General features: G+C 43.7%; 2 protein-coding genes across 7 annotated transcripts in view; both read right to left on the reverse strand.

Annotated features, from left to right (window-relative positions):
* Positions 1-5: 5 nt before the first annotated feature.
* LOC148508335 (inositol hexakisphosphate and diphosphoinositol-pentakisphosphate kinase 2) lies at positions 6-70,029 on the reverse strand (the record flags this gene model as incomplete). Its single annotated transcript, XM_088444646.1, has 25 exons — positions 69,826-70,029; positions 58,339-58,715; positions 45,913-46,108; positions 44,297-44,387; positions 42,495-42,580; positions 32,995-33,149; positions 32,185-32,286; positions 31,801-31,962; positions 28,532-28,653; positions 26,576-26,677; positions 25,798-25,884; positions 25,256-25,331; positions 25,034-25,143; positions 24,705-24,790; positions 19,027-19,152; positions 17,389-17,510; positions 16,963-17,145; positions 14,924-15,065; positions 14,131-14,354; positions 13,024-13,151; positions 10,885-10,999; positions 2,986-3,093; positions 2,396-2,512; positions 910-1,083; positions 6-17 (listed from the first exon to the last, which is right to left on the reverse strand). Coding segments are annotated over exons 2-25 (2,982 nt in total), but the record flags the coding sequence as incomplete, so codon positions are not given.
* Positions 70,030-95,716: 25,687 nt separating this feature from the next.
* The window catches only part of PAM (peptidylglycine alpha-amidating monooxygenase), a 154,125-nt gene continuing 105,662 nt past the window's right edge, over positions 95,717-144,179 (reverse strand). For 3 of the 6 annotated variants that reach the window (XM_088444652.1, XM_088444651.1, XM_088444650.1), the window contains 12 exons: positions 135,941-136,252; positions 114,243-114,372; positions 112,323-112,439; positions 108,095-108,167; positions 105,660-105,864; positions 105,326-105,526; positions 103,601-103,719; positions 102,594-102,693; positions 100,923-100,976; positions 100,386-100,598; positions 100,148-100,204; positions 95,717-96,458 (listed from right to left, as the gene is read on the reverse strand). In XM_088444652.1, the coding sequence (XP_088300778.1) occupies positions 96,274-96,458; positions 100,148-100,204; positions 100,386-100,598; positions 100,923-100,976; positions 102,594-102,693; positions 103,601-103,719; positions 105,326-105,526; positions 105,660-105,864; positions 108,095-108,167; positions 112,323-112,439; positions 114,243-114,372; positions 135,941-136,252 (1,766 nt within the window). In that variant the 3' untranslated portion in view covers positions 95,717-96,273. The remainder of the gene's footprint in view (positions 96,459-100,147; positions 100,205-100,385; positions 100,599-100,922; positions 100,977-102,593; positions 102,694-103,600; positions 103,720-105,325; positions 105,527-105,659; positions 105,865-108,094; positions 108,168-112,322; positions 112,440-114,242; positions 114,373-135,940; positions 136,253-144,179) is intronic. The other 3 variants (XM_088444653.1, XM_088444654.1, XM_088444655.1) reach the window with 3 other exon arrangements.

Below are 144,179 nucleotides of genomic sequence, written 5' to 3' on the forward strand. Positions count from 1 at the left end.
CTCAGGGGGCTCTCTTCCTAGAAGTGAGAAAGGGGGCAAAAACAGCAAAGCATGCAAAGTTAGATATAAAGCCAAATGACCAGGAAAATCAAAAATAAATTCTTGTTTGTAGTCCACAAAATAATTAAATAAGGACTAAAGAAATACTCCTTTAATGTGTGACATGTTGGTAGTATAAAGCTATTAATGTTACAGACAGCATTTATTATTGATCCTAATCTACCCACAAAACATCTCAGACATGTGCAAGGAGGTGGGGACAATGACGAAATCTATGAGGAGATACCCCTTAGAAAAGTCAGGCCATGGAACCAAACGTCACAGCTTCCGGCACATGTGAAGTTAGAAGTGTCACAGGGATTAGGTGATGAATCAATACACATGGGAATAGGCGCCTATTCCCAAACACGTACACGACTTTACAGAGAAGCAAAAACAGCTTCACTTCATTGGGACAGAAATATGTAAAAAGGACAATACAGTCCATCGCTTCTAGATCAACTACTTCTAGCTCCAAAGCATATTTCCTGTATCTAAATTACAACTCTATAACAGCACTGTTTGCCGTGAAAGTATTTTGCAAGTTAAATGTCCTAACTGTAGTTATGAGAGCCAAAATCAAGGAACAAATGGGAAGTTCAGAGACCACAAACTCCCATGTGATGAATGTAGTTGTAGATTTTAGTTTTTTATCTTTGAATCACTCAAAGAGAACTGTGAAGCTTCTAATCCGACTTCAAATGTGATTGGTGCAATAAGCATCTAACAAGCACTAAGGCAATGGCATACTTATTTTGTGAATAAGCAACATTAAAAAGGGAGCAGTAATTAAAATTACGTTTAAGGAAAGTTTATAAACCACAGATACAACGATAGTGATAGGACTGTTTAGCGGAGCAAGGCACTTACCTCTACGGAGCCTATCTTTCTGGAACGGGGTAAAGGAGACTTTCTGTGAATATGAATAGGATCCGACACCATAGGTTTAAACATCACCATGGCTCTGTCGGGCTCATCTCTTCTGCACACACCGGTTTCTTCATCGCTGTCATTTCCATGAACGTTCTTCTTTGAACTTTCGCTCTAGAGTAACAAAAGAAAAACAAACAAAAGAAAACAAAAAACAAAAAAAGTGAAGTGTACTTACCATTGTGACTTTTTCCCACCTCACATAATGCTGAACCGACCGTTACAGCCAAAGAAAAGCACATAGCACAAATACTAACACAGGAGTTGAGAAAGGCCACAGAACCAGATTACAGATGAAAAATTAACCGGAATCTGTAAAATTCTTGGTGATTGTATGAATGAATTCTCAAGTTGCAGTTCGATTAGATTATTATTGTTATACCGCAAGGAAACACAGCCTGATCTCCCTCATGGCCTGGTGGCTAGGATAATACAAAGCAAGAACAGATTCATATTGAAACTCAACACAGCACCCTCAACACCTATATCTGTTTGAAGACAGCAGGAATAAAGGCCTCAGCAGTGCTCACATTATTCAGCCTCTCTCTCAATTGTCAATGGGCGGATGTTAGGGTGATGACCCAAAACACTTGGTAATTTCCTCTATAGAATGTATACAGTAGTTTATTTGACAATCAAGATCGAAGGGAGAGTGGGCAGGGGGATTGATATTCTAGGATTACACTAGAGGTCATTACCTACAGTGTGACTACTTTGTAGATGTAAAATCTTCCTCCTTAATTAACTTAATGGCAAGAAAAGGAGGTTTCCCTTACCAGTTACTGGCCACCCATTAGTGACTAACTATACCGCATTATGCCTGTTTTGCCTATTAAGTTTATTAGTTGCTAGGGTTCCATTCATCACCATTCCTTAAAGTAGGTGAGAATATTTTTAACCTACTTTTGTAAGAATAAAGTATTGGGGCCATTCCGTACATGGATAACACAGGAGATGACGGATATCTCCTGCTTACCTTGCATACCTGATGTGGACCGCCAGACTCATACACTAGTATAGTGATCATCATTTATCAAACTCAGTTAAACTCTGAATAATTTTTAGTTTTCGGAGGGAACCTACGGAAAATGGAGTTAGTTCCCGAAGCCTCTGTCCTTCCTATGAGAAGTAAGTCTGGGTTGGAAGAGAGATCCCTAACAGTAAGTACCAACAGAGTTAGGCATCACGGGGACAGCTGCGTTTCGGAGCAGTAGTCCCCGCACTGGGGCAATAAAGAATTGCTCTGGTAGTGTTGTATCAGCCGCTACAACCCGCAGCGTATCTGATACATAGACTTGTCAGATATGCCAGATAAACTAATTCATTGTTCAATAAGATATGTGAAAGAACTCCATGATCTGTATGAAAAACACCTGTATTAAAAACACAATTATCTGGGAGACACTGAAATAAAAAGGAAACAAACCTCCCGTGATGCTGGCCTGTATCCAAATCCTGAAGGTAAGTTTTTGTCCTCTTCACAACCTTTAGCACCTGGGCTGAAATGTAGCTCTACATGGAACCTTTCCTCGGATGACAGATCCTATGTAAATAGTTAAAATATATAATCTGTATCTGCAAAACAGACCTAAAAAGGGTCTATTTTGTACATATAACCCCCGAGTATTCTGGAACCATTTGCTACATTAACACTAGTAGACTATCTAGCACTTACCACTACTGCAGCATTTGCAAGCTGCGAGTGCAAAGGTGTAAGCAGTCTTCTGTCTATGGCTGGGCCCCACCATCAGGTCATGTAGGCACTATTAAGTTCAATGATGTCTAGGTTCCCGATGTGGGGTGCAGCACTAGATATAGGACTGAATACGTTTAGCCTACTAATGGTGGCAGAAGCTGCAGTACATAAATAGTAGCCATACTCAAAGTATGTAGCAAATGGTTATAGATAGAATAGGCATTTTGTTTCCCCATACATTGCTTATATAGATACAATAAAAGAAAAAAAAAGTAGACTGACCAAGTGTAACAAAAACTTAGCATTCAAAGGTAAGTCACCTTGTTTGGGTCTTCATAGAGCATAATCACAATCTGAGTCATATAATTCAGTTCATTTACAAAGTTTAAGTAGTCCATTGCCCTCTTCCATTGCTCATCCTTGGTTTCCTAGCAAATAAACAATATGTCAAGTCTTTAGAACGGCAAAGCTCATATATATTTAACTTTATTTCTTAATGATGCGTATAAAAATGTTTGTGGCATTACAATGGGCAAACAGAAGGTTGATGAAGAAAGTAGTTCTGCACAGTGACTGAGAGGTTGTTGAGGAAATGTGAATGTATGAAGGGCCGCACTGCTTTTATTTACGTGTATGCGTACAGAAGTAAATGGCTATTGGCATGGAGAATAAAATCCCATTCATCACTGCACAAAGAAATCACCAGTCTCGTTGAGTGTAACGGGGAGAAGACACACAGTTTGTTGCGCAGTTTATAAACACCAGTAAAACACACCTACAATACATTTCAAGAAATTCTTGACGTTCTAGTGACTCCCAAACATCCAGAAAGATTTTACTTTACGCAGATGGCTATTTGCACACTGTCAATCTGCATATCGTCTCTCAGATGCAATGAGAGATAGACTGGTGTGTGGTATGCACAATGAAAGTATTCAAAAAAAAGATTATCTGAACCAGAGTTAACATTGAAGCAAGCAGTGTCTATTGTCATTTTAAATGTAGACAGCAGCAAAAGATGCCTCAGAGTAACAAAAATAGGAACTTGACTGTATGACATACAAAACATATTTTAAACAGATCATGTCTGTTTTTCAGTGTTGGCAGAACTTACATGACACCAGCAACTGTTGGTTAAAGGTGAAGAATGTCATTAAAAAAAAAAAAAAAAAAAAAAGACATTTAAATAGTATGCAGGTCAGGAAGATGATAAAATAATGCATCTCACTGATATAAAACATTCACAGGCACACAAGGTGACAAAAGAGTCTGACTCTACTGACAGTCAAGAAATTGAAAATATTTATTCTGCCGTGAACTGCACAATACTGCCAAGTAATGCGGATTACCAGTAAAATGGCAGGAGTAAAGTGAAAAATGGATACAGAAACTGCTTATTTTGTTATTACAAAGTATTACAAGTTATTTGAGGAAATTTCATACTGTTGAAAAAAGAAGATTTATGTGCTTACCTGTTAAATCCTTTTCTTCATTCCATAGAGGACACAGGCTACGTTGGGTATAGGTTGGTGGAGTCTAGGCACCACATAGTTAATGCTTGAAATCCATCAGCCCAGGCTCCCTCCCTCCTATAGCCAAGCCCACAGCCCAGGCACTTTAATTTAGTTAACAAGCCTAAGGCAAGGAGCGAGAAGGAGAAGGAAGACCGGCACGTACTCAGGTCCAAACACACAGAAGATGTGAACAGAAGAACCAGAAGCAGAGCAAAGCCCCGCAAGTCAGGTGTGTCAGGGTGTACATGTAGGACACACTGAAGAAAAGTCTGAACATCTGGCCTGGGAGTGGGGTATAGGGGGAGACCCAATGCATCCTGGGAGAAAAATTTTACTGTGTGGTGCCCAGATTACTCCATCATCACCTATACCCCAAGGTCTCCCTGTGGAGCCTATGGACCCTGAAGTAGAAAGGATTTCTAACAATTGATGACCCATCCGAGGGAGCCCAGAGAAGGTTCACTGCGACCAGATTGTGTTCCTTGAGAACCTCCGGAGACTGGAGACTCCCCAGCTCCGAAGATATGCCGCCATGACTTTCGTGAAGACACGAGGAGCCGTGGAAAGTCCAAATGGCAAAGCCTGAAACCAGAAATTTTGGGACAGATAGAAACATGCAAATAGTCCTCCGGCTCCATAGCTAGTATAATGGAGCAAAGTGATCCCATTTTGATATTGGGAATCCTCAAGTACTTGTTGAGAGACCTCAGGTTGAGAATCGGTCAAAAGAATCCGTTCGGCTTCCGAACCAGAAAGAGACTGGCATAGAAGCCCATGCCCCGCTGAGACAAGGGAACCAGAACAATGACTTTGGATGCTAGTAAAGAGCGAATGGACTCCCTCAAGGATCCTGCTTTCTCCTGATCTGAAAGAAGAACTGTGGAAAAAAACTGGGTCTGAGGTTGCTCCTGAAAGGTCAACGCGTATCCCTGGGAGACTACCGCTCTTACACAGGCGTCCTCCGTGGTCACCCTCCAAATCTTGGAAAAAAGAAGAAGCCGGCCTCCCACGCTGGTGCCTCCCTAGGTGGAGGCCCAGCCCGGTATGCAGCAGGCTTGTTGGCTGGCTTAGCAGCCAGTCGTCAGGTAGACCAGGGTTGCTTACTTACTGGCTTAGAACCTCTAGCGGAGCATCCCTGGGCCCTAGAAAACAACAAGCCCTTGGCTCTTCACTGCGGGCGAAGGGAGTGAAAATTTGAAGCTCGTGACCATGGGGCTGCCCCAGAAGGCGGAAAGGCTGTCTTAGATCCCGCCACTGTAGCCACTTCCAATTCCACACCAAAGGGAATATCCCCCCGAAAAGGGGGAGAGCTTCAAGGGTCTTCTTATAGTCAGCATCTGCACACCAAGAACGAAGCCAGAGGGCTCTCCTAGCTGACATGGAAGACTCTGATGCTTTGGAAGTTAGTATACCTGTGTCTATAGCAGCTTCCCCAAGATAAGTAGCCTCCCGGATATGCTCCACTAAAGACAAAAGCTCATTCCTGTGGGTACCTGAATTGAGATCATCTTCCAGGGCATCTGTCCAGAGACCGATGGCCTTAGCAACCCAGTAAGATGCCAAGGCCGGACGAGCTATCGCACCTGCAGAAGCATAAATCGATTTAAGAAAAAAAAGTTTCCAATTTCCTATCCGTCGGATCCTTAAGGGATGCAGTGTTAGGAAGAGGTAGAGTGATATTCTTGACCAGGCAGGCAACATGTGCATCAAACGGGGGATAGCCCGATTGGCAGCAGGCAGAGGATAAAAGGACATAATGCACTTAGAATCCTGGAAGCGCCTATTAAGATGGGATCATGCCTCCGCCAAAAGGTCCTCAAGCTGTGCCAAAGAACGCTTAGCGTTGGACATAGGGGCCGGCTCAGCCTCCTTAATTAGCAGTGCTGAGTTAAAGAAACCACGTCTACCTGAGTTTGAGAATCCTCCGAAATAGAAGAGGACTCAACATCAGATGCTACAGAAATTATCCTCATCGTCTGAAGAAATCAGTTTGAATCAATATCAGACAAGGGTGTAGAGCTGTCCCTTCTAGAGGGCTTACTCTTAGAAACGCGATCCGTCCAGCATCTGTTTGTAAGATTCCGACATCTGCTCTGAACTAACTGTGTAAGTACTGCAACCAAGGAAGCTCTATGCCAGAAGGCAGCAAAGGGGACGGCATCACATTGGAGATATGGGCCTCGCCTGAAGGGACCCCAGGGGATGTGAGCCTATCAACTACATGCAAGCGAGGAAACCCAAGCAGGTTCCTGACTGGCAGGTTAAGCTGAAGGAACTTCCTGTTGTGGGTTTGCAAAACGGTGAACAGAGACCATCATGGTCCGGTACCTGTGAAGAAAACACAGCAGCACAAGTCCTACAATTACACAGCACAGGAGCACCCACCTCCTTGGGAACTTGAATCCCTGGAAGACATAGTACAGAAATCCAAGGAGAACACCACACACCAGTGCAAGGAACTGTGATGTGCCAATAAGGGGTAGAGCAATGAATGTTAAATGCACCACAAATAGAAAAATAAGTGGGGCTATGCAGAGACCTCAGACTATACAAAGTACCCACAATAGTCACACACATTCAATGTAGCAATAGAGAAAAAGGCAATAAACGCTTAACAAATAACCTGACCACTGAGAGCGAGGAATATAGGAAGACCAGGAGCCTGCACTCTCCAGTAACAAGCTGAACTAGCAGGCCCTTAAGAAATGGCTATGCAGCATCTCTGAAGGAGGGGAAGAGACATCCTGGGATGGAATGCCTCTTAATGGAGAGCACCCAGGGGCAGAGGAGTTGCTAATGGAGAGAGCCTACCTCCCCCTTCTGGCCTGGGCCCCAAGTCAATATGGCACCCCACTGCCTAGCTGTCCTGGTGGTCTAGTGGGGATGCGGAAAGGACCTAGGTCCCCAACTACCGGCACCACCGGTGTCTCCGTAACCGGCGGTGAAAAGCCACAATGAGCAGGGAACCGCCTTGCGGCTCCCTCCTGTGTCTGGAGCTCCGCACGAAGACGCCGACCAAGTCGCCAGCACTGGGGTGATGGAGCGGCAGTGCAGGAGTTCTTTAGGACGCCCAGCACTACTCACTCAGTAAAAATAAAAAATAAATACACACTGCCGATGCTGCTGGCACCAACATAAAACTGAAGTGCCTGTGGCTGGGTGCGTGCTATAGGGGAGAGCGAGCCTGGGCTGATGAATTTCAAGCATTAACTATGTGGTGCCCAGACTCCAACCCACCAACCTATAACCAGTGTAAAGCGTCCCATATGGAGGAAGAGGAAAGGGTATCTTCTAGGAAGAAATTAAGTCTATGTGAACATACATACACTGAAGTGCCAAATGTCATGGGATAGAGGTCTAGTATCATGTATAACCCCCTCTAGCCTGGCCTAGTGCAGAAGCTCAACGTGGCATCGTTGCCACAAGTGGATGGAAAACCTTTGGTGAGAGATTGACCCATGCCGTCTGGAAAGCTTCCCCCAGCTCCCTGATATTTGTAGGTGCAGAATCCAGAGTCCAAATGGACCTCTCCACCATATCCCCATAAATGCTCGATTTGGTTCATGTCGGACAAACATGGAGGCCACACCATTCCTCTGAATTCTCAACATTGATTGGGCGTTATGCCGCTTTTAGGGCATCAAATAAGCAAAATTCCTTTAGCACGTCACCCCTATTATTTAAACACCTTCACAGCCTTTTTCATTCTCAATTTGTCTTAAATCTATTCCCTTCCTGCAGCACTCACCTTTACTTATCTACCATCACTGCAGCACCCACCCCTTCCCTCCCCTCTGCATCACTCACCTCCTTGCCCCTAATTGGCTGCCAGTCCGCACTGCCGGCGCCGAATTCAATGTGCTGCCTAAGGACCCTAAGAGAAAGGGAACGCTGCGGCGAGGAGAGGTGAGTGATAAGGTTCCACCAATATCGTTAATGACAGAAATCATATTGATCACATACCACCAACCACTTGTGTCTACATTAAATCCTAAAAAAGTAGCAACTGCAATGACAGCTGCCAGATTACAAAGATGGTTCTTATTCTTGGGAGATCATACATACAGGATTGAATATAAGGGGGCAAAATATCACAGCAAATTGTGACATTGTCACGATCACCTCTACAACAAGCTGGTAAGACTATCCCAACAGACCAAGATGATATGTATCAATTTATACTAGTAGATCAGCTTCCAAAAATGAATGTGGTCACCAGTACTATCTAAAGACCAAACATAGCACCTCATTGTATCCAGGATTCTCAGCAATAAAAGAGAACAAAAAGAATGTTAATGTGTGGTTCTACTGTAACAGTATGCTTCCCATGAGAATATTGGAAAAATTGCAGAGTATCACCTTGGCACAGTAAAAATGAAGACCTTAGCTAGAAGTTATGTATGGTGGCCTGAAAATCAATGTTAGATTAAATAAGGATAGTGAAAGATTTGGGAAAGATTCAAAATTAATCTCCACCAGCTCCATTATACCCAAGGGAACAGCCCTTATCCCCACAGTAGAGAATGGATATATCTGCCACTAAAAAGAGCGGACTGGGCATAATGCCCAGCCACCACCTGCAGCATTCTGCGGGTCCTCATCTTATCTTCTGCCGCTGGGCCGACGCTACCAATCGCCCTTCATCTTCCTTCTTCCTCCATTTTCCTTACTCGATCGCCGCAGAACTAAAGGCTTCGATCAGTGGTATCTGACGTCAGTTGCCGAGATCGGGAAGCGCTATAACCTGTGCGAGCAGCGATTGGCTCATCGCATCTACTTCTGACTGGCTGCCAGCTAGCAAGCCATGATGGGCTCACAGTCGGCACCAAATATAAACTGCCGCTCGCTCTTGATACCGTGATAATTGGGATACGGTTTGCAAATCAGTTACGTCCCTGGGAATACCGAGACGTATAGCATCCCTAATTAAATGTTTCAGATTGCAGTGGAAGCACCTTCAAGTAGTCTGGAGCAACATAATGAAGTCTACATAGTCTTAGAGAACTATTGCTGTTTTGAAATCTATATTCTCCAGGAAATGTTTTACCCAAACAAATTTGTAGTGATATTTAGACATCAGTCTGTTTCATAAGAATTCCAGAGATTCTTTAAAAGTAATGGCATGAAGCACCATACCACTCAGTCACCAAAATATTAGCTGAACAATTTGTTCAGACATCCAAGAAGGCTATCAAGGCCACGAGAAAATTATTCTACAACCCAAAATTGATAATTTATTGTTTTATCGAAATGCTGTACATGCTATTAAACCACTAATAATGTTCCCCAACAGGAACCTTAGATCTCATTGTGCCTTATTAAATCGAGATGTACTTAAACGTCCATAAGTAATTAAAAATGTATTGGTACAACAGCTCAAAAATTTTGCACAAGACTATTGAGATGGCAAATATTTCCTTAATATACTGTATATGGGTCCATATTAGAGGCGGCTTATGTTGTTGTCATGTAGATCAACTCTTAATGGACAGGGAAGGGAGGTTGCAAGCTCAAATGTCGAATCAATTCAAAAGGACTAAAATGTAATGTTGGCTAAACAAACTCTGGTTGCTTCTTCAGAAAGAAAGAAAATTATTAACCAAATGTAACCCCAGAGACACTAGAATCTTCAGCTGTACTTGAGAACGTCTGAAAGGCGGTACAACAGCCTGGGCTTCCAATGCAGATTGTATGTTTCACCCGACTATACTTGAACAAGTAGGAACAGTACTGGACAATGAAGCGGTAAGTCTCTTCTTGCTGCTTCCAGCCAGTAACTTGTTAAATTGCGGTGATAGAACATATTCTAACAGTGTGATACATGACAAGAGAAAAACATTACTACTGCTGCATTATTATGACCCCTAGAGTCAGCCTTATGTAGCAGGGCATGAATACCAGTATGTTATGACTACAAGTTACATTCATTGTTGCCTCTCACCACTAGATGGCCACTCATCCCCACATTTATCATACAGCTTTGTTTTAAGACTGTATGAAGCAGTGAAGAGTGTTGAGAAGTGGATCAGTGGAAAAGTTACCAATGGCAACCAATCAGCTTTGAGCTTGCATTTATCAAGTGCATTCTGTAAAATAGGTAGGAGCTGATTGGTTGCCATGGGCAACTCCTCCACTGGTCCACTTCTCCAAACTTTTCACTGCTTCATACATCTACCCCAAAATCTACTGGATATTTGACTGCACTGTTTCTACAGTTTCAGTAAACCTGACAAATGCAGTTACAATCTCATATTTATGGCAGACCTCAGGGAAAGATGACTGATGCCTACTATTGTGGGTAATGGCCTAATTTTACAATCACATTTTCTCATAGGAATTTCTTATACGGATATCATGTAATGGAACGATTACTTTCAATATACACCGTACAGTAAAGGGAAAACGCCAGAAGAAAAATAAACACGCACATATTGCTTCTCCAAGTGTATCTGACACTGATTGGATGAATTCTGCACAATGAGCTAGTTGGAAATTATTTATCATTAACTAAAGCAGTTCTGACAGAGGAAGAGTTGACATCTGACCCTGTACAGTAACATATGAAAAAAAGTATTTTCTTGGCGTTCATTCTGCTGTAAAATGACAGGTCCTCATAGTCTATTCCTAACAGGTTGTGATGTTCCCAAATCAGAAATCAAACGGAATATGTTCAGGCATTTTGTGTAAGAGATTGGTCTTACTTACATCACAGAGTGCCCCGAACCGGAGGATGGAGAGCAGCGAGTGTACATGACTTTCACTGGTAAAGTACAGGCGTGTGCGCACATGTCGTTCTGGAGACATCACTCCCCGGGAATAACTGCAATATTGGAAATCTAAATGTTACACACATGTATTATGATAGCAAAGTAGCTAATACACATACCCAGAGATCAGAACGTCTGCAATTTCATGCAATGTGACTTATTGTGTATTCGAGAAGCACAACCAGATCTTTGGACTCCTGCAGTTAAGAGGTTGAGCTCAGGTCTAAGTCACCTCTGGCAATATCAGTACCAAGTCTCATGACACGTTCAGAGTCTTAAATAATTCAAAGCATTCTGAAAGGACTATCAATGCTTATGTAAAATATGCTGTTATGCATCCTTAAATTATAGCAAAATCTTGTAACTAAAAAAAACGACCACACTATCTCGTATGGCAGAACTAGTTTGTAAAGATCTATTCAAATAAAACATTGGTATCAGATAATAAATTCAGGCAACAATTACTAGTAGGCCCTGGATTTTTAGGATCTAAAAAACTAAAATTAGTTTTTTTCAATCCATATTTTCGGATGTTATAGGTTTTAAAATTTACTTTTAGGAATTTATACTTTGTATGAAAATAAAACAAAACCATGCAACATACTGTATACTGTTTGAAACACTGATTTTATTATAAATGAATTACATATGAAAACTACTCATTTGAAACTCCTAATATGGGGCTTAACAATGAAATACAGTGTGTGTGTGTGTGTGTGTGCGTGCGCGCGTGTGCGTGTGTGTGACACTGTGCCATATATGAAAACTACTCATTTGAAACTCCTAAGTTAGAACATTCCTACTTCTAACATGACACCGAGCAATGAAATACTGTGAAAGGTAAAACCTCTTCTGTCTTCCGTTAAAATTTGCTTCAATGTGCTAAAACTGCGCTCCGCGTCATATGAGGTAAGGTGTGCTATTTCCACAGGATTCCAAGGAAGTGTTTCTTGCACTCTCTCTCCAAAGACAACACTTTTTCAATCTTCTTGAAATCGGCATTGCCTGCCAGCACAGCCTCCAACTTCTTGGCTATGCCCCAACTGCTCCAGGAACCACTTTATCATTGGGAGAGTTGCTTCTTCCTATTTTTTGATTGCACATTCTAGCCTTTATGTAACTCAACTCCTGTACAGCTGGCACTGAGCGTATTGCTCTCTTTGCACTTACAGTAGCAATAGATTCACGTTCATCTAGTGCATCAATGACCTTCATGATGCTCTCATAGTTTTCTGCGTAATACATTGCGGCTGGCCGCCAGGACCCAACACCGTGTCACTAGAGGTTGTGGAGGGAGAGGTATCAATGGAAGCTTCTCCCTGAATATAATGATTGGACTCTGTGCTCTCTGAAGATCTTCTTCACTGAAGAAATTATCTTGTTGACTACAGAATGCTGCTCCAGAATTGTTTCAGCTACCTGCTGGAGCCCATGAAAGGTGACATGGAGCATTCGAGGGTGGAAAGCCTTTACACATCCACTTTCTGCATGTAAGCTGCACTCTTTTTCACGAACAAACTTCACTTATCCTCTTTCTCTGCATCTGGACACCTGTAAGGCCTCCCTCACTGCAATGTACACACTGGAGTGGTTGGTTTGCAGAAGCTCCCTGCATAGGATGACATGCGGAATAGTCTGTTCCTCACAAGTGAGCTTACCCATGATGCCAGCAATGCATCTGCCACAGGCATTCCGTTGTATCATCCAAATCAGAAATCAAATTGCACAGGGTGATGCTGGAACTGCCTGCCTTTTTTTTTCCACACATTTCCACAGTAAATGTATAAAGTTTCAACCTAAGTAACAGAATTAGGTCTTTTTAGGTTCTGACAGTCAAAATAGGTCATTTTAGGTACTAACACCCAGAATAGATCAATTTAGGTCCTGTAGAAATGAAGTATGTCATTCCCTAGTACATAAAAAGGACACTGAAAATTTGAATGTAATGGGAAAGGATTAGAATAGGTTAGAACCTAAGAATCCCGGGCTTAATTATTACCAATTATTTTGAGTTTAAGATAATTGTGGAACCCTATGTGCAATACAAACAAATCAACAAGTTAATAAAACTTCTTACAGGGGGTGAAGTTTATTTACAGTGTCGTCATCTTGAGTTCTCTGTAGATCCGAGCGAATCTTTCGAACAAGAGGCGTGCAGTAACCTTTGGCAATCTCTAGTTTTTCACCTTTGGATATTCCATACTCCTAATACAGAAAACAATGAACAGCAGCTTAACAGAAAATGAAAAACAAAAAGCAGCAGAGAATTCTTAAAATTACCAAATTAAACTACTACTAGTGACCGTTCTAAAATAACAACGGAGGAAAGTCCCTTCAAATCAAATTATAAAAATAACCACCTTTAAAAATTGGTCTCATCAGCTTTATTCCACTTTTTCTTTACAAATATTCAGTCTATGTCAGGTGATAAGTTTTTGACAAAACCAAATAAAAGTGTAAAAAATGTCAATTTAAAAAATGATCAATTAATTGGATTTTTCCCATGATCACTACACTTGGAGAAAGCATAGAAAAACCAGCACACCCTGTGAGTAAAGATGGAGACTGTGCCTGATTCAGCAGCACACGCTAGTGCACTGTTGAACGCAGATTCCCGATGATCGTGAATCTGCAAAGGTGCCTGAGCAGTTCAGCGCATGTGCAGAACAGGTATGCGATCCCGCTCGCAGACTGGCAGTGATTGACAGTCTGCTGCCGTTCGTGGGCATGGAGGGGGCAGTGATGGCTTCAGTTTCCTGAAACGGAGGCGTGTCGCTGCCATTGGGGGGGTTAGGAGGGAAGAGGCCAGGATCTACGTCGGCTGACGCAGATTTCCTGGCCTCTTCCTCTCAACTGCAGCGGCCCGCTGCGTGACCCCATGGGTCACCTTAGCTGGCCGATGTTTCGCAGATTATCCGATGCTGCGTTGGACAAAGCCTGCGTGCTGCTTTGCAATTACAACCCTTGCTGAATCAGGCCCTCTGCTGGTTAGTCTCCACACATTTGCAGTATCCTCGCTAGCACTCACCATCATCTTTCAGCCACAGCTCCCCTGCCATGCAAGGGCCCATGAGACAAAGGGATAAAGGAAGAGTGTCTTTAAATTCTGCAACTGTAGGGAATACTTGTCACTCCTATAGAACAGATTAATATGAATACAGATGCTGTATCTGAACAAAGTTACCTGAGGAATAACAATGTCAGCCAGTGCCTTAGAAAGCCTGTACAGTTCCATTGTGTTCTCCAGTTTTAGTGAACAATTATGTTGCACATCGTACTTAATGCAGTCATAAATATCAGGAATTTTACTGATGTCATATCTTCCATTCTTTGTTTTGAAATCTTTTTCCAGTTTGGACCACCTACGTAGCATCAGCTCCAAGGTCTCGCTGTGGTACAGATGGATATCTGCAGAGGGGAAATAGGCCATACATAGCAGTAATTTAAGTGCCCATTACAAGCACAAATAAAGAAACGCTGCAAAGCATGGGGTTATAAATCATTAATAGGATTGATGCATTATTATCCAGCTATTGGGCAAAAGGAAACCACATGGTTTAGGTATCCGTGAAAATAAACAAAGTCTGAATATGGGAGAAATCTGATATCTGCTGCAGATCAGAGTCCTCATTACTCGATTGGAACTGCAATCTTGATCAATTTAGGTAACTCCATTAGCGAACTCCATTCTCAGATGGAGTTAGCTGATGCGTCCTTCTGGGAAAAGCATCGCTGGAGCTTTTCCCTGTCTGCGATCGCAGGTTTTTTTAGGTGCATGCTGGGCTGTGGCGCAGTTTCCTGTCTGCAGTAAAGTGATAATGATAACCATCAGTTTGCCATCAATCTCTTTGCTATCCCAGCAGGGCTTTGGGTGCGATGACAAGGAATGATACTTCTCAAGGCCCATTGGCCACCAATGACAAATATACCAATCAGATGGATGTATTGAATCCATTGCCAAGTACAATAGACATTACCTGCACATTTTGGGTCCTCCATTCTCTGCCGGATTTGGGATGTCAGGCTTTGAATGAGGGAGTAAACTTTGTCACAAGTCTTAACTGGATTCTTTATAATCTGCATTGATTTAATCTGAGAAATGCTTCCAGTGGGCGTGAGCTACGGAAGATAGAAAGACAATAGGGTTTTAATTACAGCACAACCAAACCTACAATTTTACAGACTCTATAAAAGGAACGGTATAAACTAAATAAAGTTTGGGTAAAAAAAAAAATAAAACTATATTTTGTTACATTTACCTGAAGGAAAAATAATGACAATTTAGGTGTAGTGTCACAGCCAAAGTTAGTTTAAAAAAAAAATACATATTTAAACAGAAGCACTTTAAATGTACATTCAAATAGTCACTACAAATGCCAGGACTGTAAAAACGCAGCACAGTCGTTCTTTAGAAACATCACTTTCCTTATTTTGTGCAATGTTTGAAAAAAAAAATTTTGATAATGGGTGCGCAATAAAAATAGGCAGTGCAGCAAGAAGTAGAAATACCATAGAATAGACACCCGCTATTCAGAGAAACATGTAAATACAATGGATACAAATCAACTTCTAGAGCTCACCTATTCACAAGTGCACATTAGTGATATAACAATGAGAACAATAATCACCATTAATTGGTTCCACTTGATAATAAATCTTGTAGTCTTTAATAACTTTTATGGAAGTGAACTCTTATCCTCCAATGAGTTGTACGCTGACCACTGCAACCAAAATGCAGGAGGAAGAAAAACAAACATAGTATAGATCAAACTAAAACATTTACATTTTAATGATGAAATACACTCACAAAGTGTAGGGCAAATCAGGCATTAAGAAGCCATAAAAATGGTACAGCAGCAGCACTGAGGCAGGCTCTCTCCTGGTAGTCCTCTAGACGGTAGAAAGGAAAGCAAAACCACCAGCCGGATGCAGTGATTAGCCACAGGATTGAGCAAGTCCAACAGGTGCTCCACTGATCAGGAACAGCAGAAGTCGTCAGAGTCCACGATTAACGCGTTTTAGACCTAATAGTCCTTCGTCAGAAGCATTCCTGATCAGTGGAGCACCTGTTGGACTTGCTCAATCCTGTGGCTAACCACTGCATCCGGAGCTGGTGGTTTTACTTTCCTTTCTACCATCTAGAGGACTACAAGGAGAGAGCCTCCCTCAGTGCTGCTGCTGTACCATTTTTATGGCTTCTTAATGCCTGATTTGCCCTACACTTTGTGAGTGTATTTCATCATTAAATGTATATGTTTTAGTTTGATCTATACTATGTTTGTTTTCTTTCCTCCTGCATTTTGGTTGCTGTGGATGGTCAGCGTACAACTCATTGGAGGATAAGAGATCACTTCCATAAAAGTTATTAAAGACTACAAGATTATCAAGTGGAACCAATTAATGGTGATTATTGCTCTCATTGTTATATCACTAATGTGCACTTGTGAATAGGTGAGCGCTAGAAGTTGATTTACATCCATTGTATTTGCATGTTTCTTTTGTGCAATTGCACAAAGTTTTAAGGGGAAAGCACATGGATTTGGGGCCAAGATAGCAGAACGGTGAGGGTGCAAAAGTCTGCATTGGGCTATAAGAGGGGTGGGGTAGATCAAGAGCATTCAGGGCAGACTAGGTACATAAGTGTAGTAACAAAGTATCACAAATGAGATAGTTATAAAGAGGGAGCATTTAAATGGGGATGATCACTACTTTGCAGGTGGTTAAAGCGCCTTATCAGCCCCAGAAAGAACTTGACATGCCACTTTCCCCTCAGTACCTGTTGGGGAAAGCCACCAGGAGCGGTCAGTAGCATCTGGTAGAGTTCCTGATCAGACCTTAATCTTATATAGCACCTCGACTTTGCTTCACCAGAATGGGATCTGCTTTTTATACTAGCCTCAAGCAAGGATCATAAGAAGACAGAAAAAAACAAACAAACAAAAACAACTAACAATTCCACAAGTGACGTGTTCTATTAAAAATAAGAAAATATTTTCCTCCGAGTTCTCATTGTTACCTTCTCAAAGTCATCAGCACTAAAATCACGGTCCCGCTGAAGTATCTCATGGAGTCTGGCCTTAACTCGATGCTGACAGCTACTTAAAGAGTCACTGTCACTGTCCAACAGGCCATTCATATTGGCACTTTTCACCATCTGAACAAGGATTGGGGTCAGTTCCCCTTCCAGTGCCAACAAGCCCTAAAAATGAGAATCGGAGCGTTACAAACAGTAGCGACAACATCTGTTTTAAGGAACTCAAACTCCCTTACTCCTATCAGCATATCCTGAGGTCAGGCTTCAATCTGATGCAGAAACAATAAATCTAATTCTGCCCAAATTGCATGCAATACAAAACATATCTTCTATGAACAGTTCTTTGAAACCAAAAGAAAATCTGTAAAAGAAAAAAAAGGGGGAGAGTAACAAATAAGTCACAATTACTTTAGCAAAAGCTGCAGCTGTCATCTGGACCCTCCCTTCATCTGATGCATAGATTTTCAGGTCATGTCGATAAGTACTATGTAACCTAAGCAGGCCACACCCTGGAAATCCAGCGTAGTCTCCTAGAAAGCAATATAAACATTTGCACATCTATACATTCATCATATTATATAAAGAAATTAAAGTGTACTTAAATTAAATGCTACATATAAGGGTCCAAGTGCACATTTTCTTACTGAGCGTAATAATATTATGAGATGCAAGTGGTGCGGTTTTGTCTGCTGCCAACACACTAGCACAATGGTAATATCCTCTCCTGTGACCCTGGTGTGGAGGATATCAGTGCTTACAAGTAAAGAATGGCAGGGATGTAACGCTCGCAGTGCACAATGCATAGTCAGCTCAATCTAAAAAGGGTCAGATTGCATTGCAAGCACCTCGTGTTTATGTGCACCAGCTATTAAACTTCTCAGACTGATTTAGATCCCGCTAACACTGGATATACAGATGTGTCCACATACATCTATGCTCCGTGCGCTACAAGTTGTGCTTCAAAAAGTGGGAGCTCAGTGGGGGGAATTCAATTCAGTGCGATGTTGAATAGCCGCGGGAGGCTGCTCCTGAAGATATTCAATACAGCGCCCTGTTTGGGAGGGCAAAGGATTTATTCTCGCACCTCCCTGGGGATGAGAGGAGAAATGCGACAAGAGTGCCGGACGCGCAGCTGTTTTACTGCTTATCGCGGTGCTAACAGTTGCGCACCGGGCACTTTAGTCAGAGAATGCCTGTTCTCGTGCCTTAACACCCTTCTTAAGTCGCGAGAACTGGCATTCTCCGACATAACAGCGCACTGAATTGAATAGCTCCAGAAGCTCCCTCCCAGCGCTATTCAATTCACGTTGAATTGAATTCCCCCCCGCCAAGTGTTACTCGGTAGCACTAAGGGTCTTTTAGGAACTAAATTACTCTTTTTTCCTACCACTTCATGGAAACCTGTCTCAGCAAAAACAATGAAGGCACAGACTGAAGCATGTGGCCATCATTATAGGGCAACAAAAAATGCAACCGTTCAGTGCTTGTCCTCACTGTGTAACGCTTTATAAAATTAGAATATTGAAAGTATGAAGTATTGTTTTCATTTTTACCAAAATATTTAAGATTGATAGCCCATGTAACATACAGTGACCTTTCCGCAATTGGTACCCTAACATCAGGCTTAAAATAACAATGAATTGCAGTCAAAATCAATTACACCCACCTCAGTCATGGAGACTGAAATGCAGAAAGCCTGGCTTATAAGTCACAGCCTAAATGGCCAAGTCAGCAGCCAAGGTAACATAAGGCAGTATTTCCAAAACAAACACAAAAATGATGTTTGTGTAGGAGCTATGCAGGCCATACATCTACAGACCGATTTCCCCATTCTGCCCATGCCGATCAAAAATGCAGATTGGCGGACATCAATGACCGGTAATCCGACTGGGAAACAGGGATAGTCAACATGTTAAAAATCCCTGATTGACCATTTTTAGGTCGGAATCGGGAAATCGAGAGATTGTCCAACATGTTGGATTTCTCCGATCCCCTGACCTCGGCAGAGCGGGGAATCGCCCATCCAACTAAAGCTGTTCATATTACCTTGTCCTCCAGGATACATGCATCGAAACGCCCTTCCCAGCTCCTCTGCTTGAATCCGGCCTGCAGGAGTCAGTTCACCTCCCCACTTCAGGACTAAAAGCAATGATGGCTCATCTCTCCGACAGTCTGAAAAATGAAGCAATATAATTTGTGCATGAAAATTTTTTTTTTTTACGCACAAGTTGAAACTTTGATTTTCCCGATCCAGCCATGCGATCTGCCCTAGAATACTTGTCAAACCAAGTGATCCCTTAACTAGTACATGGGTTAGACATACTGAACAAGTCTTTAGTAGTTTTTGCTTTAGGTTAAACATACATGTAAAGCATTTCCCTGGATCTCTGGCCAAGGGGGCTTTTGCCTAGAAAAACAAATATAACTACAGCTGCATAGATATGTATGATATCACTACACCTAACCGTTACACCAGGTAGTACTGATACCCTTTTACAATATGACCAAATAAATCAGCTGAAATCTCCACTATGTAAACATTGTGGCCTTTATTTTTCCTGTCAGAAATTGCTGTGAATACACTGTCACAGAACTCTTCGCTGTGCCATACCTTCCATATGTACTTCCATCTTCCTGATCTGGAGCAGCATATTACCGGGCTTTGAGCAGATCAGGTGTGGGGCTTACATTATCCCTATTCTGCATGTCCCTAAGTTGGTGGGGTAGGTTTATTGGAGCCCGCAGAAGGAGGGGGAGCAAACTGCATTCCATTCTTCTCCGGTATAATGCATGACTTCCCCGCAGTGTGCATGTGTCACTGCTACTGTTCAGTCTTATACTCTGCTTTATAATAATGTAGAGAGTAAATCAGATCAGAAGCAGCTGGCTTGGGGGCACAGGTGAAGGCTTGCTGGGATGCCTGTTGCACACCACTGCTCTAGATTGCAATCAGGGGTGGATTTAGAGCTCATGCTGCCTCTAGGCACAATATTATTGGGCATCCGCTGCCCCCACCCACTACCTGCAGGCTTCTGGCCACACTCATTTCCCTCCAGCATTTTGCAGGCTTCTATCTTGGGCTATAAGCCTCCTCTTCCAGGCATCCAGATTGCACATGCAAATGCTCCAGGGACTCCCCTTGATACGATCCTAATCTTTTGGGCTCGTGGACTGCACATCCGCCCGCTCCCGAGACTCCCCCTGATGCACCATGGTGGATGTAGTCTTTGTTCTGTATCCAAATAGCAGCGGCTCAATTGGGGCACTGGAAAGCTCTTACAAAGGGGGACTGCTGTGCCGCCCCCAGCCAGCGACACCCCTACACAAGGGCGTCACGTGGGAAATCCAGCACGGATTGCAATCACATCACATTTACTGCCTACGCTATCCCATCACTTACGGACCCATATCAGTCATCTCCTACTGGTCTTTTAGTCTCCCCATCAGTACCTTTGGCACGATAGGTTGCAGCCACACTTATGAACAAAGGTTTATTTACACCATTATGCTCACTAATTCGTCAGGACTACAGAGCCAAAAGGATGGCTTCTACACTCACGCCTAACACAACACACGCTTGACAGAGGACTTGAGGGACCCAAAAATGGGTATATGTATATGCAACGCTGCCCTGTAAGTTTCATCATACGCGCTAAGCAGGCAGCACATAGCAATTAGAACAACGTACATCTGTGTATTGCTACGGAGATGTAGTTTGTAGCCATCTTAGATTACTATGGAGGTAGGGGGGATAGATGCGTGAGAGAAATTGTTTTGTTGTGTCTGTACCAGGTAGCAAACACGTTGTGTGACTGAAAAGCAAAAGGGATTTTGCACAGATTGTATTTGATTAAAGGACCACAAAATAATGAACCCTGAAACGGAGTATTAATACTCATTATTTATTGTGTACATTTGTTATGCACCAACACACTGTAATTTTACTGTCTTTTCATATCTGTTGTTTCTGTGTATATTTACTGGAACCTGACAATCAGAGCCTCACAAAACAGACACCATCACTCTTTTGAACTTAAACTATGACATGATGAGAGACTGACGCATTCCGTGATACGATTCTTAGGAGGAAAATCTTTTGCAAATAGAGGAGACCTGGTGCATAGATGTGCAATGATAATTACAACACCAGTGCTACTATCTAGCTCAGTGTTGGCTAACCTTGACACTCCAGCTGTAATGGAACTACATAACCCAGCATGCACTGCTACAGTTTTGCTATTAGGGCATGCTAAAACTGTGGCAGGGCAAGCTGGGATATATAGTTCCACAACAGCTAGAGTGACAAGGTTAGCCAACACTGACCTAGCTGCTTATGATTGGCTGGTTGTGTACAGACTCCTCCAGTTTATAATAATTCCTTCATTGTACCAGGGTGCAGTTCTCAATCTGGATTTATTTCCATTTGTACCACTGCAAGAAAGAGAATGTTCCCCTGTGGGGGTATTTGTATTACATTTTATATGGAATATGTTACTAGCATTTATTAACACTACTATGTAGACACTTTACTCGTGTATATAAAACTACATTATTTTTTTTTATTATTATTTTTTTTTTAAGGACTTTATTTATGAGGTGGTATATTTCAACAACATACCTTTTTTAACATACTACAGGTTGAGCCTCCCACATCCAAAATGCTTGGAACCAGGGGTATTTTGAATAACGGAATATTCCGTATTTTGGAATATTCACATATAATGAAATATCTTGGGAATGGGACCCAAATATACACACAGAATGCATTTATGTGTTATATACACCTTATACACACAGCCTGCAGGTAATTTTATACAATATTTTTTAATAATTTGTGCCTTAGACAAAGTTTGTGTACACTGAACCATCAAAAGGTTTCATTAGCTCAGTCCTGCCAAAATAATTCCGTATCTCGGAATATTCTGTATTTCTGAATATTTGGATATGGTAGACTCAACCTGTATTATATTCTGTTGAACATCATTCATACATAGCCAGTACACGACTAATCATCAAGTTAATAGAATTTTTTTTTTAATTGCAATAAAAGTTTTATTATTAAGATCACCAAAATCATTAAGCAAAGTATCATCAATATCAGTAAAATAAACAGTAGTAAATTAATCACAGTGAAAAGAACAAAAAATCACACCAAACACATCAAATTCTATGGTCTTACCAGAGAAAAAGATCAAGTATATAATAAAAGCCAATAAATGACTTAACGGCCACCCTGAACATTTTGATAGGAGGAAGACTCCTTAAACAAGAGCCATGGGCTCTAGATCAGTGGTCTCCAACTTGTAGCTCGCGGTCTTAATTTTGGCAGCTCACCACCAAGCTGCAGTACTGCCGAGTAAACTAGGAGCAAGTGACCTCTGGCGCGTGCTCCCCCATTGTGTAGACGCCATGGGTGGAGCCACAGGGAAGCATGTCAGGTGATTACCGCAGCTGTGCTTCCCTGTGGTTCCATCCACGGCGTATACGTTACGGCAGAGCGAGTGACCCCCACCCAGCCCTGCCGCAAAATCACACAGCTATTTTATTTACAAAGCACAACAATATCACTGTAATAATGAAATGCGTTGTTGTTTTCTATGAAACATTTTATTTTAACATTCCTTAAATGACCATCAATTGTTAGGTTATTAGCCAGATTATTTTTCTACAATTTCAGTAGCTCTTCAGGAGGTTTAATTTTACTAAAGTAGCTCACACGTCAATTAAGGTTGGCAACCACTGCGTTGGATTGTGCTAAATTCTTTAAATTTAGTAGCTACGGACATCATGAGATCGTCCATGGTCATGTAGAAGTCGATGGCATTTTTAATTTGCTTTTGGTTAATAATCTTTGTGACATACTGTTCTGATTTTTCCAACACATTTACTTAACCATCCGAGCATCATTGTACGTGTTACTTGTACGTAAAAGATCTAAAATATTGTTTATCTGTTAGATCTTTCACAGCCCACACTTTCTAATTTGTCAAATTCTGTGCTGCCCAACAGATGAAAATGCTGCTCAGCAGTAATGTGATCCCCACCACATTCAATGAACTACAGAAAAAAAAAAAGAAAAAAACCAAACGCAAATTCTTTTTAGGATATCGATTTTTCATATGTAAATGTCCATAGATGACTCCTATAATCTGTCCATGAAAACAATCCTCTTCTTAACACCAAATTTCTTCAATCCTCAAAACATAGAAGGAATCAATCAATAGATGTCAAACTAGTGGAATAATTTATAATACTCTTACTTACATCTAAGTGTAAGATGTCTACCGCCTCTTTTTCTCTCTTCTGATAATAACAAAGAGCCTTCAAAGTTCAAATGTACATCAATAGATCCTCCAAAGTAATCAAAAATAGGAATATCCCATAGTGTAATTCAGCAAAATTTATTTACATATAAACACATACAACAGAGTGCCCGTGTACCTTAAGAGGCCTTCAGACCAAGGCAGGATGTAAACACCTATATGTAAATTCCTATATTCTGGACTAGGAAGATCCAACAAAAAGGTCCCTCACCGTCTCTGTCTGATTCCCCAAATAAGGGCCAGGTCTTCTGCAGTCACACTAACGCGTTTCAGCAGTAAGCCTTTATCAAAATGTGATCTGAATAGAGACATTCCTGACTTAAAAAAGCCCAACAAATGGCCCCACCTCTTCCAGTAATCAGTCAGCCCTCTCCCGATTGGCCCGACTTACTGTCACTCAAAATATAGAGACGTAGATCCTCTGCACTGTTTATCATGTATGCCGGAAGTGACACGTGATCGAGGTTCGTGTCCACCTCCGGCACGCGGTCTTCAATCTAGTCCGGCTTTGGCAATCACTTCCTGCTGTTTGCCGGAAGTCACGGTTATGTCTCTATTCAGATCACACTTTGATAAAGACTTACCGCTGAAACGCGTTAGTGTGACTGTATACGACCTAGACCTTATTTGGGGAATCAGACAGACGGTGAGGGACCATTTGTTGGATTTTCCTAGTCCGGAATATAGGAATTTCTATATAGGTGTTTACATCCTGCCTTGGTCTGAAGGCCTCTTAAGGTACACAGGCACTCTGTTGTATGTGTTTATATGTAAATACATTTTGCTGAATTACACTATGGGATATTACGGTTTTTGATTACTTTGGAGGATCTATTGATGTACATTTGAACTTTGAAGGCTCGTTGTTATTATCAGGAGAGAGAAAAAGAGGAGTTGGACATCTTACACTTAGATGTAAGTAAGAGTATTATAAATTATTCCATTAGTTTGACATCTACTGATTGGTTGATTCCTTCTATGTTTTGAGGATTGAAGAAATCTGGTGTTAAGAAGAGGATTGTTTTCATGGACATATTATAGGAGTCATCTAGGATAATTACATATGAAAAATCGATATCCTAAAAAGAATTTGCGCTTGTTTTTTTCCTTTTTTTTTTCTATAGGTTTCATGTTTATGACTACATTCTTATGTGGTTCAATCTTTTTGCCATATCAGCACCCTGCCCACTAGCTGTGGGTGCTATAGATGTTTATGGCAGGCGTGGGGGACATAAATTGTACTTTCAAGCTACAGGGGAAAGTCAGCGTAAGACTGAACAATATAATTTATATTAATGTGCATGCATTTTATATTGGGGGAGTTAACAGTCCTATGTGCTGAAGAACAACATCTTAGAAAAAACTTAAAATGTATTTGAACTTTAATAGATCATGCAGTACCTTCTTCTTCACTAGACGTCTTCGGGCATCCATGTGGGAGATATGTCAGTTGTACTTTACGGTTTATTCCAGAAAAGTGTCCGTACCTAAAATATACACAATCGTTACGTAAATGAACCAGATAAACATCAAGTAGAGAATTTGCAATGCTTTACGTGGTAGGGAAGACCCACATTTCTAATAAATACTGTAAAACAATACTGGGAATAGTGAATTAGGATGGTTTCTGTTGCATTAATTTCAGTAACTCATAGCAATCTGATAGTAGTCATTGATTAGAAGCATCCAAGATCATTTCAGGAGTTTTCTTATTATCCATCTGCACTTACATCTCTAATACGGTTTTCAGCTGCTCAAGTTTTGCTTTGCTCTCTTCAATTTCAGAATCATTGTTCTGTCCAAGTTCAACGAGAAGTTGCCGTGCAATGTCCAGCACTTCCTGTTCAATGTAATATACACAACACTTTATGGGCAGAGTAAATGACCAATTGGTCTTGATTAGTCACAAATGTAAAAGAATATATAAATTGTCTAACAAACTTTCCACATGCCTGCAACTGTTTTGGTTTCTTCAGTTTTAATTTTCCAGTCTTGTAGCCATAGCACTTTTCAAATAGATCAAAGAACCTTGAAATAGGAAGAAAAAAATATATATATATATTCTTTTTTTAAGTGAAACATGAGAAATGTAAATAAAAAACACATTACATTACAATGATCCCACAGTTGGTTCTTCATTCGAGAGAGGCTTTGAACAAGTTTTTAGAAAATAAAACAGAAAGATTCTGTCTGTTGAAAGACGATAATAGCTTAAAAATAAATATTATAGGCTCAATGACACGGTGGGAAGTGCTGTAAGACTTTTTACAGCTTTCAGACTATGACAACACTTCCTGGGTAAACAGCAAAGCGAACGCCACCCCCATCACCAAGATAAACTGCTCACAATATCATCACCTCTCACAGCTTCGGCCACTCAAAAAGCAGAACTTGAGGCACAAGCGAGTAATTGTTATAATTTATTTGCTGAAAGTTAACACTATAAACCTGCAGAGGAGAACTCCTATCCATTCACGTAACTGAAGGGAATTACCTTTGATGCCTCACTTCCATTTTCATCTTTTGCTTCGGAGTCCGATCGCCATGTCTAATTACAGCTATCACGCATCGGAGCTCCATCCTTTTAAAGAAAAAAAAAAAATGGTAGGAGGGAGTAACAATTTTATTATATTAGTAGTAATTTTGCCTCGAGGACATTTTTAAGAAATCATCACTGCTATGCTGCAGATTTTTCTTTAAAGACAAAAAAAAAACAAAAACAAATGTGAAGGTCAGTGAGAGATTATGGAGAATGTTTGTGTTTACTGCCCCCTACTCAGGGTCTCAGATATCTGCAGGTACAGGTTTTCAGTTACTCTACAAGAGCACAGAAGTATGGCCTTGCTATTCCTGCTCACTCATGGGAGAATGGTTTGTTTGGTGGTAAGCCTGATCGCGGTGTCCTCATGTGGGGAGTCATGAGATCATTGGCAGGTAACAAACCTAATTGTGTTGGGCACATGTCTGCTACATTGTTGAAAGTAAAATAAGCCACAAGACTGCTGTATGGCCAGCATAAGGGCTGCTGCAGACTGGGGATGTAGGAACCAAGGAGAAGAGGTACAGAGGGGAAAGGCTACAATACACAGGGTATTTTATGTGACACATTAAGTAGAAGAATACATAACGGGAGTATAAAAGTGTACGGATAAGCCTGCATCCTGCTCATGAACACATCCAATCCTCTTATTTATAATAAATTGAGATTTTAGGTGAAATATACTGTCCCCAGGTATGATTTATATGGGGAAGACATGTAAATACTGGCTTACATTGTTCCCGATGTTGTAGGAACTATAGGTATATCTTCTGCTTCCAGTGGTATAGACCAGGGGATGTGAAATTGGGGAGAAAGCTCACGCATGATGATATTTCTGAAATAAAAGAACAGCATGGTGACTAATATTTATAAATAATTGCCAAAAAAATTCATATTAAATAAGACTAAATAAATATATACATTTTTTTTGTTACATTGAAGTATAAAAAAAAAATCTACTCGATTCATGGACATTAGGAAGAATATGGTCTCAATCCAATTAGGAGCAAGTTTGTGAATGCAGGTTTGTTTCATGAAACACGCAAACATCCCACAAACGCACGCACATGAGAAACGCGAGATCCATTTAGAAATGCCAATATGCAGTAGCCGCAGAAAGGTTGTGCAACTTTTCTACTACATGCTACGTGGGAGAATGCATAAAAAGTGGGGAACCACCCTGGAGCCCAAAAAAGAGGCAACTAAGATAGAAGGCCAATATAGAAGGCTGTAAGAGGCCATAAGGAGAGTACTGGAGGTTTTTAAAAGGTGTAAAATGGCTGATTTTTGCAAGTGTTTTTCAACCAATTAAAGCATTTTGGGGGTACAGGACAATGCTTGTATAGTAATTATTCAGTGTTTTTGTACAAGTTTGTAAAAGTTGGAACAAACACTTTTCTCTCTCATCTGCAAGTTCTAAAATCCCTCTCCCATCAATACAACACCTCCCCCCCATACCTGCCCCACGTCGTCATTGGCACCTCCCCATACCTGCCCCCCGTCGTCATTGGCACCTCCCCATACCTGCCCCCCGTCGTCATTGGCACCTCCCCATACCTGCCCCCCGTCGTCATTGGCACCTCCCCATACCTGCCCCCTGTCGACATTGGCACCTCCCCATACCTGCTCCCCGTCGACATTGGCACCTCCCCATACCTGCCCCCCGTCGTCATTGGCACCTCCCCATACCTGCCCCCCGTCGTCATTGGCACCTCCCCATACCTGCCCCACGTCGTCATTGGCACCTCCCCATACCTGTCCCACGTCGTCATTGGCACCTCCCCATACCTGTCCCACGTCGTCATTGGCACCTCCCCATACCTGTCCCACGTCGTCATTGGCACCTCCCCATACCTGTCCCACGTCGTCATTGGCACCTCCCCATACCTGTCCCACGTCGTCATTGGCACCTCCCCATACCTGTCCCACGTCGTCATTGGCACCTCCCCATACCTGTCCCACGTCGTCATTGGCACCTCCCCATACCTGTCCCACGTCGTCATTGGCACCTCCCCATACCTGTCCCACGTCGTCATTGGCACCTCCCCATACCTGTCCCACATCATTTACACCTCCCCATACCTGTCCGACATCATTTACACCTCCCCATACCTGTCCCACATCATTTACACCTCCCCATACCTGTCCCACATCATTTACACCTCCCCATACCTGTCCCACATCATTTACACAATTATTGAGCGGTTTAGAGAAATTCACCTGAAAAACAGACACATCTTTATTGCCCAAATTATGCTAGTTAAGCCCCTCAAAGTGTGTGATTATTCACCGAGTGGGATGTACCAGTGGTTCTGCACTGTGTCCCGATATTTTTACCTTAAAACAGAGACTTTCCCTTCCTTTTCACCTGCGCAGGGGGCTGCACACAGAAAAGGCAAATTTCCTCTTAAAAAGCAATGCAAGTTTGGAATTGGATTGCAAATTATAACTGCAGTGCAAGTTCATCCAGAGAATGTCTTGCAGAACCCAACTCATACAAACAAACTTGTTAAAACAGTGCTACAGGACATTTTTTTTAAAATTGGGGAACAGCTACTAAATAGACAGGGAGTTTAAAGCATTACATTTATTTGCACATTTTCCGCAGGAAATACAAGAACTCTGATGGGAAAGCAGGGAGTACTTCTAGAGGAGCATGGCTGCTGCAGCCACAAATACACACTATTACCCAAGGATCTTTGCACAGTCGTCATAGTACTTCATAGAATTCTTCACGAAGCTGAATCCATTAACATCACAGACATAAGACTGGCCATTTGCACGCAGCAAATCAAAACCGCACACAGTTTGCTGCCAAGAAAAAAATATACTGTAAATGACATGTACCTTACAGAAAAGAATCATTGTAGAGATAACCTAGACAATAAACAGAGCTCTACTGAGGCTACAGGTACCAGCCCACCCCAGTGTTATATTTAGGCTGCTGGCACAGTGCATCATGTGTATCCCAGCGGTGGTAAAATGAGCAAGGTAATGCTGTGTGCATTAGGCACCTTGTGGGAAAGGTTAGAATTAAAACGAGCTTAAATTGTTGGAAAAGTTAAAATTAGTAGAATGCTCATCCTGGTGATCCGGTGTGGGTACAGAGGCTTCTGGCACTGTTTGGGCTGTCTCCCCACTCCAGAGTGCTGTAAAATGGATAAAGCAGGGAGTGCTGGGAGGGATAGATAGACTCTGTATAGGGATAGATCACCTCCTGCCAGCAGGTGTTTAAAAAAGTGTATAGAAACAGCAACAAGGCCCCATTAAAAAGTTAGATTATTATTATTAACCTGTATAAATCAGATGTGTTCCTGTTTAAATATTATATATATATATTTTTTTTTTTCTACTATATTCTGTGTGAGCTGACTGAGCAGTAAACTTCACTGTTTCACTAAAGATCACTGCACCTAAAGCTGCAGTGATCCTACTACCTACAAATGACAACAGCTCTTATCCATCCCCCATATGACCTGGTCTGAGTCCAGTATCCAGAGTCAATGTTTGCCCACTACCCAGCAATCCTAATCAAAAGCAAGATCTAGACAGAATAACCAGCAAAAGTCATTTGTATTATTTAAAAAATAATGACTAAAAAAATAAAAATAAAAAAAACACACCCCGTTAAACTACTTTGTTCTTTCTGTAGTAGTTTAGGCATATTGGATTTATGGTTCAAGAGTACCCAGCAGTCAACCTTAATGTGTAATTACGATAAACAAATGCGCATATGACCTATGCCATATGCGCGTAATCAAGGTAACAGCTAAAGATTACTACACTTGGGGCCTTTTATCATAATAGTATGCTTTATTTATCTAAAAAAAAAAAAAAAAAAATTGTTATATAATAAATGTTCTCTCTCTCATTAAAATATCGATGTCCAAGGCCGGATTAAGGTCTGTGGGGGCACCTGGGCAACAAACATGTGGGGGCCCCTATTAATCGTGACGAACTGGGGGTAAGCACAATGGGGACCTTATGCAGAGCCCGCAGTAGTGTCAGTGCCCACAGTGGCAGTGCCCTGTATGCAGAGCCCACAGTAGTGGTGCCCTTTATGCAGTGCACCCAGTAGTAGTGCCCCTTATGCAATACTCCCATTAGTAGTGCCCCCAATAGTCATGCCCCCTGTAGTAACGCCCCCTGTGGTAGTGCCCCCAACAGTAATGTCTCCTGTATACAGTAAATGTCCCCAGTAGTAATACCCCTGTAGTTGTGCCGCCAATGATAATGCCCTCAGTCATGCCCCCCCGTGTGCGCCCAATAGTAATGTCCCCAGTAGTAATACCCCCGTAGTTGTGCCCCCAGTAGTCATGCCCCCTGTGGTTTTGGCCCCAGTAGTAATTCCCCCAGTACTAATGCCTCTGTATGTGTGCCCCCAATAGTAATACAGCCTCTGTATTTGTGCCCGAAATAGTAATGCCACCCCCAGAAGAAATGCCCCCTGTAGTAATGCCCCCCCCTTGAGTAATGCCCCCAGTAGAAAAGCCGCTTGCACAAAATAATCCAATACGATGGAGACTCCTCTGTAAAGTCATATGTCCATATTCTGTCCTGTATCGAAACAGAACATGTTCAACATAATGCCGGCAGTTGTTTAAAAAAGTCTCCATTGTATTTGATTATTTACGGATTCAAGTTGTTGGACATCGATATTTTAAAGAGATATAACATTTATTATACAACAATTTTTTTTTAGATAAAGCATACTATCATGATTAAAGACACCAAGTGTAGTAATCTTTATCTATGATATGGTGATTACGCGCATAGGTCATATGCACATTTATCGTAATTACACATTAAGGTTGAGTGCTGGGTACTCTTGAATAAAGATGCATTTTGGCATTGAGGGTGCTTACCTCCAGTACCCGCTGCTGCTATTGCCGCAATAGTGAAAGGCCTTTGAGCGCATAGGCACACAAAACACTCAACTTACTTATGCATTGATTTTATAGCAGAGACATTGCTAATACAAATGTTGGTTTCTGAAGCATTTTATTTGCCTGGATCTGTGAATAATAAAACTGGTCCAACAGGCAGGGATATCGACGTCGCCCTCATGTCCACGGTGCCATTCTCAGTTAGCTGATCTATATCACTATTTCTGGACATGCCCTCTTCTCAGAATATTTTGGTTACAAGTTCGTAATACCCTTTAGATAATTTGGTAAATGACCTTCCTTTTACTAATGAGTGGGCATTATTTTGGATATTACCAGAGGGTCAGTGACAAAAGGCTGTAAAAAATGATCGAAAATCAGCGCAGTGGCCCGCAAAACCATTTTACAAGCCTGGATAAGCGTTTCCCCTCCTACATTGAAATTATTTAGGAGAAACTCTTCCATGTGTTCAACATGGATTGAATAGAAACCATATTATTAGAAAAGGAAGTCAGTGTCTCTTAATTTTTTGACAGATGGGAGAGCTATATCTCAACTCTACCTGTTGCATATCAAGGCATCATTTAAGACTAGTCAATGGTATAACCTCTGTGAAATATCTAATGACCCTCCAATTATTTTGGAATCCTGTATAGAATCTATATTACTTTATTTTTCTTTAGTGCTTGCTGGGTTCTTGGTTTCGCCTCATGACTCCTATCTCCCACTTTCTGTTGAATTGAATTAGGAACCTTACTGGGACCTTTATTACTGTGTTGTAGGATGACTTGGTTAGCTAAATTTGCAACTTATTATGAATTATTATAGTGATGATTTTTGTATTATTCTTAAAAATATACGATTCTGTTTTCAGATGTAAAACCGGAATTGTAAAAAATTTTTTTTTTTTTTCTGTTTGTCATATACAGCGTTTCAATAAAAATTAAAAAAAAATAAATAAATAAAAAATCTGGTCCAACATGTTGCAACATTAACAAGTCCTCGGGAAAAACCTAGTACACAGATCAGCAGATACTGCAAACAGTCACATATACACAGTACAGACAATCACCTTAAAGGCGAGGCACACTTTCCAGGCTATTAGTTTCTCTCTGGCGTTTAAGATGACAGGATACCGAACTTCTTTCCCCTCACTGTCCCTTTCTACCTTGCCATCCAGAGCGGGAGACTTGCGAGCTTCAGCATGAGCATAGTCTGGCCCCACGGTGTAAACCTTTATTACACATAGACAAAGCAGTAAGTACCAGCAGCAGTTTGTATTTAAAGTGGGGAGACCTCACCATCATGAGAAACTTAGTTCAGCACCAGTCTGCCTGGAAACCTACACCGCAGTTAAGGCTGAAATAACAATTATACATTCAATGGCCTTATTTTTAAATATAACAACAAAAAATTAACAGAATTTGTCTGTTTGGAGTGGTAGAAGGTAAAATACCTTTACATCAGTGCCGTCAGTGGGCATAAACTCCTCATAAATATATGCACCAGTCTTCCTTACGCTGCTTTCAGGGGAATACACACTGCTACGACTGCCAATCTAAAAAGCAAAATACATTTAACTAAACACGAGGGAATGCACAGATGTAACTGCTGAATTTAAATGAGAGAAAAGCGTAAAAAACACCAAGAATTATGGCATAGGCTGTCACTCAATAATGCAGCGTTCACAGAGCAAATCTGCGGTACTGTGCCTGTAACCCAGTGCTCACATTACCTGCAAAGTGCAGACGTGAACAGAGGAAAAACACTGGCTTCCTGTGGGCGATACACAAGGAGCTCAGTAAGCACCAGTGTTCTGCTCCCCCCCAGGGGAATAATATGGTGCTGCCAGAAATAACCACCATAGCAGGGCAGGAATAGGACGGCTTCAGATAGGATTGAGGGAGCTGATAATTATCAGAAGGAAAAGTGGATGGGGAGGTTGCAAACTCAGACATGCAAAAACATCTTGCAACAGATGAAAATAGACTAGAACAAAAACAGATTTTCAAAACCATAAGAGAGTGCATATTATACTATTTTAATGAATAATATACAAAGATTTTACTAAAAATATTGTAAACAAGTAGCAGATTAAATGGTGTTAAACCACTGAATACTGACCCTACGTTATTCGGATGAGTCAATCTATTCATCTTGCACGTACCTGCCCTGGCCATGCAAAATACAGAGACAAAGGATACAAGATCCACAAATTCCAAGGTCAGATTATACTAGGAGTCCAGCAGAAAGGACAGAAGCTCACCTTTCGGAAAAGTCTTTGGCTCCCACCTCCAGCAGATGTTGGGTAGTAAATGTAAACATTATGATCCTCAGCACTGACTGGCTTCTCTACAAAGGGTTTTTGGAAAATTTCACCATTTACCTCAACATGATCCTCACCTTCTATTAAATTACATTCTGCAAAACATCAAACAATATGAAAAGGATGACTGGTCTGCCAATACTTGTTTAGAGTTCATCAATGCTAGAATAACCCCATCACATTTATATGTTAAATTAGTAGCACACTACATTGAGTCAAAAAGTCAGTTTGATTATTAGAACTGGTAACACTAGCTAAAATTACATCATCATCATCATATAATCCTACATAATTCTCTTTACATTAGGTATAAATTATAATAATACCATACATGTCACTCATGTAGAAGTTATTTAATTCAACACATGTATAAGACATTTAGGAGGACATAGAAGATCAGTGCTAAATATTACTCATGTACCAGTGTTCCCAATCATTGCTAGAACGATGATGCCACAAATGACATTGCTTTTCTCCCAGTGCATAAACAGAAGAATTACATCCTGGAAATACTCCATGGCAGGCATAACGTATGGGCTAATTCCTTAGTCAGACGAGACAAGAAATAGACATCCCCAGAAGGAATGGAAATAGTCGGCAGCCATGTAGTATTTCAAAGAAAACAAATTAATGGCAATAATTCTATTTTCTTTTGTAACCCTGTGGCAGCCATAACATTTTGGATGTACCCAAGCAGTATATAGGTTGGATTAAGCAACATTAACAGCACAACTGCAAAGAAATTGCAACAAAAGGCTTATTACATTAACAGTTTGGAGGATTTTTCACCCAAACAAGCACCTGCAGATGATGCCACATCCATACTTTTACCAGACAACATTGTCTGAAGAGAGGACCGGTTCTTAACAGGGTCCTACAAAAAGTATAAAACATTAATCAGTTTATGGTCGTCTATCCTTCTGGGCAGATACAAAGAAATTGCCCTGAGAAGAGCTAGGGGATTTAATTTTTAAATTTTTTTTTTTAAATAGTTGGTTGTTTGCAGACAGAGACTAATGATTTCCTGATTGATATATTATTTGTCCATATATAGGTTGAAAAAAAGGCTCCTTATACCTTAGAACATATGGTTCTGTCGCTCAATGGGCAGACATAATTGCTACCAAATACATGATCTTCAGTGAAAGCCACAAGATAAATCTCTTGCAAAGGGATCATAATATTAGAGCATCAAGTACTATAATGTGATACAAAGGTCCAATAGGGTTGTTGCAAGGCCTAATGCTGGCCATACACGCTACAATTATCGGGGCGATAAGCCTGATATCGGCGGATCGCCCATATAATTGTAGCCTGTGGGGGGGCGACCGAGGGTTAAATATTACTCGGTCACGTATGCCGGATTGTCCAGCATGCCCGTCCGATGCGATATTTACCGGTAAACTGTCGGCCGCATCGGGCAGTGTATGCCCAGCCGCAGCCGACAGACAGACATTTCCTGTGTTCCTTCCCATGGAAGGGGCAGGGAAATGTCTCCTCCCCCGGGGGCGGAGCGCGGATGTCGGGCTGATACACTGTGAGAAATCTCACAAAGTATGCCAGCGACATCTGCGGCTGGCAGGCTGCCAGATAAAATGTCTGTCGGTCTGACAGACATTTTATCTGGCCGTGATTGCCCAGCATAACTCTTTATTTTATTTTTACTGTTTGTTTTTAAATAGTAAAGTTAAATCAGATGCCAAAACACTAAAAAGAGCAGACAGGGTAGTGAGAGCAAGACTAAATCCATCCAGAGGAGAATATAAAAACCGTGGAACAGTAGCTGAAACAGGGTCAAATAGTTTAAATCTGCCACACACAATAAAGGTCTTCCAAATATTATAGTAAATATAGAAGAATTGTGTTTTCTGTACATTAGTATCTTTGTCAAAAACTCGTTTACGTCTTAGCAATGACCATTTAATCTCCTCGCCTCCAAAGACAGGACATTGGAGTTGGGGTTGGGATTCTGAATTGGTCCCTGGTGCCGAAGATATGATCGAGATGGTGAGGTCAAAGCTATTCCATAAGCATATCCAATGCCACAGAAAACCACTACTATGACCTCTACTGTTCCTTTATTAATCTTCCATGGCATGAGCACACAGGAAAGGGAGGGCACACATACCCCAAATTAAAGTGCAACTGAAACAACAGCGCATTCATTCTGATAGTCCTTTGATAGGAGGGTATACAATCGGGAAGCCGGCTGTCTTAATACCGGCAGCCAACTTCCCGACTGTCATATCCCGGCGAGGGATGAAATGCCGGGTGTCTAGATGTAGACGCCTGACATATCCCCAACGCCGGGACACAGGCGCCCCGCATCCAGATCGAAGTGATGGCGGGTGCCGCGAGCGGACAACCGCAGGTGGGAAGGTTAGGTTTAAGGCACCCGGGGGGACTTAGGGTCAGGCACACCCCAGGAGGGTTGGGGTTAGGCTAGGGGGAGGGAGGGTTAGGCACCCCCCGGGGGGGGGGGGGGGGGGGGGGGAGACTTAGGGTTAGGCAGCGAGGAAGGGGGGGGGATTAGGGTTAGGCACTTGGGGGAGAGGTTAGGGATAGGCACCACTAAGAAGGGTTAGGTTAGTTAGTTCTTACCTATCCACGATCGGGATTTCCAGCACTGTTGGGCTTCCGCTGCCAGGATCTCTGCATTTGTCGGGCTGTCACTGCCAGGAATCGAACCGCCGGCCATGGGGCCGGTGGTATTTCATACAGATTCCAGTAGAAGTTACCTTAGGACAGTGATTTTCAACCTTTTTCAGCTTGCGGCACACCGATCAAGATTTTAAAATTGCTAAAAAGGTCACAGGAAAAAAAACACTGAAAATTGTCCCCCTGAAGGAAAAAAAGAACACAGACATTGGCCCCCCACAGAAAAACAAACACGCACATTGTTTTTGTTCTTTGGGGGCCATAGTGTTTTCAATGCGTGTGTTTGTTTTCTTTCTATGGAGACCATATTGTTTTAGGTTTCTTTCTGTGGAGCCATTGTGTTTTATTTTTTTCTGTGGGGCTCAATGTGTTTGTTTTTGTTCTTTGGGGGCCATTGTGTTTTCAAACACATTGGGCACCACAGAACAAAAACAATCACATTGGCCCCACAGAAAAAATAAAATAACCAGCTGAGAAGGCTTACTGTCGTCTCTGCTCTGCCCTTCATCGGCTGGGGTTGCGCAGTCACACTCAGTGATTGTAGCTGGGAGCAGTGTGCCGGCAGGAGTGCAATGCAGCATGCATGACCTATGTCACGCCGCCACGTCTTCATATGTCACGGCCCGGGCGTGTCTGAACCTCCCTGGAGAAGCCAGCACTGCCTGGGCTAGCAGTAAAAGTAAGGTCAGTTCTGCAGCTCTGACCTCGCGGCACACTTGACTACCACTCGCGGCACACTAGTGTGCAATGGCACAGTGGTTGTAAAACGCTGCCTTAGAGTATGAAGAGGAATACAGAATTATTTGAGGCAGTCCAAACTTTTGTAATATGTTGAAATACCTGTAAGTATAGGGCGTGTTTTCCTGGATGGACGTCTCAACCAAGATTATATGATGATATCTTCTCATCTTTGCCTGCTACATGCAATGCAGAAAGCAATATCATGGTTTTGCTTCTAGCGCCACTTTGGTGAGAGATTAAATAAGCTGAATTACATGCCGTACTGCCCTCATTTCTCGAATGTTCAGATGGAATCGGTTTTTACTCTGCACCATACTCCTTGTACCAGTAATCTGTGTAGATTGAGGTTTGTCGTGAGCACAATACAGTACTGAGAGTGAACTTCCATGAACTTTAAGCCTTGAACCCTGCCATTATCCAAGTGCTTTTCCTGCGACATTTGAAAGTATAAAGCTTTGATTGAAAAAAAAAAAAAAAAGAAAAGATGGTTTTTGCAAGGCCATTGGCCCAGAATATCACCTACAAAAGAAAGTGTGGCTAAACGACTGGCTCTGGGTCTGGCACATAAGGCTCTTTTGCAGACTACGGCTAGAGCCATACTTCTGAATGAGAAGGTGACTGCATCCAGTTTAGCTTCACAAATAAATAACAATCCTTGTCTGCTTCAATTCATTTACTTTGATCTTGTTTATCCTTAAGAAAGTTCTCTACTCATACTCCAGGTCCCTGGAAACTTAGGCCCTCATTCAGAGCCGGACGCTCTGAGCAGAGCGCACGCTCTGAATGAGGGCCGTCCTCCATAATTATGGAGCGTCCTCCTGGACGCTCGAATAGCTGTGGGTCACCACCCACAGCCTATACGAGCGTGCAGGTTGATGGCCGCGATGGTCTTGACCATCGCCACTGCGAGCCGGAGCAGGCGGTTGAGTTTCTCAACCGCAAGGCCCGGAGTGATTTTGGCTCTATCAGAGCCAAAATCACTCCCACTGACATCACTAGTGAGGTCAGTGGGCCGGCTTCTGACGGTAGGCGTTCCCTTGGGAACGCCCCCGTCTGGGAGGCACGCCCACCAAAGGGGGCGTTGCTGTCAATAAACATCGACAGCACGCCCCCTTTGATCAGACACAACGAGCGAAGGAAAGTCCTTCGCTCGTCGCGTCTGGCGCATGCGCACGACGGAGCTCCCGCCGTCGTGCGCATGCGCAGTGCACACCATCGACCCACTTGCGAGCGGACAGCCGCTTGCGAGTGGGTCTGAATCAAGCCCTTAAACCATAGTCACATCAGACTTTAAGTACTGCTCTTGGTAAAAGCTTCTTAAAGAAATTTCAATTTCGCAGGGCAGCCATAGGGTCCTTCAGTAGACCTCAATCTACTAGTGGAATAGTTGTCACGGTAGACACAGCTACATCAATTATATGCACCGACATCGCTTAGAAAATTATTCAATCCAAAAGGGTAACATAGGGTTATGTCTCTTTTGAATAACAGACATTTGCCCATCTCTTCCCCATTCTTAAATCAGATTTTTTTTAATAGCACAAAGAGGGATTTTTGAGAGAAACCAGGACGAGTATTTTTCATCACCATGGTCTTGTTAATATGTTTAAGAAGAAAACTTCCAAACTGTAGGGTTAAATGCTCTCTCATGACTTATTGCTAATTGACCAATTAAGTTCAATGAGAGAACCAAGGTACCAGGCTATGTTGATACCATCATAAAAATGGCTTCATTTGTTCATGAGCCTGAGGCAGGATTTCTCTGGACCAAGGGCTACAATCTACATATAAAAGCTCTTTCACAAGCAATCTGCTAAAGATGTAAAACACGCTCCACATACCATGATAAGTTTTGCTGAATTTCTTCCCTTCAGCAGGCTTGGAAAAAGCAGACTTCTCTAAAGGTTTTCAAGAAAGTACCCTTAGGAAGGGCTTTACCTAGGAAGGGTGCTCTTCAGATATTTGCGGGTGGTCTCAGGCTCTATGCACATACTCCTAATAGCCGTCAGATCAAAAGCAATAAAAATAAAGTGCCTTAGTGCAAAAAAGTGCATAATGAGAGAACCAGAGTACCGGCAGCAGAGAGCCAGACAGCCGTTTCGGTGCTAACAAGCACCTATTTCAAGTACGTGTCCAGTCACCTGTCACCACCCCAGCGCACTCACCTGAACTAAATCACAAACCTCGCTCCAGCATTGTCTCCTACATGCATGCAGCTTCCCCGGCTCACCACTAAGTGAAACTGGAAGTGACACTTGCATGTGATTCACGTGTGCGTTCCACTTACCGGGCACATCCTCCCGCAATGGAACGCATGCGTGTTAGCTGTGCGCTCCACTCATAGGAGACAAGCTCTCAAAGTGCAGCGCAACCAAATGTATAGGTATAAGCTAACAGGGTTTCACCAATCCCTTAAAATAATACCTAGCTCCCATACTTTATTAATGGGTACGCAAGAAACTCGAAGAACAATGCTGAGAACCTAATATTTAAAAAATGTAAAGAGTGAACACGGACCCCGGTGAACATTGTTAACCATTTAATCAAGCACCCAAAAAGCTATTTTTAATGTTTAAGAGTGCAGACTTGTGGTACTATGCTACACTGATAACCATTATTATATATATATCAGGACATGCTTAGTACAACGTTTCCTATCATCCTCATATCTCAAACTGAAATAGTCGACTGAGTGATGACACCTCTGCCGGTTCTAGCAGTCAGATGACATGAATGTGCTAGCTATCAAATGTTATGATTGTTATGCTGCTGGTGCTTAATAAAGAATGTTAAACAGCTGGCACCTTCGTCATGTGAATTGTTAACATGATGTATCCCAGCACTACTATTTTCCATGTCGGAATTGTTCTCATACTTTGTTTTTTTTTCCAGGTAATCAACTGTCCAAAAGCACTGAATACATGAGGTCACCAATTCAACTCCATAAGAACTCTGTATTTTCACATTTCTTTTCTTTATTTAGATAAAAATGGTTTATACATAACAGTTGATACACACGATGTACCTATTTTAAAAAGCTGTACATCGATTGTATGAATGACTACTTATGTTTTCTTGTTAATGAAACCCTTTCTTGTATTTTCATCATTGAAGATGCCCTCTGCGTTAATTATACTTTTAAAATGTTTAAGGGGAACGATGGGGAATTTAATTGATCAAAACTCATATGAAGTTTCTCAACATAAAATAGATAGCATACATGGGGCAACACCACTCTGGTGCTTAACACTCTTGGCTCGAGAGAGAGAGAGATCGAGAGAGATCGAGAGAGATCGAGAGAGATCGAGAGAGATCGAGAGAGATCGAGAGAGATCGAGAGAGATCGAGAGAGAGAGATCGAGAGAGATCGAGAGAGAGAGATCGAGAGAGATCGAGAGAGAGAGAGAGAGAGAGAGAGAGAGAGAGAGAGAGAGAGAGAGAGAGAGAGAGAGAGAGAGAGAGAGAGAGAGAGAGAGAGAGAGAGAGAGAGAGTTAGCCGTGTCCACTTGACTAACATACGAGTACTAATAAGCCAGACAGAGCAGAGTCTCCCCTACCCCAGCTTCCTCCTTGCACAGCAACACTACCATCAACAGTGTCCCCCACATAGGCAATATAACATGGCCCCTCTTATTGGGGAATGGATCTAAAACTAGATTGGGAAACCATTTAAAACAAATTATCAAATAAAATCTCATGGCTCCTCAGATGACAGGTCTACTTTATCCACTTACTAATGTTCCACATGTACTGTAACTATCTATACTAATATTATAAGAACGTTGTCTGTCTGTTCCAAGTTGGCGCAAAAACTGCTGAAGCGATTTTCATTATGTAGTGGAAACAACTAGAAATAAACTGCACTTTGTTATTGCTCAGCTTTAACGGATAAACAAGAAACAAAAGTTTGACATCAATGCAAGAGATAGGTGTGGAACCATGCGCACGGCCGGTAAGGGGTGTGGGGGGAGAGGTGCTTTGAGCCCACGTTCACTTGATAGGTTACATTGCATGCTATGCACAGGGCACACAGTCACATTGGTGCGAGTGAAGGCATTGCTGCCATCAGTCTGTATAGCGCTGCTGGTCACGACAGGGCCCCTATGCAAAGCAATAAAACTAGAACACCAAAAAAAAATGTGGGCATAAGGAATTTCATTGTGGGTGAAGCCGCAGGCAACAGCTAGTCATTAATAAATGTATCCATAAAGACATGCAACCTGTAGATGAGCACACATGAAAGCCACACACACACACACACACACACACACCTACTTAAACATTAAAAAAAAAAAATTCACACTAGAATAAAAAGAGAAACGTTTTTTTTACAAATATCATAACTAAAATTAGTGGATTTAAAAAAGGAATCCTACCAAGAATACAGAGACCTAAAAATCAGACAGGTCATGTCAAGCGGTAAGAATGACACAATGTAGAGCAGCGTGTAAAATTCCTCTGTACATTCTTGCCTACAGGCTGAGAATATCACAGCGCAGAGTCAATAGTTTATCAGTTCTCTAACAATTATTAAGATTATGAATAAGTAAATAACGATACTGTAAAACCTTTTTGTTTGCACTCTTTGTCGCTCCACGACAGTCGCTTACTGTAACAAACCCCAGCTCATTTCAGTGGAACCAGCTTTCACCAATACCTCTGTATTTGTGGTGCTTTACTCCCAGACTGAGATCTGTGGTCAACTCTTGTTTAGGGGACAATACTATTGGGATCCTCAACTCTTTCTTTCGCTCTTCCATTTGTACAGCACTCATGTGCCTACAAACGAACAGAATTAATTTGTTCAAAAGCAACTAGCTAAATAGTACTTTTTCTGTACATAGACCCAACATCTGTGCTCTGCTTTCCTATCAGATTGTACCAGCCAATCACTAATTTATATATGCCATGGAACATTTTCTGTTCTGCAGAGAATGGAAACATTTATAAATTGATTTAAAAAAAAAGCCAATTCCTTCATAAGTGGTTTAAAAAAAAATAATACATTTCCAGAGTGCCAATACGTTTACGTGGGCCAATATCAGATATATGTTCCTGGGGGGGGGGAGGGGGGGAGGAAAATTACTGTAATTACATCAAGGAAGTATTTCGGCAGTACTTTCCTGACTTCCCATGTACATGGATTCTTCCAGAGAGTGTGCCTTCTTCACTAAACCCAATATACCAGTTAATCCAGTATGAAGAGACATACACAGACATTCAGGTGAAAGTTTCCATATGATGACATGAAAGCCCGTTTCCCCTGGAATCATAACTTAGTCCTCTGTTATCAGCCATATTAGGGTTAAAGTGACCCTTTATAGTCTAAGAATATGTAGGTCAGCAAGCCCGATGTGCAAAACAAAAAATAACTGCAGATGACAAAAACAAATAAACCAAAAATAAGCGAATAGCAGCCCCTCCCCCGATCTTTCAGTCTCAAACGCAATGCGTAACATTTTCACACTGTAGAAAAAGATATGCAAGGTCAAGGTTCAGCAAGTTGCACAGCATATATAGACTATTAGAATTAAAAAAAAAAAAAAAAAAAGAAAAAAAAAAAAAAACATGTAACAAAAATGATTATAATAAATACACTTTCACATTTTTCTATGTAGATTTCTTTAGCTATGCTCTCACACAGATGTTGCAATACAGGTACATAGGTACATTATGCTAACTGGCGAGGAACAACTAACACTACTAGCCTAAAAGGGGAGTGCTACAATTTGTCAACAGTCACAAAGTCAACAATTACTATGTGGGCGGCGTAATGCCAACGCAGTACTAATGCGAATTCAAGCATTTTAACCATGCTGACAATATAGCTTTAAATGAGACGGTAAAGCATCATAAATTAAAGCTATAATGATGACATGGTAAGATGCTTTAATAAGCATTAGTGCCACACTGGAATTATGTTGCCCACATAGTTTGTAGACTAGTACAAAGCTGACAATTACTAACTACTTCCCATCTAAAGAATTCGGGAGGATTGTGTAAAGCCCTGCCTACAGGTGGAAAAATGGGTCACTACTTACCTTCAGGTTTGTTTGGGTCACGATTAAGAACCGCATATCTAGGAAGCAAAATGCCCTCATCTTTAAGGATCCTATATACTTCTCTCCTGTTGGGGAAAGTACACAAATTGTGGTGACAATCCTGTATATCAAATTTAAACAGCTCAGCCTCACCCGACAACATCTGGATAAGCAGAGACAATTGTCTCCCATCCTCTCTACATCCTTTTCTCCATTCCACAAGTCACACTGCTTAGGAGTCATCCTCAATTCCTCCCTTTCCTTCACTCCCCATATCCAATCCATTTCCTATTCAAGCCAATTCCAACTATTTAACATCTCCAGTATCAGACCCCATCTCACCCTGGGCATAACAAATACTCTCAACCACTCAATTGTTATCTTTCCTGGGCAAATGCAACTTGATCCTCTCTTGCCTTCCTCTCTCCACTTTAATTCATCCTTACGCCTTATTTTCCTCTCTCGTTCTCTCCCAGTCGCTACACGGTCTGTCCATTCCAATAAAATTCAGTTCAAACTGCTAGCCCTCCCCTATGAAGCCCTCAGTCATTGCTCTTCTCACAACATCCTCATTCACACTGCCTCCCTCTTTGCTCTGCCAATGACCACCGCACATCTCCACTCAGAAAACCACTTCGCCCGCACTACTTGACGCTTCACACCCACATCGACTTTAAAAAAAATGGAGAGGGAAAGGGAGAGGGAGAGGAATATATACACACACACACACACACACACACACACACTTTCAAAAAAGCCTAATAGCCCTTCTACCCCCTTATCCCTACTCTTACACCTAGTATTACATTCTCTGTTGTACACCCCTCGATTTTAGACGCTCTCAAGCAGAGCCCTATAGTCGCGTGTCCGATTTGTCTCAATATCCACCTCGCTAGCATAACTATATCCCACATATCCTCCCTGGGCTCTTAGCCCTTTGTCATACTGCCCTGGTCTTCTATCCCTCAGTGGCTCTGGACCTGACTGCTATGCCCCAAGCTCCTCTGCACAGGTTCAACTCAGGCCGATTTGCTCCCTGTTCTGGCTTCCCACTTCTACTGCTTTTTCCTTTGTTATATTGAAACGCTCTTCCCCACCTGGTACCTCGCTGCTGTTTATTCTGCTATTCATAACCATATGCTATTGTGTAATGTACTGTATTGTAAATGAAAGTACTGCTTTTGTACACTGCTACTGACACCATATAGATAAAGGACGACAAGAATAATAATTATACAGTTATGTAGCAGATGCAAAGACACTACTTTTAAATCCTTTTTAAAATAAATTACGTCACTAATATTTGTGCTGCAGAAGGTCCAATAAACCTGTAATTAAAAATGTCACACACAGGACACTAGAGGTCACAATCTAGTATAACCAATTCACTTAAAATGAAACAAAAATGATAGCATGTGTTTAGCATCAGAAAATCAGGGCAACAAATGATGACAATCTAAAATACTTTCTAAGTCTCCCAAGGATATATAGGGACTTGTAGGGGCAGACACAGCACAACTCTTGTGTGTCCTGTATTATGTTTGACCACTTGTTACAGATCACAGGGCCCCATGCCACTGGCTGACATTGGCAACCTGGGACCGGGGACTGTGCAGACAGTAGCATATCTAGGGGCCTGCTATTGGCAAAGAACTTCTCCAGCTGTGCCATGACGTTGCACACGTTACACTGGACCACAAAAACATGGAGGCTCTATGACGGAGCCTAGAGACAGGGGCTCAAAAGAACAGACAATGCTGGGTTCATTTGTGGCGGTATTGCGTGGCCGTGGAACATCTTACCTGTCTTGAATTTGGTATTGTAGATTTAAGTCATTGATAACAAATGGACTCCTGAGTTTTGCATAGGCAACTGCTTTATCCAATGGAAATCCTTAAAAAGGGAGAGATTATTTATGAAAAAGAAAATCCAGAAAACCATTACATTAAAGCATGGTGAGGTGCTCATTGGAGAATAGTGCTGACTAAAACCACAAAGGGTTATTTGTACTAACTAGAAATAACAATTACAATAACTATCTTAGTGAACACCATATAAAAAGCAGCAACCTTTGGCTTGCTAGTTGGTGAACTACATGTCCTAGCTTGCGCTGTCAGAATTCCTCAGTAAGTGGACAGGACGTGTTCAAGATAAAAACGCAGCCTAATTGTATTGAAAAGCAGATTAACTGATGTGCATATAAAACCTTCAAGAGGGGAAAAAAAAAAAAAAGATAAATCCTGCGCAATAATAATAGAGTTGTTAATTGCCTGAGATCAGTGCCTGGTATAAAAATGCATAAGTGTGTAATGATTCATCCAAATAAATATGCAATTAGGCACTTTACTACCATTTGCATAATTATACACTCATAAAGCGCATCTGTTAAGACATGCATTATACTAGGATGCTTGCCCTTGGGTACATGATGGTGAGTAATCACTAGCTATGTGGCAAATTTGTTTCTTGATAATAAGCTGTAGCAAAAAAAATTTAAAATCTTATTCTTCTGGTAATTGGTAACAGGAAGTGCTCATTAATTTAAATGAAAGCTCTAAAGCTCCTCCCTCCTCTGTGTACCCACCCTGCAGGCAGCAGTTATATTTTAGCAAAGTCTCTGTGGACAGAACCATGAGTAAACAAAACCCAAGAGAAAGGATCCCTCTAATAAACTACGTTTGTACCAAAAAAAAAAAAAAAAGTGTACAGAGGGTGGTCGCTCTGTGTCCCTCCATGGACTCAGAGAAAAGGAGATGGAACTGAAGCATAAAAAAAATTGTGCTCACTCATTTATAGAATTGGTGGACAACTTTTCGTGTGACTTTTTACCTTCAAATGCGTCCTTATCGCAAAGTGATGCGAATAGGACGCACAAGCAGCTTCTGCTGATTAAAATGGTATGCAGCATGCCTATATTCTGTGTATCTGCATGCGAGATGCTACGTTACAGTGTTACAGCCGCTGACACTGTAACATATCATTTTAATCAGCAGAAGCGGCTTGTTCGTCCTTTGATCCTTTCTCAACATGAATTAACATATTTTAATACAATACTGGCTAGTGATCCCAGCACTAATTGAGCTGTGTGCAAACAAGCCTTAGCTTTATGGTCTCTGAAGAGGTTAAAAACATTTTACACACCTCTAAATGAAAACTGCATAAAATTGTGATGTTGCTGAAATGTAAAGGTCTAGTCATAAAAGATTGAATTTATAGGGGTGACTCACTGTGTGGGAAATACATCTGATGGTAAGGTTAACAAGTGTAATAATAGCTGTCGGCAGTTACCTGTGCTGGGAAGACTGCTTGCCAACTGCAGGCAGGATTTATATTTACACTGCTGCTATTTCTATTGCTTCAGCTTTCTAGAGAAACTAAAATATTCATGGCTAGATGGGACGACTGACTGGAACTGTACCTTTGGAGTGGAAGGATATGAGACAATCACACAGTGGCCAGTTTTCCACCGATTCATTCAATATAACATCTTCTTCGAATATAACTACAGTAATGTACTTGAACAAAGACAGACGCTCCAATATTTCATTCATGGGTTTCGATTTGGACTTTTTGGCCATAGCGCAGATTCCCACAACAATCTGCCTTTCTGGTGGCTGCAACAATCACAAAAACAAAATTAACATGGTGGAACCCACTAATGGGCAACACTCATAGCAAAGATTTTCAGGAACTCGTGTCCAGACCAAATTTCACATTTTCCCCATGTGTAGTAAATAGGATAGGCAGCTCCAGAGCTGTGGCTGCAGTGCAGACCAAAATTTAAATAGGGGAGCCACACCAACTGCCACCCCAAACATCTGGCAGTTGGTGTGGCTCCTCTACTTCAATTTTGGACTGCGCTGTAGCCCCACCTCTGGAGTCGCCACTGGTAAATAGGGCAACATATTACAATGATAAAATCTAAGTGAATGTTAAAATTGAAAAGACAGGCCTCCTTACTTATGGGGCACTGTGGGAGATATGAACCAGTTTTTTTTTTTTTTTTTGTTTTTTTTTTTTTTATAAAAAAGAGGCGCTCACACTCCTGGAGTAAGGAGGTCAATGAGGAAATATCCCATGGCCTATTTACAAATAATGTATTCAAATATTTACAATTCTGGGTGTGACTGTATATTTGAATTTATTAACATTATCGGCTTTATCGAAGAGTTATTGGTGTACAAAAACTTTTTCCATTTCACTAAAAAGCACTATAAAACAGTATTTTTTTAAATTTGTGCACAGGTAACTTTGCACAGAATAGAACTCCTTTTCTGCCATTTTACAGATGTTTTTGATGGTTTCTTAAATAAGCACTGTTTCTTAGTACAGAAGCTCTTAATATGGACCATCATTTCTTAAGAGATCTGTATCACATAGAAATAAGCATAAATGCCAAACTTCTCTTATTGTGATTGAGATTCCCAAGTTTTACATTTAAATCCCACCTCCCAACTGGGTGAGCGCATGACCTATTAATAAGCCAATAGAACATCTGAGTGACAGAGCAGGACTGTTAAAGCCGAGAGAAGAGTGGAGTGCTAAGAGCCTACTGACTTATGTTGTCGGTGGTCATTAATGGCGCTGTCATATTAGGGGGAAATCAATAACAGGTGAGGTCCATGAAGAGCAATAGTTACGTCAACACCTCAGAGGCACGTACACATGCCAATTTTCACTAATGATCCCTTGCATCCATAATTAGTGATGTAGGCTACCGTAACTCTTGGATATGTGCACAGCCAAACATCACTAATAACTGCATTCCCCATCGAGTACAGGAAATGGATTTATATTAGAAAGTTTGGTTATTGGCTTCTAAAGATCATTTTACAGGCTGTGCATTGAGCTTCAGATAGCTACCGGAGTTCAGCAAATTACTAGAAGCGGAGGTCATAGAGGGACGTGGATAACTGTAAGAGCATCATATGATACACTATTATGGAAAGGGCTCTGTTCTGTACACTGGCCAAACCACCTTTGTACAACCCATATCTAAAAAGCATTAACCCATGGAATACTAGAGTACTCAGCAACACATTCATACACATATATATTTATTTTTCACTCATTCGGCAATCCTAACATGTTATTTATGCTGAACCTTAACCAGCACAGAGAGAGAAATGCTAAGGTGTTTACTGGATGTTACATAGTTAGCCTACAAAAACTACAGTGTCCCTGGTCTTTAATGGGTTAAAATGAATCAAAACTTCATAAATAACACCTTTTTTTAACTCCTACACTAATAACAAACGTTTAATATTTGCAAAGTAGTCGGACGCTATGCTAAAACATTATTCTAGAATCACAAAGAAACAGCTAGTTATGTAGAAGTTCATTTAGCTGTATACATCAGGAACAATGTGTTGCTTTTACACAGCTGAAATCACATATCCCAGATACAGGTAATCTATGTCCTCTTGTTATATTCCTAGGGTCAGAACACATTTGCCCTGTTACGGTTTGTTGTTTATTTGTACATTCTGAAAGTTAAGAAAGCAATTAAAACTTAGCCATACAGCACACAACCTCTACACCTAAAATTCACTAAGACTGCCTAGATCAGTGGTGTCAAAACTTGCGGTCCTCCAGCGGCAGTGAATCTATACATCCCAGCATGCACTGCCACAGTTTTGCTATTAGAGCATGCTAAAACTGGTGCAGGGCATGCTGGGATATGTAGTCCCACAACAGCTGGATGGCCACGAGTTTGACACCCCTGGCCTAGATTAATAAAAATAATTTGCCACAGGAACCATAATATAGGAGGCAGACATGGTGTAGCTGGACAAGGTGTGGTATTAATAAAATAAATCAACAGTGTCACTCTAGATAGACACTAAACAGGTCGACACCAGACGGTGATTAGGTCGACAGGGTCAAAAACAAGAGATATGGTAAGAACTTACCTTTGTTATCTCTGTTTCTACGAAGTTCATAGGGTCCACAGGGTTGACCTTGGGGTATAGCTGGATCTGGATCCACGGGCACCACGCAGTTAAAGCTTTGCTGCTCCCAGGATGCACTTGGGTCCGTCCTCCTCTATACCCCGCCCCCGAGCCACAGGCACCTCAGTTGGTAAGCAGCCAAGGCCGGAGGAGGAGACTAAACAGAGAGAAGGAAGACTGGAACACACAAGAAACCATACTCACAGAAACGGGAGACGGAAAACCGGTGACCAGCCACACAGCCCATTTGAAGCCAGGTGTGTCAGGGCGGGCGCCCTGTGGAACCTATGGACTTCGTAGAAACAGATAACAAAGGTAAGTTCTTACCATATCTCTTGTTTTCTACTTCAGGGTCCATAGGGGGTCCACAGGGTTGACCTTGGGGATGTCCCAAAGCAGTTCAACTAAGGGCGGGGACGCTCCTGTGCTGAAAGGAGCACCCGGCGCCCGAAAGAAGCATCCTGAGAGGCGAAGGTGTCAAACGCATAGAACCTCAAAAACGTTTGAATTGTAGACCAAGTGGCCGCCTTACACAGCTGAACAGCAGAGGCGCCACGTCTAGCAGCCCAAGAGGGACCCACAGAACGAGTGGAATGAGCCTTAACAGAGGCTGGCACAGGTAAACCCTCCTGCGCATAAGCCTCACAAATAACTGAACGAAGTCAACGGGCTAAGGTTTGCTTGTTGGCAGGCCAACCCCTCTTGTGAAAACCGAAGAGGACAAACAATGAATCCGACTTCCTAACCGAAGCAGTCCGGTCCACGTAGATTCTAAGTGCCCGGACTACATCTAAGGAAGCCTCACCAGCTGAAAGATCAGGTGACTGAAAAGCTGGCACGACAAGCTCCTGATTAATGTGGAACTTTGAGACCACTTTGGGCAAAAATTCAGGACGAGTGCGGAGCACCGCTCTGTCCTGGTGAAAAATCAGAAAAAGGGGGGCGACAGGAAAGCGCCCCCAACTCTGACACCCTCCTGGCAGAAGCAATTGCCAGGAGAAAAACAGTCTTGAACGTCAGCCACTTGAGGTCCACTGACTCAAGAGGCTCAAAAATAGGACCCTGCAAGACCCGTAGCACCACCGCCAAGTCCCAAGGAGCCACAGGAGGCACAAAGGGAGGCTGGATCCTGAGAACACCCTGGAAAAAAGTGTGAACATCCGGCAGTGTAGCAATCCGTCGCAGAAACCACACGGACAAAGCAGACACATGAACCTTCAGAGAGGCCAGGCGTAAGCCGAGGTCCAAACCTGATTGAAGGAACTCCAAGATTCTGGAAACCCGGAACACCTGAGGATCATAGTTTCTGGATTCACACCACTGAAAATAAGTGCGCCACACCCTGTGGTAAATCCGTGCGGAAGCAGGCTTGCGTGCCCTAAGCATGGTACCCAATGACCGAACTGGAGAAACCCCTAGACCTCAAGACGGCTGTCTCAAGAGCCACGCCGTCAAAGACAGCCGACCCAGACCCGGGTAAAGGCAGGGCCCTTGAGACAACAGGTCCCGACGCTGAGGGAGAAGGTACGGAGCGTCGATGGAGAGGCACCTCAGATCGGAGTACCAAGGACTTCTGGGCCACGCCGGAGCTACCAGCACGAGCGTGCCGCCGTCCTGCTTGAATTTCCGCAGAACCCGAGGAAGTAGGGATATCGGAGGAAACAGATACGCCAGGTGAAATGACCATTTCACAGACAGCGCGTCTACCAGACGGGCGCCTGCGTCTCTTGTCCTTGACCCGTAAACGGGCAACTTGTGATTGTGACGGGAGGCCATCAAGTCCAGCTCTGGCAGCCCCCACCTGTCCACGAGTAGCTGAAACACCTCTGGGTGAAGCGACCATTCCCCAGAATGCACGTCGTGATGGCTGAGGAAGTCCGCCTCCCAATTGAGGACTCCGGGAATGAAGACTGCCGAGATCGCTGGAATGTGACACTCCACCCAAGCAAGGATGCGAGACACCTCCGACATCGCTGCCCGACTGCGAGTTCCTCCTTGGTGGTTGATATATGCCACCGTGGTGGCGTTGTCGGACTGTCCCACCCTTCCGTGAAGAGCGGGACCGAACGACTGCAGGGCCCTGTATACTGCCAGCAGTTCCAGAATTTTGATGGGAAGAAGAGCTTCTTCCGCAGACCAATGACCCTGAAGTGACAACGAGCCGGTCACTGTCCCACAACCCCGAAGACTGGCATCCGTCGTGAGCAAGACCCAGTCCGGGATCCAAAAGGGGCGCCCCTTGACCAGATGAGCTGTCTGAAGCCACCAAGCCAAAGACTGCCGAACCTCCGGGGACAACTCCAGCAACTGAGAGCGGATCCGGTGAGGTAACCCGTTCCATTCCGATAGAATCAGCCCCTGCAGGGGCCGGGAATGGAACTGGGCAAATTCCACCATGTCGAATGTTGACACCATGGAGCCCAGAACTCTCATAGCCGAATGGACCGACAGGTGGCAACTGCTCTGGCAACTGTGTATCCGCAGCTGCAGGGAGGAGACCTTCTCCGGGGTCAGGAAGATCCTTTGCTGACGAGAATCCAGCAGGGCTCCCAAATGAACCATCCGCTGAGATGGAATCAGGAAGGACTTTTTCCAATTTATCAGCCACCCGTGCGCTTGCAGGCAAGCGATCGTCAGGTGGAGATGTTGAAGCAGTACCTCCGGGGAGCTCGCCAGCAAGAGGAGGTCGTCCAGGTATGGCAGCAGTCGGACATTCTGGTTCCGAAGATGTGCGGCCATGACCGCCATAATCTTCGTGAACACCCTCGGTGCCATGGAGAGACCAAAGGGTAGCGCCCGGAACTGATAGTGGTGTTGAAGGATAGCGAACCTCAGATACCGCTGGTGCGAAGGTGCTATCAGAACATGGAGGTAGGCGTCCTGGATATCCAGGGACACCATGTAATCCCCCGGTTCCATCGCCAGAATGATGGAACGTAACGTTTCCATCCTGAACTTGGGAACTCTGAGGAATTTTTTCAGAGACTTCAAGTTGAGGATAGGGCGATGAGAACCATTGGGTTTCCGCACCAGAAACAGAGAAGAATAGTACCCCGTCCTTCGTTGTAATTGAGGAACGGGAACAATGACCCCTGCTTTCAGCAAGGACTCTATAGCTTCCTGAATCTGTAAAGTCTTGGTCGTATCCTGAGAAGGACTCGTGCAGAAAAACTGGTGGGGCGGTCTGTGCCGAAAAGACAGGGCGTACCCCTGGGAGACCACTTCTCGAACCCAGGCATCCGTGGTGGTATTGTGCCAGCACTGGGCAAATAGAAGAAGTCGGCCTCCCACTCTGGGGTCCCCCAGAGGGAGGCCCGTCCCATCAGGCAGAAGGTTTATTTTCCTGCTTGGAAGAAGGGCGCCTGGCACTCCAGGCCTGTTTCTTGGGCTTAGAAGCGGACTTGGTCGTCGACTGCCTCGGGAAGGACTGACCTCTGGCCTTGCCCTGAACCCGAAAGGACCGAAAGGCAGAGCTCCGTACCTTGGTAGGTGCAGAAGCCGAAGGGAGGAAGGCTGATTTAGATTTAGCCAGAGTGTCCACAATTTTGTCCAAGTCTGGACCAAAAAGCAACTCCCCATTAAAAGGTAAGGCCTCCAGTCCCTTTTTGGAGTCAGCGTCAGCTCTCCAAGAACTCAGCCACAAGGACCGACGCGCCGACACCGCTGCAGCCGACACCCGAGAGGTCAGCAGGCTTGCATCTAATGATGCTTACCCAATGTAGGAAGCCGCATCCCTCATTTGACCTATCAACGCTCTCTGGATCTCCGGAGCATCCTCCGGAAAGGTATCCTCCAAAGCCTTGGCCCAGCCCTCGATGGCCTTAGCCACCCAAGAGATGGCCATGGACGGACGGGCCACCGCCCCCGAGAGAGAGTAGATAGACTTCAAACAAGTCTCCACTTTCCTGTCCGTGGGATCTTTCAGGGAGGAAATCGACGGCAAAGGCAGCGTAGTGCTTTTAATTAAGCGGGTAACGTGGGAATCCACCGCGGGCGGAGTTTCCCACTTTCTGCAATGAGCCTCCGGAAACGGATAGGTCGAAGCCAACCGCTTCTGCAGTTGGAACCTCTTGCTGGGCAACTGCCAGGCCCCCGCCATATGATCCGTTAACTGGTCGGAGAGGGGAAAAACCGTCGAAGCTACTTTGGCCTTCTTAAAATTTGGGTACTTTGACCTGGGGGCCGGCACATCCTCCTCAATATGAAGGATGGCCCGCACCGCCCTAACCAATGCCGGCACATTAATGGAAGACAGCTTCCACCTCCTGGGCCCCGGCATCCGAGTCAGAGTCCTCATGGATCTCCCAGTCATCCGAAGACACGTCCGTGTCCGTGAACTGAGCCACCAGTGAAGCCGGAACGGGTCGCTTGGACGCCCGTGGGTGCAAATCACTGTGCAACATAGATTGAAAGACCGATGACGAAGCCGCCAGGCTCTGAACAGAGCTGGAGAGGACGTCCACCCAGGGAGGGGGTACCGCCTGAGGATACCCCCTGAAAAGGTACCCAGACTGCTGCGGCACCGTGGGGGATTGCACGTATACAGGCAGACCCGCATAAGGACCCACAGTCTGAGACCCGGGAGGAGACTGCACCAGACGCGTCACACACGGTATGTGACGGACCTCACAAATACGTAGATTTATATAAGTCAGGTTACACAGAAAGAACACCCCTCCCCCACGCACCTGCAGGCTGTAGGAGAAGGAAAGGGATAGATAAAAAGCTGACAGTAAGTAGAAATAAGCACAGACAGCAGCACTAGCAAAAGTCACATACCATGCAGAGAAGTATACTCACTGCACCTTCCGCTACAATCAACCTCCCAGATTCAGTGTCTGGGAGGGCTATAGCGCTGCGAACACTGTCCTGATCAGGGGAGAGGTACGCAGGGGGACTGGTCCACTGGACTGCTCCTTCTGCCTGGGAGCTCTGCGATGCTGCCTGAAGATGGCCGCCGGAGAGCACTGAGGAGGAGTGGCCAGGAGATAACAGCCCTGCGACGCCAGCACGCATGAGAGAAGGCGCACTGGGCTGAGGGGAGGAGCGGTAAAGCAGGGAAGGCTGCCTCCCCTGTTAGTATTAAACCCCCAGGGAAGCCGGTTACCCGCCAGTCTTACACCCTGGAGGTCAGCAGACACGCGGGGTATGCCACATAGGGGGGGAGCCCGCCGCCGCTACAAGCGCCGCCGGTCTGTCCCCAGAGACCGACCGGCGGCATGAAGACTGCATTTCCCCCGCGCTGCACGCGGCTTACCTGGCCCCTTGAGTCCGGCAGCACAGTGGGAGCTCCCGGAGCCACGCTAGCACTGACTCCGGGGTCCCTCTGTGATCCCCGGATCAGTACCGGCGTCGCAGCGCCAGCGGCAGCGTGGACGTCCAGAAGGACAGTCTGATGCTGCTGCTCAGAAGATAGTAAAAATAGAGAAATAAAATCATCTTTTTAAAAAAAAATAAAAATAATAAAGCTTAGGGGCTGCTTATGCAGCCCCACTGCGCAGGGTGACCCGACTCCGGCCGGGCACCGACTAAAACTGAGGTGCCTGTGGCTCGGGGGCGGGGTATAGAGGAGAACGGACCCAAGTGCATCCTGGGAGCTAAAGCTTTAACTGCGTGGTGCCCGTGGATCCAGATCCAGCTATACCCCAAGGTCAACCCTGTGGACCCCCTATGGACCCTGAAGTAGAAAGGTCTTTTAGAAGATAATTAAAAAGTTTAAGCCTTATTAGAGTGCCCCTCCCATAGAGTACTTTGCTTTTCTGTTAAACTTAAGCCTAATTCTCACCCTAGTGACGACCTATTAACTGTCTATTTAGACAATGTCAATCTTTCATTTGGATTCCAGCTGGACATTTATGATAATACAGCCTTTCAATTCACTAGGAATTTTTAACATTACCATACTTCCCAACTGCACCAATTGTGGGTGGACAGTCCTGCTTAGCAAATCTCAGATGTGGAATTTCAGCCAAAGGTGGGCTCACCTGGGTAGATAGGAGTGGGTTTTATGTGGCTATACATGGTGTTTGGGCACATAGGGGCAGGACTTATGTTGTCCCGATTTTCTGTGTCTAAATGTGTTACTGTGTAATTTTCTAGTCAACTAGCGGCATCAACTGTGTGAGGACAGAAAAATAAAAAGCCTTAGGGGAATGAATGTAACCAATAGTGACAAAAGGTGATTACATTGAAACCTGTCTGACAACCTATTGAGCAAATTTGTGGTACACTGAACAAAACACAGACGCAAGAACACCGCAGGCATCAGAATCATTTATCGCCAAGTTGAGACACAGATGTCCTGTTCACATTTAACCAATTTTCCTGTTCACACTTAACCAATTAAATGAAATAGCATGGAACAAATAAAAAAAATAAACTAAGTAACATTTTTTCACTTTTTTTTTTTGCAAGGGTGAAGTTTTCAAATTAGTGCATCAACACTAATCCATAATAGGAATAATAACTTACACTACCTTAGCACTAAGCGCCGGATTCAATTAGCCTCGATCAATGCCAGGATCTATTCAATTGCAGCCCATGGCAGCTCCCAGGATGACTTAAAATGGATTTCTGTTTGCCCCATTCTGGGTGCAAGTAGGATTTTCTACCCTTATGACCGCCACAAATGCGTTAGCCCATAGCTTAGGCACTTAGATGTGTCCACATACATCTATCCTCCGTGTGCTACAAGTCGCACTACACAACGCAGAAGTTCTGTGTGACTCAGTAGCAATGAGTGTCTTTTTGTGCAGCTTTTTACCTTCAAACGAGTCTTATTGGCACAGCAATGTGAATAAGTAGAACATAATAAGTAGCACATGCTGATTAAAATGATATGCAGCATGTCTATCTAGGTGTATCTGAATGCGAAAAGCTACGTTACAGTGTTACTGACACTGACACATGCTGCATAAGATTTTAATCAGCAGAAGCTTCTTGTGCTACCTATTTGCATCGCTGTGTAAACGAGACGCATTTGAAGATAAAAAGTCGCCCTAAAAAAAAAACAAAAAACTCAGCACTACAGATTCACGCCATGGCACGACTAGAAGGGCTGTTTAACGAGCAAGGAGGCTAGATGTATGAAGGCACATCTGTATCCCGGAATCTATGGGTTGACACACGTGGTTGCAGCACAAGGAAAAGGGATTGTAATTGAATGGGTGCAATAGTCGGCGGTTCAAATTCCGACAGAGGCAGCCCGGCAAGGGTGAAATCCCGATCGTCACAAGGATAAGTATCGCTAACCTAATTCCATCCCCTAACCCTCCCTTAGGGGTGCCTAACCCTAAACCCCCATTTGCCTAAACCCCTTTCCCCGCTGTCTCAACCTGTCTCCCGGGAGGGGGGTGCCTAACCCTAACCTCCTCCCGTGGGTGCCTAACCTTAACCCTCCCTTCCCCTAGCCTAAACCAAACCTCCCGGGGGGGGGGGGGGGGGGGGGGGGAATTTGACGCCTGTCACTAGTACCATGCCGAGATTAGAGAGTCGGGAAGCCGGCGGTCGGTATTTAGACCGTTGGCTTGCTGACTACATCCCGATTGAATAGCTCCAGGCATAATAGTCTGGAGGCCACAAGCCCTTTTTCTTAAGCGGAAAGTATTGTGCCCAAATTGAATTCGGTCTTAAATCTATTACATTGTATGCTAGCTAGCTAGGCTCTCCGTTCCCTTTGTTTTTCTATCTGCATTTATTACATCTACCTTGTATGTCTCAAGTTAGGTACACACTAAATTATTGGGCTATTTGCCAGTAATCGAGTGATTGGTCCGATTCATTGTATAGTGTGCATGAACGATCAATTCGGTGTTAAACCGATAAAACCACAAATGCATTCTTTTGATTATCCGATCAGTCGGCCAAGACAGAAAATATCAGCCTCAGGCCCCGATTCAGAGCCGGAATCAGGGCGGGGCTATTTTTTTTTTTTAGAGCAGTCTCCTGGCCGCTCGCATAGCTGTCCACTCGCATAGCTGACCACCCACAGCTATAGCGAGCGGCCAGGAAGATGGTCGTGATGGTCAAGACCATCGCGACCATTGGGCTTGCGACGAGACCCTTGTGGTAGGGTCTCGTTGCCACAAGCCCCAGGAGAGATTTCACATGGGAACACCTCCGTTTGGGCAGCCACTCCCCCAGCCCGCCCACCAAAGGGGGCGTGCTGTCACTCAAAATCAACAGCACGTCCCCTTTGGTACGAGACCCGGAGCGACGGCTTGCACGTCACTATCCGGGTCTTTCGCATGCGCACTACGGAGCCGGCTCTGTCGTGCGCATGCGCACTGCCCCACCATCGACCCGCTTGCGAGCGCACAGCGCTTGCGACCGGGTCAGAATCAGGCCCTCAGCCTCCAAATAAAGAGCAGTGTTTGTGCATTCTCGATAATCTGTCCATATTTCCTACATTTTCCTATAACTGAAACAAAATTTTAGGGGTGAGCGGGTTCGGTTTTACTCGGTTCTTATCGCCACTTTACCGCAAATTCGGCTCGATTTTATTCACTATCCAAAACACATGTTCGGCGATAGCCAATAAAAAGATCCGAGTAAAACCGAACCCGCTCACCCCTAAAAATGATCCAGTTGACTTCCTGTCCATGCACAAAATAAAAAAAAAAAAAAAAAAAAAAAAAAAAAAACTGATGAGAGACAAAGAGCAGAGAGGACTCAGCACTATCATAAAATTCTGAGTCGCCTGAAAACATTCGGGTACGATAAGCATGTCCACCCCGATATTTCAGTGAGACTGGTAAACACGTATGGATTAATGGTTGATGACCACCCAGGAACATGAATGCCACAGTGACCGTGATCTTGCCCAAAACATATATATTTGAAGGTGTGGAAATTCTTTTCAACTGTCTCCACTATGTCAGAAGAGGATGGAAAGCCGTTCTTCACTTAGTGAGTGAGCATGGCACTGTCCCCCCACCACTAATAGGGACCATGGCGATCATAGTCTTCATTACAGAAATCTTCTGTGATTAACATTACTGTATTGCAAAATAAAATGAAAAGAAAACAAACCATGATCTGAATAAGCCAGTGGTTCTCAAACACTGTCCTCAGGACCCCACACAGGTTACATTTTCCAGATCACCCAGCACGTGCACAGGTGTATTCATTACTCACTGACATTTTAAACGGTATACAATCGGGAAATCGGCTGCCTTAATACCGGCAGCCAGCTTCCCGACAGTCATATCCCGGCGAGGGTGAAATGCCGGGCGTCTAGATGTAGACGCCTGACATTTCCACGACGCCGGGAGACCGGCACCCCGATCGAAGGGATGCCGGGCGCCGCGAGCGGACAGCTGCGGGGAGGGTTAGGTTTAGGGCACCCGGGGGGGAACTTGGGGTCAGGCACCCCCCCGGGAGGGTTAGGGTTAGGCTAGGGGTAGGGACGGTTAGGGAGGCACCCCCCCGGGGGACTTCGGTTTAGGCAGTGGGGAAGGGGGGGGGTTAGGGTTAGGCACCCCTAAGGAGGGTTAGGGGGTTAGGTTAGTTTAGTATATACTTACCTTAGCGACGATCAGGATTTCCAGCGCTGTCGGGCTCTGCTCATTTGCCAATGCGGCCAGCGGTATTTCATACCGATTACTTTTAAACGATCCACAAGTGGCGCTAATGATTTCACTTGTGATTCTGTAAAGATACCTGGAAAACATGCACTGTTGGGGTCCTGAGGACCAAGCTTGAGAACCTGTGGAATAAGCCATCCCTCCCCTAGGAAAGTGTGTTCACCTCAATAGCTGCAGAATAATGTCATGGTGCGTTCATATAATGTACCGTGGACCATTCAGAATTCAATAATGAGAGAGAAAAAAAAAAACTAAATTAGCTGAATAAATCAATATCATCAGAAAGGAAATGAGATGAGTCATACATACAGAGTCATATTCTTCATCATCATCATCATCGTCCTCATCAATGTTGTGGAAAAGATTTTCCAAATGTTCCACTTTACTTTGGTCCACACAGTCATCAGATTCCTCACACCCGACAAAGAACCTTGGGGTGTCGCCTTCTGTTGCGCTAACAGACATAGTGGGAACTTTCTCTGTGGATCGTCATGTGTCCGCGTATTGTGACAACTGGTATTTAAAGTCACCGGTGCTGCTACAGCAGGACGATAATTCAGCTGCTCAATGCAGAGGACTGTGAAAAATCCATCTCTTCAGGTCCTGAATGTTATAGGGTCTCTTCAAACATGCAATCACCACAAGCTGTCATTTTCTTTTTATAGGCTTTAAACAGCGTGCCATTCCTAAACAGAGAACAAACATGAGCAGAAATAAAAATTATACTGTTCATCAGAATTAACAATACAAATTGTAATCAGTTACTGTGACCCCCAATAAGAGAATAGCACTACATAAGATCATAATAGCCATGGTTTTAAATTACAGACACAAGGACTCCTTCCTCTCGTAAAGAGTTATGACGGAAATGCTAAACCACCCCCCGCATACGCTGAGCCTGTACATCATGTTATTTGCTGGATATTATTCTACATTGTCCTTATTTTGGAACAGCTGCAGCGAATTAAAATGTACCGTGAAATGAAATCAGATGAGATGAGTGGTTGGAAGATTATAGCCTACGATTCCCAACCTTTTCAATTATGTCAGACAGTTGTCATGATATTAATTGCTTTTAGACCCATCTTTGTCTAAACACTGCATACATTTAAATGTAAAACAACTAAAAGGGTTATTTACTTTAATTTAAAATGATATATATCATTCTGACTGCATATTTACTTTAAAGACATTTCATCAATAGAATCTAAATTATTGTGATAAAACTTGTTTCTCTAGCAGGGTACACATTTCTATGTCCACAGTTGTTATATACAGACACGTTGCGTTGCCATTTCACAGGAAGAGAGGTAACAAACACATGAACTAGAGGAGGAGAGAACGAACATATACCCTGGGTTTTGGCACTTTTAGTGTGCCATGCACATCAATCTATAAATATTTTATTACATGCTGAAAGAGAAATCTATACTGCAAAAGGCTGAACCAGAGGTTTTTTTTTGTGCAACAAAGAACCCTTTATGTGTGTTGTAACAAAGAACTCTTTATACAGACTACAACTGCAAATTTCGGAATGTTTCGAAACAATTAAATGGCAGAATAAATTACCCGCAGGGTTTAAATTAAGTTCTGCATCTCTGTGCGTTAAGCCCCAGAGGGGGCACTTAACGCAGAATATTCCTCGCAGCCTCAGGAGTTAAAAGGCACCCTATTGGGCTTAAAACACAGGGAGACCCATACATTCCAGCACTTAATGCGGAATCTAAAGGTGCCCAAAAACTAAACGACTCGCAAAAGATGCAATGCAATGTCGTTGACGATTTCCCTTGAACTGGTAGTCCCGGACAAACAATATCGTGCATAAAGTGTTCATTTTGTCAAACGATTTACTAATGGCCTACCGTGTGCCCTTAACGATTTCCAGTGCATCGTTAAAGAGATTACCAGATCTTACCTGCAGTAGGTAAGATCTGAAGATACAATTAAAGACCCGCGGGACCGCGCACCGGATCGTTATCGCTCAGTGGAAGCTGCACGATTTGCACAAATTTGAATGATTTATCGTTACGATGCATTAAAAACGTGCAAATAGTGCAGATGATCGTCTAGTGTGTGGGCACCTTAAGGGTTAGCGAGCCCTGCCCTTGTGTTTACCACACAGAGAAATTGACTTTTAATTGAATAGCTACTGGCTTGAGACCAGGATTAACAACAGGGCGGTTGCCCAGGTGCTCAAACGCATGGGGTGACCCCACACATAGCTACATCACCAGCATGGTGGAACTGTGTCATATGTGAACTAGGGTTTCTGTATGGCATAATGTGAACTTGAAGCACTAGTGTGTTTAACACATTTGTGGTGCGGGGAGAATTTCTACATTATAGTTTTTAACATCTCCAGGAAATCACTCTAACAATTTATTGGTGTGGGCCTCAATAACCCATAATCCAGGCCTAGTCACTTGTGGCAATTATTGCACTCGATCACTCCACTAGGTGCACCAATACTATAAAACATTTACCTAGTGAACAATATACATATTTATAAGCACAAGACACATGACCTTGAGCATTAAAATAACTTCATATGGGCATATTATACTTATCATTATCCAGCATATCAGATGTGCAGCTCCCAAGACAGAGGCCCATTTTTCTCCCAGGACTATTACTGGTATTTATAGCCCTCACTGGAAACTGCATTAATGTCATAACTGTGGTTTACCTGGGATGGTATAAAATGCTGCACTGAAAGGCTAGGGATGGCATGTACACTGTGAAAACCTGGTGGATTTCTTTACAGAGGGGAGGAAGGTAAATGCTTTTGCTGCCCTGTTTATACAGTTTAATTTTCTACTGCTGCAAAGGTAATTAAAACAACATTGCATGCTCTCTAGGGACATCTTAGATACAAGACTATCTAGGTCAGTGGTGGCAAGCCTTGACACTCCAGCTGCTGTGTGACTACATTAGAGAATGCTAAAACTGTGGCAGGGCATGCTGGGATATGTAATCCCACAGCAGCGGGAGTGCCAAGGTTCGCCACCACTGACCTAGGCTGTATGCTCATGACTTGGGATTCTTGAAAAGGTCTAACCAGTTCGAAATTCAACTAAATGTCTCTGGCCTCGTACTTGTCCATGGTACGATCACCAATTGACTTTGAATTGAATTAGTGTTTGAATATAGATGAATGATACACTATGAAGTTGACTTTTATCATTAACACTCAATTATTGCAACGGTTTAAAGACACAGCTCAATCACTCCTTCCACAATTAGCTCTTACTGAATGTCAATGTCATTTTTCGCTGTGACAGAACCACATTCAATTACTTGTAAACGTCTCCAGAGAGACCTCACCCAGAAGCGCTACAATCTTCCATCTCATAAAGCTTATAATGCTGGAAATATATCATACCAATGCACATTCTAAATCCTAAGGATAACTAGCACTTACTATACTACGTTTATATCATATTGTTTCCCTGCGGTCCCCTCCACAGTCGTTATATAGGGGTATTCAATATGGGAGCGAAAACATCTTTTTTGCGTTAATATCGCACTTTTGACATCATTATCGCAGGTTTTACTTTTACACCGTATTCAATTTCAAACACTTATCGCAGGTTCGAAAAGTCTGATAAAAAACGGGGATAACTTTTCACCATTGAATAGGTGTCGAAAAAAAAGTGCAGAATTGGGGTTTAGGGGTGCAGGCTTAAAAAAAAAAAATAGCCTGCACCCCTGGGAATGACATTTAAAAAAGAACTGTGTCAAAAAAAGTTGAAAAAAAAAAGGGACACCCCAAAAATTGAATTTAAAAATTGGGGTGAAAAAATAAAAGTGGGAAAAAAATGATTAACAATAGGGAAATAGGTTCAGGGCTATTCTGCAAGTATGCGGCAGGTGTTTTCTAAAATAGATTTATAGCGGCAGATGCACTATTGCAGAATTTTTAAAAACTTACTTTAGGGACATCAAAATATGCTAGTACCCATTTTCATGTACCCCAAATTTGATGGGACCACTTAAAAAAACGAAAAAAAAAACAAACCTAAGTGCTCTTCTGCATCACTTCTTCAATGTCGGGAAAAAAAACCTGCTGCGGCTATTTAAATCCCCGACTTTCATTTAAAGGCTAAAACGGGGGTACCCATAGTGATCCCCCATGTTTTAACAACTTTAGGGGGGGTCTTAATTTTTTTTAAGGAAAAATTCGTAACTTTACGCAAATCCAACTTCGGAGGCTCCCGTTTTCGTTAATTTTATATTGAATACGGGGATAAGCGGGCGCGCGCCCGATACTTTAACGCAGGTAAAAACTCCGATATGAAACATTAACTTCGACATTGAAGTTAACGTTTCATATTGAATACCCCTCATAGAGTGCATTACCAAACGTATAAAATCTTAACACCCAGTGATCTAAGGTTCATGGAGGTATTTTAGTTAATGAAATAAATTAGTAACAAGAAAACTCTGAACAATGTCTGTGTGTAGGTCTTTAATTCATTGACAAAATCCAGGCCACCTTCAGACACTTCCAAGACTTGCAGCAAAGTATACAGTTTCCACTCCCTGGAAAGTCATCTATAATAAGGAATATCTGTGCTTCATATTAAAAAGTTGAAGAAATAATTCTTTTGAGTAAATATTTATAAGGGGATGAAAGAAACCCAAAAAGCACTAAAGAAATAAAGCAAGCACGTGCAGTGCATTGTAACTGCAGTACCTCAGAGCGTGACGCCCGGCTAGGTTGCCTAGCAACTATATAAGGGTCTTCCAATGCAAACATCAGTGTTTATCTCAGAGATGAAGACGGACACTCACAAAATGATTAAAAGGTAATGGTGAAATTAAATTGGGGGTGGGGGCAGTAAATGGAAAATGACTTATAGCACAAAAGGATATGCTGATGTAATATAAGTAAATGGTAATAAATAAAATGGTCTCTTGTGGTTTGTATGTTATTCATTAGATCCTTCTGAATTATGTACATTTTTCGGAGGACAATTTAAAATTACACATGAGAGCGGCAACCCTTACCCACCCCCCTACATCTCTAGGTTGCACATTGGATGAAGCAACCACTATTCTAACAAAGTGGCAAGGGAATAGACTGTCGGGAGAGGCATTACCTGGCGCGTGAAACTGTAGCAGAGGGGATGTCCACTGTGCTGCTGCAGATAGACACTGCCATACTTGCCGAGTATTACAGGTGGTAGGACTACACCACGGATCCCTTAAAGGTGGTGGTGGGCTTTGTGGCAATACTGAAGCCCATGCAGGGCTGTGGTCAGAGACAGGGTGGCACATGTGCAAGATCAGAATACAAACTGAACTATGCCTCAGGCAGACACAGATGGGCAAAGAAAGGTCCCGGTAATAGAAAATCAGAGTGACAGACAGCAGGGAAAGGGATGATCAGAAACAAGCCAGGTGATTAAAGCATATTAAATGCCACTGGGTAGGTAAGGCATAGCAGCAGTCTCTGTAACCCAGAGCAACAAATAGGTACTGCAATGTTCCCCTGAAGGCCAGGCTGTATCATCTAGTACAACTCACAGTATTTATAATAGAGATGTTTGGGTCTAATAGTTAAATTGAAGCCACTTATTTGAATATGAAAATGTTCTTTAAAAGGGGTATTATAATGAAATATTAGCCATATTAAAAATACCATTTTAAAAACAGGGCTTATCACACCGAATACATAAGAGACACACTAACACCTGACGGCTTCTTCTGTTGAGAAGTTGCCACATAAAGACTATCAAAAGCTACATAGACACATTGTCTCAGATACACAAAGAACAGATATGGAAATGCTTCAGAAATACGCTTTGGTACGAACACGAGTTTGAGAACAGGACCCCCCGATATCCCTTAGTACTATCTAGCTTATGGTTGGGAACTGATGGTTACGGATCCGGGCTCACACCATTTTAATTGTATTCTCTTTTGGATACACCATTGTGAAATATGCTGTTAACCTATTTTATATGTATACTGACCAATGGCTACTAATATGTAATTTACTGTACCCACAAATGAATATGCTTAATTTTATTTTGTATATCTGTCATGCGTCAATAAAGAAAAATTGTCAAAAAGACGGCCATCAATTTCCATTATAAACTGACCACACTGTAGCTAGACGAATAAACAATATGGCAGCTTCCACTCACATTAATAAATTCATGCAGAGAGATATTAAAGCGATCTTTGCACAGTGACATTTAAGGACTTCCTACATATATACATTTTATTTAAAATTTTAGTTTTCTATTAATGAGGTGTATTTTTCTCTCTGAGACAAATTATACCAAGAAGAAAAGCTCTTTCATTATTTTAATGAGACCTAAAATCATTACTACATTACAAGAAGCAGCATGCAGCAATGATTACATCCAGTGATGGCGGTGAGTGACAAAATATGGGGGTCCCAGGGACCCTCTACTTTAAAAAAATTGGGTCCTACCTGACAATTTATGGGTCCCATCATAATATATGCTTTCGAGCTCCCCACATTCTACTACACATCCCCACATACCCCATGAATGAATGAATATATAACCGTTGGGTTATGCGCTCCGGCACCTAGGGCTGCCATCAGAAACTGTGGGGCCCAGGACTGATACAATAGGCAGCTGCCCTGGTGCCCTCATGGATATACAAATATCAATACAGTACAGGAGAAACGGTAACATCACGGGTACTATCACATAAAACTAAATGACAAACAGTCATTTACTACTACACAACTATTACTATACAACTCCCAGATACAATAGCACACCTCTCAATCCACCTCAGCCCCAATAATATTAGTATACAACCCCTGGAGATACACACCCCAACCTACCTTCTCTGCCAGATAATATACACCTCCCAGGGGGGGGGGGGGATGTAAAAAGCTCAGAAGCGGTATCAGCGCACGTTATGTACGCTGATACCGATTCTACCTGATGTATGATCGGGGGTTTGGCGGTAAATGACAGGGGCCCTATGCGCCCGTCATTATCGGCGCCGCTATCTACAAGAGCTAGCAGCATGGATAGATAGCCTGGGCCATGTATGAACGGTCAGATCGCCTGACCGTTCGGCCCGCTGTAGCTGTCGCCATCGACAGCTACAGCCTGGAGCTGCCCTATCCCCACAGCAGGGCAGCACTGTCCCTTCTGCGGAGGCTGCCAGCTCCAGGCTGTACGCAGGATTCTCGCGATACTTGCAAGATCCCGCGCATGCTCAGTGGAGCCGGCCGGGACTGAGACACAGCGCATCAGCAGTAGGCTGATGCGCTGTGATCTCTAGCGGGTAGCGCCGGAGTGGGGGGGGGGGGTAAGAGGTAACGCTCCCCCTCTCCGACCGATGAGATGTTCTGACATCTCATTGGTAGTGCTTCCTGCTTCGCCATAGTAAAGAGGCGAAGCAGAAAGCGTTATAGCGGCACATGTAGTGCCGCTATCATACATCTACCCCCAGGTACATTACACCTCTCAGACTTTACATTACTATTCCTCACCCAGCCCACATGACCACCCCCCCCCCCCCCCCAGATAATCTGATTACACTGATCCTGATAAATGACATCCCTCAAGCCACCTCACCCCACAGGTGAAGTATATACCCCCACCTTAGCCACATAACATGAATAAGTACATAGCCCCCCTCAGATACTTACCTTTGTTTGCAAAATTGCTGCATTGCAGGAGGCTCTGGGTCCCCACACACAGCGGCTGCAGCCTGCAGGATAGAAGAACAGGCCAGGCAAAGCAACAGGGGGCGGAGACTTGTAGAGAGGGTGGGGCCTCTGGAGAACAGGCAGGGAGATGGCACCTCAAACTGCATGCATGGGAGGAGGGGCTGGAACCCGGGAAGGCGGCAGGGACAGGGGCTTCACACATCGCCTGCAGAGGGGAGGGAGAGGAAGTCCAGATCGGGCAGTCTGACACTGGACCCTGCTCGCACCCCTTCAAGATACCGCTGCCATCATTCAAAGCTTGTGCCGCCGCGAGCCAATCGGATGTCGCGGACCGGCAGCCGTCGCTGATTGGCTCACGACCGATGCTTATTTGAATGACAGCAGCAGCTGTGCTAAGGTCTCCAGGGATGCACTGTTCTGCGGCCAATCGCTGACAGCCTGTCAGGGATTGTCCACAGCACATCCCCGGGGACCCAGACACTTTCTAAGAGTGAATCCCCGGGCTGCAATACCTGTTGAAATACGTGCTATAATGTGTATTTGCGAACACTGACATCCATGCACTCCATTAAGAAGCTGCAATTAATGTTACTGTGATAATTAACAAGAACTCTAGACTAATTAGCTGGGTACACATTATACAATGTATTGTATGATATATCTTTTCGACGTGGATCGGAACAATATATCCTACACATCGTATAGTGGGCCTGATTCAGCCTCGGTCGCAAGCGCTGAGCTCTCGCAACCGGGTCGATGTTTGCCCACTGGGCATGCGCACGACGGAGCCGGCTCAGTCGTGCGCATGCGCGAGATCCGGCTAGCTCCGGATCTCACACCAAAGGGGGCGAGCTGTTGATGGTGATTGAAAGCTCGCCCTGTTTGGTAGGCGTGGCCGGGGGGTGGCTTCACAAACAGAGGTGTTCCCAAGCGAACGCCTGCCGTTTGTGGGCGGCCCCACTGATATCACCAGTGATGTCAGTGGGAGAGCTTCCGGCTCTATTAGAGCCAGAAGCTCTCTGGGGCTTGCGGCCACAAGACCCTACCACAAGGGTCTCATCGAAAGCCTGATGGTCTTGACCATCGTGACCATCAACCTGGCTGCTCGCTATAGCTGTGGGTGGTCACCTACAGCTATGCGAGCGGCCAGGAGGCCGCTCCAAAAATTAAAAAAAAAACGCCCCGATTCAGAGCGAGCGCTCGTTCAGAGCGTCCATCTCTGAATCAGGCCCAGTGTGTACATCCAATCCGTTGTTCATCGCATCGTCCCATCTGCTGTTCTGCACAGCAGATGGGACAATGCAATGAATGACGCTGTGCTATTGCATGCACCATGTATGACAATTGCGCAGTCATACACAGGATCTTGCGGTGTGTACAGTGTGCGCAATGTATCATTACATCGCACCATCGATAGGTCGCACCATCACATGGTGTGTACCAAGCTTATTTAGAAAGTTCCATTTTACTAAGGATAGCTATATTGGTTGCAGCACTGCCCAACCGCCTTCATTATTATCTTTTATTTCCATGGTGCCACAAGGGTTCTGTAGCGCCTTACAAGTACATAAGCAAATGAACAAGCAAGAAAAAAGTTAACAGTATTATCGATCATAACAATTAAATAAGCAGCAGGGTTGGTTTCGAACCAAGTGTTAGGAGTAAATGATAGTATAGTTAAGGGAAGAGGGCCCTGCTCGTGAGAGCTAAAAGTGCGTATCCACTTAGCGACTGTGAAACGAGTGCACGATTAGGACATTGTAATCGTGCAGTCGTTTCACGTTCAGTCGTTCAGTGCAGGCACAACAATCATCCCCGAATATGGACAACCTGATGAAGTTGTCAGGTTGACCAGCATTTTCAGGCGATGATAGAGGTAAAAAATGACCAGCAGGCGCACCCATCACTGGTTTTTGACATTAAAATGCTCGATTTGCAAGCGATTGAACGATAACGACGTCATTGTCGTTCAATGGCCAGGTAAAATCGGGCAGTGGATACGGACCATTACATTCTAAAGGGGAGGGGCAGACAAAAAGGGGTGACAGATGGGGTAGACAGTGAGGAAGGAACATGGAGCAGTGGGTGAGGATGAGAACTGAAAGGCTTTGATGAAGAAAAGGGGCTTGAGAGTCCGTTTGAAGGTTAGTAGAGGTGGAGAGTCTGATAAGAGTGAGAGAATTCCTGTGGTAGGAGTTGTCACATAAAATGTGCAATGTGTCTTGAAATAATGCTTGAGAGGAAAATTTCACAAATGTGCACAATAGAGAGGAACTTTTCTAGCTTTGCAATGAAAGTAGTAATGCAAGTTTTTACTGATATGAAAATCTAACCATTGGTATGCCAAGTTATAAAAAGTGTGGGAGAGTTTGCTCATAAATGATATCCAATTGCACTTTTTAAGTGACAAAACCCTATTTGAGCTTTAGCAATATGACATCTACTAAAGAAGGAAAAAATAAATTGAACACTTCCGAAATTTGCCATTGCCCCACAATTCACAGGTGAAATTGTGCATTTTGGATATTAACGTAAATAGTTGGAACCAGCAATATCCCAAAGTTAATGGGAAACAGTTGGGAAGCCGATGGACGGAATCCCGACCGTCTGCTTCCCGACTATCTAATCCCGGCCTATCATTTTCCCCACGCCGGGAGCCCAACACCCTGCTTACCGATCGAGGGTAAGCCGGGCGCGGACAGCCGCGGGGGTTAGGTTTAGGGTTCCCGGGGGGACTTAGGGCTAGGCACCCCCCCCCCCCCCCGGGATGTTAGGTTTAGGCACCCCCCAGGGGACTTAGGTTTAGGCGACAGGGAAGGGGGGTTGGCTTTAGGCACTTGGGGGGGGGAATAGGTTAGTCAATACTTACCTTCGACGATCGGGATTTTCTCTGCTGCCGGGATGCCGCTGTCAGTATTTGAACCGTCAAATCATACTGAATCCAAGTTAAGTTATTTAACTTGAAGTGGAAGTGTGGCTTTATTTAACTATCAATTTATTTCATTTGTTCTTGATAGATCCAATAGTGCCCAACCACCATTGAACAAAAAAAAAAAAAAAAAAAAAGGTTTGTTTCATACTACATACAATCTACACTCAAAGGAAATAAAATAGACAAATAATTTGTACGCAGGTACTGTATTCCAAATAACCCTACAGATTCTAAGTGACGTTTTAGACCCTTCCTATGAAAATGGAACTGTGTGGACTTAAAATCAGTCTGCTTATTTTGGCAGCGTAACTCCCCATACGTGGACCCTGTCTGCCAATAGCAGCCTCTGGTTCCAGGGAAAGAGCCAGGAGCTTGTGTTTGATTTCAGGACACTGAATTACATGGCGAAACAGACAACTGAACTGTAGCCTGGTCACAAATCTATAAATTACCAGTAACCCAATTAGCAACATACACATTTATACTTACCTGCCCCTATAGGCTAAGCATGGGTGCACAACTTCTGTATTTCTCCCATGGACAGAGCCAGCCCAGAACCATCAAGCCAACACTGCAGACAGTATGCCTTTTCCCCTAAAGCTTTCATTGGGGATTAGTACATCAGGGGGGCTGCATGCACATGGGTTGTGTTTAGTACATCAGGGGGGCTGCATGCACATGGGTTGTGTTTAGTACATCAGGGGGGCTGCATGCACATGGGTTGTGTTTAGTACATCAGGGGGGCTGCATGCACATGGGTTGTGTTTAGTACATCAGGGGGGCTGCATGCACATGGGTTGTGTTTGGATGATGAGTGGTAACATTGTAATAAACGTTATTGTGTGGCAATAGCTCCTAAGCTGGATGAGCTTTCTCACAGACTATAGATCGCAGAGATAAGCATCACACACACACACCATAATGGTACATGAGACAGCCCAGGTGTAAATCCCCTTGTAATGCCAGAGACTGCAATGTAATTGCGTGTACAGCGGCTGTGTGAGGCCGGGGGGAGACGTCCCAGGCAGCGGGGGGTGAGTTACATGATGACAGCAGCATGGAGAACACCCTGCAGGACACACAGTAGCTTATCTAGTCATACAGACATCCTCAGTCATACCGTGCAGTAGGTGACACAAAGGACCGGCATCTCCCTGCATGCACACAATGCACTGATCACCTCCCAGCCACTCACCTCTGCTCCAGATCACAGCACCATGCCCCGGGCCGCCTCTCGCTGCATGCACACACCGTCTAATTGATGCACAAACTTCCGTCCCCCCTTGGCTGGCTGGCGGGGAGGAAGAGACAGGGGGCGGGGAGAGCAACGCCTCCCTCCGCTCGGCAGCTAACTTGATGTTCTATGTCCCGTTGGAAATACTGCACAGGCTGCCGCCTCTTAAACGCATTGGGTTTGTTTGCATTATTATTGTTTTTGATCCTTTAAGCGATTCGTATGGCCCACTGCCCCGCTTAAAGATGGCGACAGATGTGCTGGCTCACGTGACCAAGGTCGAAGCTTGGGCCAACATTTATCATCCACCCTGCTGCCATTATTTCCACAGCATTGTGATTCAGAGTATTATCAAGCTGTGGCATTTTTTTTTTAAGTTCATAAATCATGAGAGAAATTTTACAGATCATCTGTATTTGTAGGTGACAGTGATCCCTCTGTTTTTTATTAACATTGGAATGTTTGATATGGTTGCGGCTAGATCCCCTTCAGTTAAAGGACCCTGACGTCATCATTTACTATCCAAGTGAACATCTATTCGGAATAGTAACCTGTGGCGAGCAGAGCGGAGGGTACTTGTGTACTTTACGGACTCATTGCAGAGAACCCAATAAATGTTTTAAATGGTACTACTTGTGTACTTTACATACACAAGTACCGAAAGTTGTCCCCACCTAAAGATGTCCCCTCGCGGGTTGTCCCCACCTAAAGAAGAAAGTTGTCCCCTCGCGGGCTCGCTACGCTTGCCACAAGGTTATATTCCCCCTCTATGCCCACTTGGATGGTAGGGAATGATGCTGGACACTGGCTGCTCATGTCGGGGTCTTCTCCGTGAAGGGGATTTAGACATTGCCATGATTGATAGTAATAATGAGTGTAGGACACTTGGGTCCTCTCTGCAATGAGTCCATAAAGTACACAAGTACCGAGCGGAGTGAGCCACCTTGCCCGAAGCACATAGAGCAAAGCGAGGGTACAAGTTTCTACTGTTGGTGGCCAGATACTATATTTGGGACAAAATAACAGTGCTGTCAGGGCACTGAACCATACTTCCGCCCTCACTCCACGTCACATCTGGGTACATTAGCTGAAGGGGATCTAGGACCAACCTTTTTGATATCTGCACCTGTACAAGGGAAAAAAATGGATAACTTGGTTTGTACTGATTGTCCTTCAACATTTGATTGAATATATCTCCTCTAGCCCCCAAAGTGGGCTGTCTTGGAGTTATCCTGGACTCCTCCCTCTCCTTCAAACCACACATCCAGTACCTCCCATTTACATCTCTGACCTCATATCCCTTCACTTTCCTGTCCGCCCTCTTCGTTCAACAAATAGACGCCGCCTCTCATGCCATCCGATTACTTCCTCCCACTCACTCCTCCAAGATTTTGCCTGTGCTGCTCCCCACCTTTGGAATTCTCTCCCTCTCCCCATCAGACTCTCCACCTCTCTACAATCCTTCAATCAGGCTCTCAAGACCCACTACTTCATCCAAGCCTTCCAGCTCGCATCCTAACTTGCTGCTACATGTTTCTTTCCCCCTGTCTACCCCATCTGTGTCACCCCTGTTTGTCTGCCCCTCCCCTTCAGAATGTAAGCTCTTACGAGCAGGGCCCTCTACCCTCTTGTGCTTCTCCTTACTTTACTTTCAAATACTTCTTACTCCCCAGTAGGGCATCTAACACTTGGTTGCTTGTGTTCTGTTGCTTATTTGGGTGTTATGGTTGCTAATGTAGCAATGTATATTATCCATGTCCTTGTTCTGCATTGTATTGTATTGTGCTGTAAGTCGCTGGTCACCTATTTGTTTATGTACTTTGTAAGGCGCTGTGGAACACTTGTGGCACCATATACTGTAAATGATAATAATACATTGTCTCCCATTTGCCAGTATGCTGCGCCAAAGTCTATGCATGAGAAGTTCCCACCATGTACACTGATTTTTAATGAGGTTTTTTTGTATTTTTTCGTCACCAGGGCCTTTATATAACAGTTTTTTTTCATTAAAATGCACCAGAAGCACCAGAGCAGAGAGCAAAACCCCAGGCAGGAATGAGGAACTGCACAGAGTAACTTGTGACAGGTGCAGCGTGCTAGAATGAACACTAGGTATGTGGAGGTGTATATGACGTGGGACAGGTATGCTTAGGTGTATTGATGGTAGAGGGGTTGGAATCGGCATGACAGCGGCTGCACGACACGGGTGAAAATCCCGATCGTCCCCAGGTACGTATTTACTAACCTCCCCCCCCAACCCTCCTTAGGGGTGCCTAACCCTAACCTTCCCCCCAGTGCTTAACCCTAATCCCCCCTCTAAGTGCCTAAACCTAACCCCGCCCCCTAGCCAAGGCAATCAGTTTTCGTTGGTGCCCGGCCAGGAGTCGGCTCACTGTCTACAGAGTGGGGCTGTTAACAGCCCCTGAATATATTTAAAAGGCAGCTGTGGCTGCACACTAGAGGAGTACAGCATGGACAGTCTGTACAGACGTCCATGCTGTTGCTCCTTCACCCCGCTGCAGCAGAGCGGACAGGCTCCAGCGTCCCTGGGGTTAAATACATGCCAGGGGAGCGTGCCTTCCCTGTTCACAGCCCGCGCCTCCCCCACTGCACAGTGCCTCTCCACAGCGGTTTGGCGGGCTATGTCAGCGCTCCTCCCTGGGCCCGCCTCCTCTCTGCTCTTCGGCGGCCATTTTCTTCATAGGAAGTGACAAACGCTGCTGGACGCTGGATACAGGTGGCTTAGTGGTCCGGGTCCTCCCGCATACCTATAAGGTCAGAGTATGCAGCGCTGTTTCCTACCAGGCTCTGTGTCTGAGTAGTTGATCACAGTGCTGATAGTGCAGGGATTGTTTCCTGCATTGTATGTGACTTAATGCTAGCGCTGTCTGCCTGTACTTTCACTTCTGACTGTCAGCCATTATACCATCCCTGTTCTTTTTCTGCTAAAGCCCTTGCAGTGCGGTCTTGCAGGGTGTTCATTACCTCACAGTAAAAATATTTGTCTGTGAGGGGTCACATACAGCTCCGTTACACTCATCATGTCTGGGAGTGAACGTGATTTTCCTCTCCAGCTAAAGGGTACCACATGCAATGTACCAATAGCGGAGGGTGATGGCAACACTGAGGGTTTATGTAGGGCATGTTATTTACTGTCACGCCCGATTTCTGTCACTGCGCCTGTGCAGGAACCTCCCTGGGCTTGTTTTGCTAAGGCACTTTCAACCCTTTTGGGCCAGCTGGCGACGCCCCCTGCGTTTCCCCAAATGGGGTTATCACAGCAGTTGGTAGTGTCATCACCCATGCAGGGGTTCCCCAGGCAGCTGATGGTACCCCAGTGTCTCCCACTTTTGCCCCCCCAGGTCTCACAAGAGCTTATATGGGTGAATTCAGGGTACAACACCTGACGGACGTTTTGCAGGGGGAGTCATCATTGTGGCCTGCTAAGCGGTCTTTAGTGTCTCAGACGGCTCAATATGATGAGGATGACATGACGTCTGATGACGGGGAGATTTTTAACTTTTCAGACCAGGAGCCCCCCCGTACTAAGGAGGCTGAGTCTAAGTATAAAATTTATATACCAGGCCTTATACGGGCAGTCCATGCGGCCTTGGTTATTGAGGATGACGATCCCCCTGTGGCCAAATCCAAATATGCCTTCTTTAAGGATATTAAAGGTGATGCCACTGTATATCCTCTATTGGGTCAATTAGTGGATCATTTAGAGGAGGCGTGGAAATATCCGGGTAAGAGGTACCAACCTCAAAAACGCTTGGCCTTTGCATATCCCTTTGCGGATAATTATTTTTCCAAATGGGATTCTCATGTCACACGCCTGGTGAGGAGTGCTACATTGCCCATGCCCTCCATGTCCTCCTTAAAGGATGCTACGGATCGCAAGGTTGAAATATGCCTGAAATCCATTTATTCCCTTGCAGGGGCGTCCAGACTGGCAATGGCCATGTGCTGGGTAGCCATGTGCTGGGTAGCCAGAGCAATGGAGCGCTGGGCTGATAGCTTGGAGATGTCTCTAGACGCTGACTCATCACCTGAGCAGGTGGAGTTAGTGGGTAACCTCAGAGACTCAGCCACATACATTATTGACTTCCAGAATCTTCTCAGCAGCAGTGGCAGCACGCCAAACCCTATGGTTGCGCTCTTGGAAAGCGGACGCAGATTCCAAAAAGGAATTGGAATGCTTGCCCTTTAAAGGATAGGTCCTGTTTGGCCCTGATCTGGACAAAATTGTGGCCACTCTGGCAGCAGCTAAGTCTGCGTGTCTGCCATCGGCTACAGACCCATCAGGGTCTGGTACTTCGTCCTTTCGGCTCTATAGGGCCCAGGGTAAGTCCAAAGTGCAGTCCTTTCCTAGGCAGGCAGGGGCCAAGAAATCTGCCAAGCCAAAGAAGCAGGCTTGGAGTACAAGACGTTCTACTCTCAAGTCGGACGATAAGCCTTCAGCCTGACAGGATGGGCCTCCCCTTGGGGGACCTCAAAAGTGGGAGGCCGGCTTCTTCAGTTCGCCCAGTGCTGGTGTCTCACAAACGTGGACACTTGGGTAAGAGAAGTGGTCTCTCAGGGGTATGCCCTCTCCTTTCCGACAGAGGCCTCCCAGCAGGTTTTTCACCATGGGCCTTCAGTTGGATTAAGACAAGGCCCGGGAATTCCGGAAGGTGATCCACTCTATGCTCTAGGCTGGAGTTATAGTGCCGGTCTCATTGTCCCAGAGAGGATCGGGGTATTACTCCAATCTCTTTCTGGTACAGAAGCCCAATGGGTCTTACAGGCCCATCCTCAACCTCAAATCACTCAACAAATTCTTGAGGGTCCCTTGGTTCAGGATGGAGACCCTGCGTTCCATCATTTTGGCGATGGAGCCTGGGGATTTTATGGTGTCGCCAGATATTCAGGATGCCTACCTGCATATCCCCATTGTCTCAGCACACCAGAGTTTCCTCAGGTTTGCAGTAGTCGACCAACACTTCCAATTTCAGGCACTGCCCTTTGGTCTGGCCACGGCGCCTCAAGTGTTTACCAAAGTAATGGCAGTTATGGCAGCCCACCTGCGGATGCAGGGGGTCTGCTTGTTGCCCTATCTGGACCACCTCCTGTTGTTGGCAAGGTCTCCAGAGATCCTTCAGCACCATCTGCAACTGACAGTTTCTGTGTTCCAGGTGGACGGCTGGCTGATAAACTGGAAGAAGTCCTCCCTGGTTCCATCACAGAGGATGCTCCATCTATGAGCCCTGTTGGACTCCCAACATCAGAGGATCTTTGTGACGGAGGAAAAGATCTCTGCATTACAGGCAAAAGTACGCAGTTGCCTGCAGAGTCGCCAGGTGTCTATTCACTCAGCGATGAGGTTACTGAGATCCATGGTGTCGATGTTCAACATGGTGGAGTTTGCCCAGGTTCACTCCAGACCTCTGCAGAAGTTGATCCTCTCCAGATGGAATGGGTTGCCCCAACGGATAAAGACACAGACAATGGTGCTTTCACCAGAGGTACGTCTGTCTCTAGCCTGGTGGCTGCAGACTACTCACCTGAACAGGGAGCGCCCCTTTTGGATTGCGGTCTGGGTCCTTCTGACGACGAACGCCGGCCTTCGAGGTTGGGGAGCAGTGACGGGTCCACACTTCTTCTAGGGACGGTGGACGCCAGCAGAATCTGCACTTCCAAAAAACATCTTGGATATAAGGGCAGTATTCAAAGCTCTCCAACAAGCAAGAAATGTCCTCCACGTAGAACCTGTGCAGGTGCAGTCGGACAACGCCACCACGGTGGCTTACATAAACCGCCAAGGAGGAACCCTCAGTCAGGTGGCTCTGACAGAGGTGTCCCACATTCTAGCGTGGGCAGAAGGCAATCTCCCTGCCATCTCGGCAGTATTAATACCAGGAGACGTGCATCCAGGAGAGTGGTCTCTTCACCAGGAGGTGTTTCAGCTACTGGTGAAAAAGTGGGGCCTTCCAGAGATAGACCTCATGGCCTCCCAACACAACAACTAGCTTCCTGTGTACAGGTCAAGAACAAGAGACACAGAGGCACTTCTGGTAGATGCTCTGTCGGTCCTGTGGACCTTCAAGTTTGCGTACCTCTTCCCTCCGTTCTCCCTTCTTCCTCGAGTGATTCACAAATTCAAGCAAGAAGGCGACACGCTCCTGCTGATCGCTCCAGCGTGGCCCAGACGGCACTGGTACTCAGATCTACAGAGTCTATCCATAGATGCTCCGATGCTGTTGCCTTTACGTCTGGACCTGTTGTCTCAAGGTCCTTGCCATCACCCGGACCTGGGTCATCTTTCTTTGATGGCGTGGCTGTTGAGACTACCCTCTTTAGGTCCAGGGGTTTTTCCAGCTCTGTAGTTAACACCATGCTCAGAGCTCGGAAGCCGGCTTCTGCAAGAATTTACCACCGAGTGTGGCATACTTTCTTTGAATGGTGTCGCCCTAGAGGCTATGATCCTCAGGTTTTTAGGATATCCAGGGTTTTGGCTTTCCTACAGGTGGGCTTAGATCACTGTCTTCGCCTTGTTTCCCTGAAGGTGCAGGTTTCTGCCCTCTCAGTGTGGTTTCAGCGTAGGATTGCTACACTTCCTAATGTCCGCACCTTTATGCAAGGTGTACTTCACATACAGCCTCCCTTTGTTCCACCTGTGGCTCCTTGAGACTTGGCTGTGGTCCTCAGGGCTCTCCAAGGACCGCCATTTGAACCACTGGGCTCAGTGGATTTAAAATGGCTTACAGCTAAGACTGTGTTTCTTCTGGCCATTGCCTCGGCCAGAAGGGTGTCAGATTTGGGGGCTCTCTCATGTCACCCTCCCTTTCTGATTTTCCATAGGGACTGGGCAGTGCTTCGCACTCACCCTGGGTTCCTACCTAAGGTGGTATCTAGTTTCCACATCAATGAGGAAATCATAGTACCGGCCTTTAATTCCCCAGACCTCTCTGCTTGTGAGGCCTCCTTGGATGTGGTACGGGCTTTACGGATTTATGTTGACCGTACCAGTTCATTTAGGAAATCAGACTCTCTGTTTGTCCATGCTCTATGGTTTCCATAAGAAGGGTTGGCCTGCCACTAAGCAAACTTTGGCAGGATGGATTCGCATGGCGATTTCTGAGGCTTACATTCATGAGGGCCTTTCTGTACCATCCTCTCTTAAAGCTCATTCTACTAGGTCTGTGGGTCCTTCGTGGGCAGCTTTGCCGTGGTGCCTCTGCAGTTCAGCTTTGCAAGGCAGCCACCTAGTCTTCTGTCCATACCTTTGTGAGGTATTATGCATTTGATACCTTCGCCTCTCAGGATGCTTCCTTCGGGCGGATTCTCCTTCCAACACAGGAGCTTCCCCACCCTTAAAGGATACTGCTTTATCCTGTGGATACCCTATGGACCCTGAAGTAGAAAATAAGAGATATGGTAAGAACTTACCCTTGTTATCTCTATTTCTACAAAGTCCATAGGGTTCCACAGGACTCCCGCCCTGTCCCACCTGTACTGCAGATGGGCTTTAATCTGGTCACTGGTTTTTCCGTCTCCTTCTGGTGAGAATGTGATTCTTGTGTGTTCCAGACTTTCTTCTCTCTCTTTGTTCTCTTTCTCCGGCCTATGGCTTGTTACGAAACTGATTGCCTTGGCTAGGGGGCGGGGTATAGGAGAGGGACCCCAGTGCATCCTGGGAGGCTGAAAACTAACTGTGTGGTGCCCGATGCCTGACGTCATCACCAATACCCCAAGGTATCCTGTGGAACCCTATGGACTTCGTAGAAATAGAGATAACAAGGGTAAGTTCTTACCATATTTCTTATTTTTGTAGAAAAGTCACAAAATCTCACTGCGAGTTTCGCAAATTTCTAATTGAATCTCGCATTTCTCAGATGTAATACAATAGCAACTGCAAGGACCATAAAGGCGCCATATACATCAGCAATCTGAAAACCACAATTGAACAATTTGAAGATTTATTGCCCGATCTTAGGATTTCCCAATCGAGCAATCTGCGCCCATACACTACAGATTTTTTTCAGTGATTTGCAGATCGATTGCAGCAAACATAGATCTGGCAATCTTGAAAGGCCCTTCATTTTGCAAATCTGCTGATCATGTCCATACACTAGCAAACTACAGCCCCAATCGATCTGTGAAATCCAACATGTTGGACAATCTGATTAAACAATTCCAATCACTTTTTGGTTGCAATCTGCAATCTCTGAAGCCCATACTGTACATTGCAGATTTTTATACACAATCGATTGCAAATTGCACGATTGCTGCAATCCATCTCTGATGTATGGGGGCCTTTAGACAGACTGGAGGAAGCAGGCTGCAATTAGTCAGTGAATGATCATAGCTTTAGGCCCCCATACATCAGAGATTGATTGCTGCAATCGATTGTGTATAAAAATCTTTCCCTTTTTCAATCGATTGTGGCAATTCTACTATCTGCAATCGATTGAAAAAGGGAAAGATTTTTATACACAATCAATTGCAAATTGCACGATTGCTGCAATCCATCTCTGATGTATGGGGGCCTTTTCTCCGTCATTACACTGATTGGAATGACTCGCACCTGTGTACTTCTCATACAGTGGTGCCGCAATGATGGTGCAGCTCAGTGTTAACAATCATGTGAATAGTCATTCACCATTATGTCTGTGTGGTATCAATAATCATATATGCAGAAACGTGATCTATTCTACAATTATGTCAGTGTGATTGCATCATATGCGCAGATGCGACTACAGCAAAAGACACTAAAGTGGTGGCAGCACGCTGAGACCCATATAGCTCCTATAGGTGTATAATGTTTGGATAAGGCTCTTCTTTGTTTTTCTCTACACGGTTATGATCCTATTTATGGACATATCAAGAAGATAGTTTCTGAAGTTTTAGGCGCTACAATTGTGTCCGGGACACGTTCGTTCCTTGTTTTTCGTTTTGTGTTAAGGAAGGTATCCACTTAGCGATTTTATATAGTTATGTTCTTCTGGTATAGGTAAGTATGTGTGAATGGGTAGGTGTATGTAATAAACTTATACTAGTCATGGTGTGTGTGTTTTGTCTTTTTTTATCTATTTATTTTACAGTGAAATTACAGGTGCCGCATGTCTGCTGGCACTTGTAGTTCCACAAGTGCAAAATGGCAGGCATGCTGGCACTTGTAGTTCCACTGTAAAGTACAATAGTGTTACATTATTTGGCCCCCCTATTACCCCCATACCCACCAAGCAAGGGGTATGGGGAAGAGCCCCAGGCTTCAGCATAAGCCTGTGGTGCTCGGGAGAGGGGGGACCCTTTTTTAGAGGGTCCCCGACTCCCACGAGATCACCGGCTTGCGCTGACCGACTTGGGGTGTAATGCTTTGGACCTGGAGCCCCGGTGATTGGGTCTCCGGGCTGTGGCATTGCACCCCGGTAGGTTGGGTCTGGTGCTGGTCTTAAATACAGGGGATACCCCACGTCGTTTTTGCCCCCTATATTTAAAACCAGCACTAGTCCCTGCAGCCTAGTGTTGGTTTCTAAAATACGGTGGAACCCTACACATTTTGTTCCCCGTATTTTTGGAAACCAACACTGGCTGGCAAGCCTGGGGCTGGTTTGGCTTTTGGAGGGGACCTTATATCATTTTTTTTGTAATTTTGTACTAATTTTTTTACAGGTTAACTAAAACGGGAATTTTCGGGAAATATTCTAGGGACCCCCCTAAAGATGTCTAGACATGGGGGATCACTATGGGTACCCCCATTTTTAACTCCTGAAGGAAGTCAGGGTTTCTAATAGCCGCGGCAGGAAAAAACACCTTGCAAAGCTATTTAAAAACCCGACTTTCTTTTGCAGGCAAAAACGGGGTTACCCATAGTGATCCCCCATGTCTGGACATCTTTAGGGGGGTCCCAGGCATATTTCCCGAAAATTCCCGTTTTTTTCCTTAATTGGGGTCAAGGGTCATTTTTTCAAAAACAGGGATCATTTTTCACCATTGAATAGGTGTCGAAAAAAAGTGCAGAATTGGGGTTTAGGGGTGCAGGCTTAAAAAAATAGCCTCCACCCCTGGGAATGACATTTAAAAAAGAACTGTGTCAAAAAAAGTTTTAAAAAAAAAATAGGGACACCACAAAAAAATAATGTAAAAATTGGGGTGAAAAAAATTGTTTAACAATAGGGAAATAGGTTCAGGGCTATTCTGTATGTATGCGGCAGGTGTTTTGAAGAATAGATTTATAGCGGCAGGTGCACAAATGCAGAATTTTTAAAAACTTACTTTAGGGACTTAAAAATATGCTAGTACCCATTTTCATGTACCCCATATTTGATGGGACCACTTAAAAAAATGAAAAAAATAACCTAAATGCTCTTCTGCATCACTTCTTCGATGTCGGGAAAAAAACACCTGCTACGGCTATTTAAATCCCCGACTTTCAATTAAAGGCTAAAACGGGGGTACTCATAGTGTTCCCCCATGTTTTTACAACTTTAGGGGGGTCTTACAATTATTTTAAGGAAACATTCGTAACTTTACGCAAATCCAACTTCGGAGTTTCCCGTTTTCATTAATTTTATATTGGATACGGGGATAAGCGGGAGCGCGCCCGACTTCGACAGTGAAGTTAACGTTTCATATTGAATACCCCTATTGGTCTCCAGAACATTTCTATAACAGGGTTGATAGTGATTGGTTCTGGCATTTTTTGGGTGGTTTACAAGCCTATGCATTTATTAAAGACAAAGCAGACAAAAAAAAAAATCACTGCAAAAGCAGCATGTAACCCCAACACACTACAAATCGCCATCACAATTTTCTACATGTTAAGAATACAAGTTATCATTTATTAATCTGTGGTCTGCCAAAATGCAGGAAAATGTTGCACTGGCAAGTGATAGAAAACCAATAAAAGTTTTGCCACAGCTCACTGCAAATGGGCGGAACATTCTGGAAAGCTTTATTATGTGAGGCGAAAAACTATTGGAGAGGAGCGCACTCTAGCGCCGTCTTCATCTCCTGCTTAGTGAAGCCACTGAGCACCAAGGCTGATTCTGCGCATGAGCAGCACCAGGGGCGGATTGGGAACTTAAAGTGGCCCTGGAAAATTCCCTGAAAGTGGCCCTATATGCGTGCGGCGAAGGCGCGCGCCCAAAAAGGGGGCGTGGTTTTGTGGCAAGGGGCGTGGCTATGTGCTTCCAAGCAAGCATGCATTGTGAATGAGTATTTTCTTACCTATATGATTGCTCTGAAGAAATTGATCCTTTCTGGACAGGCAGCGTCTTGAGTCGGTATTCACTACTCATGCAGGAGATCACATGGTCTGGAAGCCGCCTGTTTGTGTAGGAATAAAGCCATCATGTCATCATCATGTAGTGGCTATAAAGTCAATATTCAATAAAGGAAGATAGGGGTACCATGAGATGCTGGAGGACTGGAAGGTGAGTATGGAGAAAGACAGGGAGCAGTGCGAGAGAAAGGAGAAAGGCAGGGAGCAGTGCGAGAGAGAGAGACAGGGAGCAGTGCGAGAGAGAGAGACAGGGAGCAGTGCGAGAAAGACAGGGAGCAGTGCGAGAGAAAGGAGAAAGGCAGGGAGTAGTGCGAGAGAGAGAGACAGCGAGCAGTGCGAGAGAGAGAGACAGGGAGCAGTGCGAGAGAGAGAGACGGAGCAGTGCGAGAAAGATGGAGTAGTGCGAGAGAAAGGAGAAAGGCAGGGAGCAGTGCGAGAGAGAGAGACGGAGCAGTGCGAGAGAGAGAGACAGGGAGCAGTGCGAGAAAGACGGAGCAGTGCGAGAGAGAGACGGGGAGCAGTGCGAGAGAGAGACGGAGCAGTGCGAGAGAGAGAGAGACAGGGAGCAGTTTGAGAGAGAGAGAGACAGGAAGCAGTGCGAGAGAGAGAGACAGGGAGCAGTGTGATACAGATGGAGCAGTGTGAGAAAGACAGTGTGAGCACCCCGTTAGCTCATTGCGAGACGGGTGAGACACTCCCACGTACTATCCAACCTCTGATCGGATCAGCTGAGCACGGCACCTAGATCCAGCACTGCAGCTGATCGATCACGGGGACATAGCGCCCCAGGTAGCAGCCCCCTTTATACAGTGCCCCCAGGTAGCAGCCCCCTTTATACAGTGCCCCCAGGTAGCAACCGCCTTTATACAGTGCCCCCACGTAGCAGCCCCCTTATACAGTGCCCCCAGGTAGCAGCCCCCTTATACAGTGCCCCCAGGTAGCAGCCCCCTTATACAGTGCCCCCAGTTATCAGCCCCCTTTATACAGTGCCCCCACGTAGCAGACCCCTTATACAGTGCCCCCAGGTAGCTGCTGACAGGCAGCAGCACACAATAAGTGGGCGGGACTTTTGGCAATTGGGCCGGCGGGTGGTCGCCCTTATCGCCCCTCCCCCTTGGATCCGCTGGTGCTGAGGCCGCTGTCACCCGCAGCCCCATTGCCCGCCCCTGGCCCCTGCTGCAGCTAGCCAGATTGTCTCCTCTCCACTCTGCCCTCTCCCCAGGCTGTGAAATTAAACTTGACACTTCACAGCCTGGGGAGGAAACAGTGGAGGGATACGATCAGGCTAACAGATTGCCTGCGCAGCCCCCCACTTCCGCCGCAGCTTACCTCCCTTGATGTCCCGCCGCTGGCCGCGGGTCCACGCCACCTTCCTCTATTGAATCCTCCGCGGCGTGTGATGCCGACAGTATGTTGGGTGGGGTTTAAATAGGCTGCCGCGCTGGCCTCTCTTCTCGCGAGAGAGAGGTTAAGCCTTAGGCAGGGGCCGCCAGACAAAGCTGACAGGCAGCCGGGTGCCTGTGAAAGCCCAGCACGGGTGACATAAATAAAGGGGTGGGGCCTCAGAAAAGCAGCCCCACAACCATGCAGCCCACCGGGATTCTTCCCGCAAAATACCTGCCAATCCGCCCCTGGGCAGCACCATCTTGTCACTGTGTTCAAGCACTGCAGTATTACAGCTGTGTAGTAAATAGCTCATGCATGATACCCATTGTTTGTACCTGTTACCACAAGACTGGATGGACCTCTGTCAATTACCGTTATACTCCGCTACTGCTACCTGTTACTGGGAGTACCACTGTACCATTGGATACTTCAATAAATCTGTTACTCTGGTCAAGAATATCTGTGTGGCCTAACCTTCATGATACACATTCCACTTCTCTGGGTCTACACCAGGGGTAGCCAACCCTGGTCCTCGTGAGCTACCAACTGTGCTTATTTTCCAGGTCTCCTCACAGAATCACAAGTGAAATAATTAGCCCCACCTGTGGATCTTTTCAAACGTGTTAGTGAGTAATGACTACACCTGTGCACCAGCTAGGTGATCTGGAAAACGTGAACTGTTAGTAGCTCTCGAAGACCGAGGTTGGCTACCCCTGGTCTACACCAAATAAGACACATATATCAACAAAAAACACAGAGCATAAAAAGTAACAACACTCACATAGAAATAACACATAACTAAACAAAGTAATAAAAAAATCACAATGAACAAAGGGGGTCATTCAGACCCACTCGCGAGCGGCAGTACGCTCGCAAGTGGGTCGATGTTCCCCACTGCGCATTCGCACGACGGAGGGAGCTCCGTCGTGCGCATGCGCGAGACCCGGCGTGCGACGGGCTTTCCATCGCTCGGGGTCTCGCAACAAAGGGGGCGTGCTGTCGATGTTGATTGACAGCACGCCCCCTTTGGTGGGCGTGCCTGCCAGACGGAGGCGTTCCCATGGGAACGCCTACCGTCTGAAGCCGGCCTCACTGACATCACTAGTGATGTCAGTGGGAGTGATTTTGGCTCTGATAGAGCCAAAATCACTCCAGGGCTTGTGGCTGGGAAACCCGACCGCAGGGTTTCCCTCGCAAGTCCGATGGTCGCGATGGTCAAGACCATCGCGACCATCTTTTTGGACGCTCGTATATGCTGTTAGCGGTGACCCACAGCTATACGAGCGTCCAAGAGGACGCTCCATTTTAATGGAGGAGGGCCCTGATTCAGAGCGAGCGCTCTGGTCAGAGCGTCCGGCTCTGAATCAGGCCCAATATGTTTTAAATAAAAAATGTTTCTCAGTAATCAATATGCAACTTACAACACTGAATAATCTCTCTTTTCCTGCTATCAGCCTTATATGTGGTAAGGTACAAATTCCATGTGTTGTCAGTGGTTTGAAAATAACCAATTAGAGAAAGTCAATTTCTAAAAATTGCAGATTTTCTTTAAATCACAGTGTTTTGAAGTTTAACCCTCCAAACCGTCACATAATAAATACGGCAGCATGGAGCACAAACATTGCCAGCCAAGTCAAGTGTTTTTAAAACTGCTACAAGCAAAACACTGTTAAATGTACCCCCTACAAACATAGGATACTAATACTAGGCCTGAATCAGAGCTGTACGTTCATCCAACAATAAAAGTACATCTCCAATGTTTCTGGGTCTGCGCTTGCGCATGACCCATTATGCGCATGTGCAGAACCGGCCCTGCAATCTCGCTCGCAGACCCCCCAAGCCACAGCATGACTGACATGCTGCTGCATTTGGGGGGGCAGAACGGGGTCTGCGTCGATGGACACAGATTCCTGGCCTCTTACATGACCAGCATCCGGTTAGGCTGCAGCAAGCTTCAGCTCCCGCAGCCTGACCAAAGGAGCCATCATCGATTCAGAGGTGGCCACAGTGCCAATGTCTGTGCAGTTGTCCATGTTCTCTGTACTGTGCAAGCGTCAAAGTCGCACTGGGCATGGCTCCCGATGTTTACCACCGGGGGACGCAGAATTAATGTTGTCGCAGAGAGAGGCAGTTATGGTGGGCGTTCCTGGGAGGTAATGGAGTTGGCTAGCCAGACGCGGCTGTGTTGTAGCCAGCAACTACATCTTTGTTCGCAGCTGCACTGGCGCTCATGTTCAGATGGACATCCTTAGCAACCATAGGGTTTCTCTAATGTCTGATGGTGCGACTTTGTACGCAAAGCAGCAGATCAGAGCGGCAGCTGGTGGGCGTCTGTATGAATTCGATCGACTGTGGTATTAGCATAAAGATACAGTCGCCCATACTGCCTAAATATGAAAATGGCGAAGTAAGCACTTGTTTTGTAAAATCAAAGGATAGGTAAATATAACCATTAGGCAGCTCATTTAACCACAAAAATGCCCAAATATAACAGTTTAATTCATAAAAAAAACACTTTATCAGTAAGGGAATGTAGTTCCTTGTCCCAACTGTCGAGTAACAGATTCTGAATTCCCCTATGTACCTCTAATATTAGAAGTGTTACTGCACAATCCCAATGCTTTTTCATCTCTATCAGTTGGCTAATGGCTCTAACACTAATAAAGCGGTCAGGGTGTGTTCTAAACAGTAGAGTGGATTTGCAAGTCCACAGCTATTTTCTACGTTCCCAGCCTGTCTGATCTGGAATCTTTTGCCTGATCAATTCAGAAAGCTGAATATATTTGGCAGAGGTGTGGTTGAGCTTTTTGTCCCTATAGTTTTTGTGCAATGTGTATCGGCAGACTCACACTTGAATCTGTTCAGTGCAGTGGCTGGAGAAACTGAATGCAGTGGAATAACTATAAGTCCACAACAACCCACTGTTTTATTATAGGTCATGCAGTCTCCATACCCAATATAATACAGCACCAGGCAGAGCTAGACACACCCCCACCGTATGTGTCACTAGCAGTATGCCGTCAGTTGCACTCTATCAGTTTGTGACAACAACCTGTGAGCGCCGCATTAATTTGACTTTAATATATTGTTTTGGAGGTGGGAGCCCTCCGTGTGCAGGCAGCCCTTATAGATAGTCACCAAATACCTGAGTGCTGATCACATTGCTGTTTATTTGCCATAGTCTGCCCATATTTCCTACGACGTCATCCTCCTTGTGGGCAGACACATACCAAATCAGTGCAGTGAGGTGGAAAATCAGTAGGTAAAAGATCACATTGTGTAGGACAGATATCGGGGCTTTCAATTTGCCGAAAATTTGCCCCATTTGTCGGCCCCATCAAAAATATCTGACATTGCATGGGTGATATGTCTATAGTGTATCGCCGGGTGTATACGACATTGTTCGCAGGCATATCCAATATGCTGTGCAGCACAGCAAATGACCAATATATCTGAAAGATAACTCGATCATCTTCTCGTGTGTACAAGCTACCCGCCAAATGCCCTTACACATTCTGCAGGGATCTGGCGGTGATTGACAGCTTGACTGGGCGGGCAATGTATGATCCTCTCACCTATCTCAGCTTGTATAAGAGAGAACTGAGCATGACCTATTCCTGAGAATTAATTATAGCCCATTAGAAAGAAACATACAGTATATAGCACTTAAATTTGCAATATTCAGGATACAAGCTCTGAGCGGCTTGGATTATTTTATTCACTAATTTTCCTTCTTTATTACACATACTGTATCTAATTTTATATTTCACTGTCTTATTAATTTGATATATTAATAAAAGTTATATTTTAATATTAGTGCATCATATTATGACATATCTTCTTTCTTGTATGACTGTGTACAAACTACCCAACAAGTGCCCGTACTCATTCTGCAGGGATCTGGCGGTGATTGACAGCTCGACTGGGCAGGCAATGTAAATGCCCACCCAGTTCAGCTGTCACATCAGTCTGGCACATCGGACAGACTATTGGTAGGTGTGTATACACTTACACATCGTCAAATAGGTCGGCGGGTTGACCGAACGGCTGTCCCATCGACCTAGTGTGTACACAGCTCAATTCTTGCTGGACTTGGTTCTTAATAATTTCATATCCAATGTTTTTATATTTGTTGGATATTTATACTTGCTGATATCTCACTAATTACCATTGTACTTTTTCTTTGTATCGTCATGCTTCAATAGAGAAATATTTGTTTGAAAAAAATAATAATGACATATCCTGCACTGCCTTGAGTCAGATCTGCAAGCTATGGGCCTGATTCAGAGCATAGAGACGCCCACTGCTGGCTTCTCATATCCGTCCAACGTCACGTACCAGCATAAACATCGGTAACATCTATGCAGATCGGGCAGCCATGTGGCAAGTCTGACCAGCCACAAACACTGCACGTGTGCAGTCCGATTTACATGTATCAGCACTACGTATATATCTCTGAATCAAGCCCTATATTATTACACATCCTGCCTTTAACCTGTTATTACAGCTTCTTCTGTGTGCTGGTGATATCTGATGCAAAATTCCTACTTACAAGTTAATTATCACGTATCACGTGTATGTGTTTCAATAAGTGTGACCGTTATCCACTTCTCATGCTTGTGCTATTGACTGTCTGCTCGTACTACAGGAGGGTCCCTAGCAGTGACGTGCGGTGAGGTAAATGGCTGGGGAGGCGCTGGCTAGTATCAGAGTCAGATTTACACACACATATATGTACCCGAGGACTCATGTGGGCATTATACAGAGGTGCAGCAGTATATAGTGCAGGAAATTTGGTGCACTTTGATCAGGGATGTACGGAAAAGATAGACAGTGGAGGCAGTGCCTCACCTGCCATATACTTTTTACTCCAGAGTTTTAACTAAAAATTATTATAATAATAGAAGGAAGATATTTATAATATTATTTAAGTAATTTTTTTCTTATAACTTTTATAATCCAAACTCTGGAGTATACTGAAGTATGCCAGGAACGGCTCTGCCTCACCTGACCGCACATCACTGGTCCATGGAGGGTAAATAACCTAGGAAAGTGTAGCTCCTGAGTACAGTGACTGTAATCATTGGTTAGAACGCACAGACATAGTATTAAGGGCATTATCCCCACTTTTTTAAAATTGGCAGAAACATTGTTTGCCTTTTAAGTTAATGCTGCTTTAAAAAAAATTAGGCAGACTCGGTGGAATCACACTGATGTCTGCATCTCGTAGGCCATAACATTTCCCCTTAGGATGCAATTTAAACTGCAGTAATTCCTGTTGCAATTTCTATGTTTCTACCAATCTCCAAACTGCCCAAGACATATAACTGCTATGCACAGATAAGACACATAGCATAGAACACATATTGTGCATGCCGTGAGCCATATCATCCACTGTGTACACCAGGCATGTCAAACTCCTGGCACTCGGGCCGCATGTGGCCCAAAGAAACATTTTATGCAGCCCAACAGTGTGGGCCCAAACACATATATTAAGCGGCGCAGTCAGCCCTGCCGTGATCGGAGCTCAGCTCTCTAATCGCGGCAGGGGTGACTGTGACACATAATATTTATGTTTAAACTTGGAACGCTGGTCTCTGAAGCGATCAGAGACTAAAGAAGCCTCTGATCGCTTCAGAGGCCAGCGTTCCCAGTGATGCAGTTCGCGGGTGACATCATGACGTCACCCGCGATGTGAGCGGCCTGCCCTGCTGGATCTAGTTAGATCCAGTCAGCGTCTAAGAGGGAGCAGTGCCCAGCAGCCAGCGTGAAGAGAGGGGTACTGCACAGGGGATTGCATAAGCAGCTCTTATAAAGGGGGCATTGCATAAGGCGCTCTTATACAGGCGGCACTCCATAAGGGGCATTACTGGGGGCACTTCGTAAGGGGCTCTAAGAGGGGGCATTGCATAAGGAGCTCTTATACAGGGGGCACTGCATAATGGGCACAACTACAGTGGCATTGCATAAGGGACTCTTAATACAGGGGGCACTGCATTGGTTAGTAATAATAACTAGGGGTGTGCACCGGCCACTTTTTGTGTTTTGGTTTTGGATCTGGATCTGGATTGGTTTTGCCAAAACCACCCTTCCGTGTTTTGGGTTCTGGGTTTTGTGTTTTGGATCTGTATTTAAAAAAAAAAAAAGAAGAAAAACAGCTAAAATCACAGAATGTGTTGGTTTTTCTGCTCCTATGCTATTATTAACCTCAATAACCTTAATTTCCACTAATTTCCAATCTATTCTGAACACCTCACAATAGTGTTTTTATGTCCAAAAGGCTATGCTAAGCGACACGAGTGGGCGGCACAAACACGTGGCCCATCTAGGAGTGGCACTGCAGTGGCAGACAGGATGGCAGTTTGAAAAACTAGGCCCCAAACAGTGCATAATGCAAAGAAAAAAAAGAGGTGCAAGATGGAATTGTCCTTGAGCCCTCCCACCCACCCTTATGTTGTATAAACAGGACATGCACACTTTAACAAACCAATCATTTCAGCGCCAAGGTCTGCCACACGACTGTGGCTGAAATGATTGGTTCGTTTGGGCCCCCACAAAACAAGCTGGCAATTAATCTGTCCCTGCACAAACTGGCTCTACGGAGGCAAGATGTCGTCCTCATCCTCCTCATCCACCGATTCCTCACCCTCTTCACCAATCCCCACAGACTATTAACTCGTCCCCGCTGGAATCCACCACCACAGGTCCCTCTGTACGTTCTGGAGGCTGGTCTCCCTGGAAGAGTTGGTAATTAATTTTTATGAACATCATCTTCTCCACATTTTGTGGAAGCAGCCTCCTACGCCTTTCGCTGACCAGGTTCCCGGCTGCACTAAACACTCTTTCGGAGTACACATTGGAGGGGGGGCAACTCAGGTAAAATAGAGCCAGTTTGTACAGAGGCCTCCAAATTGCCTCTTTTTCCTACCAGTACAGGTACGGACTGTCTGACATGCCTACTTGGATGCGGTCACCGATGTAATCCTCCACCATTCTGTCAATGGTAACAGTATCATATGCAGTGACAGTAGACATGTCAGAAATTGTTGCCAGGTCCTTCAGTCCGGACCAGATGTCCAAACTTGGTTATGCCTGCCCTGCATCACTGCCAGCAGGTTGCTTAGGATACCTAAGTTTTTTCCTGGCAGCCCCAGTTGCGGGAGAAAATGAAGAAGGAGCTGTTGACGTGTCACGTTCCGCTTCAGCTGACAGTGTTTTCACCAGCAGGTCTTTGCACCTCTGCAGGCTTGTGTCGGCCGGAAAGAGAGACACCACATAGGCTTTAAACCTAGGATCGAGCACGGTGGCCAAAATGTAGTGGTCTGATTTCAACAGATTGACCACCCTGGAATCCTGGCAAAGCGAATGAAGGGCTTCATCCACAAGTCCCACATGCCGAGCGGAATCGCTCCGTCTTAGCTTTCTCCAGCTGCTTCTGCAAAAGCCGGATGAGGGGAATGACCTGACTCAAGCTGGCAGTGTCTGAACTGACTTCACGTGTGGCAAGTTCGAAGGGTTGGAGAACCTTGCACAACACGGAAATCATTCTCCACTGCGCTTGAGTCAGGTGCATACCCCCTCCTTTGCCTATGTCATAGTTGGATGTGTAGGCTTGAATGGCCTTTTGCTGCTCCTCCATCCTCTGAAGCATACAGAGGGTTGAGTTCCACCGCATCACAACCTCTTGCTTCAGGTGATGGCGGGGCAGGTTCAAGAGTGTTTGCTGGCGCTCCAGTCTTCGGCACGCAGTCGCTCAATGGCGAAAGTGGCCAGAAATTTTTCGGGCCACCCAAAGCGTCTCCTGCACGCCCGTCTCTTTTCAGAAAATTCTGCACCACCAAGTTTATTGTGTGAGCAAAACATGGGACGTGCTGGAATTTGCCCAGATGTAATGCCCGCACAATATTGGTGGCGTTGTCAGATATCACAAATCCCCAGGAGAGTCTAAGTGGGGTAAGCCACTGGGCGATGATTTCCCTCAGTTTCTCTAAGAGGTTGTCGGCGGTGTGCCTCTTACTGAATCCGGTGATACACAGCGTAGCCTGCCTTGGAACGAGCTGGCGTTTCTGAGATGCTGCTACTGGTGACGCTGCTGTTGTTGCTGCGTAAGGTGATACATCTACCCAGTGGGCTGTCACAGTCATATAGTCCTTAGTCTGCCCTGTTCCACTTGTCCACATGTCCGTGGTTAAGTGGACATTGGGTACAACTGCATTTTTCAGGACACTGAGGACACTTTTTCTGATGTTTCTGTACAGTCTCGGTATCGCCTGCCTAGTGAAGTGGAATCTAGATGGGATTTGGAACCGGGGACACACTACCTCCATAAATTGTCTAAATCCCACTGCACTAATGGCCTCCGTTATACGTTTTGCTTCAGGATGACTGCTGTCGTACTTCATCCTCCTCGCTAAGGACTGTTGGAGAGTCAATTGTTTAGTAAAAGTAGTGGTGTTCCTACTTCCTCTCTGGGATGATGAACGACTCCCAGCAGCAGCAACAGCGGCAGCAGTAGGCGTAGCAATGCAGGATCCTCCAGAGGAATCCCGGATAGGAGAGTGAGTCATGCCAGAGACATGGCCTGCAGGACTACTTCCGATCCTGACTAAGGAGGAAATTGACGAGGAGGGAGTTGACGGTGTGGTTTGTAGGCGCTTGAATACAACAGGACAACGGGATTTAGGTGTGCTTACGGTTTTAGCCAAAGTTTCTGAACTTGACAGTAACTTTTTATGAAGGCGCTGCAGGTGCCGTATAAGGGAGGATGTTCCTAGGTGGTTAACGTCCCTACCCCTACTTATTTCACCTTTACATATGGTACATATGGCAAGACAGTTGTTGTCCGGATTTGGATAGAAATATTGCCAGACCAAAGAGGTGGAATGTTTGGTCTTCTGCCCAGGCATGACCGTGATGGGCTTTTTCAACTGTCTCTCCCGGAGCCTGATTTAAACAAACCACATCACCATCAGAATCTTCCTCGCCAACTTCCTCCTCAGCGCCAGCTACACCAGTATCCTCATCCTGTTGTACTTCAACAGTGACATCTTCAATTTGCATATCAGCAAGTGGACTGTGGGTGCTCCTTTCAGCACTTGCAGGGGGCGTGCAAATGGTGGAAAGAGCCACCTCTTCCCGTCCAGTGCTGGGAAGGTCAGGCATCGCAACCGCCACCACACTTGGACTCTCCTTGGGGATTTGTGATATCTTCTTAGAAAGCACAGTTCTTCGCTGTGCTTTTGCCAGCTTAACTCGTTTGGTTTTTTTAGCGGGAGGAGGGCTTCCATCGACATGTGAAGCTGAACCACTAGTCATGAACATAGGGAAAGACCTTAGCCATTCCTTGCCACTCCGTGTCATAAATGGCATATTGGCAAGTTTACGTTTCTGATTTAAATGTTTTTTTTAAGGTCATTTTCCTGAACTTTGTCATTTGGGATTGTATGTGCCCTCTACTATGACATTGGGCATCGGCCTTGGCAGACGACGTTGATGGCATGTTAACGCCTATATCATGACTAGTGGCAGCAGCTTCAGCACTAGGAGGAAGTGGTTCTTGATCTTTCCCTATTTTATTTTTATCGGAGAAAGTTTGGTCCTCCATTTATGTTATATTGATTTGATATATACGTGCGGCTAAGGAACACACAAAACACAGAAAATATTTTTTTATTTTTGCTGGAGAGTAGTGCACTTTGTGGGTTACACCACCCTTTAAGAAATGAGCCAGCTGGCTCTTTACTTATGGGACACAGGCGCATGCTTGGCGCTGCTCCTTTGTTGATGCACGTGCAGCCACAGTGCACACAATTCACAAACACAGAGAATATTTTTTTATTTTGTTTGGCGTGCACTTTGGGGGTTACAGCACCCTTTAACGGTCAAGCCAGACGGCCCTTTACTTATGACACAGGCACACGCTTGGCACTACTTTGTTGATGCACGTGTGGCTACTGTGCACACAATTCACAAACACAGAAAAAATATTTTTTTTTGCATTTGGGGGGAGCACCCCCTGGACAACACTACAGCACCCCTTTAGGACTGGGACACTGCACAGGACTTTGGAGTGGACACAGCCCCTGTGGACAACTGACTGCACAACACAGTTCAGCCAGCCCCTATGGACTTTGGAGGAGTGGACACAGCCCCTATGGACAACAGCAGCACAGCACAACACTGCACTACACTACACTACATAGCCCAGCCAGCCCTAACTCCCAACCTCCCTCTTCACTGTCCACAGCCGAGTGAGAAAATGGCGCCGACGCGGGTACCTTATATAGAATCCAAAGCCTGCGAGACCTAGAAGGCGGGATGATGACGTTTTGCCTCGATTTCAGATCCGAGTCAGGCGGGAAAAGTCGAGCCTGACTCGGATCGGCCTCGGATCGGGGGGGCTAGGGGGGGTTCGGATTCGCTCACCCCTAATAATAACCCTTTCAAAATTGCATACAAGACTTTTTTTTTCTTGCGGCCCACACACTCTTAAGACCTTGAATATTCTGCCCGGTTGGTATTTTGAGTTTGATATGCCTGGTGTACACATACATCCAGTTCAATTGGGATGCCTGGGCTTCTACATTCACCACAAAAAATATCAATAGTAATGTCCATTGGGATTCCTTGAGTGGAAGAAGCGCATAGGGTGGTCTCACATCTTCCCTCAGTGTCAGCTACTGTTAGGTTCAATGTACACTGTGGGCCTGATTCAGAGGTGCACACTATTGAAGCCACGATCGTCGCAGCAGTGATAATATGCAAGTGCTAGTTTCAGCTATCCCCTTGTGTAGTAGCGTGCACCAGACTGTGCAAGCCCTGAGACGCCCACTTTCACTGCCCGTGAACGGTGCTACTCTGCTGAAGCTTCTGAAAACTTCACCCTCTGCGCACCATCGACCCTTACACCAGCCTATGGCAGACGCAGTGTCTCCTTCCAAAATCCGCCTGAACATGGTCTCTGTGGCTGCAGCTCTGCTTCACCGCTTTCACTGACACACCCGCGTCACACCCATGAGACCGCCTATTTTGCGTACACTTCAGGCTCCCTCCGAGTCACCACCCAGGAACATGGTTATTCCTCGCCGTTCCTAATGCCAGCTCTTCCGTACACACCAGTGTACAGTCAGTGGAAGACACGTGCTGTAGGCGATAATTTTCCACGTATGCATAGTAGCAAATAATCACTCAGCTGTGCTGACATTGGTATTGAGCGCACCTCGGAATGAGGTATTTACTAAAGTGCAGGTTTTTAGAAGTGAAAATGTTGCCTATAGCAGCCAATCAGATTCTAGCTCTTATCTTCCAGAAGGTGCTAGATAAATGTTAAGTAGAACCTGATTGGTTGGTATTGGCAATATCTCCACTTCTAAAAACCCTTTAATAAATATACCCTCAAGTATCTGCAAAAGCTAACCTAACAGGTTAAAAACGGATACTACACCTGTCAAAATCCCGGCGCCGGCATCCTTAAGGTAAGTAGCAGGGTTAGGCATTAGGGGGAGGGATTGGTTAGGCACTAAGGGGGAGGTTAGGTTTAGTCACCGGGGAGGGAGGGTTAGGGGTAGGGAGAGGGTTAGGATACTGACCGACAAGTGTCGGTATGCTAACCCTGTAGGGATGCTGGCGTTGGGATTTTGACTGCCGGGATCCCGAGCACGGGCGTCCCGTACCCAACCATAGGGGGAACCATGGAATATGTGTTCTTTATATTTTAGTCTGTGTAATGTATTTTAAATTAAAATAAAAACTACTTTGACTTGTCAAAAGAAAATCTTAAAAACTGAATTTCACAAGGACATGTTCAACAAGTATTTTCTATAATAGAAACATCACAAGACCCCAGAGCATGAAGTGGTTAAACTGATAACCGCAGTCACATGATTGGCCGCTATGTGTACAGCACATCTCTGTACCATTCTATTTAATAAATGACAATGTTTGTGTAACATGTGAAATGGTGCTTACTGCATACTGGAAACCAATATCTGAAATTGTGCACTAGCCCAGACTTGGACTTTCTCCAGGCATCTATTACTTTACTCTCATTTTAGAAATATACTTAGAAATATACTTGCCTTATAATTTTATGTCTAGGAATTGGATGCATTGATGTACCTCTTTTACGGTGTATACATATATATATGTTTATTTCATGTGGAAGGTATAAAATATAGCTTATTCATTGTTTAGCTCTAAAAATAAACAATATTTATGTGTTGTCACATTTCCACACCTCTGGTTTTCTTCCATGTGAACAGTGGGTAACATCAATTCTGGCATTCATCAGCTTTCAAAATGTTTACAGTATGCCCAGCCAAAATTCCATTTATTTTGTTCTTCATGCTTGAACATTTTTTTTGTTGGTCAAATTCCAACAGACAGAAAGGCTAACCGTCTGCAAATGAAGCTTCGTGGGAAAGAGGTAAACTTTAATGACCCTTACTTTTTTGTGTCCCCTCCCATTTCTGTTTTGTAGTTTTCTGAGATTTGCTGTTGGACTGGCCCCTTCAGGGCCAATGGCGCTGAGAGCTGGCAGATTCCATAATCTGATGTCACAGAGCATGCTCCTTGCCAGTACATGGGAGGTTCACATCTGCAACTATCCTCAAACAAAAAAGTTTGTGTCCATTTGTGTTTGATTTTTTGTTAATAGTGGAAGAGTTTAGCTCTGTACATAATATTAGATTCTGCCCAACGATGCCAACGACTAGACCAATACAGACCGACCAGAGCGATCCCAAAAACGGCCAATATACACCGTACACACTACCCAAGAATCGTTTAGTTCCAAAAAATCCTTTCGGTTCCAAATCGTCTCATCTCCATAGGGGAATGTTAATCTTTTAGCAGACACTGGCTCAAGGTCTGTGCACACTGCACTTTCTGAACAATGCCAAAATGACGGAATTGACATAGCGTGTGCAGCACACGCTACATTGGAACAGATCATACAGGCTATAGACTGACCCCTGGTGCTGCGTACACACTACACGATTATCGGCCCTAACTGACAGATAAAGCCATGTCGGGCAGAGAACCATATACCCAGCTTAAGGATAGTTGTTTGTTTGCTACAGTTAATCCAAACAGCAATTTTTAACGCACTTTTTGAATACTTCTTTTAAATGAGTCTAAGAACACGAATTTGTATCCTTAACGTACAGAAAGTATTATGCACAAATTCTAAGGTAGTCTGAATTTAATGCTCTGCGAACACTTTATTACACAAAGTACATTCAGTTTCTGAAAATAGTGTTCTAAACAGTTTAACCATCTAAAAATAAAGACATCCCAATAACACCAAAACAAAAATTAAATAGAACTTTTTTATATATATATTTTTTTTTACACTTTTAATCATGTTTGGATGCAATACCATATTGTGAATTTAAAAAAATAGAGGAGATTTAGCAGCTTTGCATTTATGTGGCACACGTCTTTGTACTGCAATTAATGGCATGAAGATAAGTAAATTGGCAATTAAGGTGCTATTGGAAAAGCGGAGAAAGGCCATTAAACTATGAAAAAGTCCAAACAAACCAATAAACACTACGTAACTCTTATGACTCTAAGAAGCTTCCTAAAGTGACAACAAAAGGATCTCTGAATGTTCACATAAAGACTACAACAGCACTCATAAGGAAAAACAAATAAAACCATGACACTTGTACAGCCCACAGAGACTAGTACAATTACAATTAAATACACAATCTTAAACGTGCTAAAGGGCTAAGGGTTCAGTGGAAGCCGTTGTTTCAGGAGGAAGATACGGGTGCTGGTGGGATAGTGGGAGCTGAATACTCTTCTTCTGAATCGGAGCCGTCATCGTCATCCTTCTCTTGGTCACTTCCTTCTGTGCTAAGTCTGTCAAAGCCTTTCCGACTGTACCCTTTGTGGCTGGCAAAGAAGGTTCCTAGATTGAGGCCTCCGCTTCCTTTGCCTGAAAAAAGAATAATACATCAAAAATTCTTATTCCACAGCAATAGTGTGATGCATGAACAAGTATGTGTCACTTTCCATAAAGCCTGATTCAGAGTTTACGCTATTTGCAGCACAATGTGAAATTAAGATAATGCCGCAGGAGGTGTTTTGTGTCTACATAGACTACTCCTGCTGGCTTCTGTGATTTTCTGCTGCGTCCGAGAATCCCACCATTTTCTGGAACGCTGGCCATCGCTGCCCAATTCCCCGCTCCCAAATGGCTGCAGCATGTCAATCATGTTGCGGCTTAGGGGGCACTGTGACCGTCGTCGCAGACACTGATCTCCACTTGCGCAGTGCAGATCTTGCGTATGCACCAACTGGCGAACATCGGAGTTATGCACAAACCATCCAGTTTCCATATAACTCTGAATCAAGCCGATATTCAGGAAACAGGGCAACATAAACAATGAAAGTAGTCATGCCAAGTGCTGAGCTATTTTATTGCCACAACGTTGTCAGAACATCAAGTCATTAGGTTTCATATGTTTATTCAAGTTGGGCGGCAGCATCTCACAAACTCTAAGGTAAACCGAGGGTCATCAGCAACATTGCTTAATATGATGGGAACACATTTTAATTTATTCTTTGAACGTCAGCAACTCAATCTCAGATATAAGAGAAGTACAAAAATACACATAGTACAGTTTCACGCCATGAAGGTGACGGGCTTCACATTATCTGTCTTTATCAGCAACAAATAGCCACTTATCACACCCTGCAAATAGATTTTAGTAAAACTATCAAATGGAAAATAATAATAAAAAAACTACAAATTAACTTTAATTAAAGGGGGCAATCAGAAATCCGTACATAACTCACTATTTACCATTTTCTAATAAAGGCAAATTACCATGTAAATCTCTACTTTTTAAAATATAAAATAATAATAATTAAAAAACACAGCACACATGCTGGAAAGCACAGATCTCTCTCTCCACTGTAAGGTATAGAACATGTGGGATCAACTAAAAATCCATTTAGCAACCTGCTGTGGAAATTAAAATTAAACTGGTTTTCAAACCCTCATGATTGATTCAGAGGAAACCAGTCTCGTGCTTCAGCTAATAAAGGTCTTAAGTTGCTCTTTTTTTGTATACGCAAGTACAGAGCTTTCTTATTCATTTCAATTTGGGTTTCTGCATGGAGCACAAATGCTGGAAACCCCAATGAAATAATGGGTTTAAATGAATGAGAACATCTGCAAGATTTTTAAAACATCACAGAGAGAAGAACTTTTTTTTAAATTAGTCGAAACCATCCCAATTCACTTGATTTAGGAAGAATACTATATAATAGTAAGTTTGGCCAATTAAATCAGTATTTTATTATTGCAAATATTACTGATTTTACAATGCTGAAGGGGTGGGTAACAATCTTTCCATTTATTTGTGTCTTTCTTTGTACTTCATGCGAGTGGAGAACAAAACAGGACACACAAAAATCAGCTTTGCATTTATTTCATGCTTAATTTTCATACAATGAGGGGTATTCAAAATGAAAGGTTAACTTCCCTGGCGAAGTTGACGTTTCATATCAGAGTTTTTTTCTGCGTAAAGGTATGGTGCGCACTCCCGCTTATCCCCGTATTCAAAATAAAATTAACGAAAACGGGAAACTCCGAAGTTGGATTTGCGTAAAGTTACGAATTTTTCCTTAAAATAATTGTAAGACCATGGGGGAACACTATGGGTACCCCCGTTTCAGCCTTTAATTGAAAGTCGGGGATTTAAATAGCCGCAGCAGGTGTTTTTTTCCCGACATTGAAGAAGTGATGCAGAAGAGCACTTAGGTTATTTTTTTCGTTTTTTTTAAGTAGTCCCATCAAATTTGGGGTACATGAAAATGGGTACTAGCATATTTTGGTGTCCCTAAAGTAATTTTTTTTAAATTCTGCATTTGTGCACCTGCCGCTATAAATCTATTCTAGAAAACACCTGCCGCATACTTGCAGAATATCCCTGAACCTATTTCCCTATTGTTTAACAATTTTTTCCCATTTTTTTTTTTTGCACCCCAATTTTTAAATTAATATTTTTGGGTGTCCCTATTTTTTTTTAAACTTTTTTTGACACAGTTCTTTTTTAAATGTCAATCTCAGGGGTGCAGGCTATTTTTTTTAAGCCTGCACCCCTAAACCCCAATTCTGCACTTTTTTTCGACACCTATTCAATGGTGAAAAGTTATCAAAGACTTTTCCAAACTGCAATAAGTCTTTGAAATTGAATACGGTGTAAAACTAAAACAAGTGATATTAACGCAAAAACGTTAAAAAGTGCGATATTAACGCAAAAAACTATGTTATCGCTCCCATATTGAATACCCCTAAAAGACTTCATGGGGAATGCTAGTGGCTGACGGAAGCACAGAATTGATTTTAATTCTGATAAGTGACATGAAATCGTCTGAGAACACTCAGCAATAAGGACACAAAAATAAGAGTGATAAAACAGGCTGGAATGGAGGTAATGGAAATAAGTCCAGCAACTAGAGCCATCAATTGTGTAACAATGAGGGGATTACATGCATGTATTGCTTATAGCAGAAAGACGCAGGGAAACCACCTGACTGACAGGCTGCAGTGTTTGGGAGGTGGAGTGGGGGCTTTCCCCCGGCAGCGTTCCCAGATTCGGGGGCGTGCCGTCCCGGTTTTCTGAGAGGGACGAGGTCAGGGTCCGCGCTGGTGGACGCAGATTTCCTGGTTTCACAAGCTTCCAGGACCCGGTCAGACTGCGGTAGGCTTCAGCTTCAGCTGGTTGCGATGATGATCCCAGGCTGAGACCACGGTCGCAGCGCTGGGATCGCAGATGCAGCAAGGAGGTGTCTGTTTCCTACAGAAACTTCCTGCTGCATTTGCAATTGAGATGGATGGAATTGTACAGCTGCTTGTGTGCAACTCTGAGATTCCATTTATCCTAAATCAGGCCCAGAGACAGAAATGAACTGTAGCAAAATGCTGCAAGTGAGTGTCTGCGAATTAAGGAAATCAGCGGCAGCTGCGTCACAAGACGCAGTCACATCAGCGTGCCACTCTGAATCAGTCACTTACATCAGCTTTCCCTGCAACAGTCATTTTGGCAGCAAAGTACATAATTTATCAGGAGACTGTATAAGCTAGGCATGAAGTGTCACACACACGTAAATACTATGTGTATATAATTAAGTTATATGCTGGACCAAGGGAACATTAGATTTATTATAATGGAATGCATGTGTTAGCCTGCCAAAAAGGTAGTCTGGACCTCAACCATAAGACCAAGTGAGCATTGTTTAACTAAGCACTGGGGTTTTCCACTCTAAATATGCATTTTTATGTTGTGAGCACCATATAGCAAATAAAATTCAAAAAGAAAAAAAAAAAATAACACATTTCCCGATTTCTTCCCAAAGCTAATTTTCCAATTCAACACAACCCAATGTATCACCTAAGTCTTACACATCTCAATACTGCATGGATATACTATATGGGGGCTATTCAGGACTGTTCCCTACATAGAATCTACATCACCAGGCTCCACACAAACTACTGTCATCACACATGTATATAGATGAGGTACAACAGGGTCTTTACATAAATACAGATTGCATTTGAATGCCAATGTTAAAGGTCTATGGTACTGAATTAAGTGGAACAAATAAGATGCACACCTCTCAGTTTTCCCAGGATCCCTCCAGATGATGGTTCGGATTTGTGCTCGCCTTCACCTGGAAAAAGTACCAAAACATTGGCTGCTCTTAAGCCATTTTTGAATATGGTGATGGCTATAAAATGGTATTATGTGGTGTATGAGAATGTACTTTTATGCACGATGACCTGATAAAAAGGAATCTGCCATATTTTCATGATACAGAAAGGTTTGCGGTAAGACTATTCAGTATAACATACCCCCATATATTCTGCCTTTCCTCCAGCGAATGAATATTGCAATGGCAACAAGGGCCACTACTGGAATTATTATCAGTGTGATAATGAGAATGAATGAGACTCCAACGCTGCTTTTCTCAACAAGAGTCTGCTTCTCCTGTCCATGGTGCTCTTCTGTGACCGTGGTATTAGGTTTGGGCCTGCTTCTTACATGTGTTTCCAAGATTTCAGTCTCTATAGAACATAAAAACACTGTCACTACATAATAAACAAACTACACAGCGCTCTGAACGAAATGTATCATAATTACAAGGAATACGGGTGTATTATCTGACTTATTATCTGACTGAAGGCTTTAGTCTACAAAATGAAGAGACATTTTAAATCAAATGGGTATTTTTAAAAAACATCTAAGTTTTTGCTGTGAAAAGTTCACCAGTCAAAGGATCTGGTCATCCATCTGCTGGGCATTTACTTACTGAAGAGAATAGAGATGGGCAAAATGGTTGCTTCAATAAACTTTCCCCTAAGTGCATGACTACAGAAAAAATGATATACCCGTTATTTCTTCAACCTCGATGCCAGCCTTTTTCACAGATCGATGCTCAGCTTCTAAAAACAAAAAGGGGAGATTCAAAATGAATATAAAGTATTAGATTTTGTACTAAACTACAATACTAAGACAATACCAAACAGGGCCGGCTCAGGGCATGTTCTACCAGTGTGGTCGAACAGGGACCCCACCCATAGAGGGCTCACCCCTCCCAATTTCAGCGTGACAGTCCCACTTTTCGGGCACTGTCCCGCTGTTCCACCCGTGGGCTGAAGTGTTCTACGGGTGGTCGGGAGGTTTGGCACCCCCACCGCCGCAGCTGTGCCGGACCCCGGAGAAGCTGAATGGATACTATGCGCGGCATCCATTCAGTGCAGGGAGAGGGCTGGGCTCACCCCCAGCCTGATGTTACATGGGAGGCATGCCCCAAATAATGGCATTTTAGAGGTGTGACCTATGTTAATTAGGACACACCACTTTAGGTCACTCACGGCTTCGCCGCGTGCAGGGACAACAAGCTCCTACTGGAGCCGGCCCTGATACCAAACACAGATTGTCAGCTCTAATTGTTAGATAAGTGCACCAGAGACATGCAACTGGGTCTGGGTCACAGTCCCCACAACCCACCCCAAATTCTCTAGCTTGCAGAGCGCCAAACAACGCGACATAACCATTTTTTTCTATTACAGGATTTTATTTGGTAGTACAGCAAAATCTGATTGGTTCGTTATTTCGGTCTGGATTTACATAAAAGAAAACACAATTTTAGATGACTGTTTCAGTAGTGTAACATGGCAGTCTTTCACATCAAGGCCTGTATTCAATTTGGTGAGAAAAGCCGGAATCCACGGAAAAGTATCGCCGTAATCAATTTGAAAGACTTTCCACCTAGGCGGAAAGTCAATGCAATGTAATAGGCGGAAAAGTTTCACCTATGAATAGCAGGCGGAAAAAAGTGCAGAATTGGGGTTTTGGGGTGCAACGTTGCGGGAACCCCTGTGCAACCTTCAGACAGCCCCCTAAAGGAACCCCCCCCCCCCCCCAAAAAAAATCACTTTAATTTTGGGGGTGAAAAAAAAGATGTTGGGGGACAAAGTTAAAAAAACTAGCGAACTACACTTTGGGGGGGGAGGGTCCCCAAGTATGCCCATGTGATTTTTTCAATGCAGGTGCTTGCGGCAGGTGGATTTTTCACGATTTTTTCAACTTAACTTTAGCAGCTTATGCTGACCCCCATTGTCAAGTACCCCAAATTTGCTGGGATAAGTTATTTTCTGCAAAAATAGTTTTCTGCACCACTTATACAAAAATGCTATTTAGCATCAATTGAGTCCGTTTAAAAACACCAAATTCCTTCAGCAAACCAAATTGGGGGTAACCATAGCTAACCCCTATGTCAGAGCATCTTTTGGGGGTGTCAAGCTGATTTCCCCAAATCTGACAGTACTTTCCGCTCGTTTAAGTTTCGCCAGGTCCCGCTTTTGCGTATTTTAGAATTGAATACGGGGATACGCGGGCACGCGCGCAATACTTTTCCGCCTACAAAACACGTGATGTAGGCGAAAAGTCTGGGAGGCGGAAAAGTATCGCGGGTCCGCTCAAATTGAATATGGCTCCAAGTGTTAACACTCAAGATTCTAGACCACTTAACATACACAAGAGGGTGTACAACTTACTTTCTGAAGGTGAGAACTTCCACACAGTATTGGCATGTGCGTCTCCAACATAAACAGCTCCATCTTCTGATGCGACAATATCATGAGGCATATCAAAGCTCTGAGAAAAATTCCAAAACACAAATCACCAAACTGAGCTTAAATTATACTCGCCAACATTTATATTCTCCCCTCCCGGAGGGTATATGCAGCTGAAGGGGACAGGGCTCTTCTTTTCATTAGGATCTGACCAGTTGTGACACGATGCAGCAAATTGCGAACCTATGAAGAGGAGTACGAGCCAAAATTATGCAATTCTCATAGAATGGCATCATATAGGCCCACCCTATCCTTGTGCCACCACAATTTGCAACATCATGATCCCAGGCCTGCCTATATCAATAGGGCATGGATGAGTCTCCCGGACTTATGCAAGAATGGCTTGACGCCAAGCCAAATCTCTCTCAATTATGTTCTCACATATCCCTTCCAATTGGCTATCTTGTCATGTATCAGATAGCTAGCAAATAAATTGCCATACAAAACAATATAACAAAATATATTGTACACAAGATATTCTCAGATTCTCATGACAACCAGTCTCAGTGTTGGACTGGCCCCAAGGTGAACCGGTGACATCCCCCATGGGCCCCACTGCCTGAGTGCCCCAGCCCCTCCTCTAGGGGTTAGTAACTTGGTGGGGCAGGATTATGGATGGATTGTGCTTGGTTTGTTTGCATGAAAACTACAATAAGATTAACTCTTCTGTCAATCAAAGTGGGTGGTCTTGAGACAGCCATCCCATCTTTATAAAGGTGCACTGTTCTTTGCATGTCCTCTCTAATGGTTGGCCAAATCTCTCTGTGGTGGCTGGCCACACCCATTAAGCTTCTGCCCCTAGCACTGCATCCCTGGTGGGGCCTTCATGCCCAAGTCCAACACTGCTCTGTCTCTCCTACTTTATCCTTCCTGTGAGCAGAGAACTGCAGCACCCCATGCATAAGTGAAAGATAAGGGAACCACAGTACCTTTCTAATTGGCACAAAGGTGTCTACAATTTCACCACTAGAATAGTTCATCACAAAGCCTTGCAAGGGCTCTGAGTCCTTAAAGTACGGTTTGCCATTTACAGCATATAATGTTCCACCTGAAATAAAAATTGGAGAGGTTACAACAGTCATTATTCCAGATGTATAACGAATAAAAGCATTAAGTTCAATGCAACTTTATTATTAACTCATTTCAGTTATTTGAAGTTGTTGGCCATCTTCATAATTGTTAACAGGAAACACTTCCAATATTTTAGAATTAAGTGGATATTGGGCAAGATGTTATAAAAGTAGTGTGTCCAAGTAATAGCAAATCTACATATAGATGGAACAGTGGAGCAAAGTAAACACAGTGTAAACAGAATACAACTTAATATGTCAGACAGAAACCTAAATAGTGTAAAACTTTTAAGGGCCCCATACATCTACTGTGCAATCCGGCGATTCCCTGATCAGATCGATACTGCCGATGGGAAATGCCAACCATGATCAGATTTTGATTGTGATCGGCAAACCAGTGAAATCCAACATGTTGGATTTCACAGATGCCCCGACCCCGACGTCTGGAGATCGGGGAATTGCAGCAACCTGTTGCTAGTGTATTGGGGCCTTCAGCGAATAAATTATACTACTACTTTGTCTCTTAACAGCGAACGCGGTACACAACTTCATATATCTCTTTGTAGAAAAACAAAACTAAAAAAATATATTTTAGGGTTATAGGTGTGTTTTTATTTAAAACTGTGAATGCGCCTTCTAAAGCTATGTACACACTATACAGATCCATCATACAATATATCGCTCCGACACGGATCTGAACGATTTTTCGGCACCCATCGTATAGTGTGTACGCCCGATTCATCGTTAACGACAATCGTTCATCGCATCATCCCATCTGCTGTTCTGCACAGCAGATAGGGCGATGCAGTGAATGACGCGGTACTGTTAAAAGCAGCATGTAACGATAGATCGCAACGTCATACACCGGATCGTGCAGTGTATACGGCACGTGCGATGTATCGTTACACCGCATCGCACAGTCACTAGGTCGCACCATTGCATTGTGTACCCAGCTTTAGACTCTCCTTTTAACTAGGCAATATCAATTAAAAAATTGACATTAACGCAAGAGATATACAAGTAGGTGATATATATGGTGTAAAACTGCTCACTTTTTTGACTTTTATGTTTTTGATCCTTACCAGCAAAGTTGATTCCCATTAGTTCTGCTCATGTATTATTAGATGTACTATTACAGTATATACAAAATATTGGTATACTTTCTGCACATGAAAGGACGATCCAAGTACACTAAATGTAGGGGAGCAGCTTTAACCTACCAGTGCTGCGTCTGACTTTTCTTCTGACAGAGGAGAGCGATACCAGCACACTAAGGATCTCTGGTCTGTGTAAATAATCGCCGTCAGTGAACACTGCTGCCTGTACATATTGCCGGCCACACATGGACATGACAGAGGAGGACAAGTCTGTTCTTTTGTGTCCTCATCAGTCTTGCACTAGATGAACAAGCAGCATTTTTGTCATAGTGGCTGCAATGTGCTGGCATCACTCCCTCGTCTGCCTGAAACAAGGAACATAGCAGGGGCGGACTACACTATCCATGCAAGCTTACTAACATAATCAATCCAATTATGTGCATTGCAATTTACACAGTGATTTGTAAAAGGTTGCTACAAACATTACCTGGTACATAGGAGACAGCAAAGACTTCTCTACCAAATGCTTGGTGTTTGATCTGTTTGACAAAACGCCCCGTTTCTGCATTAAAACATTGAATTCTCCCATTTTCCCTGTCAGCCACACACAACTGCCCTTGATCAGGGACCATTGTCAGGCTGTGTGGAATACGAAACTGGCCGGGTTTAGCATCTCCTGATGAGGAATCTGAAAAAGAGCTTTATTGTATGAGATGCTTCAGAAATCCGTCATGGGAATCCCTAAATAGGGACTAGCGGCCGTTACTGTGCAGTAATGAAAGTATTGACAAAGAATACCCCACTCCAGCACTGGTACTTACCTTCTCCCCACTGCATGATCAGCATCCCATGGGGGGAAAACTGCATGATCCTGCTGTTACAGTAACCATCAGACACAAAGAAGTTTCCGGTTATGGGATCCACAGCAACGTCGGTTGGTTGGCAGAAATGGTTCCTGTCACTGCCTGGCTGAAATGCTTTACCCAGAGTTAGAAGAGGTGACCCACGAGGGCCCAACTTGAAAACCTTTAATGACAATAAAATAGGGTTCATACAGTTTCTGGGAGAGCACGGGCCATCAGGTCTAACATCTGAATGGACACTGTAATCAGCTCTAATCCAGAAGGTCAATTAACATTCATCAGAAAACCCCAAATACTGTGTCATGGCATAATGCCCAAATGTCTGCTGACAGCCAACTAATAAGCATAAGGAAATAAATATACATGAAAATTTTATATGCACATTAAAAATTTAATATGTTTGTTACTAATAAAACAATATCTCCACTACTATACTGAGGGACAGATATTACTAGAAGAATGGCCATGTCTGGGTTACAATTTACAACAACATTATATGAATGGCCATTGGTGGATTAACCCTCAATGGTTACCATTGATGGTACCATTGGTTTTTTAACCCTGATGGTATGAAACCATTGACAGAGGAACCATTAATGGTTACACCCACCGATGGTCTCCCCTCCTCTATTACCTGGCCAATCAGAAGTGGGGGCGGAGCTAGGCTCCGTTTCACGGCACCAAGTGGGAAAAAACAAAAACATCAGGGGGCTCTGTACCATCGATGGCAGAGAAGCATTGAATCTTCGCCATCAATGGCAAAGCCATCTACCATCTGTGATTAACCATCGACGGCCATCACCGCAACATTGTTAAAGAAACTGTATATATTATACATGTAGTTCTTGTAAAAAAATACAGTGTTTATTTTGCCAACCACCAGTTAGAATTGGTAGATCCACAATAGTTACAGAGTCACAAGTTGTTAACCTATGTCCTAGATCACAAGTGAAACCAATATATATATCATAGCTGTGTGACACATTTCATCAAAGTTTTGCAGTTGCTTTCATAATGCTTAAACTTAGTGTCACCCAGCAATCAGAATACCCATGCTTTAACCACGCTCTAATTACCATACATAGCGAATACACATTCCTGTGCTTCGTACAGTTACCATAATGTAGAAAAATGTGCATTGGGACATATGGGGGCATATCCAATTGGGTGCAAGGTTTTGCCTACAAAAATTCTGCAGACTTCGCGACCAAATTTGGATTACCACGGGTATGCGTCCCGAAACCCGCGGTATCCAATTTTCACTCGATGCTGTGTGTGGGAAGCAGGTGCAGGGTTAGGGTAGGTCCGGGGAGCGGGTGCAGGGTGAGCGGTAGGTAGGGTGTGGAGGGAGTGGGTGCAGGGCTAGTTGTACCTATCCTGTGCCCGGTCCATGGAAGCTGTATGCGACGCTGGAGAACAGAGGGAGGAGGAGGACAGCGCTGCAGAAGGTGAGCAATGAAGGACTAATTAAGCTACTTCCAATTGCTCAAATAGTCATTAGGGGGGATGTCCAAAGGGTCCAGAGCAAGTGCTGACAATTTTTCCTTAAAATATGGATTTTAGGAAAGTTGGACGTATTCTGGAGCTACTAAAAAAAAAACTTGAACACTTAAAAAAAATGAAATGCCTGTCCCAATTGAATACCAAAAATCTTGCGGGAAAAACTCGCACCTAATTGGATATGCCCATAGAGTTCAGCACAGTAACTAAATAAAAAAATATTTACCACCACTAACACCACTGAGTCTTATGAAGCATTGGTAGGGCCAAGTCTATGGGGTAAATGTAATAGTATACGAACTGCAGGCATTGGTGGGTTCCAGGAGAGATTGCCCAATGGTGGTTTTGCCTTTTAAATGATTGCTACTTTAAAACATTGTAGTGAAAAAAATTTATATAACACCGCACAGACTCCACTCGATAACCACCTTGAAAATACAAAATGCATAGATATTCTATCTTAATACTTCATGTATCAAGGAGGTGTGCTACCTACTACCATTGATTATGGATGCAACAAAAGATGAAAAAGGGGTAGTATAAAGGTGCACTAGTTGAGTAATTTGTAATAAATTCCTAAAAATTTACTTTTATTAATTATATTAAAATGTTATATAATCCCTCTGAAGATTTGTATTAAAAATAAAAGTATTAAAAATAAAGATCAAAGAAAGAATTAAGAATTAAAATGATACGCCAAGGGTCGTGTCACTTGTTTGGGCAGATTCTCCTGTCTACAAGTCAATATTTATATCTGCAGACAGAGTTTATGCGTTTGTGTTGTTCTGAATGTACTTTAAAACATTGGGCAGGGAACCCGCCGGTGCCCGCAGTTTGCAGGCTATTATATTTACCCCAATGAATTTAATAATGTGTCCATGAGCATACAGTACCTGGTGAAGAGCAACATCAGTGACCCAAAAGTTGCCATCTCTATCCATTGTTAACCCATGGGGCAAATAAAACCTGCAAATAATCATCCAACAAAAATACAGTTAGTAATAAAGATGAATAAGGTAATCAAAGGATATCAATGCTCCTTACTTATTTATTACTAGACATGGGTAAATAATGTATCTAGTTTTGATAGTTCATAAAAAATCAGTTTAGAATTCCAAATAACTGCAAATTCCAAGACAACAAACAAAATAATAATGAAAATTTAGAAAAAAGAAAAGTAAATAAAGAAACAAGCAAAATAAACTGAAATGACTACACAAAGCACCAGACAAAGGGGGAAGTTTGGAAGATATACTCGGTCTGCATACACACACTCCTACAGAGATACAGTAATAGGCAACACTAGCTACCTGCCTGTCACTCTACCATTATACAGCTTCATACAAAACACCTACAAAACAGGGTGATTCTGCACAGGAAAAAAAGAAAAACATGTATACAAACAATAAATGAATTCTAATTCTAGCATGAAGCAGTAACAAAAAAGTTTGTGTTGCTCCCAGAGTAAAAGCAAGCAGTCCCTGCCCTGTGCTTTGGCGACCTAGGCACTTGCTTAGGGCGACTGAGCTCCAGAGGAGTGCCCAAGGGCAGGCTGGGTTTCCAGGCTCAGCATCCAGGAGCAGCAGGCCACCTTCCAGAACCAGCAGCCGTAGTAATGTCTCCCGTGGCTCAGACTTCTCCAGCATGTCATATTTCAGCTGGGCTGGGAGGCAGATCAAAGTAGGATCTGTGAATCTGGAGATCCTCGGGATGGAAGCTGCTGCCGGGAGAGTGCGAAGGAGGAGAGGCACACAGTGCCTGAGGTAGCCCAGGGATACCATTACGACCATCAAGGAGAGATGGGACCATAAGGAGCCAGCCCTCCCTGCTTTCAAGCAACCCATTGACACTATACTCTGGTACCTTACTGCTGCCATCCCCAGTGGTGATCCCACAACTCCCCTGTTCTACCAGCACCTCTTCGGCCACCGTGCTCTCAGTGCCTACCTGGGGCTGCATGAGCCCCAGCACCCGCCTCTGCCCAATGACCTGATGCTGGAAAGGTTCTCCTCCATCTCTGACTTCCAGACCCTCTTTGATCAGGGGTAGCCGTGTAGTGGGGGAGAACAAGGCTCTGCACTATATCCAAACCTGTGCCAGGCAGCAAGGGGCCATCCATCTGCTACCAGGGAGAGTGGCTACTGGGAAGACAGCCAAGGACTGGAAGCAGAGAATCAGGCAGAGTAGCCAGGGGGATGGGGAACTCTCTGCAAAGTTAGAGTAAAGTCTGCTAGTAACTTCCAGCCCCTGCTGTGCATGTCCCCAGTGCAGTCACTGTATATCCATCATCAGTACTGTGCTAAAGAGCGTAAAAATCAAACATCCTACATCAGGTGTAACCCAAAATCTTGCTTAGGGCACTAAATTTTGCAATGTCGGCCCTGATGTCAACAACAATAGGAAAAGGAAAGAAGACTCTTTTTGAGAGGCACTTTTCAATAAATATTGTATTACTTAAAACATAACTTATGAATTCATATTAAAAATAGAAAAATAGTAAATTAATTATATCCTGCATTTTCATTAAGTTATATGTTTGTGTGCTTTTACATGTTTAAGAAAGTACTTATTTTTTATTTTTAATATGATTGTATAATTCCATTAATAAAAAAGAATACCATTGTAAAATATAACATTTCTTACTCTGTTAATTTATAAATAACAACCATTCAAATAATGCCCCAACTGCCAGTGAATATCAGATCTGTCACGGTGTTTAATTACAATACACTCAGAAATTCTGCTGTTAATGTTCATCAAATGGAAAACAAAGAATTGTATAAAACAGGTTTCAGGGCTCCAAGCACAATATTCCTTCCATTCTGCAGTACAGGTTGAGTCTCCCATATCCAAATATTCCGAAATACGGAATATTTTTAGCATGACTAAGATAGTGAAACCTTAGCTTTTTGATTGCTCAATGTACACAAACTTTGTTTAAGGCACAAAATTATTAAAAATAAAGTATAAAATGTCCTATAGGCTGTGTGTTTAAGGTGTATATGACACATAAATTAATTTCAAGTATGTACACAAACTTTGTTTGAGCCACATAATTATTGGAAATATTGTATAAAATTACCTGCAGGCTGTGTGTATAAGGTGTATATAGCACATAAATGCATTCTGTGTTTAGATTTGGGCCCTATGCCTAAAAAAATTCAATATGGTATGCAATTATTCCAAAATACGGAATATTCCGATATCCAAAATACCCCTGGTCCCAAGCATTTTGGATATGGGAGACTCAACCAGTATTTTCAGGAAGGTGAATAGCTGGACAGGAAAGCATATAGCATGAATGGCTGTACGGCTGTGTGAAGTATAGCATAGCTTTCATCAAATAACTTTCGGAGCAAACTGACTGGGTTCTTCTAAAGACTTCCAGGCACTGCATTCTTTGTACCGATTATACGCTTATGCCTTTGTGCAAAAATAGGTCTAGTGCGAAGTGCCAAATTAAAGACAGTGCTACAAGTCTGCAGTTTGAAACAGAAGGTTCATAATACATATGTGTCCTCATACACCTAGCCACAATATGCCAATACAGCGCGAGACTCAGCGCGACTGAGCTGCTCGGAAAAATGTTTCGTACCATTTTTTACTTTCAATTTTGCATCTTATTCGCATCACAGACCCATCGAAACTCCATTTAAAGTGTACTATAGACTCTGTGCTGTGACTTGAACCACACGGGCATTAGAGTTAAACGCGTACAAAGTCGCAGATGAAGCACAACGGAACTTGACGTGAGAAAAAGTCGCAGTCACTCCATTGTAGTACTTTGTGCGCAGATTGAGACTCAGTCACACACTGATGTACAACTGTCACACATGAAACCGATCAGTGCAATCTCGCTAAATCTTTTGGTCGCTTCCAGTTGTTGCACATTTTGAGCAAAAAAAGATATTCAACGTGGCGAGTCGCCTGGGACCTGGCGGGCCAAAGAAGGGATGTTTGGCGTGACGGAAGCCACGGTGTAGGAGGATTCTGAGTAAAATTGTACAGGTTATGGGCATAGGATCTCACCTGGTTTATCAGATAATCACCACTGCGGCTACAGGCATAGGATCTCACCTGGTTTGTCAGATAATTACCACTGCGGCTACGGGCATAGGATGTCACCTGGTTTATCAGATAATTACCACTGCGGCTACGGGCAGCACTTTGTCACGGCGCAGTTTAAAAAACCAGACCACGGTAAACCATCTAGACTGAAGGACCGACACACTATTGGGGAGACGTGTACCTCCAAAATCACTGGATCCTTCGGCTCATGAACACGGTTATTTTTCTGGATTGTTTCAAGTGCTGTTCTTTACCATACAGCCAATTCTCCTAAGTATCCGTTATGGAACATTTATTTCAATTTCATTCCATGCAGCTTCGTATTAACTTCTATATTGGGAGTTATTAGCAAACCAAGGCTTTTTAAATTTGTATTTATTAATTTTATTAGTATTATTTATTAATTATTATTATATTATATATCAACTTTTTAGATATATACAAGGAATCGGTATGATTTACTGGCGGACGGAATGCTGGCGGTTATAAGACTGACAGCGGCATTCCGATGGTGAAGATCCCGACAGGGGCCTTTAAGTAACCTAACCCTCCCCCGTTGGTGCCTAACCCTAACCCCCCCTCCCCGGCCCAGCCCTAACCCGCATACTTACCTTTGGAATACTGGCGGACGGGATGCAGACGTCGGTATCTTGATCCCTTCGGGATGCCGGTGTCGGCATTCTGACAGGCGTCAGGATTCCGGAGTCGATATCCTGACGTCCGGCATCTTCACTGGATCCCATACACATAAATATTTGGTTAACTTATTAATTGCTACCCACCAGCGCAGTGATAAATTGTGTGTATACTGGTGTGGTAATGCCAACACACTGATTGGTGTAGTTACACAAGGAGATTAATGTCGCTCTGCGCAGTTCCTTCTCTTTCCTGAAGTAAATTCACTAAAACGGACACAATGAAGACTATGCATAGAACTATTCCCAGGCTGAACTGCGTCAGATTTCAGGACGTCTGCTATAGGAGGAGACAGTTTTTCAAGATGAACGATCGAACTTTCATAACCACCATAAAATGAAGGACGATCACACTTACAGATTTCTGCCTGTTGCTTGCAGGATAGCAGAGCTATTGGGATTGACTACGAGTATAGTGCTTTCCTCAATCGCTCCAATTCCTCTTTGTTGATAGACAAAATACCTGTCAAATGAACTGAACACACAGTATTTACTTATTAATGGGAAAGGCAAATAATATAAACAATATCTCACATTTTACTAAAGATTAAATTGACAGTGACATATGTCCCAATAGAAGTGTAAAAGGAAAATATTGAGGATTATACAAGGCAGGCCCGTATTTACATATTTTACCACCTTTGCCCATTTTTTTCGGTGCTACCCCATAAATTGCTCTCCCCAGTTCTTGCCTCACTGCCTCCTATGTGTAGAACATAAACTGTAGTAATAAAATAATAATGTTCCCATGGTTTAATTTCATAACGTATATTGAATGATTAACGCATTTAAAAATTAGCAAAAAGCAAAATGTGTAGAATGATATCCTACTTCCTTGCCATCTGAGGAGAGGGCTTGTGTAGCCTTCAACAAACCCAGGCCAGCAGGGAGCAAATGTAAGAGAAGTAGCCTCATGTTCATGACCAATTTTTTTTTACTGTTGCAGCTCTACATTTAAACACCAGAGGGCGAACAAGTCACAATTATGAAAAACAATGGCCAAACCAAGCTTATTTAGTAGAAAGGACTATGGACCGGATTCAGCAAGGAACGCAATATAGCGTGCACACGCAGTTTTACTACAAATTTATGCTTAATCCATAGCGATCGCAATGCCGCTGTATCACTACATAAGGACGCCCACTTCACCTATACGCACATCCGTAATGTTTAGCAAGACTGCGAAATCATCAATACAATCGAGCACCATCGAAGCGTCACACACAGTTAAGGCAGGGCAGACCTTACGCAGGAATGGTTTTATTCAAGCTGCATATAGTATCGCAGTGGCTAATATAGGCACGCTCCTGAAACGCACTGGCACGCCTGCATTCGGCCGACACCCCCCCACGTCACAACCGCAAAACTGCACTTCCTGTCAATCACTCTGCGTAGTTACTGTGATCGCAGTCCCGATCGCTGTGGCTGGTTTGCGCACTGCGATGCATACACAGAGCACATCAATCGATCAATTGTGTGCGTATAAGCTGCGTTCCTTGCTGAATCAGGCCCTATAGCCACTAAAACTCGTGTAATGATCCACACTTTTGGGCCCAAACACATTGGAACATGCTGATGACAGACCAGTAAGATCATTTACTCAGACATTTTGATTTACTGCCAGATGAACAACCATATATTTGCCAAACTTTGATTAAACTTTGAGGTATCACTTCAAAAACATGGTAGATAAATGGTGACATTAGCCAGTTTTTCATAAATACATAAAGGTGGCTATTCCAGTAGAGGTGCTGCAAGCTCCTGATAGACGTTAGAGGTTTCAGCTTGGCAGATTCTCAGTATAAAGGGCCTGATACAGAGGTGAACATAATGCTGATGCTTGTGGAGTTGAGCGATTATTTTTCCCCTGCACATGTGTCCTGATGGGTTCCTGCCGAAGGTCACAGTGAGGCTTTGGATGCAGAGTGGTTGGCAGTGTGTGTTTATGGGAGGTAACGAGGGGGTGGCTAATCAAACGCAGATGTGTCACAACCATTTCATTGGTACGTCACCGCCAGCGACGGAGTCCTTGTAAGCAGTTGAACCACAATCAACAACAGCCATAAATTGTAACATGGATGCGTCATACACATTTTCAGTATTAGCAAATATTCTAATATCAGGAATTGCGTCCAGCTCTAACTGACCCCTTTATGAAGAAGACTGCTTGTTCTATGTAAGTAAATTGATGCCAATACTCCATGGAAGAATGATACACTGTATGTATGTCTAAATGTTTTACTGAACATTTATCATTTTACAGTTACATTTCACTTACTTTTCATCCCAAATGTGGTCACCTCTGTGAAAAATAACCAAATTGTTGTTGGGGTCCAATGCTAAACCCGACACCTGTCCCACTTTCAGGTTCACCCCGGGCCAATCAGTGACTTCTTCTAAGTGGAAATCTAAAGGCAAAAGACAACAACGAATGAACGTGAAGAGAGATCACCTAAAACACACAATGTACAGTATCATTACACCGTAATACACTACATAGTCTGCTATTATACAATTTATACAATTTATTTCCTCTACGTCCAAAAGTGCCCCAGTGCCGGGATAGCTTGCAAATTTTTCTGGCATCGTTCTCTATTAACAAAAATATCAGGCTAAATGAATTACATGATAAGCAGCATAGGGTAATCCGTTAGCCCAATGCCCATTTACAGCGCCCCATGATTATATCATCTGCTTAGACCTGACTACACCTATTACAAGTAGGTGTTCAGGGACAGGTGCAAAGAGCAGATGGTGGTGACGGTCCCTAGCAGTGAACTCCTTGTGATTGGCTGTTTAGGAATTTTCCACTAACGCTTAATGGTGATTTCTTCATCACTTGAACTTATATTAGTACTTTTGTATTAGAATTTAAAAAATATATATATTTTATTGTACATGAGATCAAATTAGGATCATATTTATAACAGGTGCAGTGTGTGCGGTGGTGCACACAGGCCCATGGGTCCAGGGGGGCCCGCACCGCACATTCTGCACCCATACTTTTTTTATTCATACTTACCTCTCTGATGTCGCGTGGAGTAGCGCTGCTGAAAAGCGCCTGGAAAATGGACGCCGTGGTCATTTTCCCGCCGGAGTGCCCGGAGTCTACTGCTGCTGTCAGTTAGCTGACGGCAGCCGGCGAGAGAGGAGGGGGCCCCTGGCTCAAATCATTGTTAATGACAAGAAAAATATTGTAACACTATTTTCAGCCAAGTCTTATTTATGTATCAATATAATCATGAGTGTGAGAGGACAGAGGGACCTATCTTTCTTATGCTGGGTATACACTGTCAGATGAAATGTCTCACAGCCTGAAACCCATCAGATATCATGGCCATACACTGAGATATCTCGCAGTGTATGACCACACAATATCTGGGTTCCTCCCCTGGGGAGGGGGCATTTCCTCGTTTCTCCCCTGTGGAGGAACAGGAGAATTGTGTATGCTGCCCGATGCGGCCAACTTGCAGCTCACAAATTATTGGATGTCTGACATGCCAGACGATTCCAGAACGATGATTTGTGGTCGGTCGCGGCTACACGCTATGCGATTATTAGCCCAATCTGACGATTATCAGCCGATCAGATGGATAAATGTATAGCAATGTATGCCTGGAAGTACATGCATCACTAATATACATTTAAATTTTTTTATGGGCCTTTCTATGCATATAAATGTTCTTTCTTGCAGGAATCTGAATAGCTCATAAGGCATCCGATTCAAAGTATGGGACAACTGTCTGTCTCTCTCTCTATACACCCTCTGGCTCTCACTGATATAAGTCTTCCCCCATATGGGTGCAATAGAAGATTCAGTGTCAAAGTGAATACCCCACATTCAGGGAGCAACACCACAATCTACCAAGCTCCCCACAAGCAGAGCCCAAATCTGCACTGTATGCACCTCCTTGTGTATACGCCATATGTCCTCACAACAGCATTGTAGCATTGTACTGCATTTTGTAGTTTTGTAAATGATCCTTAGTCCTATATGATTGATGGGCTTACACTGTCATATAACTATATGTCATAACTATATGGGAAGGATATACACCTAGATAAACCTTCCAAACAGCTCCCTTCTCTCAATAATCCCTGGCTTCTCCATGAAAGACAAGTAACATCAAGACGTCTCTATCCAGCTGTGGATGCCATAAAGCATATACACCAGCATTACTATACCTCGGAATAACCACTGTACTGCAATTTAGACCTACTAGAGTCCTTACGTGGGCACTGGTCAGTATGACTTAGCATATCCCTGTATGTGTAGATAGTTCCATGACCACTCAATTTGTCCACATACTGTAAGTAGTATTGTTGCTCAGATGAAAACCCAAACAAATAATGTAATTAATGTTTTAAGGGGTCATTTATTATTAAGTTAAAAAAAATTAAACAAGAAAAGTCACTGACACAAGGAAGCCTAATAATATATATCCTGGTGGCACCAAGGGCACATATAGTGCAGAGAATGAGAAATGTGAAGACGTGATAATTAGAATTGACGCTAATTTAAGTGACCAAATGGTTATTAAAAAATTTTAAGACTTTAAACTATAAATCACAAAGGCACGCGGAGAATGCCAAGCGAGCTGGAAGAGAACACTACAGTACATGACTGCTGTACTGTTCATCAGGCTGAGTGCCGCGTGAGCCAGTTATCAGTGTTATATTTGTGTCTGATAAATGAGTTCACACTGTAATTATCTCCATTTCTCTGCCAATAGTTCTACCATGCCAAGTAGCAAGTAGTTGTCCAAGACACAAAATTCTAACCTATTCCCTTTAACAAAGGAATATATATATATATATATTATACACACACACACACATACATACACACACACATTGTTGATGCTCTGAGCCATCTGTCCCTCACTGATGTCACAGTGCAACCTCTGACCCAAGTGCGCTACTGCTATCCGCGTCTTCTCTCGCCGTGCTCCATTGAGGATGTTCCCCTGAGCATCTCACTACACTGAAGACTGGATCATACACCTTAGGTACCACAAATATGACTGTCACCACCACTCACTGTTAAAGGGTCACTGCCACCACTGAATGTATATACAGGTGTGTGCTACCCCAATACGCACACTACCTGCAATAACTCAGTAAGCTCCTGGCTGGATCTGTTTGTACCGGTTATATATGCAAACCTGCATTAACCCTGCGTTACCTTGCATCCTGTTAAGCTGCTGATTAATAAACCAATAAGCCTGGTTAAGTTATCTGCCATATGCATTGGCCGCCATCCCACACCGCTGTCACCTATCAACACGATGGGTTCTGCCAATAGGTGATGGGCCCAGTCACCAGCAGTTAAGAATAATGACACTGGAAGAAAACAACTGCAGCAACATGGAATAAAAGGATATGTATAAGTAACAGACAAAAGTCCGTTATTCGTATTAAAGGTGAAAATGTACAGTGCAGGGGAGAGGCAATAAAGGCATCCGCCTAGGGCCTGGCGGGTCCCTAGGGGGCCCGTTGCCGGGGCTGTATACAGGTATTTTCCGGCGGATCATGAACTCCGCTGTATGTGTCAATGTGCGCGCCGCACTGGCTGGCTTAATACTCCGGCAGCTACACTGACAGCCTTCCGAGCCGGCTCCAGTCTCTGTACTGTGTTGTGCCTGTGACGTCATGACGCACAGGCATATGATGTCACATGCATGGAGAGCGGAACCAGGACCAGCTGCTAAGGATGAGCAGCAAGGTGAGTGTGAGACGCTGGAGGCCGCTGTTGCATAATGTATAGGAGATGGGGGCAGGTACTATATGGGGGAAGGGGGAGGAGTGGCTGGGTGGCACTGATTGACCTAGCTGTTATTAAATACTATATAGAAGATGGGGGCCTGTTGGGGGGGGGGGGGGGACACACATTGAAGCGGTCAATGTGTCTTGACTTCTCTGTATTTCTTTACTTGTCTTCTGTGGAATAATTTGCTAAATTAAAAACTAGGGAAGATTTTTGTTGGCTAATAAAAGTATTAATTATGAAAATAGCTGGATTTGGGTGGAGGGGAGGGGTGCTCCAAAATTTCTCACACAAGGTGCAAGTAGACCTGGGGACGGCCCTGACAATCATTGAGGGGGGAGGTGGAGGGTGGGCACCGATACGTAGAGCGGTCACTATTAGCCATGGGTGTAACTATAAGTATTAAGGGATGGGTGCTACTGCCTGTTACAGTGGGGAAGGGGGGAGGGGGGTGACACTGATATATAAAGAGGTCACTAATAGGTGTAATAATTTAATAATTAGTGTTATAAGCGATGGGTGTCCGCTAAAATCAGTGGGGAGCAGACTGTTATATAAGGTGGTTATTAATGGGTGTAATAAGTATTTTAAGGGATGGGTACCTGCTACAACCAGTGAGGGGGGAGTCACTGATCTAAAATGTGGTAACTGAGTGGTGTAATAATGGAAATTAGAGGGATATGGTGCAATCAGTGTAGGTGGGACAGTAATATAATACAGTCAGTGAGGGGTAAATTATAATAGTAATTAGGGGGGATGGGGGCCTGGTACAATCAATGAAGGTACAGTAATATAATGAAGTCATAGAGTGAGGGTGTAATAATGGGAATTAGAGAGTAGGGGACATGGTGCAATCAGTGAAGAGGGAAAGTAATATAGCCCGACAGGAGCTATTCAATTGTTGCTGCTGCCGGGCGCGATCAGCTGCCAGCGCACCATTTCAGCTCGCAGCTCCAGAGGGGTGCGAGCTGAAATGGGCGGAAAGTGACCTGTTTGGGAGCCGAAACAGTATTTTTCGCAATCGCACCCAGCACTTTGGTTGGAGGAAGCAGTTTTACGCGGCTAAATCCGACCACTATGGGCGCGATCAGCGCGAAAATGGGCATCAATTGAATAGCGCCCCGTGATCTCCTGTCACTTTAGATGGGAGATCTGGACCACAAAAAGAATTGAGTACCACCCTGGGGTTTAATAATGGGAAGGTGTGCAGTCAAGCACGAAACGATAACCTAATGTAGGCGGTCTGCAAGCCCTAACTAAGTACAGTAAATGATAAATTCGCATGAAGCCTGGTCCCGATGAGTTGTGAATCTTATAGTGTAGCCTGGCCTATATCTATGAGAAATACAATTGTGAAGCCTTGGTGTTTTATTACTACTATTTTGGAGAGAGCAGGCTGAATAGGATAGTTATGGTGCAGGGGTCTTTATTAAAAGTGGCTATTTTTATATACATTGATTGCACTTTCTATGATATCAGGCGTTAAAAGTTTAAATAAATTATTTTGTTTTATATTTGCACTGTGTTTTATGTGCCTTTTTAATGTTTGCAATATTTGTAATGTTTAAAGCTTTAAAAAGTTATATATATGGAGGATAAACAACAAATGATGTAAGGGGCATGAATCAGGAACGAAAATAAAAGTGCTATGGATTGTTTGAGGGAGGAGGCCCCAAACTGGTATCTTGCCTAGGGCCCCAAGAGGTCTAAATTTGTCTCTGGTGCAGGGGCTAGTATGGGCTTTCGCTAAAGCTCAGAAAACTACACCACATGGAAATTCACCAAGCAGTTGCAATTAAAGCGAGAAAAGTTGTGTAAGGTCACCAGTGACCCCAGGGAGCACCCCAACCCAGATGATTTAGATGGGGACCATAGGTTTAGCTGTAAAAGCAGCACATGTATTCCCATCATTCACAGGAAGGTTAGAGCACACGAAATGTGGTGGCTTTGCAGACGTCTTATGAAGACAAAGGCTTAATGAGAAGAATCAATCTGAGGTGCACTCTGTAAGGCACTAAGCTAGTTTTATGCAAGAATATGAATAAATATACAGCTAGGATGCGGTCTCTCTAAGCAATTGACATCAGTAGTTGTCCAAGTAGACAACGAGGAGGTGGCAATGGCGATGCTGCAAAACCTTACGCCAGACTATGATTTTCTAATAGTAGTTTTTGAGTCATGCGCTGCCAAGCTATTAACAGTTTCAAGAGACCATTCCTGTTGAGACGAAAAATGAGAATTCTGCTATCAAAAGGCATAAAACCCAAAAAGCCCAAGTACAAGTGCTTCAAGTAGGACATAAGACCCCAGAATGTAGAACAAGTGAACAAAGTGCTACTTCATTATGCAGGCATGATATAATGAGTCAGCATTAAATGCAGCTGACAGTCACCACAAAGATTGCTGCTACATGGACTGAGGAGCAACGAGGTACTTCAGATATATTTGTTAGTTCAAGTTAAAGTCGTGTGATTCTGTAAACGTCAGGGGAATCGGAGATAAATGTCCTAAATGACACAAAAGTTGGGACATTTACTGTGCGCTTGAGGATCAAGGGCAAAACAGTTGTTACAGACATATTAGATGTATTATTTGTGCCAGATCTATGAACTGTTCTGATTGCCATCAATGTACTGCAGAAGAGGAAATACAAGGTGCAATTCACAGGTTGTGTACAATAAAAGAAGGACTGTAATTGCAATGGCAACCAAGCAGCAACAATTGTACATCCTAGATACTGAAAAGTGTTGTGCGATGGTGGCTCCAGATTCCAACCAGTCTATGGAGCTGCATAGCAGACTGGATCACGTAGGATATGACAACGTACATAAGCTTCTAGATGGCATAGTGATGGGTCCGTGAACAACCCAGAAAGGCCAGAATGTGAAAGTTGCTTGAAGGGTAAGCATACACATTGCCCATTTCAAAGTCAGCATCCAGAACTATGGCACCATTGGAACTAGTGCACACAGACGTGTGTTAACCGATGGAGGTGAAGTCATTGAGTGGGAACCACTACTTTATGACACTCACAGATAAAGATCTAAGGATGATGCAAGTATACTTCCTACAAGTTAAAAGTGAAGTAACCAGTAAAATTTTAGAATACAAGGGTCTAGTGGAAAATCAAACAGGCCTAAAGTTAAAGTGCTAAGGTCTCACAACAGTGGAGAATATGATAACAGAGATCTAACTATCTTGCTAAAGAAGAGTTGCATTCAACACCAACTAACATTAGCATACACACCTGAACCGAAAGGCATGGCTGAAAGGGCAACTGAACAATCGTTGAAAAAGAACAAACTATACTGATGCAGATCTAGTCAAGAGATTCTGAGCAGACCAGGTCCTAAATGCAGTGTAACTAAAGAATTGAGCACCTACAGTGGCAATCAAAGATAAAACACCATTGGAAACATGTTCCAATAAAAAGCCAAGTGTCAATCACCTCCGTGTCTTTGGCTGTAAAGCATATACGGGAAAGAAAGGAGACACAAGTTAGAGCCCAAGTCCATCTCATGTATTATGCTTGGATACGATCAAGAGAACAAAAGTTGGTGAGAGTTTAGAAAAAAACTCACACTTTTTAAACCCGGCGAATGTAACAGTCTGAGAACTTGCAAACTCGCATGTTTTCCAGGCTCAAAAACTCTCACGATTAAACTCTCATCCAAATGATTTGCCATTTTGTGTGAGAGTGTACTGCTAAACTCTCATTTTCTAAACTCTCACCCTATTACATTTGGCCTGGTCTACCACTGCTATGCAGATGATACACAACTGTAACTGTCCTTTGCTCCAGGTACAAAGGACCCAATAACAACCCTAAATGGCTGCTTAGCTGAGCTTCAGGAGTGGATGAGTGCCAGATGGCTGTGACTGAACCCTGATAAAACAGAGGTTCTTATTATAGGTCACAGAAAAGGGCTACAGCATAGCCAACCAACAGGACTTACGCTTGGGGGTTCAGAATTACAAAACACTAAACATGTGCGGAATCTTGGTGTTGTCCTGGATAGTGGCTTGACACTTAAACATCAGGTATCAACCACAATCAAATCCTCATTCTTTCACCTGAGGAACATAGCCAGAATCAAGCACTTAATTCCGTCAGAAGATCTGCCCAAAGTCATACATGCATTTATATCATCATTGCCTAGACTACTGCAACGCCCTCTACCTCGGTCTCCCAGCAAAAGAATTACACCGCTTGCAGATGGTACAAAACGCAGCTGCCAGGCTATTAACCAACCAGCCCTGTTCCAGCCACATAACACCCATTCTCTACTCCCTTCACTGGCTGCCTGTCAGATGGCGAATTGCTTTCAAGATTGGATTAATAACTTACAAAGCCCTTCATGACCATGGCCCAGGGTTGACGAAGGACTATTAACAGTACCTAGAATCTCACGGAATTCGTCTGGGGGTCGAGCTTTCAGTTTTGTGGCTACAACCTTTTGGAACTCACTTCCCCGCACAGTTCGAGAGGCATCCACTCTAGAATCCTTCAAAAATAGACTCAAAACTCACCTATTCACCCAAGCATTTCACTAATGTCCCTTGTTTAAGCTTATTTTGTATTTTGTACTGTAAATGTAAAGCACTTTGAAAAGATGTAAAGCACCTTTAGGAGAAAAGCGCTATATAAATAAAATTATTATTATTACATTTGGCCCATAGTGTTTCATGAGGCAGCTTCAACTAAAGACAAGCTGGATATTGCAAAACCTCAAAAACCTGTGACGCTAGATATGACAACAGCTGGAAGCATGTCAGAAAGACTACAAATACAAATGATCAAATACAGAGCAGAAGCTCTATAAGGAGCAACAAAGGTAAAACGCCTAAAAGATACTGCAAGGGATTTGCTAACTTTTTCTGCTGTGACACTCAAACTATACAAGAAACAAAGTCAAAAAGAAACTGGGAAGAATGGAAATCAGCCATAGATAAGGAGCTTGCAGCCTTGAACAACAATGACACATGGACCATTATGGATAGGCCGAGTGACTGCATAACAGTCAAAAACAAGTGAAAAGTCTTACTCACTACAAAGCCTGACTTGTTGCCAGGGGTTACACCCAGAAATCAGGCATTAACTACGTGAAGATCTTCTCACCTGTTGCAGGGTACAGTACATTATGTATGGTTATTGCTATATCGACTGTGTATGATTTGATGCTGTACCAACTGGACTTTGATTAAGTCTTCTTAAACAGTGAGCTAATGGAGATTTATATGGAGCCACCAGAACATTATAATGCATTTCCAAAGGGAAATGTATGTCTAACAAAATAAATCATAGTATGGGCTAAAACAAAAGTGGCGGCTGCTGGATCATAATAAAAATAATGTTTGGAATGGCATATGCAGAACCTGTCAGCACATCAATTGACAAAAGTACAAAAATAACCAAAGCTATAGTCAGGTGCATAAATACTGGGACATTGACAGAATTTTCATATTTTGGCCTCTATTCACCACCACAATGGCTTTGAAATGAAACAAACAATATGTGCTTTAACTGCAGACTTTCAGATTTAATTTGAGGGTAATTACATCCAAATCAGGTGAACGGTGTAGGAATTACAACGGTTTCTATATGTGCCTCCCACTTTTTAAGGGGCCAAAAGTAATGGGACTATCAACTCAAAAGCTATTTCATGGACAGATGTGGACTATTCCCTCGTTATTTCATTATCAATTAAGCAGGTAAAAGGTCTGGAGTTGATTCTAGGTGTGACATTTGCATTTGGAATCAGTTGCTGTCGACTCTCAATATGAGATCCAAAGAGCTGTCACTATCAGTGAAGCAAGCCATCATTAGGCTGAAAAATCAAAACAAACCCATCAGAGAGATAGAAAAAACATTAGGTGTGGCTAAATCAACTGTTTGGAACATTCTTAAAAAGAAAGAATGCACAGGAGAGCTCAGCAACACCAAAAGACCCCGGAAGACCACGGAAAACAACTGTGGTGGATGACAAAAGAATTATTTCCCTGGTGAAGAAAAACACCTTCACAACAGTTGGCCAAATCAAGAACACTCTCCAGGAGGTATGTGTATATTTGTCAAAGTCAACAATCAAGAGAAGACTTCACAAGAGTGAATATAGAGGGTTCACCACAAGATGTAAACCATTGGTGAGCCTCAAAAACAGGAAGACCAGATTAGATTTGCCAAACATCATCTAAAAAAGCCATTACAGTTCTGGAACAACATCCTATGGACAGATGAGACAAAGATCAACCAGAGTGATGGGAAGAGAAGAGTATGGAGAAGGAAAGGAACTGCTCATGATCCAAAACATACCACCTCATCAGTGAAGCATGGTGGTGGTAGTGTCATGGCGTGGGCATGTATGGCTGCCAATGGAACTGGTTCCCTTGTATTTATTGATGATGTGACTGCTGACAAAAGCAGCAGAATGAATTCTGAAGTGTTTCGGGCAATATTATATGCTCATATTCAGTCAAATGCTTCAGAACTCCTTGGACGGTGCTTCACAGTGCACATGGACAATGACCCGAAGCATACTGCAAAAGCAACCAAAGAGTTTTTTAAGGCTAAAAAGTAGAATGTTATGCAATGGCCAAGTCAATCCCCTGACCTGAATCCGATTGAGCATGCATTTCACTCGATGAAGACAAAACTGAAGGGAAAATGCCCCAAGAACAAGCAGGAACTGAAGACATTTGCAGTAGAGGCTCTGCAGAGCATCACCAGGGATGAAGCCCAGCGTCTGGTGATGTCTATGCATTCCAGACTTCAAGCTGTAATTGCCTACAAAGGATTTCCAACAAAGTATTAAAAAGTGAAAGTTAGATTTAGGATTGTTTAGTTTGTCCCATTAATTTTGGCCCCTTAAATAGTGGGAGGCACATATAGAAACCCTTGTAATTCCTACACTGTTCACCTGATTTGGATGTAATTACCCTCAAATTAAATCTGAAAGTCTGCAGTTAAAGCACATCTTGTTTGTTTCATTTCAAAGTCATTGTGGTGGTGAATAGAGACCAAAATATGAAAATTCTGTCAATGTCCCAATATTTATGCACCTGACTGTATGTGTCCAACAGCAGAGGCAGGGATAGAGGAAATGAGAAGTTCTCAATCACAGCCATTGAAACTGTAATGCATGAAATTTTTTCCGCACATACCAGACATCGTATATGCACTCAGTCATGTTAGCCATTTTGCAATCAATCCTAGAATAGAGCATTGGACAGCTGTATCCACAGATACCTAAAGGGCACAAGTTCCTCAATACTAAAGTTTGCAAAAAAATATGGTAGTTACAAGCTTACTGTAATACCGATTGGGAATCAGGTGAAGACAGCGATGAGCGCTCTCTACACTGTTCGCCCATTTACTGCCAGGTCTGGGACTTCGTAACGGAGGGGGACGTGCACTGACATCACAGCGAGACCTTCAATCTAAGTGTACTACAGCGCAGTCTTTCCGAATTAGCCCTATAAACTCCTTGATGTATCTGTTTGTATCGGTTTATATGTGCATACCAGCATTAACCCTGTGTTACCCTGCATCTTGTTAATTAACCAAGTTATCTACCGTGTGGACTGACCTACATTGTACAACGCTGACACCCAACAACAACATAGGTTCTGCCAATATAAAGCTCAGGTGACATGTGTTACCTGGCATAACTTCTACCACATTAAATAACTACAAATAGTTAGTGCTGGTCTTTCCCATCTCTACTTGAGTGGGTGACTGTTCAAACAATGTTGCCGCACTCTGCAGGGACATCCACTATCACCTTAATGCTGTGTAGCGCAGATGGCTTAAATGTATTTGGTTACAAACAGCGCCAGATTATCCATAGGGCAATCTAGGCTCCCACCGAGGTGCCCCAGCTTACTGAAACCAGTGCTCTTTTGACAAATGGAGTGGAAAGGAAGGCGACCCAAACAAGTATGTTGCCTAGTGCCCCATGGCATCTTAATCCAGCTCTGGTTACAAATGGCCCATATATATGTCAGCACGACATGACTGGCAAAACATGGCAGGTGCTAGATTCCGGTTTTTATTCTTTGGGTTAGGTCTATTGGGTATGAGTGAATTTAGCAATGAATTCTAACGGCTTAATTTATGTGCTCAACAGGTAGTTTAGAGAATTCTATATTTCAGAGGATCCCAAACGCGGTCCTCAAGGCTCCCCAACTGTTCAGTTTTAGAAATATCCATGGTGAAACACAGGTGGTTTATTTAGTACCTCAGTCAATTTAATTTAACCACCTGTGCCCTACCATGGATATCTCGAAAACCTGAACTGTTGGGGAGCCTTGAGGACAGAGTTTGGGAACCTCTGCTATATTTATGATCTTCAGGTCAGTCCTTCTACAAATCAAAAGGTCTGATCTCTCTGCATTGAGGCACAAAAAGTAAAAACAGGAGAGGATTAGAAGATAAACAACTGAAGATGGGGCAAAGTAGGAGGATAAAAGGTAAGATGAAGGGAAGTATAGGGAGAGGGGAGATTCAGGATGTGATGAAAGATACCCAGGATATGCCAATTATATTGTTTTTCAAAATAAATTAAAAAATCAAAAGCAAATATGACAAGAAGCTTCAGCACACAACAATATATTACATTTACAATACAGTACAATGCCGAATATTCAGAAATACAGATTAGCCGGCTCCACTGGTGTTTACGATATTCTGGTCCTCCCAGAGCCTGAAACTGCAATGAGATTCATCAGAGCAGGATGGCTTGTTGTCCTTAGCCTACTACAGCCACACCTCCTTATTCCCTAATGAAACATGTGCAGGTCACTATGGTCCATGCAGCACATCCTGATAGGCCTCTTTCGTAGGGCTCGTCAGTCTTTATCAGCCACATTAATGAAAGTTACTTTTGTAACCACCATTGGCTGAGTGTTTTTGGATGGTGGCCCATTCTCTAAACTCCCATTCTCCAGCAAAATGACTGTACCTATTATACTTTTCTCTTTTTCCCTATAATTTGCACAAACATAATTGGTTATTAACTCTCTATTGTGTTACATAGCCTGTCTGCGCATAAGATGTGCAAATGTAAGAAACTGCCCATTCAGTACACGTGGCTGACAGCAGTGTTCCTTTGACTATCAGTAATCCGCCCCCAGCCCTACACTTGTGCGAGCAGCCGCAAAATATCTGCATTTGCACCGGCCCCATCTTTGGTCCATGAGAGCTGACCGATTGCCCCGTTGCCACCCAGTAGCGCTCATTCAGCCATAAATACGAAGCAATCGAGATGCAGCTGACTCAGAATGGCAGGTAAACGCTCTATGTTGTGTATGCAGGCTGTGACACCTGTGCAGTTTGCTAACAATGGCGAAGTCTGTCTGCATTCGGAATTGTGTGCAATTCTGAATCAGGCCCTTAATGTGTAGGTAGAAGATCTATTTTCAGTGTACCATTAATCTATACAAAACAAAGCTTGGTATAAAATATTGACCCTGAAAGTGTTTAGTTATCTTAAATTGCTTAAATATCTAGTAATAAAGATTCTAGATATAAAAGGGAATTTGGATGCTAAAACAAAAAGTTACTTTGGTGCATATGAGTCATATAATGGCTCCTGATGGACACACTGCATACAGAATAGCCAAAATGAATGTTCAGCGTTGTCACGGAAACCGCTCCCATAGACCTACAAATCCACAGCTATAGACCCTTCATACATAGCTCTAAATAATTCCAATGCAAGGGAAGTACTACAGTGAGACATCACTTGGTATCAGAACAAATATTTTTATACTTTATGTACCATTTATAAAACATTGTTGTGTTAGTCACTGTTGAATCTGGAGGAAGTGAGACTGCTCTTTTTGCTTCTTGCAATTACCCAGCTTGTTGGCATTCATTACAGAAAACATGAAAGAGAAAATGATCCAGCAGTGCAGATGCAGCAAAACTCAGTGTACTGTACAATATACCAGAACCAGCCCGCTTGCTCACCACAGCTAAGAAATAAAATACAGAGTGGCCTGGCAGCTGAGAAATAAGTTGCATTTATCATACTGAAAAAGGAAAAAGAAAAGAAAAATAGCCTAAAGGCAGAGGACTATAACCAGTCAATTATTTTCCGTAGCGTGGAAGTCTAGACCTTTCTCTAAAGGTTGGCTCCAATAATTACTCAACAGATTTGATTTTTTTACATAAAAAATACGGAAACTATGATTTCCGTATTTTTTATGTAAATCCCCTATTCAGCAATGGTATAATGGAGAAGATAACGAAATCATCTTCTCCATTGATTAACATCTCGCTGAATACCGCACTGTAGGGATCAGCCATTGATCTCTACAGTGCTTTACCACTTTTTGCTATTCAGCAAAGCAAAAAGTGTTAAATCACTCGATAAATATTTACTTTATATAACGCCAGAATGGCGTTATATGAGGAAAATCTTATATATACCGAAAACTGCAGGGACAGAGGGAAATTTTCCCATAAGTCCCTGCAGCATCATGTAAGCCCGCCCAGTCTCCGTGCCTGGTTCCCAGTGATCGGCGGCAGGTAAGTCCGCCTAGAGCCTTTTAAACCTGCCGAAATTGATTGACATGTGTATACAGGCTTTATACTAGCCTGTATACATGTATATTTATGTGCGATTATATTTAACATTTACATATAAATGTTAACTATAAAAGCACATAAATATACATGTATACAGGCTAGTATAAAGCCTGTATACACATGTCAATCAATTTCGGGAGACAGGAGCTGTACTTAACCAGTCGGTGGTCACCGCAAGCAGGGACGGAGACTGTTCCTGAGCGCATGACTGAGCATGCACAGAGGAACAAAACAGAAGGGATTGTTTTCGGAATCCCGATAACAATGCTTTCTGTGACATCGCAGGGACAGCGTGTTACTGCAACCGCTGTCCCTGCTCAAAATACTGCTGCATAGCCTCCATATCTTATCATAATTGATAAAATCTTGTGACAATGTTGCCCGATAATATTCTGGGCAACATCGTCACTGTGGCTGAATAGACCCCACAGTGTGTACAATGATGAAATAGAGAGGATGGGACTGTGCCTGCACCATATAAGAAACTAGTAATTACAGAACTGTGTGACAGCTGATGGTATAATAATACTTCCTGCTATATTAAATAAAAGAAATGGGTAATTTGGGCAACTTTGCACCCCAATCCTGCACTTTTTTTTTGTCTCCATTCAGAGGCAAATCTTTTCTGCTGGTTACAAGGCGCAGACTTTTCACACCGGCGAAAAGTCTTTGGAATTGAATACGGGGATAAGTTCTCGCCTGGCGAAGTAACGTCAACGGCGAAACTTTATCACCGAACTCGGCTTTTCACCGGCAATTGAATACGGCCCTTGGGAGGAGGGCAGGAGCGGATCTTCCAATTCCTGGTTAGCACACACTTAGCTGCAACTAAAATATGAGACATCAATTTCTTGGAATGTTTGCAGAGATGTTGGGGCTGGAGGAGGGTGTAGCATAAGAGGAAGTAATGGATCCCTTTGAATTGGAGATTCCAGCACAGATTCCAGAAAGGTATGGGCTACAGAGATGTACGCTGTCTATGTTTTCACAGTTCAGCAAATTTTTACTACTGCGCATGCGCAAAACCCTGAGGAAAGTCTCAGAGCACACGCGCAAGCTGTAGTTTGAGACGACATTTGCAATGTCTCTGTGATCGCTAGGTCCTGAGCACACCATTGCGATTCATGGGCGTTACTTGATGGAGTCAGGGATGTGGCCAAAAGTGTTCGCAAGAAAAGGCTGGACCGTGGGTGTGTTATGGGATTTCCATGGGTGTGTCTGCATTCGCGGCTGCGTTCCCAGTCAGCGCAGCCCAGGACATACTTAAGGAGTCAATTTGTGTCTAATGTGGCATCGATGGTGGTGTGTTCTCGATCCCCTGCAGATCTGCACACAACACAGATAGGGAAAGTGGGTGTAGCAGCATTTGCACAGTCCATCGCACCCTTTCAGATGGGGAGCCTTTCGCTATACATTAGCATATTTTCGCATATAAATTACAAGCGCAGCTGCAAAAGCAATAGCATGCAACTCGTTCCAAAATGTGACGATTATCGGGCATGTCCACCATACATAAAACAAAGTTCCCCTGTGGCCACAGTTCCACCGCAAACAACTTGCTCAGTCTATCTGGGGAGTGATACCACCTATAATAGACTTTATAAAGCAATTTATTTTTGGTAGATATAGATATGGAGTTATCAGCAATTTCCTCCTTTATGCTCTCCCATGCATCCTCATTTGGTATAAGACCCAGGACTCTGCTGGGTAGCAAATAGTACTATTGTGTGGTGCTTTCGCCAGTGATTACTTGATTTGTAGTTAGGGGCTCAAGCGGCATAAGGTCTTATTCCCGACCGCTGGGATTCCGGCACCGGCATCCCGACCGCCAGAATCCCAAAGGTAAGTAGCGGGGTTAGCGTTAGGCACAAAGTGGGGAGGGTTATGTTTAGGGTGCGGGAGGTTAGGTTCAGGCACCGGGGAGGGAGGGTTGGGTAGGGACAGGGGGAGGGTTAGAATACCTACCGACCGGTGTCGGTATCCTAACCCTGTCGGGATGCTGGCATCTGGATTTTGAACGCCGGGATCCTGAGTGCCGGCATCCTATACCTAACCCGCTCAAGTTGTTTGTAGGCGCACTGTTGAATCACACAAAACTTCACATGACTGTTGTCTTGGTGTAGAAGTGAAGTGTTTATACTTTGGATACTAGTTTTCATTATTCTGTATTATTGTGCATGGGCTAGTAAAGTGCCAACTGAAATGGTGACTCAGCCATAAGCATCAGTACAGGGCAAAGTGTTTTTATGCTGTAATTATGCTGGTATTTTTAGAAAAGTACTCATTTTGTTTTTACCCGCAGAATATTTTCAAGGATTCTCTAGTCCTTTGTTTTGCTCTCCTTTCTGATGTAATGATATTGGTTGTGCTATGTATACATTTTTAAAGTGATGACATTTCAAAGACAATGTTCCAGCTTTAAAGTGGAAACTACTGTGAAGGACAAACCCAGGTTTGCCATTACTCGTTTCCAGATAAGGGTGTATCTATAGTTTAAAGTCACATGAATAAATTTTTACTAATTACATTTAAAAATAACGCCTATCCTTCCTCACGTTGCTGTCCCTGCCATTCTCCTTAGAATAAGACTTAGTTATCCATGAATATAGAGTTTTCCTCCTTACGTACAAAATTTATTTTGGACACAGAGCATGAAAGTCCATTGGAAATGTATATTGTACCAATTTGTGTAAGTGTTCAAGTGTTTGCGTTGAATTAGGGAAAAATATATAGGTTCCTATTCCACGTCTGGTCACAGATTTGGATAAACTGTCTTTTTAACAAAGCTGACTACATCAGCCTTTTTACCCTCCTCTACACATTACATTACCCAAAACACCACTTGAGCTCAGTAAGTACTGCACCACACGCTATGAGACATCATCATGGCAGCCTACAGTTTGCAAAAAACATTTTTTTATAAACTTCAACTAATTGGAATGCAATGAAATTTCCATTGCTAATTATTATTATTATTATTATTATTATCCTTTATTTATATGGCGCCACAAAGGTTCCGCAGCGCCTTACACAGTACATAAATGAGCACACAAGAAAAACAGTTAATAGTAATACAAAACAATGCAGGACAAGGACAAGGTTATAAACTCAGCTGCAAAACACAAGCAGCAGGACATGAGCAACCAGGTGGTAGGTGCCATTGTAGGGAGTTAGGAGTAAATTATACTATAAGTAGGGGGAGGAGAAGCACGTGAGGATGAGGGCCCTGCTCGTGAGAGCTTACATTCTAAAGGGGAAGGGCAGACAGACAGGGGCGACACAGAGGGGTAGATAGTGAAGAAGGAGCATGGAGCAGTGGGTTAGGATATGTGCTGCGGAATGTGTGTGTATAAGACGACCTGATGTTATGTAAAAATTAAGTCCTTCATACATCTATCTCTATGATAGAAAATAGATTGTTTGTGTTATTTACATGAGAGATGTACAAAGTAAAGTAGAAGCACTTTAATTTGTGTGTTACATTTTAGCATCTATATACAGCCTGACAAGAAATGCAGCTATTATGGGACTGTCCCGCCATCCTAATACAGTAGTGACTACTTTAGTTCCAGCTGCTGGGTGCTATGCCATGCTCCTGTGAGTGGGTGCATCTCACATGCTAGACCCACTCACAAATGGGTGCAGCCATACATGATGTGGTCCCACAGGATGTTGCAGTACCCGGGCCCAGAATTTCTCTTGGCAGCCCTGGAGGTGACAGACAGAACGAGGAGGGAATGGGGCTTAGTAGTGGGGTAACAAGACCATGGAGGGAGGTGGTTGAGAGTGGAGGTATAGGAGAAGTGGGGGAAAGAAGCAGAGGGTTGGAAGCAGACTGATGAGAGAAAAAAAGGAAGAACAGCAAGTGGAGGAAACAGGAGGGGGAAGAGAGGGACGGATAAAGTAGAGGATTATGTGGACATAGAATATGGGGGTTGTGTGAAGTAAGGGTGTTCATGCTGTGGACAAGGTAATAATTGAGATGTAAACTGGAGTGGAGGCTGTGTAATGTAGAGACAGTGAGATATAGAGTCAGTGTGGATTAAAGTTGTTAAATGTTCAAAAATACATGTAAAGAACAGTGCTGCTAATGTATGAGCGCAGCTCCAAAAGTGATATATAAAGGAGAGGTATGTGAGTAGTGGGTGCAGGAATTAGTTTATAAACAAATGATTAATGTGGATAGATGTGACACAATTGGAAAAGGCAATACAAAATGAATGAGGACAAAATTACAATGTACCCGAGCTGATCCAGTCCAAAGTGTTCTGTTCAACAAAGATCAATCAACAAGAGCAGCACACAGACAGGGGAGCACTTGCAGTGTCCAAGCAGTGAGTGCAGTAAGTAGTTGCCTGGATACAGCAGAAGATGTTGATTTTGTTCATTCACATAAGTATGTTGCTTCTTGTTGTTCAGAAAGTGTTCTGGTTTTGAGTTTCGTTTTCCTCCAGTTTAACTCCAGCGTAACTCCGACTTAGTTATCAAATTGTATTTACACTTATAATCAGAACACTTTGAATCTTAACACAGACTATGGCAGCCTCCGGCTATGCAGCCTGTGGGAGCAGTAATATCTAAAGTTACAAACATGTGTCTCTGTGCTCACTGATTGGGACCCCACCCCAAAAGCTCTAACACACACTAAATTGGGATGCAATAAAGTCTAAGATAAACAATTTGTGAGAAGGGGGAGGCCAACACAGATTCACAATACATTCCTAACTTCCTTTAGATAAATTGCTCTTAGTATAGCAGTAGTTGTAATTTACCCAGTATAAATTTTCAAAACTGTGCTGAGGCAATCACTAAAACAGCATCTGATGGGAGCAGTAGTTGTAATTTACCCAGTATAAATTTTCAAAACTGTGCTAATAGCAACCTGCAGGCTGTGACATTACACTAAACAACAATAGGGGATAGATTTACTATGCACTGGTTCTGCAAAGCCAACAATGATCAACGAGTTTGACTGATGGGTTTAAAGTGGCAACAGAAACAAATGCAATACCAGCCTGGCTTATCATTTATTTCTGTTGCCGCTCTAAATCCATCCGTCACAGCTGATTATCTAAATCTAGATCCAAGTCTCATTTCATGACACTGCCTACCATAGGCTAAAAGACTGTATAATTTCCATAGGCTAAAATATGCATGTGCTCACAATGCTTGCCTGACTTTAGTCTTAAAGAGGACCTGTAGCCAGGTTAATCATTAGCTAGAAGATAGTAGCATCATTATGGTACAAACACTGCACTGCTATGATGTCACTACCTCCTAGGAACGCTCACAAATCAGCTACTTCCTCTAGGTAGAGGTGACAGGTCCAATTCACTACTGAAAGCTTAAATTTTCAACAATTAAATAATGTGTTCCATAGCCACATGCCAAATAAGACTTTTAAGGGGATTACCCATAGGTCTTGCATTAAACGTAAGTGTCACTGCATATCATCCGGTGGTAACCTGCTCTTGAACTTGCGGTCAAAAGAGTCTATGAAGGAGACTCCAGTGATACCAATGCAATGGCACTAGGAAGCAGATACCCCGACTACTTTGTAAATAGTTGATATGGGGCCACTGCAAGTGTAACCAATGTATTCCAATCACATGCCAGCATAAAAAAAAAAATGAAAACATTTTGTTGCCAACGGGTTAAATGCAAAGACCAACCCTACTGGTATGCACAGTACAGCTGCACAATGGGTCCTACTGGTATGCACAGTACAGCTGCACAATGGGCCCTACTGGTATGCACAGTACAGCTACACAATGGGTCCTACTGGTATGCACAGTACAACTACACAATGGGTCCTACTGGTATGCACAGTACAGCTGCACAATGGGTCCTACTGGTATGCACAGTACAGCTGCACAATGGGCCCTATTGGTATGCACAGTACAGCTGCACAATGGGCCCTACTGGTATGCACAGTACAGCTACACAATGAGCCTGATTAAGCACGGATCGCAATTGCAACAGCGTACGCCAATCGGCCGACTGTTGGCTACTGCGCATGACTATACACTGCGCGGAGATCGGACTGAGATTACAGATGCACTCTGGAATCCATTGCAGAGTAAGTGACAGGCCGTGAGCATTTAGGGGTGGCGACGGGGGAGTGGTTGCAGAAACGCAGGCGTGCCTGTCCACTGGAACCCCGTTGCATGGGCCTGCATAAGTTAGCCACTGCGATTGCACGAGACTTGCAAATTCTGAGACAGGTCAGACCCGCTGTATTTGTGTGTGAGGGGACTGTGTTCTCTAATGTTGCTGATGTATACGCAGGACTGCGAGGTATTACGGATGTGAGAAAGCAGTAGTGGGCGTCTCTATGCTAGCAAAGCATTGGCAAACATTAGCTGATTTTCACAGATTCATTGCGTGCGGTTATGCTGTTGCGATTCTTGCTGAATCAGGCCCAATGATCGTATAATGTAAGATGAACGAGGAAAAAAGATCAATATATACAAAATAACTATAAAATATTGTGTACAACTATGAACCCACAAAGGTATTAAAACAAAAACAAGTTAAATACTTAAACTTAAATCTCCTGATCAAAAAGTGAATCAAACTAAGAATTCAATAATAATGTTTCATATTTATTTGTAAAGCGTAACATTATTGTGAAGCATGAGCAATGACGCCATACAGAAAATGAATAAATTTGTGGTCTGTGACAGTACCGCCATGCACCACAAGCTCTTAATAGCCACAGGTTTGTATACGCAAGGAGAGGAAAATGAAAAAAAAAAAGGAGAGGAATGTAGTGAATGATTAATACGAGACGGAAAGATGTATTTGGAAACATCAACTTGGCAGCCAGCGATGTGAAGACAGCCTGCAGAGCGGCCCACGCACAGATGTCTGCCATGCATACATATTGCTTACTTTTAAAAAGGATAATCGCCACATGCCATACTATTATCTGGCTTTCCACATTAGCAAGAAAGACTAAACACAATCAATATCGTAGAGACCACAACACGAATTAAAACATAAGCAATGCCGTCAAGGTTTGCTGCCATAGAAACCTGAAGGGAATGAGTCAGGGTTTCAAAATTAAGTTAAGGACACAGGCCTGAAAATAAAAGGCCATTTAATAAAGCAGAAACTTCAGGGATGCTTCACGCTGTTCTGTTTTTGATCTTTAAGTCTCTGAATGTATTCTGCGCCATTCAGAAATTGCCTTACTGGAGCTCGTTTTGCAAATCACGTCCACAAAGAGTTGACGTAATTATGAGTAAATTAGTTTATGTATTTAAAAAGAAAAGAAAAAGAAAAAGCTACTTAGCAATTGGCAACAGCAGGATAGATATCAATTACAACATACATTTGACAGATGCAGTATTACATCTGTAATATAGTTTTGGTGCCTGGTTTACTTGTTTCGTGTACGCTTAGATTATGGACCTATAAGATGGATTGTATCAAATGCAACATTTTATGGTCGGCATATGGTCTGCTGTAGTATTATTTGTTGTCATATAGGCGAATGCTGCATATTCCTTATATAAAACAAATGACATACTCGAGATCAACCAGACTTCCCTTCAGGTTTTGCTAATGTGGAGCAAGCAAATGCGTAGCTATTGGAGAATGTTTCGCAACCAACCTCCTGGACGCTGGTTGTCCACTTCACCATGTTTAGCTTGCAGGACCAGGGACAGCATATTCCCCGGTGGTCTCAGTGTGGACTCTAACTTGTGGAATTTGTGAATTCGATCTCTGATGAGAATGGCATCGGGCCTCTCGTCATGTGCTAACACTTGTCTGGATATGTACCAGTCAGGGTCTTTCTTGTGGACCACGTTGGTGATCTCTGCTACGAGATCGGACCCTAGAATATCAGTGGGGTTATATTTATGAACATGAACAACATCCTCCCTCTCGCCTAGCAGTTTGGAAAGCACGGAATAGAAATTACCTGTGCAGGGAAAAAACAGAGAGATAAGAACAGAAAAGAAATGGAAGATTAAGACAGATCACAATGTCAGGTTTTCGCGATCATATTTACCTAGCACAGCCACAAACTAATTGGAAAATAAAATAAATCCCATTTCGCTGGTGATAGCAGTGGCGCAGGCACTTCAATCCTCACAATGACGCATTATTCGGAATGGGTTATGATATACATTTTTTTCACCGTTACTACTCCTCTTAAATATTTATTAACTTATAAGTTCAGGAAAATAAGAATAGATAATAAGAATTGTATTCAACAAACAGAAAGAGAATTGCCCTATACAAATATAATCAACCTTGAAAATAGAGACAATTTCAGGGACAAATCTTTAAAACCTGGAACTATGACTGAAATTTAGGGACGGTCTGCTACTACACAGAGATGATCTAGAACACTAATGGTGGGTACACACCTGACAGATATCTGCAGGTGATGGTCGTTCATACACACTGAATGGCCATCATCTGCTTGTGCCCCCGAATCCCAGTGACCCAGCGGCCAATGGGCGGATCGGGGCATGTCCCGCCCCCCCTCGCCGCGGCTGCCTCTGTGTGTGTACGGATGGTCTGCAGACATATATCTGTCCATCGGCTGTACAGCACAGCCAATGCGATATGTCTGTGAATGACGCAGTTTACAGACATATTGTGTGTACACACTGGCCGACGGCCACCAGATATATTGGCTGATCAATTGATCGGCCAATATATCTGTCAGTGTGTACCCAGCTTGAGAGATGGGCAAGACATACATTAGTTCTGCCTGTATTCCACTCAACAATGCGGAGTCACACTGTATAGTACCAGGTAGTGTTGGCTTTAAGGCTGGCGGTGCAGTCAACACACATATAAACATTGATCTTGATGCACAATGAAATGCCCACACAGAATACATATACAGATTGTAAGAAGCATTTCAGACAAGCATCTTAAAATCTACATCTTCAAACTAAATTACCAGTAAGGAATTACTTTTTCTGCTTACCAGAGAACACAGAAGTTACACATTTGTGTCCAATCAACCCTGACAGCTCCATAAACACCTCAGAAAAGACAAAGGAATGTGTTTAATAAGTGTCTTGCATTATAAACTATATTTATTTATGAAAACACCATTTGTGCTTCTGTTGATTTACTAAAAAAAAAAAAAAAAAAACGACAGTATCCCTGACTCCTGCAAGAGATGTTCTAACAGTACTGTTATGTCATTTGGGACACCCCCTTTCCAGCGGGCACAGCTTGCATTTATGTGTGATGTGTGCCCAGTACAGTACACAGCTCCCGACATGATCATTTAGCATTCTGTATTTCTTTCCATAGGTGTTTGTTTGTGTAACCAGGTTAGGGAGTGCAGATGTACTACCAACCACATAACTTATATGTCAAAAGTTATCCTCCATTGGTCTGCATATAATTCTATCCAGTACTCATATCAGCGAGATGTGCAGTGATAGAACCAGAAAAGACACATTGCACACAGTACTTGTGCAGAGGCAAATGTGCCAGTGATGTGCTCTGAGGTGAGGCAGAGCCTTTCCAGTCATAGTTCAGTATACTCCAGAGTTTTCACTATAAAAATGGTAAGAAAAAATGAAAGTAGTATAAATATCTTCTTTGTATTAATCTAACCATTTTTACAGTCTAAACTCTGGAGTAAACCGTGCATGACAGGTGAGGCACTGCCTCCCCTGCCTACTTTTTCCGCACATCCCTGATCAAAACACACCAAATTTCCAGCACTATGCGTATGTCTGTCCTATTCAGAGTCTGCCTGAACCGTATGTCTGTCCTATTCAGAGTCTGCCTGAACCGTATGTCTGTCCTATTCAGAGTCTGCCTGAACCGTATGTCTGTCCTATTCAGAGTCTGCCCGAACCTGGCCGGATTTGTCTTTCCATGAAATAGGGTGTTTCAGGGTGTGAGCTGGGTACATAACCACCCTGACTTGTGGGAGTGTAACAAAAGCTCCATGTGATTCTGAGTCAAGCATATGGAGAAGCCAGATTCTTCCAGATCTCTTGCAACCAAGCATGGGCTGGTATGAGTGCAGATACTAAGGATGATGGTTGCAGCAATTGACATAAACCAAATGGCGGTACACGTTTCTCCTGGCACATGCACAAACCCCCACATTAGATGAACGATTTCTCGCATTAGCATGGGGTAATAAATCAGGCTTCCACGGCTGCGGGCAACTACAGCCACTTTATGTGAACTTCAAGATCGGCCTCTTATTGACCAACTATTCATAATTTTAAAAAACAAACTTACATCACACTTGTACATATGTCACAAATTTACTTCCTGATCAAATTTAGAGCCCATTTAATTTATGCTTTGTACAAAGCAGTGCACAATACCAAAGGTTTAGCTGTCAGATGTAAACAGGAAAAAAGATGGAGACACACTCTGCGTACTGCCAGGTGCTCTTCCCAGATTGTGTCGCCCAATGTGGATTACAACCAAGGCTCAGTGAAAGTACTGCCCAGCAGGTGGTGTACTGGCCCCAACATGTACAATCACCTCTGCAATGCATCTGCTGCACTGGGGGGAATCTATTATTAGGAAAGGTAAAATAGCAGAGATACGACCCTAGCCATCACACATTTTTCTATATAAAATACATACAATTTTATATTGAGCGGTACAATTACATTATAAAAATATATATATGATGTGCCCAGTGAACCCAAAAGTTCAATTAATTGATTTACCAGACCTTTGTGCCTAGGTCCACAGTCACAAGAAACAGACACTGGCAGTAATCACTTTGTAAGAGTAAACATGAAGCAATTTAAGTAGAAAAATCAATGACTGCATATATAACCAATCATTATGACTGTCAGAGAATTAATTGCTGCTTAAATAAACAGAACCATATGCCAACAGGAAAGAGAAATTTAGGAAGTCCCTCAATCTAATGATAAGTTTAGTCAACTGAATTTTCTTAATGGTCCCTTCTTAAGGTGCCCATACATGGTGACATTTTTTACACGATTTGGCTGTTTTCAATCATCCGTAACGACCGATCGCGCCAAAATGCGTATTCCAGTACGATGATGATGCGCGTCCCCGGCGTCGTGTATCGGCATCGCAGATCGACAGAACCTGCAGTAAGATTTCGACCCATCGTGTAGGATTTGACACACATCGGACAGTGTTTTGCTTGATGTGCGATTTAAGATGTGCCTGGCCACTCCCCTCCTCCATTTTGTGACAGACGACGGTAGAAGTGAAGAGAAGCAGCAGCATCGTCTATCTTGCGGAGCTTTGCATATAAAAAGTGAGTAATCGCCTGTATGCTACTATGTACACCCCGAACCACCAATGTACCCCTGCACCTTCAATGCATAATAACCCCTGCACCCACAATGCGTATTAACCCCTACCTCACCTATGCATATTAACCCCTGCCCCCACCAATGTGTATTACCGACTGCCCCACCAATGCATATTAACCCCTGCACCCCCAATGTGTATTAATCCCTGCACCCCAATGTATTAATCCCTGCCCCACCAATGTGTATTAACCACTGCACCCTCTATGCATACTAACCCCTGCACCCTCAATGTGTATTAATCCCTGCACCCCAATGCGTATTAACCCCTGCCCCACCAATGTGTATTAACCACTGCACCCCCAATGCGTATTAACCACTGCACCCCCAATGTACCCAATGCCACCAACGTACTAGCCCATCAATGGTTAATATCCACCGCACCCGCAATGTACCCACTGCCCCAGCCAATGTTATGACAGTGTAGCACAAGTTGTACCCCAATTGTTTAAAAAAAAAAAGAAATGTACTATGAAAATAAACTGACACAGGTTTAAAAATGTACTTAGATCACAATAAAAACATATCAAGTAATTAAAATAATTCAACTGGTAAAACATTCAAACTTTAACATGTAAAAGGAACACATTAAAAACATATCAACTAATTAAAATAACTCAACATTAAAACTTTCAAATTTACATTTTTTTTTTTCTGTTTTCTCACAGAAATGACCAGTGCAAGAGAGCACCAATTTGTCACCGGTTTTCTCGAGCGCTATAGCGCCCACGAATGTCTGTGGTGCATAAAGGGGCCCCGACTACAGCAATAAATACAAGAGAACTGCTGCAATTGAAGAATTGAAGAGCTTGTATCTTTCAGCAAGCCATTCCACGACGAGGCTTCCCCGAACTAGGTGAAAGCTAAAATACAGAATTTAAGTACTGTGTACGTCAAAGAAAATAAAAAACAGCAGGAATCGCGGGCATCTGAAGCGGGGACAGATGAGGTATACACCAGTGCCTTGTGGTACTTCGACCTCATCAAGTACCTGCACGAGCAGGAGCTGTAGAAAGCTTAATAAGCACTCATGGTCGAGAGTGTCCCTGAGGAGCAGCAAGAGGACCCTGCTGAAACAGAACAATCATCCTCGTTGGATGTGGTAAGTACAGACATAGGGCCTGATTCAGACCCGCTCGCGAGCATACAGCGCTCGCAAACGGGTCGATGTTCCCCCACTGCACATGCGCCGCCTCCAGTGTGCGCATGCGCGAGCCCCAGCGAGCGACGAGAGCTCCGTCTCTCCGGGGCTCACTACAAGACAGGGCGGCTGTCGATGTTGATTGACAGCTCGCCCCATTTTGTAGGCGGGGAGGGGGAGGTGGCTGCACAAACGCAGGCGTTCCCTTAGGAATGTGGGTGGCCCCTACTGACATCACTCGTGATGTCAGTAGTGGACTTCCTGCTCTATTAGAGCAAGAAGTCCACTTGGGCTTGCGAGAGCAGAGACCCTCTCGTGACCATAATCGCGACCATCGCCAGGCCGCTCGCACAGCTTTGCGAGTGGTCTGGAGGCAGAAACCAAAAAAAAAAACTCCCTGATTCAGAGCGAGCGCTCGCATACAGCGAGCGCCTCTGAATCAGGCCCATAGTGTTTACACACCATGCCAAATGCTTTCGAAAAGTTCACTAGTCCACAACTGTCCATATAACATTAGCCGATGCTGGCCTCCTGCCATGGTACTGCCCCCACTCCATTTAAAAAGCCCAGGTATTGCTCCCTGACCTCTGTAGCCCGCACAGTCCCTGTTGACTCCACAACTGCAGATGAGGCCACAAAGAGCATTTGCAATGTCTCCTGTGGATGGTCCAGGTCATCTGCCATAGCTGTGTCTACTGTCCTCTGTTGTATAGACAAAGTTTTGCGGAGGAAATTGTGGAGGACACAGCAGGCCAAGACGACTGAACCTATTTTGTCCAGACGTAGATATACAGCCAATTCTGAATCGGTTGCAGAGAATGCCAAAAGGTGTATTCCACTATCCTAGGTGCCCTGGATAGACGGTAAGTGAAGATGCGCTTTTCTTTCGTCAGGCCCCTTTGCGCATATGGCTTCAGCAAGTGTTCATGGAGAGCAAACACCTCATCAGCCACAAAAATGGCGTTGCCGCTGTAGTTGGCAAATTCAGACGATTGGTGTTAAGTCTCTCATAGAAGAGGGTTTGTTTAAAAGATCCTCCATCAGAAACACACCCATTTTTGCACACATCAACAAAAATAAACTCATAATTGGCGTTCACCACCACCATGAGCACTATACTAAAAAAAAAACCTTATAATTGTAATAAAAGGATCCGCTGTGGGCAGGTGGGTTAATGCGGATATGTTGGCTCCACTGCAGTTGGGGAAATTCCACCTACGTTCAAATTCCTCATCAATGGTCTGCCACTCCTCCACCGTTTTTGGGAACTAGAATAAAGAAAGAAAAAAACAAATATTACAAAACATGTTATTAACATTATTCTTTTCTCTCTCTCCTCCAACAGTCTACAACACCAGACCTCGACCTCACCACTAGTCCGCAAATGGCCACCCGAAGCAAGAGTGAGACCAAATTTACTCAGCGCAAGACCCAGTCGCAGCCAGACCGCTCCTTAAAGTAGTTGAGCAGGCCCTACAAAAGCCCCCGGACATGTTCGACCGGGATGTAGTCAGGAAGCCGACGGTCTGAATGCCGAGTGCTGGTTTCCAGACTGTCAAAACCCAGCAAGGTACTAAAAGACAGGCATCGAGAACTCAACGCCTGTAATTAGACCTACGCCAGAAGACCGACGCCCGGCATACCGAACGAAGGTAAGCAGGGCGCAGACAGCCGCTGGGAGAGTTAGGTTTAAGGGCTCCCGGGGGAATTATGGTTAGGCAACCACCCGGGAGGGTTAGGTTTAGGCTAGGGGAAGGAGGGGTTAGGGTTAGGCATCCCCGGGGGGAGGTTAGGGTTAGGCACTCCCCCCCCGGGAGACTTAGGTTTAGAGGGAGGTTAGGCACCCCTAAGGGAGGTTAGGGTAGTTAGTAGGGTATGCAGTACTTGCCTTATTTAGCGTTCGGAATCTTCACCTCTGCGGGCTTCCGCTGTCGGGATTTGATATACCTACTACACCAGTTCGACCACCTGTGCACTCATATAACCAGTAGTCTCCGGGAAATGGATGAATGCCAACAAATCCATGCCTAGAGGATCATCTACAAGACAGTGATCTGGGGGAGATTGAAGCAGCTGGGCACCACAACAAGGCTGACTGATGAGCCTCTGCCCCTGACAACGGTACAGCCATGCTATGGGTCATCCTCATCCCATTCATACCCGCCACCAAGCCACACAACTGTGGCCAACCCAATCCCACCCTACACCCCATCCCACTTACCTTACTCCCGAACCCACCAACTCCTCCACATCGTCCTCAGAGGTTTACAGAACCATGTTGGCAGAGGATGAGGAGCCACCCCAATTTTTTACTTTTTAAAATTAGAAGTTTAATTTCTCCAAATAGCTACTGCATGGTATATGGTGCGGATGACACGGCTTGGACAGGTCACTAAACGCATGGCGCAAGGACAGACTGGGGAATGCCGGGGCCTCAGTCTGGACTTGTGCCATGTGCTTCTTGGCCTATTCAATCCGTCATCTGACACACCGTATACCATACAGCTACCTAGCTATTGGGATAGAGTAAAATTGTTGATATAGCAGTCTTCATACATTTAAACCATGTTGGTTTTGGCAAACATTAAAAAGCAGCCAAGATGGTTTTGCTTTTAAGTAAAACTACGGTTATTGATATTTACAGCCATTTTGGTTGATTTTTTTCCCTTAGTGTAAAAAAATAAAACAAAACACAGCAAATTTTTTTTTTCAGATGAAAGAAAATGTTTTTTTGTTTTTTTTACTAACCTTAAAAGTAGTGGAACTTCACAACATTGACAATGGCATTACAGGTGTCTGGGATGATGCGACCCAAAGCCTAGGGGGAAATGAGCGTCCCAAACTTCAGGTCTTCAAAGGACCTTCCTGTAGCCAGGTACCTCAGGGTAGCAATGAGCCTCTCCTCTGCTGGGATGGCCCACCTTATGCCGGTGTCCTGCCTCTGGATATAGGGGGTCGCCAGACACAGCAACTCCTGGAAGGTGGCATCATCCATACGCAAGTAGTTGCGGTAATCTTCCAGGTTGTTCTCCCTAACCTCCATCAACAGGGGCATAAGGTAGCGGGTCTCCCTCCTCATCAGCCACTCCTTGGTCCAACTCGATCTCATCCTCCTCCTCCTCTCCTCAGCTCCATCACCTTTGAGCTTCAAATAGCCATAGGCTAGCAGAAGCTTATAGCGATAAGAATCTATCACCATAGAATGTAGTATAGAACACACTTTGTTAAAGGCAAGCCCAAAACAAAGCAAAATAGCAATGTACAGCGTTCAGCAGGGTATAAAACAAAGCCTCACTAGTCACAGAGTAGAGTGTGCCCAGATCTAAAATGGATGCTGCCTTTTATACCCCATAGATAAGCCCTCCCCATTGAGAATACAGCAGATGAATCATGAGGTTGTTTGCTGCATA

Source organism: Taudactylus pleione, unplaced genomic scaffold (genome assembly GCF_031769625.1).
Source record: "Taudactylus pleione unplaced genomic scaffold, aTauple2 ptg000370l, whole genome shotgun sequence".
NCBI classification, from domain to species: domain Eukaryota; kingdom Metazoa; phylum Chordata; class Amphibia; order Anura; family Myobatrachidae; genus Taudactylus; species Taudactylus pleione.